A 116261-nucleotide genomic window follows, 5' to 3' on the forward strand; every position below is an offset into this window, starting at 1 on the left:
GTTAATAATGATAACAACTTCCTTAAACTATGAAATCTTTTTTTTTCTTCGGTTTGATTATTCACGTGCTTTGACCAGAGTTGTCTCCCACCGGTCTGCGTTGGAGTGTCAGCTTTTCCCGGCGTTTGTCCAGGGTTAGCTAAAGGGATAGGGAGCCATATATACAAGTTTTCTGACTACGGTAAGTTACGGGCGCAACGAGCAACGTGGACGAGAGCTGAATGTTTCAAACTGCAAGAAGCAACTTGAGCTGATATCGCGCCCTTAACACAGCAACACGTTCGACCGCCGCATGAACGTCTGGGTGAGACTGTGACAGGTGGAATTCACAGTTCGCCATGTGAGGGGACATTAATCCCGGATCTAAAACGATGCAACAGACCATCTTCCAGTCAGTGGGATGCCCGTGACAATGGGGAGGAGAGCGATTTAGGATTCCATGTAAGGAAATCACTGAAATCTATTGGGGAGGTATACGCTTTACTCTGGAAATGATAGAAAGGATTTGGACGTAACCCGTCCGAAGCACCGTTTCAGAGAATGTGGATGAATAAAAATGAGGGTTTATAGTTAACACTGAAGGAGACTGCGGCAGATATACAGCAAGGTAGTGATACATCTGAAAATCCGGTTTGTAAATTAAATTCAGTGCAGATTTGTGGGAGGAGGCACATTCCGGTCTGTGGGATAAGAAGATCGCCATTATCTTTATAGGTTGACCGAGTGGCACAGATTCACATATGCTTCAATTTAACCACTGGAATTAACAAAATCCTAGAAGTGCAAGCGAAAGATTGGCGTTAATTTCCGGAGGGAGGGATTGAAAATCAATCAGTTATGTTGTGTGCATGAAAGCAGGGACACTCGACAACCGTCCAACGTGCTCAATTCGAAACCCCCCATTCCTTCTCACATTGACTGCTCCACACATTGACCTGAAACTTACCGAAATGCCGCTCGACCAGTGTGTTCTGTATATTTTTGAGAAGGGCACTGGGCTCGGAGCTATTGTTGTCCAATAGAGAACAATCCGATAGAGAATAGACAGCACTCCCAAGGCAATCTGAGTGACCTAAAAGATGGAAAATACCACAGTGTGCGCACAGGTAAAACATGTCAAATCAAAGAAAACATAACTGCGTGAGAGAGAGAGGGAGAGGGAGAGAGGGGGAGAGGGAGAGAGAGAGAAAGAGGCAAGCAGAGAGCGAGAGAGGGAAAGAGAGCGAGCAGGAGATGACGGAGGTGGGAGAGATAGAGATGGAGAGAGAGAGGCAGAGGGGGAGATAGCAGGGGGTAGAGTGGGTAGGCGAGAGAGAGAGAGAGCGGGAGGTGGTGGTGGGCGGGAGAGATAGAGATGGAGAGGGAGAGGCACACAGAGAGAGGCAAACGGAAAGTGAGAGACAGAAAGAGAGAGAGAGAGAATTCGAGACAGCAGGGGTTGGGGGTGGGTGGGAGAGAAATAGAGAAAGAGCGGGAGGTGGCGGTGGGAGGGGGATATAGAGATGGGGAGGGGGAGAGAGAGAGGGAGAGAGTGTGGGTGGGGGGGAAAGTTGGAGAGAAGGGTAGAGAGAGGAGATAGATGGGGAGAGGGGGAGGAAAAGATAAGAAGAAGTGGAGGAAGAGGGAAATGGATAAGATGATTGATTAGGGAACAACTCGCATAAAACATCCTGAATTAATTCATTAAAGCACAGATAGAGAGAGGGGGGGGAGGGGAGAGAAAGAGAGAGTGGGGAGGGGTATCGGAGAGAAATATTGAGAGAGAGAGTGTCGGAGAGAGGGGGAGGGGGTGGGGAGAGGAGAGAGAGAGAGATAAAAAGTGGAAGGGGAGGAAGAAGAGGGGCGATCAGGGGACAAATCTCATAAAACATCCTGAGTTAGGGCATTAACACATAGAGTCGGGATCAGTTCAAACAATCCCTCCTCCACCATTGGTGGACTGTAGAACGCAGTGGGCTCCGCCTGCAGGATTCACTCTGGGAAGCACCTACCAAACCCGCAACTTCTACCGCCGAGAAGGACAAGGGCAGCCTGTCGGTGGGAGTGTGACCATCTCCAAGAGCCCATCTAAATCACACAACATCCTCACTTGTAAATAAATCATCCTTCCTTCAGCTTCGCTGGCTCGAAATTCCTCCACTCCATCCACACTAACATTCTGGGAGCATCATCGCCACAGAACCTGTGACGGTTCGAGACGGAAATCCCAACTAGTGTTGTCAAGGGGGCAACTTTAAGTGAACATTAAGTACAGAGCTTGTCAGGGACGCCCACGTCCGGAGGCTCACTTAAAGAAGCAAAATTTCGAAATATAATCATATATTTGTTGAATTGTATTCCCATTGAAATTATACACGTGATATTACTGTGGATAACGAAGCGAACTAATGTTAACATCTATTTCATGATGTTCTTCAGATAACCGCAAGCACCATTTTGTTCATTGTATATTGACTGGGTAACATCACCTGTTAAAATTTTAATCCATCTGAATAGGCTTAAATTCAGAATTTTTAAAAATGATGTAACCTTACACCCAGAGCTTTCGTTTGTTCCGGCTTAATCCCGCGGCTGGTTACTTCTCTGGCTGCTGAGTGAACCTGGGAGCCTCGGTAACTCATCGGGTCTTCCGCTGTAGCGGATTGGGTGTGTACATGGTGACTGGCGGGTCCGGTTTCAGTGCTCAGTAATTCAGCCATGTTTTATTTCATGGATCAACAATATACCCTAAGTGAAAAAATGAGAGTTCCACAGAGTTTAGCTTACGAATATTTCGCTTAATAACGACTGAGCAATATTCCTTATGATATCATTGGCAACTAACCGAATTTTGTGAGGCTATAAACGAAATGGTACCGAAAGCATAAATATAATGTTTACCAGTTAACCAAGTTCGAGTGTTGAGAATCCGACATTAATGTCATGTGCGTAATGTTTCTGTTTCTTTCAATCACTTTTTCACGAATCAAGTGTTGCAGGTTTTGATAGTTCAGTTCAATGGAACCCAAGACACTACACCTCCAAAGGAAACTGCCTTTCCCAGTCGGAGGAATCGATTTGGTGTCAATCGATAGCTTTTTTTTGATTCATTCATTTCCGAAGTGCTTTTCTTTCACTTGTTTGACATGCGTCCTGAAATTGCCGGGATCTACTATCTCCAATTAGAATTTTTGCCGCAATTGTCAACAGGACTAAAGTTTCCAGGACAGTCCAATTTATTCTACCAATGCAGACCCGTGTAAAAATTCCACCGGAAGTTGCATCCTTTGTTTAATAATGATGATGGCAATAGTAATCATAATAATACAATCTTAAGGAGTATTGCTATTCAATTTGACATTGCACTGTCCATTGTAGAAAATACGCAAATAATTGGGCTGATGGACTCTTGACGTCTAATTCCGTTTGAAAAAATACAGGATAAGATATTTTCCTAAATCTGTATTCTGTTCACTGCATTTATAATAATCAGTTGATAATGGCAATAGTAATCATAATAATACAATCTTAAGGAGTATGGTTATTCAATTTGACGTTGTACTGTCCATTGTAGGGGGAAAAAAAGCAAATAATCGCACTGATGGAACCTTGACGTCTAATTTCGTTTGAAAATCCATTGGATAAGATATTGTCCTCAATCTGTATCCTGTTAAATGCTATTATAATAATCAGTTGCTGGAAATAATCTGTCCAGGCAAGTTCCTACAGTTCGTCGAGCACATGCGGATTTCCCTGCAGGTGACTTTCCTCCCTTAATTTATTTCATTAATGCTTTCCTCACATCGCTCTCCTTAATGTAAGAAATCGAGTGATAAACTGCAGGATTTCCTTTTGCAACTGATGCAACAATCTTTAACGGAATAAATTCTGACATGTTGTACAACGATCATCTAACAACGAGAAACTGAAATATAAACGCGTAGAATATCTGCCGTGTACCAATAAGGGTTCCCTGTTCCAAAATGTAGGCACAAAAATTCCAAACCGTGGTTAACTGCTCTAAAGCGGCCTGGATACTGAATACAGGTAAGAGCGTTTCTAAAGGAGTGCGCTCTCCCGAAACATGCTTTCTGTCCTGATTGCTTAGACCTTTTAAACCTCTGATAAAGTCATCATCGTTTCAATATCATAAGGACACATGAAATCTCTATCGTCTTATGCCACCTATTGTCTAATCAAACTCGCATTACAGGCGCCCCTATTAGCGCATCTATTCTCTCAGGTATTACTCGTTCTCCCATGAGATAAACTGAGATGGACACATCTCCTGCAGAAAAGATAAAGTTCTGGCACCCACACTCTGAGTAGCCGGCGAGAGAATTGAGACAAGACCCACCAGGCCGTGAGGAGGAGTTTTACATTTCCTACAGTGTGTCGACGGTATTAGAATTGTGCATGTGATTTGTCTCGGAATGGAGAGGGGACGTCAATTTAAGAGGGTAATTGTTGATGTCCCTACACACATCGGCCAGGAGAATTTTCCTGGAGTAGCCTGAAAATAAAGTATTGCCTGTTGAAATTGTGACCGAAGGAACAATAAAGCAATAAGACACGTGTCCGTAACATACCTGTACCCGAATTTTCACCCGAATCTGAGTCCTTGACTTGGTTTCTCTTCTTGCTGATGATGGGTATTGCCCTCCCTCTCACTGGACCTTCGCTTCGACTGCGTTGTGGGCTAATATGGGGGTTGGTGACGCACCTCTGCTGTGACCAGTGCAGTGCCGAACATCCACATGAAGACGGGCCACGTCCCCATCGCGAATCACAAGGCCCTTTCACAGATGTCAACATGCCAACTTTTCGCTTAAATGTAAATGAGTCACGCTCTACCTGATAAAATGGCTCAGGATTGCAACTTGTGACGCTCTCAGCGAGTTACCGCCAAATCCACAATGGGTTTTTTATTGGCCTGATTTATTTTTTTTGCAAATTTCATTCAAAATTTGAATGTGATGATTACCTGCCACTGAAACAACCACCCTTCCCCAATCTTGGTGTCATGATAGAAACAGGGGAGGTGGTGGAGGCATAATGGTGTTGCCACTGGGTTGTTCGAATAGAGCCCCAGAATTAATGCTCCCGGGACGTGGGATCGAATCCTGCAGCTTCGAATTTTAAAGAATAAAAAATGTAACCCAAAGGGTGCCGATGACCACGAAACCGTCAGTGAAGCCATCCCTTGACCTCTCCTGGCCGACATGTAGCTCCAGGTCCGCAGCAATGGCTGATTCTTAAATGCCCTCTGAACAAGGGCAATTAGGGATGGGCAATAAATGATGGTCGAGCCCACATTCCATGAACGACTTTTTTTTTAAATGCCCTCCAATCGATCAGTACCTTACTTCCTTTGTGACCTTCTGCTTTCAGTTTGACATTCGTCCGATAATCTCAAGCCCCTTTGTTGTTAAGGTATCTGTCAGTCCAACTATCAGCAAAGTTAATGTGCCCCGCGGTGTATTTAACTTTACCTTCCATCAAATCTTGAAGAAAACCTCTCTCCTTAAGTTAAATTCCATTTGCTGGAATAAGAATGACGACTGAACGTTATGCATGGATGATGTTACACAGCGCAGAGAATTAAATGAAATCGTTTCACTGTGAAAATTTTGGATTATTTCGTTCGAACACATCGAAGGGATGATATTGTTCTCATTTTCCATTGCGTTACACGCAAGTTGACTGATCAGTGTTTTAAGAAAAAAGACTGGATTTGTTCCCTTCTCTTTCCGAAATAGACACAGGTGACACTGCAAACACATCAGAATTACAAAACAAGAGATCAGCAACAAACATGCGGATCAATTCACTTCGGACGTGAAGCACATCAATTATCCAACAACCAGGGATAGAAATACAAACTGATATTTTTAGTTAATTCATTCACAGGATGTGGGCTGTCGCTGGCTGGGCCCAGCATTTATTGCCCATCCCTCATTGCCCCTTGAGAAGGTGGTGGGTGAGCTGCCTTCTTGAGCCGCTGCAGTCTCTGTGGTGTGGGTACACCCACAGTGCTGTTAGGGAGGGAGTTCCAGGATTTTGACCCAGCGACAGTGAAGGAACGGCCGATCTATTTCCAAGTCAGGATGGTGAGTGGCTTGGAGGGGAAATTCCAGGTGGTGGTGTTTCCCATCTATCTGCTGCCCTTGTCCTTCTAGATGATAGTGGTCGTGGGTTTGGAAGGTGCTGTCTAAGGAGCCTGGGTGAATTCCTGCAGTGCATCTTGTAGATGGTACACACACTGCTGCTACTGTGCGTAGGTGGTGGAGGGAGTGAATGTTTGTGGATGTGGTGCCAATTAAGCGGGGCTGCTTTGTACTGGATGGTGTCAAGTTTCCGGAGTATTTCGGGAGCTGCAGCCATCCAAGCAAGTGGAGAGTATTCCATCACACTCCTGATTTGTGACTTGTAGATGGTGGACAGACTTTGGGAAGTCAGGGGCTGGGTTACTCACCACAGGATTCCTATCCTCGGTCCTGCGTTTGTAGCTACAGTATTTATATGGCGAGTGCAGTTCAGTTCCTGGTCCATGGTAACCCCCAGGATGTTGATAGTGGGGGATTCAGTGATGGTAATTCCATTGCACGTCAAGGAGCGATGGTTGGATTCTCTCTTGTTGGAGATGGTCATCGCCTGGCACTTCCGTGGCGCGAATGTTACTTGCCACTTGTCCGCCCAAAGCCCGGATATTGTCCGGGTCTTGCTGCATTTGGACATGGACTGCTTCTCTCACCTGGAGAAAATAAAATGCATCCAGCAGTTCACTGAGCGAACCAGATGTTGCTGGACCCCTTAACCGACCTCCCATTGGGTGACAAAAAACCGATAGTGCATTTTATACGAAAGCAGGATCTGAAACCTTTCCCCGGCATTCAGTCTATGGCCGCTGCTGGAGTATTGAGGCACAGCATGGAGTCTCCGTGTGCAAATTTAGCACAGAAATTACTGAGCAACAAACACACACAGGGGATAGTCAAGTCAGAGTTGGATTACATTTGGGGCATGAACTCTATACTAAATGAACAGCCTTTCGGGCTGAGCGCCTTCAGCAATCAGGGGAGGCGTTGCAATATTTAAGCACTTGTGTTCATCACATTCAGGTAGGCTTTTAACTTTGAAAAACAATATACCTTTCAGCGGGCTGTATTAAAGAGAATCCTGTACGCACACGGCAGGTGTTCGGGTCCCTGGACGGTCAGATAGGGCGGGATGTTAAATGAACAGATCATTCCACAACCAGCAGCTAACACGGATGTCCGGTGTGAAACTTACCCCCTTGGTCCCCCAAACAAAAATCTCTCCACCTCGCTAAAGGAAATTGGCTGTTTAATAGGACGTCCACAAAGTATACCCCGGATTAGAGAGATGACTGATCCGTGCACAGTAGAACCTCGAAGGTGGCTCATACGGACTCGAAAGGCCAACTCTGTTTCTCTCTCCACCTGGATGCTGTTAGACCTGCTGAGCGTTTCCAGCATTTTCGGTGTTTGTTTCAGATTTCCAGCATCCCCAGGGTTTTGCTATTTTTTAATCTAAATGATCCTGGGGTTCACCCCCTATTGTCCGAATAACGGCGCTGCCTGTCCTGCATGCGACTCCAAATTGGCCCCATTATCGGACCATTAACCTCGCTAAACAGCACAAGTTTTTAAAAAATCCGCGAAAAAACCTAAGTAAACATCACTTTAAAAACGTTTAAAAAATTATGAATTCAAGCATTGCACTCCATTACAACATTAAGTTTTAGAGTCATGTTGCTTCGCAAATTTTCTGAATCCCATCGTGGTTAAAATCCGAATTATACTTAATCGGAAAGCTGGTGACTTTTTCAGGTATTTCAAACGGCGATGTTCTTTTTTAATTCGATAATGGGATGTGGGCGTCGTTTGGCCAGGCCAGTATTCAATTCCCGTCCCCAATCACCCTCTGTTCAGAGGACATTTAGGAGTCAACCACGTTGTTGTGGGTCTGGAGTCACATGTAGACCTGCCCAGGTGAGGACGGCAGATTACCTTCCCTCAATGGGGTTCGCAAACCAGATGAGCTTTGAACGAAAATCGGCAATGGTTTCATGGAGATCATTAGGATATTTAGTCAAGATTCGCCATCTGTCTAGATACCCCGGTCCCCAAGGCATTACACTGCAATATTAGTCAGGGGCAATACCACTATGCCACCAGTGATGGGGGAGGGGGCGAAGTGATATTTCCGCTGAATTCATTTGATTGGATGGAGGGGGGGAGAGGGGAGGCGGTGGGAAATTCCCCTGCGCAGCCTCAGTTGGAGCCCTGAACTTTGGGGTTTCCCTGTTCATCTATAGTTTTGCACTTTTCCAAACAAGGGGATGCCTTTTACTTCGTCCCTGGTTTTGTTAACTTAGTTTATTTTCTTGCGATGTGGGATGCAGGGTGATGGGAATACAGAGGGGAGCTGCAGAAGGGGGTCATGCACAGCCAAATATAGAAGAGAAACCAAGTCAGCCTGGAGGGCAGAGCAAATATAGACCCGTTAAGGCACAAGGGAATAATGCAAGGCAGGGTTGCATCTATTTTAACGCCAGGAGTCTTTCAAGCAAAGCAGATGAATTGGGGGCGTTGATTAACATTTGGGAATATGATATTGTTGCTATCACAGAGACGTGGTTGAGGAAAGGGCAGGACTGGCAGCTCAATGTTCCAGGACATAGAATCTTCAGATGTGACGGGGGGGAGGGGTGTGCGGGGTGTAATAGAATAGATGGCATTGTATTTTGATCAAAGAGTCAATTGCTGCAGTAAGGAGGGATGGTATCTTAGAAGGTTCCTCAAATGAGGCCATATGCGTAGAACTTAAAAGCATAAAGGGGGCAAGCATTTTACTGGGAGTGTACGATAGGCCTCCAAACAGTCAGTGGAAGATAGAGGAGAGGGTATATAGGCAAATCTCAGAGAAGTGTAATAATAATTGGGTAATAATAGCAGGGGGTTTCATGATCCCCAATATTAACTGGGATAGTCTTAGTGTGAAAGGCTTAGAGGGGGCAGACTTCTTAAAGTGCATCCAGGAGAGTTTTTTGAGCCAGCGCATAGAAAGTCCAACAAGAGAAGGGGCGGTACTCTACCTAATCATAGGGAATGAAGCCAGAGAATTGGTAGAAGTGAGGGGGGAGTGGGGGGTGGCATTTCGGGGATAGTGACCATAACTCTGTAAGATTCAAAGCATTTGTGGAAAAGGATAAAGAAGGACCAGAAATAAAGGTCCTGAATTGGGGGAAGCCCGATTTCAATATGATAAGATAGGGATCTAGTCAAAGTGGACTGAGAGCAGCTACTTGTAGGAAAGTCTACATCAGACCAATGGGAGAGTCATTCAAAAGTAAATAGTGAGAGTTCAGGGCCAACAAGTTCACGTAAAGGTGAAGAGTAGGACCAACAAGTCCAGGGAACCCTGGACATCAAGGGATATAGAGGATTGGATTAGGAAAGAAAAGGAAGTTATGGTAGGGGCTCTGACACTAATTTTCAAACCCTCTCTGGCCGCAGAAGAGGCGCCACAGGGCTGGAGGACAGCGAATGTGGAACCATTATTCAAGGAGGGTAGAAGGGATGAAGCAGGTAATTACAAGCCGGTGAGTTGAACATCAGTGGTAGGGAAACTACTGGCAAAACTTCTGAGGGACAGGGTTAATCTCCACTTGGAGAGGCAGGGATTAATCAGGAATAGTCAGCATGACTTTGTCAGGGGGAGATCATGTCTATCAAATTTGATTGACTTTTTCAATGAGGTGACTAGTTGTGTCGATGAGGGTAGTGTGGTTGATGTAGTCTATATGGACTTCGGCAAGGGTTTTGACAAGGTCCTGCATGGGAGAATGGTCAAGAAGGTCAGTTCCCATGGGTTCCAGGGCATTTTTTCAAATTGGATCCAAAATTGGCTTCATGGACAGGATGGGCCGAAGGGCCTGTTTCTGTGCTGTATAACTCTGACTCTAGGATTTACGCATCCCGGACTTCCTGAAGCTGCTGGCCTGTTTCAGGAGATTAATGACTGCAAAGCGGACAGTTCGGGCTCCAAACGCCCAATAAATTCTTCATCCTCGTGCATTCATTTCATATTTGTCCTTCCATGGTTGCTTGGGACAAGCACTGGGGCGGGGCATCCTGACAGCTCTAGGACCGGGGCAACCTGACAACCAAATACACTGCGGGTGGGGCATACTGACAGCCCTGTGCACTGGCGGCGGTGCATCCTGACAGCCCTGTGCACTGCGGGCGGGGTATACTGACAGCCCTGTGCACTGGGGGCGGTGCATCCTGACAGCCCTGTGCCCTGGGGGCGGGGTATCCTGACAGCCGTGTGCACTGGGGGCGGGGCATCCTTACAGCACTAGGGGTGGGGCATCGTGACAACTCTGGGGGCGGGGCATCATGACAGCAGTAGGGCCGCGACATCCTGATAGTCCCGTGTACTTGGGGGCGGGGCATCCTGACATCACCGAAGGCGCGGCATGCTGACAACACTGGGGGCGGGGCATACTGACAGCCTGGGGGGCGGGGCATCATAATAGCCCTGGGGCGGGGCGTCCTGTCAACGCTGGGGGCGGGGCATCGTGACAGCACTGGGGGCGGGGCACCCTGACAGAATTGCGGGCGGGGCATCATGACAGCACGGGGGCGGGGCATTCTGACAGCACTCTGGGCGGGGCATCTTTACACAGCTGGGGGCGGGGTATCCGGACAGCACTGGGGGCGGGGCATCCTGACAGCACTGGGGGCGGGGCAAACTGTCACCACAGGTGGCGGGGCAACCTAACAGCCCTCGGGGCGGGGCATCCTGACAGCACTGGGGGTGGGGCATCTTAACAGCACTGAGGGCGGGGCATCCTGACAGCACTGGGGGTGGGGCATCTTAACAGCACTGAGGGCGGGGCATCCTGACAGCATCGGGGGCGGGGCATCCTGACAGCACTGGGGGTGGGGCATCTTAACAGCACTGAGGGCGGGGCATCCTGGCAGCACTGGGGGCGGGGCATCTTGACATCACCGTGGGCAGGGCATCCTGACATCACCGGAAGCGGGACATCCTGACAACACTGGGGGCGGGGCATCCTGACATCACCGGGGACGGGGCATCCTGACATCACCGGGGACGGGGCATCCTGACAGCATTGGGGCCGGGGTATCCTGACAGCACCGGGGGCGGGACATCCTGACAGCACTGGGGGCGGGGCATTCTGACAGCACCGGGGACGGGGGGCGGGGCATCCTGAAAGCACTGGGGGAGGGGCAACCTGACAGCCCTATGCACTGGGGGCAGGGTATCCTGAAAGACCGGAGGCGGGACATCCTGGCAGCACAGGGGACGGGGCATCCTGACAGTCCCGTGCACTGGGGGCGGGGCATCCTGAAAGCACTGGGGGAGGGGCATCCTGACAGCCCCATGCATTGGGGCGGGGCATCCTGAAAGCACTGGGGGCGGGGCATAGTGACAGCACTGGCGACGGGGCATATTGACAGTCCCGTGCATTAGGGCGGGGCATCCTGACAGCTCTAGGGGCGGGGCAACCTGACAACCAAATGCACTGGGGGAGGTGCATCCTTACATCCCTGTGCACTGCAGGTGGGGCATCTTGACAGCCTTGTACACTGGGGGTGGGGCATATTGACATGTACCGTGCACTGGGGCGGGGCATCCTGACAGCTCTGGGGGGTGGGGCACCCAGACAACCAAATGCACTGGGGGCGGGGCATCGTTACAGCCTGGGCACCGTGGGCGGTGCATCCTGACAGCCTTGTGCACTGCCGGCGGGGCATACTGACAGCCGTGTGCACTGGGGGCGGGGTATCCTGGCAGCACTAGGGGCGGGGCATCCTGACAGCCCTGTGCACTGCGGGCGGGGCATCCTGACAGCCCTGTGCACTGGGGGCGGTGCATCCTGACAGCGCTGGGGGCGGGGTATCCTGACTGCCGTGTGCACTGCGGGAGGGGCATCCTGACAGCCCTGTGCACTTGGGGCGGGGCATCCTGACAGTCCTGTGCACTGCGGGCGGGGCATCCTGACAGCCCTGTGCACTTGTGGCGGGGCATCCTGACAGTCCTGTGCACTGCGGGCGGGGCATCCTGACAGCCCTGTGCATTGGGGGCGGGGCATCCTGACAGCCCTGGGTCTGGGTATCCTGCCAGCCCTGTGCACTGGTGGCGGGGCACCCTGATAGCCCTGGGGGCGGGGCATCCTGACAGTCCTGTGCACTGAGGACGTAAAGTCCTGACATCCCTGGGGGCGGAGCACCCTGACAGCACTAGGGGCGTGGCATCCTGACAGCCTTGTGCACTGGGGGCGGGGCATCCTGACAGCATTGAGCACTGGGGGGCGGGGCATCCTGACAGGTCTGTGCACTGAGGGCGGGGCACCCTGAAAGCACTGGGGGCGGGGTATCCTGACAGCCCTGTGAATGCGGGCGGGGCATCCTGACAGCACTGGTGGCGGGGCATCCTGACAGCACTGGGGGCTGGGCATCCTGACAGCCCTGAGCACTGGGGGCGGGGCATCCCTCAGGCCTGTGCACTGGGGGTGGGGCATCCCGACAGCCCTGTGCACTGGGGACTGGGCATCCTGACAGCCCTGTGCACTGGGAGCGGGGCGTGGAGGCTGTTCATTGGGCGGGGCGGGGTGGGGTATTTGTCAACTAGGGCGGAGCCTGTTGACGAGTTGCTCCCTGGGCGCGGATCCTGTTTGATGAACCTGTTGACTGGGGGCGGGGCCTGTTGACGAATCTGTTGTCTGGGGGCGGGGCCTGTTGACGAGTCTGCTAACTGGGGGCGGGGCCTGTTTGACGAGCCTGTAATCTGAAGGCGGGGCCTGATGACGTACATCTTAGGGGCGGGGTTCTGTTGACGAGTCTGCTCCCTGGGGCGGGGCTTGTTTGACGAGCCAGTTAACTGGGGCGGGGTCTGATGACGTACTGCTTAGGGGCGTGGCCTGTTGGCGAGGCTGTCAACTGGGGGCGGGGCCTGATGGCGTACAGCTTAGGGGCGGGGCCTATTGATGAATGGTCTAGGGGCGGGGCCTGGTGGCGAGTCGGTTTAGGGGCGGGGCCTCCTGACTGTCCAGCGCAGGTAAGCGGTTGGTGGTCACCATCCGGCGGATGTATTTCGGATATTTGAAGAGTTTGTATTGATTTGAGTGAAGCGCTTGGGGCCGGCCTGAGATGGGAATTCTCTGCTTCAGACATGGCACAGGGAGATCCCCGGGTCAGCAGGAGAATTCTCCTGCTGTCCGGCCGAATGAGAGGCTCAAGCGACATTTCACCATCAGTCAGAGGCCTGAAGGCGGGATGGGAATTTCCCTGTGACCCCACTGGACAAGACAGGTCACCCGGCAGCGGGAATTGGCAGTAGTAAGTGTGTGAGGGGAGAGGGGGAGAGAGGGGGGGAGAATGGGGAGGGGAGAGGGGGAGGGAGAGAGAATGGGGGGGAGGGAGGGGAGAATGGGGGGAGGGGAGAGAATGGGGGTGGAGAGAATTGGGCGAGAGGGAAAGAATGGGGGGAGGGAGAGAGAATGGGGGAGGGGGAGAATGGGGAGAGGGGGGAGAGAATGGGGGAGGGGGCAGAATGGGGGGGAGGGAATGCAGGGAGAGGGAGAGAATGGTGGGAGCGAGAGAGAATGGGGAAGGGGGAGAGAATGGGGGGGAGGGGGGAGACTGGGGGGAGGGAATGCTGTCAGCGCCCCGACTCTTTGCACTATTCACTGCCTTCAACCGTTTCAAGGTATCACATGGAGTAAATCGAATTGGGTGAAGACTGGCCTCTGTGATGCTGGAGACCTCTGGAGGAGGCCGACATCGATCATCCACTCTTCACCTCTGGCTCAGGGTTGTTGCAAATGTTGCAGCCTTATGCCTTGGATATGCTGGGCTCCTCGATCATTGAGCATGGGGTATTTGTGCAGCCTCTTCCTCCGGTGTGTTATTTAATTGTCCACCGTAATTCACGACTGGATGTGACAGAACTGCAGTGCTTAGTCATGTTCCGTTGGTTGTGGAATCACTGAGCTCTGCCTATCGCTCACTTCTTATGCTGATTTATACGTAAGTAGTCATGAGTTCCAGCTTTACAAGGTTGACACCTCATTTTTAGGTATGCCTGCTACTGCCTTTGGCATTCCCTCATGCACTCTTCATTGAACGAGGGTTGATCCCTTGGCTTGGTGGTATTGTTCGAATGGGGAACATGCGGGCCATGAGATCGTGGGTTCAGTATACGTCTGCTCCTACCCATCGCCCACAGTGCCTCGTGTTTCACAATCTTTGAGTTCCTCGATCTGGGAGTTTTCTTTCACTTATTTAAAAATAATCTGGGCATGTTACAGAGCAGGGATTGCTATTCATGTTTAATAATTCGTTAGAAAAAAATATGTTGTGAAAGAGGACATAGCGGATCAGTAATGTAATTCCCACAGTTGAGATGGTGGACAGAATTAGCTCAGAGAATTAGAGATCAGTCAGGTTAACAGCAGCGATGCGCGAAATAATGGAATACTTACTAAAGAAGAAGATAGAAAACCATCTAAATATGAGGAATGAAATATTGAGTAGTCAGCATGGTTCCATACTTACCAATCTAAACAGATCCAGGGTAATACAAGCAATGATTTCTTATCCCATTTCCCCACTAGCACCTCTGGATTCCCTCGGGGTCCCCTCCCTGACCCATTCCTATTTCTCGTTGAGATGCTGACCCACAGTGACGTCATATTTTTTTCACAAGTACATTGTTGATACACTGCTCCCCCTCAGCACCTCTCTCCCCCCCACAACTATTGCCACTTCTTCAAACTGCTATCCAATATCCAGCGCTGAATGAGAAGAAATTTCCTCTTTATCTTTGGACTCTGCCGCAAGTTCCCCTATCCCAGCTTCTGACTCCATCCTACTCGCTGTGAAAACTGTGTGACCTTGAACCAGACTGTTCACATATTGATTTCATATTTGACACAAAGATTAGCTTCTGACTATGTATCTGTGTCACCAGTGAAATCGCCAATTTCCACCTCAACCAATTTCCATTGCCCAATACCACACCAGCTGCAACTCATCTGCTCCTGGAGCCCTGAGCAATAATATTATTGCCTCTAGACTTGGCTATCCCAATGCACTCTTCGCAGGCTGTCCATATTCTCGACTCCATAATTTTGAAATGGTCAAAGCTCTATTGCCCGTGCTCCACAAAAACACTGCCCGTGACATCTATAACATATGTCAGCTCCCCTTGGACAAATGTCTGTATTTAAAATGTTTTTATTTTCAAAGAAAAAAGGAAACTTTGAATCCATCATACCTCGCCAACTCAGTAATTTCCAAACATGCCACCAATATCCCCAACTCTCATTAGCACTGACCTCTTGAGCTTCCCTGATTGTAATCTTTCCAACATCCGCCTAGGACCAAAGCTCTGGAATTCGCTCCCAGAAATCCTTCCCATCTTGTCGCTTATTCTGAACGTTCAGTAAACCCGTCTTTTGGCTTTAGCCAAGCTTTTCACCAGCCTCCCTAATGCTGTGTGAAATAAGGACAATTTTGAATGTTTATCGCACCTTTCACGACATTAGGATATCCCAAAGCTCTATGCAGGTAATTAAGTTATTTTGAAGTCTTCTTACTGTCATAATGTGGGAATCACAGCAGCCAATTTACAAACCGCAAGCTCACACAAACAGCAATGTGATTGTTGTGGTCACTCTGACAAACGGACCTGAGGAGTCTCAGGTACAGGTCACGATCGTTTATTCGAGCAATTACGAGGGGAGAACCTTCTCAATGCAGCTTGAGATCGCACTCTGCTAAATTACAAGTTTTCAACATATTTATACATTATTGGTCACGTACAAGAACAGTTTCCAGATTCCGATCTCGTCAACATATAGCTCTACAGTAAACAGACATCTCTGATAACAAGTACATGCATCGTATGTCCATGTTTTTCAACCAGGCAGAAACCTTACCTCCTACCTAACCTGGGACCATCTGTCCTACCCCTATCTGTTAGTCTTCGCTGTTTTCCAACATAAGTCTCCAGTCTAACTCCCAGAAACTTGCTCGAGATTGCAAGCCCTGAGGATGTACAAAGTTTGAGAATGTATAAGGTTCATCTGGTTTCATTGTTTAATTGTTGAGATACTGGTTTGCGCTGGTCAGCCTATAGATTCTAATTTAAGTGATTCATCCCCTTATAATGAATCCTCTCTTACCATAAATTCTCATTTACTTTCTTCCCGCTAACAGTGATCAAGATCTGGTAACCTACCGTTGTTTTGTTGATTAATCGATACACCCAGGGTGCCAGCTATTCCTCCCCTTCTCCTCTTTGACATGGTGCCTTGGGATCTTTTGCAGGATTTTCATCAAACAAGGCAACACCCAGTAAATGTCTATAAGTGGAGCCATTGGGTGGAAAATCAGCTTGTCGATGAAAATTTTTTAAAGAAAATGTTTTCACATGATGTTGGCATCACCTAGCTGGCCCTGCATTTATTGCCCATCCCTCATGGCCCTTGCGAAGATGATGGTGAGTCTTCTTGAACCGCTGCAGCATCTGTGGTATTGGTGCAACCACAGTGCTGTTAGGAAGGAGGTCCCAGGATTTTGACTCAACACCATGGAAGGAAGTGTGATATATGAGCAAGTTGGTGTGTGTGGTTCGGAGAGGAAATTGTAGGTTTTGGTGGAGTTATCTCTTGCCTCTGACAGTGCAAAATTTGTCAATAAAAATAACAATCTATTTACACTTCAAAGCAAAGCCATTAGCTACCGTTTCACAACATCAGGTTGCCTGCAAATTCTCAAATGACATTTAGAAAATATCATAAAATAAATTATATTGGAAATCTAACCGTCATGGAATAAATTGGAACCGGTTAATGAATTTTATTTGGTAGGCAGGGACGATCGCTTGAATGCGTCTTGTCAATTGGGGCTGGGTGGTAAGGAAAATTGATAATTTCGAAAATACAATTTGATATAACTGAAAACACCGACATCAAAAAACGCCTTCAACTTCAAACAGAATTGGCATATCACAAATCTTTGAAATATCTTGGGAGTGCGCATGAAATGGTCATGATTTCTGAATTTAGATGAGAATCGATAATTCGAAGTTAAAGCCAGCGCCCGAACAGGTACGTGAATCCTGGATTCTCACATGAAAAGTCTGACGCTTTACCGACTGAGCTATCCGGGGTTCGAGGGCCACTTCGGCACAGCGACCTCTGCTGGCTGACAGCGAACATTGCATCCTTCAGATTCTGTACTTTTTCTGCAGTCATCCGGTCTGTTCAGTGGATTCCTCTCACACAGACATTCCCAATACATTTGCTAAATTCAATCAAAATTGCACTTCACAACTTGTACAAACCTCTTCACAAACCCGTCCACTTCACGCCAAAATTCGGCCCGCCCACAAAACGCTCTTCAACTATTTTTTTTGTAAATTTGGGGGTGCTGCCTGATTGAAAGAAAAAATTGATAATATTCATCTAACAGCTGCATTTAGGTTAATGCAAACATGTGGACAGTATGCACGGAACCGGTCGGATAGATGCTCTTAAATGCGAATAATCGATTCTCATGCCAATCATTCCATCCCCCCGAATTCACGCTCATCTCTTCAAGATATTTTAAAGATTTGCGACATGCTGGCTCGATGTGAAAGGGAGACTATTATCTGATGCGATATTTTAATGTATTTTGACCTCCGTTTTTTTCTAATTTGTCAGTCATTAGTACCCTCCAGCCCCAAGTGACACGGCTATGCGAAGCTGTCCTTCCCTGCTCTCCAAATAAAACTCATTAATAGGTCTTTTAATTCCATCCATGACACTTAATTTTCAAATATGATTTGTTTTATAATATTTTCTGAATTTATTTTGGAACTTCGCAGGTTACTTGATGTTTTGAAGCGGTTGTGCATTCCTAATTGCCCTTCGGAAGGTGGTGGTGAGCTGTCATCTTGTAACACTGCAGACCATGTGGTGAAGGTACGCGAGAGAAGACTGATGGGGCATTCATTGGCTGGGCTGGATTTCTCCTGCTTTTTTGTGGACGGGACGCACTTCGTCCAATAGCAACATTTTCGGGTGGATGCCAGTATTTTAGCTACACTGGAGCAGCGTGGCGATGGGCGCTGCAAGTTCTGGAGCCGAAGTCTCTTGCCGGAATGCTGTCAGCGCCCCCAGACTTTGCACTATCCAGCGACTTCAGCCGTTTCAATGTATCACGTGGAATAAATCGAATTGGGAGAAGACTGGCCTCTGCGGCGCTGGGGACCTCTGGAGGAGGCCGAGATGGATCAGACACTCGGCACTTTTGGCACGAGGTTGTTGCGGATGGGGTAGTTTTGGAGCCTATCCCTCCGGTATGTCCATTAATTGTCCACCACAATTCACGACTGGATGTGACAGAACTGCAGTGCTTAGATCTGTTCCGCTGCTTATGCTGATTGACACGCAAGTAGTCCTGAGTTTCGAGTCAATGGTAAATACCACGATGTTGATACCGGGATATTCAGAATTGCTAATGCCACTGAATCTCAAGTAAAGTTTCTTATATTCTCTCCTGTTGAGGTTGGCCATTGCCTGGCACTTGTGAGGCGTGAATGTTACTTGCCACTTCTCAGCCCAACCCTGGATATTGCCCAGGTCTGGATACATTTGTGCACGGACTGCTTCAGTATCTGTGGAATCGGGGATAGTGTGAACATGGTGCAATTGTCAGTGAACATCCTCACTTCTGACCCTATGATGGAAGGAAGGTAACTGATGTAGCAGCTGAAGATTGTTGGTCCTGGATACAAACCTGAATAAGACCTGCAGTGATGCCCTGGAAATGAGGACATTTCCTGCCAACTACCACAACCATTTTCCTTTTTGCTGGGTATGGCTCCAACCGGTGCAGAGTTTCCCCCTGATTCCCATTGACTCGAGTTTTTCTAGGGCTCCTTGTTGCCACACTCTGTCAAAATGATGCCTTGATGTCAAGGGCAGTTATTCTCACCTCACATGTGGAGTTTAGCTCTTTGTCCATGTTTGAATTAACGCTGTAATGCGGCCTGTAAAGAGCTGAGTGATCCTGGGGGAACTCATACAGGGCGTCAGTGAGCAGGTTTTTGCGAAGCATGTGTCACTTGATAGCACTTTTGATGACCCCTTGCATCATTCGCCAGCAACACCCCTAACACTCATTTAACTCTGACCTCTTGAGCACTCCTGATTTTAATCTTCCCAACACTGATGGTATTGGTATCACCCGCCTAGGCCCAAAGCTCTGGAATTCCCGCCCACAAACCACCCACATCCCTTCACTTATCCTGAACGTTCATTAAATCTCTCATTTTGTGCAAGATTTTCACCATCCTCCCTAATGCTGTGTGAAAGAAGCAGGAAAGTGTTGAATCTTTATAGTGCCTTTAAGCACATTGGGATGTTGCAAAGCTCTCTGCAGGTAATTAAATTATTTTGACGTGTTCTTACCATATTAATATAGGAATCAGTACAGCCAATCTCCAAACCGCAAGCTCACACAAGCAGAAATGTGATCATGATCTGGTTATCCACCTTTGTTATATTGATTAATCGATAAACACAGGAAACCAGGCATTCCTCCCCTGCTCCTCTTCAACATGGTGCCTTGGGATCTTATGCAGAATTTTCATCCAAAAAGGCAACACCCAGTTGTATAACATTTAAGTGCTGTCATTGGGTGGAAAATCAGCTTGTTGATGAAAATACGCCTTTTTTGAAAAAAAGATGGTTTTGCAGGATGTTGGCATCAGCTACTTGGCCCTGCATTCATTGCCCATCACTAATCCCCCTTGAGAAGATGGAGGTGAGTTGTCTTCCTGAGCCCCTGCAGCACCTGTAGTGTTGGTGCAGCCACAGTGCTATTAGGGAGGAGCTTCCAGGATGTTGACTCAACACCTTGGCAGGAAGTGCGATATATCAGCAAATTAGTGGGTGTGGCTTTGGGTGGGTGTAGGGGGGGAATTGCAGGTGTTGGTGGAGTTATCTCTTGTCACTGACAATGCAAAAGTTGTCAATAAAAATTAACACTCTATTTACATTTCAAAGCATAATCATTACCCGCCGTTTCACAACATCAGATTGCCTGCATAGCCTCAAAAGAATTTCAGAAAATGTCATAAAGTAAATTAAATTTGAAATCTGACGGTCATGGAATAAATTGGAATTGGTTATGAGGTTTATTTGGAAGAGCAGGAAGAACACCTTCAACACGTCGTGTCGGTTGGGGCTGGGTGAAAATGGAAATTGATAATTTCGAAAAAACCATTCAATACAAATGAAAACACCAACATCAGAAAATACCTTGCTGTCCAAATAGAATGAACACATCGCCAATCCTTGAACTATCTTAAAGAGATGGACAACAATTGCTCATAAATTCTCGGATTCATATAAGAACCAATAATTCACAGTTAAAACCAGCGCCCGAACAGTGATTTGAACCTTGGGAACCTCAGATTAAAAGTCTACCGACTGAACTATCCGGGTTCTGCCAGCTCTGCCACACAGCGACCTACACAGGCTGAGAGCGAATATTGCATCCTTCAGATTCTGTACTTTTTCTACAGTCATCCGCTGTGTTCAGCGGATGCCTCTCACACACCCATTCCCAATACTTTTGCTAAATTCAATCAAAATTGCTCTTCACAAATTGTACAAACCTCTTCACAAACCCGTCCACTTCACCCCAAAGTCCGGCCCGCACCAACCAAACGCTCTTCCATTGTATTTTTTTGGTAAATTTTGGGGGGCTGCCTGATTGAAAGAAATAAAATGATAATATTCATCTAACAGCCACATTTTGGTTAATGTAAACATGTGCACAATATGCACGGAGCCGGCCGGATAGAAAACCCTCCTAAACGCATGTACAGGAAAATGACTGTACCGGACGAAACACAATAAAAAAGTCCATTCAGCGTGGATTGTTGATGTGTCACTGAATTGGATGATTCACATGAGAACTGAGAATTTAACCAAAAAAAAAGGGGCGGAAAAGGGAATTAGACACTGGACCCTCAGCTTAAACGGTTGATGCTCTGCCCAGTGCGCTCTCCGGGGCAGCAACCGGAATCTTATATATCCATGTTCGCTGGTTGCCATCCAACCAGAACTCCGGAGGAACTGCAATCACATTCAGATTGCACATTTCTCACCCAATCTTCCGACGGGGGCAGGTTGGGAAATCCGCACCGCAGCGGGTACCCCGGGCCTTCAGCAGCGGGAGACTGAAGCCACGCCCCCGCCGCTGGAAACCCCGCCCCCACCTATTTCTTCCGGCACGAACTGCCCTAAACCCGGAAAGCAAAGGGGAGTTTGAGATTAAGTAACACTGAAACTCTGAAGAAGGGATATACACACTCGAAACGTTAACACTGTTTCTCTCTCCGCAGATGCCGTTAGACCTGCTGAGTTTTTCCAGAATTTCCTCTTTTTGTTTCAGGTTTCCAGCATCAGCAGTATTTTGCTTTTACCTAGAGTTTAAATAATCTAGGAACACAAAAGACTAGGTTAAATATTTTACAGGCGAGCACTTACAATGGAGGCAGCATTGGGAAAGGAGCGTGATAGGGTAGAAAGGATGATACCCACAAATAACGAGAGACAGACGGCAGGGATATTAAGTAAATAGTTTTCTCTGGCATTTACCAGCGACATAAAGCAGGATTATGATCCGAGGGAATGAGCGGAGTGGGTCAGACCGAGCCAGAAGAGAGAACAGATTAATTTATGGGTTATCTAGACAAGCACACGAAGCAGAGAGGGTCTGGGTTCGGGTGAGTGTACTGCGCCCTTATTAAATGTAGTATTTTGGGAAAGAGATTTACATTTAGCACGTTGGCTGTGAGGAACATGTCAAGAGGATTTAGCGAGGGCCAGCTGCTTTTCACAATCATCCTTGTTTCATGTCACTTGCTATTTATTTGGCCCAAAGGGAGTATTGGTTCCACTGGAGATGGACCCCAGGACCTTCTGCGCGTAAAACAGACGCGATAACCACTATGCTATAAAACCCTGGCCAATCGCGGACTTGGCTCTGGGAATGGAGTTTATTCTTGCATTCATTCTGCGAAATTCTGTTTTCAGTGTTTGCATTTGGAAGGAATTCCTAAGACTCCATCTCCTTGCTGGTTGCACAGGTGCTTGCATTTGCCTTCAAGTGGTGGTTCCCTCAATATTAATTATCGCTTTCAACCAGGGAGCCACCAACTCCCTCAAAAATAACAGTAAAAATGAGGCAGCGTTTAATGAGTGCGGGCCGGAGACTGGCGGCAAGTGCAAAGGTGAGGGCGTCTGGAAAGTAATTGTGAAGCAAGCCTGTGGGGTTGAACGAGGGGGTGGGCGGAGGGTAGTGAGATAGGATGTGAGGCAAAAATCCGCTGAACAGACTTGGGAAGGAAATGCACAATTTGGGCGATGCAATGTTCACTGTCAGCCACCAGAGGTCGCCGTGACAAAGCGCATTGGGGTCCTGGGTAGCTCAGTCGGTCGAGCATTAGATTCTTAATATGAGAAACAAAAACAAAAATAGCTGGAAAACCTCAGCAGGTCTGACAGCATCTGGGAAAGAGATACAGTTAACGTTTCGAGTCCGTATGACTATTCGTCAGAACTGAGCATAGTTTTCAAGCCCTTGCTCCTGTGATGTTTTTAAACGTGAATTATCGATTCTCTTGCAAACCATTCTATCGCCGCGAATTCGCTCTCATCTCTTTAAGTTATTTTAAAGATGTGCGACATGCTGGTTATCTGATGCAATATTTTAACTTATTATGAATTATGTTTCTTTCGAAATTATCAATTATTATTTTCATCCAGCCCCAAGTAACACGGCGATGCGAAGCTGATCTTCGCTGCTCTCCAAATAAAACTCATTAATCTCTTTGAATTCCATCCATGACACTTAATTTTGGAATATAATTTACATTATAACATTTTCTGAATTTATTTTGAAACTTTGCAGGCAACTTAATGTTTCGAAGCGGTCGTTCATAATGACTTTGCTTTAAAGTCTAAATTAAGGTGTTATTTTCGGTAGCAATTTTTTCATTCATTCGCCAGTTGTGGTGTCCCATCTACAAGATGAACTGCAGCAACTCTGCAAAGCTTCATGGCACCATCCAAACTCGCAGACTCCACCAAAGACAAGGGCAGGTAGAGGCATGGGAACATTAACACCTGCAATTTCCCCTCCAACCCACTGACCGTCCTAGTTTGGAACTGTATCGCAGTTTCTTCACTGTTGTTGGATTCAAGTCCCTGTTCTGACTAAATCCCTGGAACTCCCTTCCTAATAGAACTGTGGATGTACCTAAACCATTTGGCCAGCGCGGGTTCAAGGACGTGGCTCAGCACCGCCTTCTCAAGGGTATTGGGGATGAGCTACAGATGCTGGCCTAGTCAGCAATGCCCGCGTCATTATTTTGATTGACAAGCTTATTTCCACCCACTGACACTGCTTAAAGATGTAAACTGGGCATTACCTTCTTTTGGTGAAAGATGTGCAAAAGATCCCACAGCCCCATTGTGAGAGGAGCAGGGGAGTAACCCCTGAGGGCTTTTGTATATCATTTGATTAACACAGCAAAAACAGACGATCAGGGCTGGATCACATAGTTATTTTTTGGGAGCTTACCCACGGCAAATCAGTTCAATGTTGAACCAACGAAGTGATATAGAATCAAACTTTTAACCTGAGGCCCGGGGATCGCTCGTTGATTTGGCTTTGTCAATGAATGAACACTCTGTAAAATACACACTTTACAACAGTACCGGTGGGTAGAAAACAAATTTATTGACGAAAACATAAGACTTGTCCCAATAATCGCTTCAATAAACCAATGCAATTTTTTTTACCTAAAATGTTTCGAAACATCACGCCTCCGAGCAAAATTTTAAACTGCATTCAGAAAATGTACGAACATGAATCATATTTGAAGGTTTGGTGCCCGGGATGGAATTGAAACATGTTTGTTTTATTCAGGCATCAGAAAAATCAGATTGAAATTCCCGTGAAGCAGCGGACTGAATGAAAATAGGAATTGAGGATCCCGGAACCTCTGCTCAATATATTTCAAAGCACCGACTTCAGAAAAAAAATACCACTTACGAAAAACAGGGATGGTGACAACACTTTTGGTTACTTACAAGAACAGCACGGGCCATGTGATATCCAAATTTGAAGCGGTGTCCGAGCAGGGCTTTGAACCCTGCGCCCTCTCATATTAAAATTCTGATGTTTTACCGACTCAGATGACTGGACGAGAGGTGAGTGCGCAGCGACCTCCGCCGGCTAAGATGGGACATTACAGCGCCCACATTCTCTGCTTTGGAATCATCCAGTCTCTTGAGTTTATATCTCTCACGCATCCATTCTCAGTGCCCCTGCAGGTTCGGTGCACAAATCCTCTCTGAAAACACGACCAGGTACATCCTCTTTCCCTGCTTCTGTCTTATTGGGGCTCCGTGAGTGGAGCTAAAAGAAGAAATGTTAATTATGAGCTCACCGCCGCTTAAAGGGCAATGCGCACAAGGCAGGTCGAGCAGAAGGAGCGCAGTTTCGTTTAATGTAGCAGATTGACATTAAAAGAGATGGCAGGAGGCTCGAGCGAAGCAACAAAAGAAAGATGGCTCGGACTGGCTGTACCGTATGGCCTCTTCCTCTGCCATATAGCCCATGTAATTATTTCTGTTCTGGAGAATTAAAATTCTGTGATTCTGGACAACTGTATGAAAATGCGAGTGAGAATTAAAAGCAATTCGGAAGCAAGGACTTTAACTTTGAACGCTCAGATTTTTAAAAATCTGATGCATTCCCCGCTCAATTATCCATATTCTCAATTCTGTTTTACACCGGCACATTCACTGCCTGATATCCTGCACCTCATTTCCCAAAAGTGCAGCCTGCACAGTGTATTCCTCTCACACAGCCACAAGTGCTACCTCTCCGAGGCTTTACTTCCGAGAAGGTCACCGTAAACTATTCCGCGACCCCCCCGACACGCCCCCACATCAACCCAATCCCACCCCCGCCACTCACCAACACCGGCCACAGCCGACCGCCCCCATCCTGCCACTTACAAGCTCTTTGATAATTTCTGTTACACTGGGTACCGCTGAAAGGAAGTTAAAAAAAATGTCACTTCGTCCTAATTGCCAATTTCAGGTAACATATAAATATACATACTAACCAGGAGCAGGAGTAGGCGACTCGGCCCTTCAGTACTGCTCTGCCATTCAATAAAGTGATGGCCTATCTGATTGCAACCACCCGTCTATCCCGATACAATTTCACCCACCCCTTGTTATTCAAGAATCTATCAGCATTAAAAACGTTTAAAGCCTCTGCTTCCATTAACCTTCTGAGGAAGAGGGCTCCAAATATAATTTAGAAAATACCATTCAATGCAAGTGAAAACACCGCCATCAGAAAGCACTTTACAATTCAAATACAATCAGCAGATGGCAAACCTTGGTAATATCTTAAAGGCATTTGAAAGAATTGCTCATGATTTCTGCGATCTACATCAGAATCGATAAGTGGCAGTTAAAATTCATCGCCCGAACAGTGACTTGAACCCTGGACCCTCAGATTAAAAGTCTGATGCTCTACCGACTGAGCTATCCGGGCTCTGACAGCGGTGCCGCACAGCGACCTTTACTGGCTGACAGCGAACATTGCATCCATCAGATTCTGTACTTTTCCTGCGGTCATCCACTGTGTTCAGCGGATTCCTCTCACGCACCCATTCTCAATACCATCGCTAAATTCAATCACAATTGCTCTTCACAAATCCTAACCCGTCCACTTCACCCCAGTGTCCGGCCCGTGCCCATAAAACGTCTCCCACTTTTCTTGGTAAATTTGGGGTGCTGCCCGATTGAAAGAAAAAAATATATAATATTCATCCAACAGCTGCATTTAGGTTAATTCAAATACGTGCACAATATGCAAGCAGCCGGCCGGATAAAAAACCCTCCTGAATGAATGTACAATAAAATGACTGTACCGGACGAGACACAATCATAAAGTCCATTCTTCGTGGGTTGTTGATGTGTCACTGAAGTGGATGATTCACATGAGAATCGAGAATCTTTTTTAAAAAAGGAGGGCGAACAGGGTATTAGACCCTGGGCCCTCAATTTAAACGGCTGATGCTCTGCCGAGTGCGGTGCAAGCGGAATTTTACATAACGCATGTTCGCTGGTTGCCATCGAACCAACACTTCCGAGGAACTGCAATCACAGTCGGATTGCAACACTTCCTGCTCGACCTTACGACGGGGGGAGGGTGAGAAATCTGCAGTGCAGCGGGATCCTCGGGCCTTAAGCGGCAGGCAAGTGAAGGGACGCCCGCTTCTTTGCGGCACGAGCTGCAGTAAAGCGGCAAAGCAAAGAGGAATTTGAGATTAGATAACACTGAAGCTCTGAAAAAGCGTCATAAGGACTCGAAACGTTAACTCTGTTTCTCTCTCCACGGATACTGTGAGACCTGCTGAGTTTTTCCAGCATTTTCTGTTTTTGTTTCAGATTTCCAGCATCAGCAGTATTTTATTTTTATCTTCAGATTAAATAACCTAGGAACAGAAAAGAATACATTAAAATATTTTACAGGCAAGTATTTTAAATAGAGGGAAGCATTGGGAACGGGAGCACGATGGGATAGAAAGGATAATAACCAAAGTAACCATAGACCGGTAGCAGGGGTATTAAATAAATGGATTATTTATTCATTCACAGGATGTGGGATTCGCTGGCTGGGCCAGCATTTATTGCCCATTCCTAATTGCCCTTGGGAAGGTGGTGGTGAGCTGCCTTCTTGAACCGCTCCAGCCCATGTGGCGTAGGTACACCCACACTGCTGTTAGGAAGGGATTTCAAGGATTTTAACCCAGTGACATGAGGGAACGACCTATATATTTGCAAGTCAGGATGCTGAGAGACTTGGAGGGGAACTTCCCACGTGGTGGTGTTCCCATCTATCTTCTACCCTTGTCCTTCTAGATGGTATTGGTCGTGGGTTTGGAAGGTGCTCTAAAAGGAGCCTTGGTGAATTCCTGCAGTGCATCTTGTTGATGGGATGCAATGCTACCACTGTGCGTCTGTGGTGGGGGAGTGAATGTTTGTGGATCTGGTGCCGATCAAGCGGGCTGTTTCAAACTGGACAGCATCAAGTTTCTTGAGTGCTGTCGGAGCTTCACTCATCCACGCAAGTGGAGACCATTCCATCGCACTCATGACTTGGATCTTGTAGATGGTGGACAGGTTGTCGGGAGTCAGGAGGTGATTTGCTCGCCGCAGGGTTCCGATCCTTGTCATCACAATGTTTATGTGTCTCAACCAGTTCAGTATCAGGTCAATGGTAACCCCCAGGATGTTGATAGTGGGGGGTTTCAGCGATGGTAATGCCATTGAATGTCAAGTAAAGTTGCTTAGGTTCTCTCCTGTTGGAGATGGTCATTGCCTGGCACTTATGGGGTGCACATGTTACTTGCCACTTGTCAGCCCAAGTCTGGATATTGCCCAGGTCTTGCTGCATTTTACAATGGACTGCTTCAGTATCTGAGGATGCGCGAAAGGTGCTGCAAATTGTGCAATAATCAGTGAACATCCCCACTTCTGACCCGATGATGGAAGGAAGGTAACTGATTGTTGGGCCTAGGATACTGCCCTGAGGAAGTCCTGCAGTGATGTCCTGGAACTGAGATGATTTCCCGCCAACTACCACAACCATCTTCCTTTCTGCTGGGTATGGCTCCAACTGATGGATAGTTCCCCCTGATTCCCATTGACTCCAGTTTTGCTAGGACTCCATGATGCCACAATCAGCCAAAAGCTGCCTTGATGTCAACGGCAGTCACTCACTCTCACCTCACATTTGGAGTTCCGCATTTTTTCCATATTTGAATTAAGGCTGCAATGAGGTCAGAACCTGAGTCACCTTGGCGGAACCCAAACTGGGCGTCAGTGAGCAGGGTATTGCTAAGCAAGTGTCGCTTGATACTACGGTTGATAACCCCTTCCATCTCTTTACACATGATCGAGAGAAGGCTGATGGGGCTGTCATTGCTTGGGTTGGACTTGTCCTGAGTTTTGTCGAATGGACACACTTCTGCCAATATCCGTATTTCGGACAGATGCCTGAATTGTAGCTGCACTGGAACGGCGTGGCCAGGGGCGTTGCAAGTTCAAGAGCCGAAGTCAGTTGCCGGAATTCTGTCAGTGACCCCAGTCTTTGCGCTATCCAGTGCCTTCAGCCGTTTCAATGTATCACGTGGAATATATCGAATTGCTGTAAGACTGGCCTCTGTGTTTCGGGGGCCTCTGGAGGAGGCCGAGATGGATCATCCACTCTCCACTTCTGGCTGATGATTGTTGCGAATTCTGCAGCCTTATCATTGGGTTTACGAGGCTCTTCCATCATTCAGGATGGGGTATTTGTGAAGCTACGTCCTCCGGGGAGTTGTGTTATTGTCCACCACAATTCACGACTGGATGTGACATGGCTGCAGTGCTTAGATCTGTTCCGTTGGTTGTGGAATCACTGAGCTCTGCCTATCGCTCGCTGCTAATGCTGATTGGCACGCAAGTAGTCCTGGGTTCCAGCTTTACAAGGTTGACACCTCCTTTTTAGGTATGCCTGCTACTGCTCCTGGAATTCCCTCGTGCACTCTTATTGAACAAGGGTTGTTCCCTTGGCTTGGTGAGATTGGTAGAATGGGGAATATGCCGGGCCATGAGGGTACAGATAATGGTTCAACACAAGTCTGCTCTTGCTAATGGCAAACAGCGCCTGATGTTTGAGCTGCTAGATCAGGATGTATTCATCCAGCTATTTAAAAATAATCTGGACATGTTACAGCGTAGGGATTGCTATTCATATTTAATAATCCATTAGAAAAAATATGTTGTGAAAGAGGATTGGCGAATAAATAATACAATTCCTACAGTTATGAAGGTGGACAGAATATGCCCAGAGAATTATAGACCAGTCAGGTTAACATCAGCGCTGCGAGAAATCATGGAATGTTTTCTAAGGAAGAAGATAGAAAACTATCGAAATATGAGGAACGGAATATTGAGTAGTCAGTATGGTTCCATACTTACCAATCTAAACAGATCCAGGGTATCACAAGCAATGATTTCTCATCCCATTTCCGCACTAGCACTTCTGGATTCCCTCGGCGTCCCCTCCCTGACTCATTCGTATTTCTCATTGAGATGCTGACCCACAGTGACATCATATTTTTTTCACATGTACATTGATGATACACTGCTCCCGCTCAGACCCCTTTCCGCCCCACAACCATTGCCACTTTATCAAACTGCTTATCATATTTTCCAGCGCTGAATGAAAGGATATTTCCTTCCTTTCTTTGGTCTCTGCTACAAGCTCCCCTATCCCAGCATCTGACTCCATCCGGCTCAGTGTGAAAACTGTGCGACCTTGAACCAGACTGTTCACATACTTCATTTCTTACTTGACCCAAAGATAAGCTTCTGACTGTGTATCACCACTAAAATCGCCTATTTCCACCTCCAGCAATTTCCATTGCCCAACACCACATCGGCTTCAACTCATCTGCTCCTAGAGCCCTGAGCAATAATCTTGTTCCCTCTAGACTTGACAATCCCAATGTACTCCTCACTATCTCTCCATATTGTCGCCTCCATAACTTTGAAATGGTCAAAGCTGTATGTCCCATGCTCCACAAAATCACCGCCAGTGAATATATAACATATGTTGGCTCCCCTTGGAGAAATGCCTGCATTTTAAATGTTTTTATTTTCAAAGAAAAAAAGGACCTTTAAATCCATTGTACCTCGCTAAATCAGTAGTTTCCAAAAACGCCACCAATATCAACTGCGGTCTGAGGGAGCGAGCTCCAAAGATAATTTCGAAAGTACCATTCAATACAAGTGAAAACACAGCCATCAGAAAATACTTTGCACCTCAAATAGAATCAGCATATCACAAATCTTGGAAATATCGTAAAACCATGTATAGGAATTGCTCCTGAGTTCTAGAATTTTTGCGAGAATCGATAATTCGCAGTTAAAATGCTACACCCGAGCAGGTACATGAACCCTGGAGCCTCAGATTAAAAGTCTGATGCTCTACCAACTTAAACTATGCGGGCTCTCGCAAATTTGCTGCACAGCGACTTTTACTGGCTAAAAGCAAAAAACTGCAGATGCTGGAAATCCAAAACAAATATAAAAATAAAAATACCTGGAAAAACTCAACAGGTCTGGCAGCATCTGCGGAGAGGAACACAGTTGTCGTTTCGAGTCCGTATAACTCTTCAACAGAACTAAGTAAAAATAGAAGAGAGGTGAAATATAAGCTGGTTTAAGGGGGGGTGGGACAAGTACAGCTGGATAGAGGGCCAGTGATAGGTGGAGATAACCAAAAGATGTCATAGATAAAAGGACAAAGAGGTGTTGAAGGTGGTGATATTATATAAGCAATGTGCTAATTAAGGGTAGAAAGCAGGACGAGCAAGGTACAGATAGCCCTAGTGGGGGTGGGGTGAAGGAATTGAAAAAGGCTAAAAGGTAGAGATAAACCAATGGATGGAAATACATTTAAAAATAATGGAAATAGGTGAGAAAAGAAAAATCTATATAAATTATTGGAAAAAAGGGGGGGGAATCGGAAAGGGGGTGGGGATGGAACACAGAGTTCATGATCTAAAATTGTTGAACTCAATATTCAGTCCGGAAGGCTGTAAAGTGCCTAGTCGGAAGATGAGGTGCTGTTCCTCCAGTTTGCGTTGAGCTTCACTGGAACAATGGGACATTACAGCGCCCACATACTCTTTGCTTTGGAATCATCCAGTCTCTTGAGCTTCTGTCTCTCACGCACCCTTTCCCAGTGACCCTACGGGTTTGGTGCACAAATCCTCTCTGAAAACACGACCAGCTACATCCTCTTTCCTTGCTCCTGTCTTATTGGGGCTCCGTGAGTGGAGCTAAAAGGAGAAATGTTAATTAAGAGCTCACCGCCGCTTAAACGGCAATGCGCATAAGGCAGGTCGAGCAGAAGGAGCACAGTTTCGTTTAATATAGCAGATTGAGATTAGAAGAGATGGATGGAAGCTCGAGCGAAGCAACAAAAAAAAAGATGGCTCGGACTGACTGTACCGTATGGACTCTTCCTGTGCCATATAGCCCATGTAATTATTTCTGTTCTGGAAAATTCTAATTCTGTGATTCTGAACAACTGTATGAAAATGCGAGTGAGAATTAAAAGCAATTCCGAAGTGAGGACTTTAACTTTGAACACTCAGATTTTTAAAAATCTGATGCATTCCCCGCTCAACTATCCATGTTCTCAATTCTGTTTTACACCGGCACATTCACTGACTGACATCCTGCACCTCATTTCCCAATAGTGCAGCCTGCACAGTGTATTCCTCTCACACAGACACAAGTGCTGCCTCTCCGAAGCTTTACTTCCGAGAAGGTCACCGTAAAATATTCCGTGACACCCCCGACACGCTCCCGCACCAACCCAATCCCACCCTCACCCCTCACCACCACCGGCCACAGCCGACCGCCCCCACCCTGCCACTTGCAAGCTCTTTGATCATTTCTGTTACACTGAGTTCCGCTGAAAGGAAGATTTAAAAAAATGTCACTTCGTCCTAATTGCCAATTTCAGGTACCAGACGAACATACAAACGAACCAGGAGCAGGAGTAGGCCACTCGGCCCTTCAATACTGCTCTGCCATTCAATAAGGTGATGGCCTATCTGACTGCAACCTCCCGTCTACCCCGATACACTTTCACCCACCCCTTGTTAATCAAGAATCTATCAGCATTAAAAATATTCAAAGTCTCTACTTCCACTACCTTCTGAGGAAGAGGGCTCCAAAGATAATTTCGAAAATACCGTTCAATGCAAGTGAAAACACTACCATCAAAAAACACATTTCAATTCAAATTGAATCAGTAGATGGCAAATCTTGGAAATATCTTAAAGGGATTTGCAGGAATTGCTCATGATTTCTGTGATTTGCATCAGAATCGCTAAGTAGCAGTTAAAATTCTTCGCCCGAACAGGGACTTGAACCCTGGACCCTCAGATTAAAAGTCTGATGCTCTACCGACTGAGCTATCCGGGCTCTAACCGCGGGCCCGCACAGCGACCTTTACTGGCTGACAGTGAACATTGCATCCTTCAGATTCTGTACTTTTCCTGTGGTCATCCACTGTGTTCAGCGGATTCCTCTCACACATCCATTCTCAATACCATCGCTAAATTCAATCACAATTGCTCTTCACAAATCCTAACCCGTCCACTTCACCCCAAAGTCCGGCCCGCGCCCATCAAACGTCTCCCACTTTTCTTTGTAAATTTGGGGTGCTGCATGATTGAAAGAAAAAAATATATAATATTCATCCCACAGCTGCATTTAGGTTAATTCAAATACGTGCACAATATGCAAGGAGCCGTCCGGATAAAAAACCCTCCTGAACGAATGTACAATAAAATTACTGTACCGGACGAAACACAATCACGACGTCCATTCATCGTGGGTTGTTGATGTGTCACTGAAGTGGATGATTCACATGAGAATCGAGAATTTTAAAAAAACAGGCGGGCGAACAGGGATTTAGACCCTGTACCCTCAGCTTAAACGGCTGATGCTCTGCCGAGTGCGCTCTCCGTGGTAGCAACAGGAATTTTACATAACGCATGTTCGCTTGTTGCCATCTAACCAACACTTCCGAGGAACAGCAATCACAGTCGGATTGCAACACTCCTTGCTCGACCTTCCGACGTTGGCAGGGTGAGAAATCTGCAGTGCAGCGGGATCCTCGGGCCTTAAGTAGCGGGCAAATGAAGGGACGCCCCATTCTTTACGGCATGAGCTGCAGTAAAGCGGCAAAGCAAAGAGGAATTTGAGATTAGATAACACTGAAGCTCTGAAGAAGCGTCATAAGGACACGAAACGTTCACTCTGTTTCTCTCTCCACAGATACTGTGAGACCTGCTGAGTTTTTCCAGCATTTTCTGTTTTTGTTTCCGATTTCCAGCATCAGCAGTATTTTGCTTTTATCTTCAGATGAAATAACCTAAGAACGGAAAAGAATACATTAAAATATTTTACAGGCAAGTATTTTAAATAGAGGAAGCATTGAGAATGGGAGCACAATGAGATAGAAAGGATAATAGCCAAAGTAACCGTAGACCGGTGGCAGGGTTATTAAATAAATGGATTATTTATTCATTCACAGCATGTGGGTTTCGCTGGCTGAGCCAGCATTTATTGCCCATTCCTAATTGCCCTTGGGAAGGTGGTGGTGAGCTGCCTTCTTGAACCGGTGCAGCCCATGTCATGTAAGTACGCCCACACTGCTGCTAGGAAGGGATTTCCAGGATTTTGACCCAGTAACATAAGGGAAGGGCCGATATATTTCCAAATCAGGTTGCTGAGAACTTGGAGGGGAACCTCCACGTGGTGGTGTTCCCATCTATCTTCTACCCTTGTCCTTCTAGATGATATTGGTCGTGGGTTTGGAAGGTGCTCTAAAAGGAGCCTTGGTGAATTCCTGCAGTGCATCTTGTTGATGGGATGCAGTGCTACTACTGGGCATCTGTGGTGGGGGAGTGAATGTTTGTGTATCTGGTGCCGATCAAGCGGGCTATTTCAAACTGGACAGCATCAAGTTTCTTGAGTGCTGTCGGAGCTTCACTCATCCACGCAAGTGGAGACCATTCCATCACACTCATGACTTGGATCATGTAGATGGTGGACAGGTTGTCGGGAGTCAGGAGGTGATTTGCTCGCCGCAGGGTTCCGAGCCTTGTAATCACAATGTTTATGTGGCTCGACCAGTTCAGTATCAGGTCAATGGTAACCCCCAGGATGTTGATAGTGTGGGGGTTTCAGCAATGGTAATGCCATTGAATGTCAGGTAAAGTTGCTTAGATTCTCTCCTGTTGGAGATGGTCATTACCTGGCACTTGTGTGGTGCACATGTTACTTGCCACTTGTAAGCCCGAGTCTGGATATTGCCCAGGTCTTGCTGCATTTGGACATGGGCCGCTTCAGTATCTGAGGATGCGCCAAAGGTGCTGCAAATTGTATAATAATAAGCGAACATCCCCACTTCTGACCCTATGATGGAAGGAAGGTAACTGATTGTTGGGCCTAGGATACTGTCCTGAGGAAGTCCTGCAGTGATGTCCTGGAACTGAGATGATTTCCCGCCAACTACCACAACCATCTTCCTTTCTGCTGGGTATGGCTCCAACTGATGGATAGTACTCCCTGATTTCCATTGACTACAGTTTTGCTAGGGCTCCATGATGCCACACTCGGCCAAAAGCTGCCTTGGTGTCAACGGCACTCACTCTCACCTCACATTTGGAGTTCCGCACTTTGTCCATATTTGAATTAAGACTGCAATGAGGTCAGAACCTGAGTCACCTTGGCGGAACCCAAACTGGGCATCAGTGAGCAGGGTATTGCTAAGCAAGTGTCGCTTGATACTACTGTTGATGACCCCTTCCATCTCTTTACACATGATCGAGAGAAGGCTGATGGGGCACTCATTGCTTGGGTTGGACTTGTCCTGATTCGAATGGACACACTTCGGCCAATATCCGTATTTCGGACAGATGCCTGAATTGTAGCTGCACTGGGACGGTGTGGCCAGGGGCGTTGCAAGTTCAAGAACCGAAGTCTGTTGCCGGAATGTTGTCAGTAACCCCAGCCTGTGCACTATCCAGTGCCTTCAGCCATTTCAATGTATCACATGGAATATATCGAATTGCTTTAAGACTGGCTTCTGTGATTCTGGGGGCCTCTGGAGGAGGCCGAGATGGATCATCCACTCTCCACTTCTGGCTGAAGATTGTTGCGAATTCTGCAGCCTTATCATTGGGTTTGCAAGGCTCTTCCATCATTCAGGATGGGGTATTTGTGAAGCTACGTCCTCCGGGGAGTTGTGTAATTGTCCACCACAATTCACGACTGGATGTGACATGGCTGCAGTGCTTAGATCTGTTCCGTTGGTTGTGGAATCATTGAGCTCTGCCTATCGCTCGCTGCTAATGCTGATTGGCACGCAAGTAGTCCTGGGTCCCAGCTTTACAAGGTTGACACCTCCTTTTTAGGTATACCTGCAACTGATCCTGGCATTCCCTCGTGCACTCTTCATTGAACGAGAATTGTTCCCTTGGCTTGGTGAGATTGGTAGAATGGGGAATATGCCAGGCCCTGAGGGTACAGATAATGGTTCAGCACAAGTCTGCTCTTGCTAATGGCAAACAGCACATGATGTTTGCCGAGTCTTTGAGTTGCTAGATCAAGATGTATTCATCCACCTACTTAAAAATACTCTGGACATGTTACAGCATAGGGATTGCTATTCATATTTAATAATTCGTTAGAAAAAATATGTTGTGAAAGGACTGGCGAATAAATAATACAATTCCTACAGTTATGCAGGTGGACAGAATATGCCCAGAGAATTATAGACCAGTCAGGTTAACATCAGCGCTGCGAGAAATAATGGAATGTTTACTAAGGAAGAAGTTAGAAAACCATCGAAATATGAGGAACGAAAAATTGAGTAGTCAGCATGGTTCCCTACGTACCAATCTAAACAGATCCAGGGTATCACAAACAATGATTTCTCATCCCATTTCCGCACTAGCACTTCTGGATTCCCTTGGGGTCCCCTCCCTGACGCATTCCTATTTCTCGTTGAGATGCTGACCCACAGTGACATCATATTTTTTTCACATGTACATTGTTGATACACTGCTCCCCCTCAGATCTCTTTCCGCCCCAAAACCATTGCCACTTTATCAAACTGCTTATCCAATATCCAGCGCTGGATGAAAAGATATTTCCTTCCTTTCTTTGGTCTCTGCTACAAGCTCCCCTCTCCCAGCATCTGACTCCATCCTACTCAGTGTGAAAACTGTGCGACCTTGAACCAGACTGTTCACATACTTGATTTCTTACTTGACCCAAAGATGAGCTTCTGACTATGTATCTGTGTCACCACTAAAATCGCCTATTTCCACCTCCAGCAATTTCCATTGCCCAACACCACATCGGCTTCAACTCATCTGCTCCTGGAACCCTGAGCAATAATCTTGTTCCCTCTAGACTTGACAATCCCAATGCACTCCTCACTATCTCTCCATATTGTCGCCTCCATAACTTTGAAATGGTCAAAGCTGTATGTCCCATGCTCCACAAAATCACTGCCAGTGAATCTATAACATATGTTGGCTCCCCTTGGAGAAATGCCTGCATTTTAAATGTTTTTATTTTCAAAGAAAAAAAGGACCTTTAAATCCATCGGACCTCGCTAAATCAGCAGTTTCCAAAAACGCCACCAATATCCACTGCCTGCTGAGGAAGAGACCTCCAAAGATAATTTCGAAAGTACCATTCAATACAAGTGAAAACACTGCCATCAGAAAATACTTTGCATGTCAAATAGAATCAGCATATCGCAAATCTTGGAAATATCGTAAAGCCATGTGCAGGAATTGCTCATGATTTCTAGAATTTTCGTGAGAATTGATAATTCGCAGATAAAATTCGACGCTCGAGCTGGGACTTGAACCCTGGACCCTCAGGTTAAAAGTTTGACGCTCGCCGACTTAAACTATGCGGGCTCGAGCAAGCTTGCTGCACGTAGGCATTTGCTGGCTAAAAGCAAAAAACTGCGGATGCTGGAAATCCAAAACAAAAATAAAAATAAAAATACCTGGAAAAGCTCAGCAGGTCTGGCAGCATCTGTGGAGAGGAACACAGTTAATGTTTCGAGTCCGTATGAATCTTCAACAGAACTAAGTAAAAACAGAAGAGAAGTGAAATATAAGCTGGTTTAAGGGGTGAGGATGGGACAAGTCGAGCTGGATAGAGGGCCAGTGATAGGTGGAGATAGGCAAAAGATGTCACAGACAAAAGGACAAAGAGGTGTTAAAGGTGGTGATATTATCTAAGCAATGTGCTAATTAAGGGTAGAAAGCAGGACGAGCAAGGTACAGATAGCCCTAGTGGGGGTGGGGTCGGGGGAAGGAATCGAAATAGGCTAAAAGGTAGAGATAAAACAATGGATGGAAATACATTTAAAAATAATGGAAATAGGTGAGAAAAGAAAAATCTATATAAATTATTGGTAAAAGGGTGATCGGAAACGGGGTGGGGAATAGAGGAGAGAGTTCATGATCTAAAGTTGTTGAACTCAATATTCAGTCCGGAAGGCTGTAAAGTGCCTAGCTGGAAGATGAGGTGCTGTTCCTCCAGTTTGCGTTGAGCTTCACTGGAACAATGGACATTACAGCGCCCACATACTCTTTGCTTTGGAATCATCCAGTCTCTTGAGCTTCTGTCTCTCACGCATCCTTTCCCAGTGACCCTACGGGTTGGGTGCACAAATCCTCACTGAAAACACGACCAGCTACATCCTCTTTCCTTGCTTCTGTCTTATTGGGGCTCCGTGAGTGGACCTAAAAGAAGAAATGTTAATTATGAGCTCACCGCCGCTAAAAGATCAATGCGCACAAGGCAGGTCGAGCAGAAGGAGCACAGTTTCGTTTAACATAGCAGATTGAGATTAAAAGAGATGGCAGGGGGCTCGGGCGAAGCAACAAAAAAAAAGATGGCTCGGACTGACTGTACCGTATGGACTCTTCCTGTGCCATATAGCCCATGTAATTATTTATGTTCTGGAGAATTAAAATTCTGTGATTCTGGACAACTGTATGAAAATGCGAGTGAGAATAAAAAGCATTCGGAAGCAAGGACTTTAACTTTGAACGCTCAGATTTTAAAAAAATCTGATGCATTCCCCGCTCAACTATCCATGTTCTCAATTCTGTTTTACACCGGCACATTCACTGCCTGACATACTGCACCTCATTTCCCAATAGCGCAGCCTGCACAGTGTATTCCTCTCACACAGCCACAAGTGCTACCTCTCCGAGGCTTTACTTGTGAAAAGGTCACCGAAACCTATTCCGCGACCCCCCGACACGCCCCCACACCAACCCAATCCCACCCCCGCCCCTCACCAACACCGGCCACAGCCGACCGCCCCCACCCTGCCACTTGCAAGCTCTTTGATCATTTCTGTTGCACTGGGTTCCGCTGAAAGGAAGATTTAAAAAAAAAGTCACTTCTTCCTAATTGCCAATTTCAGGTAACAGACGAACATACAAACGAACCAGGAGCAGGAGTAGGCCACTCGGCCCTTCAATACTGCTCTGCCATTCAATAAGGTGATGGGCTATTTGATTGCAACCTCCCGTCTACCCTGATACACGTTCACCCACCCCTTGTTAATCAAGAATCTATCATCATTAAAAACATTCAAAGTCTCTTCTTCCACTGCCTTCCGAGGAAGAGGGCTCCAAAGATAATTTCCAAAATACCAATCAGTGCAAGTGAAAACACTACCATCAGAAAACACATTTCAATTCAAATAGAATCAGCAGATGGTAAATCTTGGAAATATCTTAAACGCATTTGCAGGAATTGCTTATGATTTCTGGGATTTACATGAGAATCGATAAGTAGCAATTAAAATTCTTCGCCCGAACAGGGACTTGAACCCTGGACCCTCAGATTAAAAGTCTGATGCTCTACCGACTGAGCTATCCGGGCTCTGACAGCGGTGCCGCACAGCGACCTTTACTGGCTGACAGTGAACATTGCATCCTTTAGATTCTGTACTTTTCCTGTGGTCATCCACTGTGTTCAGCGGATTTCCCTCACGCATCCATTCTCAATACCATCGCTAAATTCAAACACAATTGCTCTTCACAAATCCTAACCCGTCCACTTCACCCCAAAGTCCGGCCCGTGCCCATTAAACGTCTCCCACTTTTCATTGTAAGTTTGGGGTGCTGCCCGATTGAAAGAAAAAAATATATAATATTCATCCAACAGCTACATTTAGGTTAATTCAAACACGTGCACAATATGCAAGGAGCCGTCCGGATAAAAATCCCTCCTGAACGAATGTACAATAAAATGACTGTACCGGACGAAACACAATCACAAAGTCCATTCATCGTGGGTTTTTGATGTGTCATTGAAGTGGATGATTCACATGAGAATCGGGAATTTAAAAAAAAAGGCGGGCGAACATGGAATTAGACCCTGGGCCCTCAGCTTAAACGGCTGATGCTCTGCCGAGTGCGCTCCCCGGGGTAGCAACAGGAATTTTACATAACGCATGTTCGCTTGTTGCCATCGAACCAACACTTCCGAGGAACTGCAATCACAGTCGGATTGCAACACTTCTCGCTCGACCTTCCGACGGGGGGAGGGTGAGAAATCTGCAGTGCAGCGGGATCCTCGAGCCTTAAGCAGCGGACAAGTGAAGGGACGCCCCATTCTTTACAGCATGAGCTGCAGTAAAGCGGCAAAGCAAAGAGGAATTTGAGATTAAATAACACTGAAGCTCTGAAGAAGCGTCATAAGGACTCGAAACGTTAACTCTGTTTCTCTCTCCACGGATACTGTGAGACCCGCTGAGTTTTTCCAGCATTTTCTGTTTTTGTTTCAGATTTCCAGCATCAGCAGTATTTTGCTTTTATCTTCAGATGAAATAACCTAGGAACAGGAAAGAATACATTAAAATATTTTACAGGCGAGTATTTAAAATAGAGGGAAGCATTAGGAACGGGAGCACGATGGGGTGGAAAGGATAATAGCCAAAGTAACCATAGACCGGTGGCAGGGGTATTAAATAAATGGATTATTTATTCATTCACAGGATGTGGGATTCGCTGGCTGGGCCAGCATTTATTGCCCATTCCTAATTGCCCTTGGGAAGGTGGTGGTGAGCTGCCTTCTTGAACCGCTGCAGCCCATGTAGTGTAGGTACGCCCACACTGCTGTTAGGAAGGGATTTCAAGGATTTTGACCCAGTGACATGAGGGAAGGGCCGATATATTTCCAAGTCAGGATGCTGAGATACTTGGAGGGGAACTTTCAGGTGCTGGTGTTCCCATCTATCTTCTACCCTTGTCCTTCTAGATGGTATTGGTCGTGGGTTTGGAAGGTGCTCTAAAAGGAGCCTTGGTGAATTCCTGCAGTGCATCTTGTTGATGGGTTGCCATGCTACTACTAGGCATCTGTGGTGGGGGAGTGATTGTTTGTGGATCTGGTGCCGATCAAGCGGGCTGTTTCAAACTGGACAGCATCAAGTTTCTTGAGTGCTGTCGGAGCTTCACTCATCCACGCAAGTGGAGACCATTCCATCACACTCATGACTTGGATCTTGTAGATGGTGGACAGGTTGTCGGGAGTCAGAAAGTGATTTGCTCGCAGCAGGGTTCCAAGCCTTGTCATCACAATGTTTATGTGGCTCGACCAGTTCAGTATCAGGTCAATGGTAACCCCCAGGATGTTGATAGTGGGGGGTTTCAGCGATGGTAATGCCATTGAATGTCAAGCAAAGTTGCTTAGATTCTCTCCTGTTGGAGATAGTCATTGCCTGGCACTTGTGTGGTGCACATGTTACTTGCCACTTGTCAGCCCGAGTCTGGATATTACTCAGGTCTTGCTGCATTTTACAATGGACTGCTTCAGTATCTCAGGATGCACGAAAGGTGCTGCAAATTGTGCAATAATCAGCGAACATCCCCACTTCTGAACATATGATGGAAGGAAGGCAACTGAATGTTGGTCCTAGGATACTGCCCTGAGGAAGTCCTGCAGTGATGTCCTGGAACTGAGATGATTTCCCATCAACTCCCTCAACCATCTTTCTTTGTGCTGGGTATGGCTCCAACTGATGGATAGTATCCCCTGATTCCCATTGACTCCAGTTTTGCTAGGGCTCCATGATGCCACACTCGGCCAAAAGCTGCCTTGATGTCAACGGCAGTCACTCTCACCTCACATTTGGAGTTCCGCCATTTTTCCATATTTGAATTAAGGCTGCAATGAGGTCAGAACCTGAGTCACCTTGGCGGAGCCCAAACTGGGCATAATAAGCAGGGTATTGCTAAGCAAGTGTCGCTTGATACTACTGTTGATGACCAATTCCATCTCTTTACACATGTTCGAGAGAAGGCTGATGGGGCACTCATTGCTTGGGTTGGACTTGTCCTGATTTTCGTCGAATCGACACACTTCGGCCAATATCCGTATTTTGGATAGATGCCAGAATTGTAGCTGCACTGGAACGGCGTGGCCAGGGGCCTTGCAAGTTCAAGAGCCGAAGTCTGTTGCCGGAATTCTGTCAGCGACCCCAGCCTGTGCACTATCCAGTGCCTTCAGCCGTTTCAATGTATCATGTTGAATATATCGAATTGCTTTAAGACTGGCCTCTGTGATTCTGGAGGCCTCTGGATGAGGCCGAGATGGATCATTCACTCCCCACTTCTGGCTGATGATTGTTGCGAATTCTGCAGCCTTATCAATGGATTTTCAAGGCTCTTCCATCATTCAGGATGGGGTATTTGTGAATCTACTTCTCCGGGGAGTTGTGTTATTGTCCATGACAATTCAGGACTGGATGTGACATGGCTGCAGTGCTTAGATATGTTCCGTTGGTTGTGGAATCACTGAGCTCTGCCTATCGCTCGCTGCTAATGCTGATTGGCACGCAAGTAGTCCTGGGTTCCAGCTTTACAAGGTTGACACCTCCTTTTTAGGTATGCCTGCTACTGCTCCTGGCATTCCCTCGTGCACCCTTCGTTGAACGAGGGTTGTTCCCTTGGCTTGGTGAGATTGGTACAATGGGGAATATGCCGGGCCATGAGGTGACAGATAATGGTTCAGCACAAGTCTGCTCTTGCTAATGGCAAACAGCGCCTGATGTTTGCCGAGTCTTTGAGTTGCTAGATCAGGGTGTATTCATCCACCTATTTAAAAATAATCTGGACATGTTACAGCGTAGTGATTGCTATTCATATTTAATAATTCGTTAGAAAAAATATGTTGTGAAAGAGGATTGGCGAATAAATAATACAATTCCTACAGTTATGAAAGTGGACAGAATATGCTCAGAGAATTATAGACCAGTCAGGTTAACATCAGCGCTGCAAGAAATAATGGAATGTTTACTAAGGAAGAAGGTAGAAAACCAACGAAATATGAGGAACGAAATATTGAGTAGTCAGCATGGTTCCCTACGTACCAATCTAAACAGATCCAGGGTATCACAAGCAATGATTTCTCATCCCATTTCTGCACTAGCACCTCTGGATTCCCTCGAGGTCCCCTCCTGGACTCGTTTGTATTTCTCATCGAGATGCCGACCCACAGTGACATCATACTTTTTTCACATGTACATTGATGATACACTGCTCCCCCTCAGGTCTCTTTCCGCCCCACAGCCATTGCCAATTTATCAAACTGCTTATCCAATATCCAGCACTGAATGAAAGGATATATCCTTCCTTTCTTTGGTCTCTGCTACAAGCTCCCCTATCCCAGCATCTAACTCCATCCTACTCAGTGTGAAAACTGTGCGTCCTTGAACCAGACTGTTCACATACTTGATTTCATATTTGACCCAAAGATGAGCTTCTGACTATGTATCTGTGTCACCACTAAAATCGCCTATTTCAACCTCCACTAATTTCCATTGCGCAACACCACATCGGCTTCAACTCATCTGCTCCCGGAGCCCTGAGCAATAATCTTGTTCCCTCTAGACTTGAAAATCCCAATGCACTCCTCACTATCTCTCCATATTGTCGCCTCCATAACTTTGAAATGGTCAAAGCTGTATGTCCCATGCCCCACAAAATCACCGCCAGTGAATATATAACATATGTTGGCTCCCCTTGGAGAAATGCCTGCATTTTAAATGTTTTTATTTTCAAAGAAAAAAGGGACCATTAAATCCATCGTACCTCGCTAAATCAGTAATTTCCAAAAACGCCACCAATATCCACTGGCTTCTGAGGAAGAGGGCTCCAAAGATAATTTCGAAAGTACCATTCAACACAAGTGAAAACACAGCCATCAGAAAATACTTAGCACGTCAAATAGAATCAGCATATCGCAAATCTTGGAAATATCGTGAAGCCATGTGCAGGAATTGCTCCTGATTTCTGGAATTTTCACAAGAATCGATAATTCGCAGTTGAAATGCTACACTCGAGCAGGGACTTGAACGCTGGAGCCTCAGGTTAAAAGTCTGATGCTCTACCAACTTAAACTATGCGTGCTCGAGCAAATTTGTTGCACAGCGACCTTTACTGGCTAAAAGCAAAAAACTGCAGATGCTGGAAATCCAAAACAAAAATAAAAATAAAAATACCTGGAAAAACTCAGCAGGTCCAGTAGCATCTGTGGAGAGGAACACGGTTAACGTTTCGAGTCCGTATGACTCTTCAACAGAACTAAGTAAAAATAGAAGAGAGGTGAAATATAAGCTGGTTTAAGGGGCGGTGGGACAAGTAGAGCTGGATAGAGGGCCAGTGATAGGTGGAGATAGCCAAAAGATGTCACAGACAAAAGGTCAAAGAGGTGTTGAAGGTGGTGATATTATCTAAGGAATGTGCTAATTAAGGGTAGAAAGCAGGACAAGCAAGGTACAGATAGCCCTAGTGGGGGTGGGGTGGGGTGAAGGAATCGAAATAGGCTAAAAGGTAGAGGTAAAACAATGGATGGAAGTACATTTAAAAATAAAGGAAATAGGTGAGAAAAGAAAAATCTATATAAATTATTGGAAGAAAAGGGGGGGATCGGAAAGGGGGTGGGAATGGAGGAGAGAGTTCATGATCTAAAATTGTTGAACTCAATATTCAGTCCGGAAGGCTGTAAAGTGCCTAGTCGGAAGATGAGGTGCTGTTTCCCCAGTTGAGCTGCTCTGGAGCAATGGGACATTACAGCTCCCACGTTCTCTTTGCTTTGGAATTATCCAGTCTCTTGAGCTTCTGTCTCTCACGCATCCTTTCTCAGTGCCCCTACGGGTTTGGTGCACAAATCCTCACTAAAAACACGACCAGCTACATCCTCTTTTCTTGCTTCTGTCTTATTGAGGCTCCGTCAGTGGAGCTAAAAGAAGAAATATTAATTATGAGCTCACCGCCGCTTAAACGGCAATGCGCACAAGGCAGGTCGAGCAGAAGGAGCACAGTTTCGTTTAATATAGCAGATTGAGATTAAAAGAGATGGCAGGAGGCTCGAGCGAAGCAACAAAAAAAAGATGGCTCGGACTGACTGTGCCGTATGGACTCTTCCTGTGCCATATAGCCCATGTAACTATTTCTGTTCTGAAGAATTAAAATTCTGTGATTCTGAACAACTGTATGAAAATGCGAGTGAGAATTAAAAGCAATTCGGAAGCAAGGACTTTAACTTTGAACGCTCAGATTTTAAAAAAATCTGATGCATTCCCCGCTCAACTATCCATGTTTTCAATTCTGTTTTACACCGGCACATTCACTGACTGACATCCTGCACCTCATTTCCCAATAGTGCAGCCTGCACTGTGTATTCCTCTCACACAGCCACAAGTGCTGCCTCTCCGAGGCTTTACTTGTGAAAAGGTCACCGAAACCTATTCCGCGACCCCCCGACACGCCCCCACACCAACCCAATCCCAACCCCGCCCCTCACCAACACCGGCCACAGCCGACCGCCCCCACCCTGCCACTTGCAAGCTCTTTGATCATTTCTGTTGCACTGGGTTCCGCTGAAAGGAAGATTTAAAAAAAAAGTCACTTCTTCCTAATTGCCAATTTCAGGTAACAGACGAACATACAAACGAACCAGGAGCAGGAGTAGGCCACTCGGCCCTTCAATACTGCTCTGCCATTCAATAAGGTGATGGCCTATCTGACTGCAACCTCCCGTCTACCCCGATATACTTTCACCCACCCCTTGTTAATCAAGAATCTATCATCATTAAAAACATTCAAAGTCTCTTCTTCCACTACCTTCCGAGGAAGAGGGCTCCAAAGATAATTTCCAAAATATCATTCAATCCAAGTGAAAACACTGCCATCAGAAAACACATTTCAATTCAAATAGAATCAGCAGATGGTAAATCTTGGAAATATCTTAAACGCATTTGCAGGAATTGCTCATGATTTTTGGGATTTACATGAGAATCGATAAGTAGCAATTAAAATTCATCGCCCGAACAGGGACTTGAACCCTGGACCCTCAGATTAAAAGTCTGATGCTCTACCGACTGAGCTATCCGGGCTCTGACGGCGGTAAAAACAAAAAGCTAAAAGCTACTGCGGATGCTGGAAATCCAAAACAAAATAAAAACAGAATTACCTGGAAAAACTCAGCAAGTCTGGCAGCATCGGCGGAGAAGAAATCAGTCAACGTTTCGAGCCCTCATGGCCCTTCAGCAGAACTGAAGCATAGTTTCAACAAGGGAGAAATATAAATTGGTTTAAGGTGGGTGGGGGGGAAGAGACACATTGAGGGTGTGGTGTGAGCAGATAATCAAAAGATGTCAGAGACAAAAGGGTCAAAGAGGTGTTGAAGGTGGTGGTCTTTGTCTGAGAAAAGTGCTAATTAAGAATGCAAGACAGGATATTCAAAGTACAGCTCTAGTGGGGGTGGGGTGGAAAGACTAAAGGTTTTAGTTTTAGATTTAAAAATAATGGAAATAGGTGGGGAAAGAAGAATCTATATAAATTATTGAAAAAAAAGGCGGGTGGGGGGGGGAAAAGAAACGGGGTGGGGATGGGGGGAGGGGGAGTTTAAGATCTAAAGTTGTTGAATTCAATATTCAGCCCAGAAGGCTGTAAAGTGCCTAGTCGGAAGATGAGGTGCTGTTCCTCCAGTTTGCGTTGGGCTTCACTGGAACAATGCAGCAAGCCAAGGACAGACATGTGGGCAAGAGAACAGGGTGGAGTGTTAAAATGGCAAGCGACAGGGAGGTTTGGGTCTTTCTTGCAGACAGACCGCAGGTGTTCCGCAAAACGGTCGCCCAGTTTGCGTTTGGTCTCTCCAATGTAGAGGAGACCGCATTGGGAGCAACGAATGCAGTAGACTAAGTTAGGGGAAATGCACGTGAAATGCTGCTTCACCTGAAAGGAGTGTTTGGGCCCTTGGACGGTGAGGAGAGAGGAAGTGAAGGGGCAGGTGTTGCATCTTCTGCGTGGGCATGGGGAGGTGCCATAAGTGGGGGCTGAGGAGTAGGGGGTGATGGAGGAGTGGACCAGGGTGTCCCGGAGGGAACGATCCCTACGGAATGCCGTCAAGGGGGGTGAAGGGAAGATGTGTTTGGTGGTGGCATCATGCTGGAGTTGGCGGAAATGGCGGAGGATGATCCTTTGAATGCGGAGGCTGGTGGGGTGATAAGTGAGGACAAGGGGGACCCTATCATGTTTCTGGGAAGGAGGAGAAGGCATGAGGGAGGATGCGCGGGATATGGGCCGGACACGGTTGAGGGCCCTGTCAACGACCGTGGATGGAAAACCTCGGTTAAGGAAGAAGGAGGACATGTCAGAGGAGCTGTTTTTGAAGGTAGCGTCATCAGAACAGGTGCGACGGAGGCGAAGGAACTGAGAGAATGGGATGGAGTCTTTACAGGAAGCGGGGTGTGAGGAGCTGTAGTCGAGGTAGCTGTGGGAGTCGGTAGGCTTGTAATGGATATTGGTGGACAGTCTATCATCAGAAATTGAGACAGAGAGGTCAAGGAAGGGAAGTGTCAGAGATGGACCATGTGAAGATGATGGAGGGGTGGAGATTGGAAGCAAAATTAATATATTTTTCCTGGTCCCGACGAGAGCATGAAGCAGCACCGAAGTAATCATCGATGTACCGGAGAAAGAGTTGTGGGAGGGGGCCGGAGTAGGACTGGAACAAGGAATGTTCCACATACCCCATAAAGAGACAGGCATAGCTGGGGCCCATGCGGGTGCCGCACAGCGACCTTTACTGGCTGACAGCGAACATTGCATCCTTCAGATTCTGTACTTTTCCTGTGGTCATCCCTTGTGTTCAGCGGATTCCTCTCACGCGCCCACTCTCAATACCATCGCTAAATTCAATCACAATTGCTCTTCACAAACCCTAACCCGTCCACTTCACCCCAAAGTCCGGCCCGTGCCCATAAAACGTCTCCCACTTTTCTTTGTAAATTCGGGGTGCTGCCTGATTGAATGAAAAAAATATATAATATTCATCCAACAGCAACATTTAGGTTAATTCAAAGACGTGCACAATATGCAAGGAGCCGGCCGGATAAAAAAACCCTCCTGAACGAATGTACAATAAAATGACTGTACCGGACGAAACACAATCACAAAGTCCATTCATCGTGGGTTGTTGATGTGTCACTGAAGTGGATGATTCACACGAGAATCGAGAATTTTAAAAAAAAGGCGGGCGAACAGGAAATTAGACCCTGGGCCCTCAGTTTAAACGGCTGATGCTCTGCGAGTGCGCTCCCCGGGGTAGCAACAGGAATTTTACATAACGCATGTTCGCTGGTTGCCATCTAACCATCACTTCCGAGGAACTGCAATCACAGTCGGATTGCAACACTTCCTGCTCGACCTTCCGACGGGGGGAGGGTGAGAAATCTGCAGTACAGCGAGATCCTCGGGCCTTAAGCAGCAGGCAAGTGCCTGCTTCTTTACGGCATGAGCTGCAGTAAAGCGGCAAAGCAAAGAGGAACTTGAGATTAGATAACACTGAAGCTCTGAAGAAGCGTCATAAGGACTCGAAACGTTAACTCTGTTTCTCTCTCCACAGATACTGTGAGACCTGCTGAGTTTTTCCAGCATGTTCTGTTTTTGTTTCAGATTTCCAGCATCAGCGGTATTTTGCTTTTATCTTCAGATGAAATAACCTAGGAACAGAAAAGAATACATTAAATTTTTTTACAGGCAAGTATTTTAAATAGAGGGAAGCATTGGGAACGGGAGCACAATGAGATAGAAAGGATAATAGCCAAAGTAACCATAGACCGGTGGCAGGGGTATTAAATAAATGGATTATTAATTCATTCACAGGATGTGGGATTCGCTGGCAGGGCCAGCATTTATTGCCCGTTCCTAATTGCCCTTGGGAAGGTGGTGGTGAGCTGCCTTCTTGAACCGCTCCAGCCCATGTAGTGTAGGTACGCCCACACTGCTGTTAGGAAGGGATTTCAAGGATTTTGACCCAGTGACATGAGGGAAGGGCCGATATATTTCTAAGTCAGGATGCTGAGATACTTGGAGGGGAACTTTCAGGTGCTGGTGTTCCCATCTATCTTCTACCCTTGTCCTTCTAGATGGTATTGGTCGTGGGTTTGGAAGGTGCTCTAAAGGGAGCCTTGGTGAATTCCTGCAGTGCATCTTGTTGATGGGTTGCCATGCTACTACTAGGCATCTGTGGTGGGGGAGTGATTGTTTGTGGATCTGGTGCCGATCAAGCGGGCTGTTTCAAACTGGACAGCATCAAGTTTCTTGAGTGCTGTCGGAGCTTCACTCATCCACGCAAGTGGAGACCATTCCATCGCACTCATGACTTGGATCATGTAGATGGTGGAAGGGTTGTCGGGAGTCAGAAGGTGATTTGCTCGCCGCAGGGTTCCGAGCCTTGTAATCACAATGTTTATGTGGCTCAACCAGTTCAGTATCAGGTCAATGGTAACCCCCAGGATGTTGATAGTGGGGGGATTCAGAGATGGTAATGCCATTGAATGTCAAGTAAAGTTGCTTAGATTCTCTCCTGTTGGAGATCGTCATTGCCTGGCACTTGTGTGGTGCACATGTTACTTGCCACTTGTCAGCCCAAGTCTGGATATTGCCCATGTCTTGCTGCATTTTACAATGGACTGCTTCAGTATCTGAGGATGCGCCAAAGGTGCTGCAAATTGTGCAATAATCAGTGAACATCCCCACTTCTGACCCTATGATGGAAGGAAGGTAACTGATTGTTGGGCCTAGGATACTGCCCTGAGGAAGTCCTGCAGTGATGTCCTGGAACTGAGATGATTTCCCGCCAACTACCACAACCATCTTCCTTTCTGCTGGGTATGGCTCCAACTGATGGATAGTTCCCCCTGATTCCCATTGACTCCAGTTTTGCTAGGACTCCATGATGCCACACTCGGCCAAAAGCTGCCTTGATGTCAACGGCAGTCACTCACTCTCACCTCACATTTGGAGTTCCGCATTTTTTCCATATTTGAATTAAGGCTGCAATAAGGTCAGAACCTGAGTCACCTTGGCGGAACCCAAACTGGGCATCAGTGAGCAGGGTATTGCTAAGCAAGTGTCGCTTGATACTACTGTTGATGAGCCCTTCCATCTCTTTACACATGATCGAGAGAAGGCTGATGGGGCAGTCATTGCTTGGGTTGGCCTTGTCCTGATTTTCGTCGAATGGACACACTTCGGCCAATATCCGGATTTTGGATAGATGCCAGAATTGTAGCTGCACTGGAACGGCGTGGCCAGGGGCCTTGCAAGTTCAAGAGCTGAAGTCTGTTGCCGGAATGCTGTCAGTAACCCAGGCCTGTGCACTATCCAGTGCCTTCAGCCGTTTCAATGTATCCTGTGGAATATATCGAATTGCTTTAAGACTGGCCTCTGTGATTCTGGGGGCCTCTGGAGGAGGCCGAGATGGATCATCCACTCTCCACTTCTGGCTGATGATTGTTGCGAATTCTGTAGCCTTATCATGGGGTTTGCAAGGCTCTTCCATCATTCAGGATGGGGTATTTGTGAATCTACTTCCTCCGGGGAGTTGTGTAATTGTCCACCACAATTCACGACTGGATGTGACATGGCTGCAGTGCTTAGATCTGTTCCGTTGGTTGTGGAATCACTGAGCTCTGCCTATCGCTCGCTGCTAATGCTGATTGGCACGCAAGTAGTCCTGGGTTCCAGCTTTACAAGGTTGACACCTCCTTTTTAGGTATGCGTGCTACTGCTCCTGACATTCCCTCGTGCACTCTTCATTGAACGAGGGTTGTTCCCTTGGCTTGGTGAGATTGGTAGAATGGGGAATATGCCGGGCCATGAGGGTACAGATAATGGTTCAGCACAAGTCTGCTCTTGCTAATGGCAAACAGCGCCTGATGTTTGCTGAGTCTTTGAGTTGCTAGATCAGGATGTATTCATCCAGCTATTTAAAAATAATCTGGACATGTTACAGCATAGGGATTGCTATTCATATTTAATAATTCGTTAGAAAAAATATCTTGTGAAAGAGGATTCGCGAATAAATAATACAATTCCTACAGTTATGAAGGTGGACAGAATATGCCCAGAGAATTATAGACCAGTCAGGTTAACATCAGCGCTGCGAGAAATAATGGAATGTTTACTAAGGATGAAGATAGAAAACCATCGAAATATGAGGAACGGAATATTGAGTAGTCAGCATGGTTCCCTACTTACCAATCTAAACAGATCCAGGGTATCACAAGCAATGATTTCTCATCCCATTTCCGCACTAGCACCTCTGGATTCCCTCGGGGTCCCCTCCCTGAATCATTCGTATTTCTCATTGAGATGCTGACCCACAGTGACATCATATTTTTTTCACATGTACATTGTTGATACACTGCTCCCCCTCAGATCTCTTTCCGCCCCAAAACCATTGCCACTTTATCAAACTGCTTATCCAATATCCAGCGCTGAATGAAAAGATATTTCCTACCTTTCTTTGGTCTCTGCTACAAGCTCCCCTCTCCCAGCATCTGACTCCATCCTACTCAGTGTGAAAACTGTGCGACCTTGAACCAGACTGTTCACATACTTGATTTCATATTTGACCCAAAGATGAGCTTCTGACTATGTATCTGTGTCACCACTAAAATCGCCTATTTCCACCTCCACCAATTTCCATTGCCCAACACCACATCGGCTTCAACTCATCTGCTCCTGGAGGCCTGAGCAATAATCTTGTTCCCTCTAGACTTAACAATCCCAATGCACTCCTCACTATCTCTCCATATTGTCGCCTCCATATCTTTAAATAATCCTCAATGTGCTAAGAATTACGCTGACAACCAATTTAAGATTGTCAGTTGGGCTCGCAGTGTGAAGTATGTGTGTACTGGAAGCTACAAATATTAATACACAGGGCCCCATTCTTTGCAGACAGAAAGAACATATACCCACATATACCTCAGATTAAAGGTCTGATGGTCTTCCGACTTAAACTATGCGGGCTCTCGCAAATTCGCTGCACAGCGACTTTACTGGCTGAGGGCGAACATCTGCATCCTGCAGATCCTGCACTTTTTCTTCAGTCACCCACTGTGTTCAGCGCATTTTTCTCACACACCCATTTCTCAATACCATCGCTAAATCCAATCACAATTGATCTTCACAAATACTAACCCGTCCACATCACCGCAAAGTCCGGCCCGTGCGCGTTAAACGCTCTTCCAATTTTTTTTTTGTAAATTTGGGGTGAAGTTAACTCTTGCCAGTGACAATGCAAACTTCGTCAATGAAAATAACAATCTATTTACACTTCAAAGCAAAGCCATTAGCTCCCGTTTCACAACCTTAGATTGCATGCAAATTCTCAAAAAGAAATTCAGCAATTATCATAAAGTGAATTTTAATTGAAATCTAACTGTCATGGAATAAGCTGGAACAGATGAATGAGCTTTATCTGGACGGAAAGGAAGATCAGCTTTGGATCTTACGCGGTTGGAGCTGGGTGAAAATAAAAATTGATAATTTCGAAAATACCATTCAATGCAACTGAAAACACCGATATCAGAAAATACCTTGCACGTCAGATAGAATCAGCACATCGCAAATCTTTCAAATGTCTTCAAGGGATGCGCAGGGATGGCTCGTGATTCCTGGATTTAAATAAGAATCGATAGTTAGGAGTTTAAACCAGCGCCCCAACAGGAACTTGAACCCTAGACTCCGAAGTTAAAAGTCTCAGGCTCCACCGACTGAGCTACCCCGGTACAGGCAATGTGGCCGCGCAGCCACCTTTACTGGCTGACAGCGAACATCGCATCCTTCAGATTCTGTACTTTTTCTGAAGACACCCAGTGTGTTCAGCGCATTCCCCTCACACCCCTTCTCAATACCATCGCTAAATTCAATCACAATTGCTCTTCACAAATCAAAACCTGTCCACTTCACCAAAAGGTCCGCACCCACTAAACGCACTTCCACTATCCTTTGTAAATTTGGGGGGGCTGCCTGGTTGAAAGAAATAAATGATAATCTTCATCTAACAGCTAAATTTAGGTTGTTACGAACATGTGCACAATATGCAAGGAGCCGGGCAGATAGAAAAACCCTCCTGAACGGATGTACAGGAAAATGACTCTGCCGGACGAAACACAATCACAAAGTCCATTCAGCGTGGGTTGTTGATGTGTCACTGAATTGGATGATTCACATGAGAATTGAGAATTTAACAGAAAAAGCGTCCGTGAAGGGATTTAAACACTGGGCCCTCGGCTTAAACGGTTGATGCTCTGCCGAGTGCGCTCACTGGGGTAGCAACTGGAATTTTATATATCCATAACAAAAACAAAAAAAGCGGTTTCCTCTACATTGGAGATACCAAACGCAGACTGGGTGATCGCTTTGCGAAACACCTTCGGTCTGTCCGCAAGCATGACCCAGACCTCTCTGTCGCTTGCCATTACAACACTCCACCCTGTTCTCTTGCCCACATGTCCGTCCTTGGCCTGCTGCAATGTTCCAGTGAAGCTCAACGCAAACTGGAGGAACAGCACCTCATCTTCCGACTAGGCACTTTACAGCCTTCCGGACTGAATATTGAGTTCAACAACTTTATTTCATGAACTCTCTCCTCCATCCGCACCCCCTTTCCGATCCCCCTTTTTCCAATAATTTATTTACATTTTTCTTTTCCCACCTATTTAAATTATTTTTAAATGTATTATTTTTAAATTATTTTTAAATCCATTGTTTTATCTGTACCTTCTAGCCTATTTCGCTCCCTTCACTCCATCCCACCCCCACTAGGGCTATCTGTACCTTGCTCGTCCTGCTTTCTACCCTTAATGTCACCATTAGCACATTCCTTAGATAATATCACCACCGTCAACACCTCTTTGTTCTTTTGTCTGTGACATCATTTGACAATCTCCACCTATCACTGGCCCTCTATCCAGCTCTACCTGTCCCCCCCCCCCCCCCCTTAAACCAGTTTATATGTCACCTCTTTCCTAATTTTCCTTAGTTCTGATGAAGAGTCATTCGGACTCGAAACGGTAACTGTGTTCCTCTCCGCAGATGCTGTCAGACCTGCTGAGTTTTTCCAGCTATTTTTGTTTTTGTTTTGGATTTCCAGCATCCGCAGTTTTTTGCTTTTATTTTATATATCCATGTTCGCTGTTTGCCATCCAACCAGAACTTCCGACGAACTGCAATCACAGTCGGATTGCGCATTTCTCGGCCGACTTCCGACTGGGGCGGGGTGAGAAATCCGCTCCGCAGCGCCTTCCGCGGGCCTTCAGCAGCGGGCAACTGAAGCCACGCCTCCAACCTCGCCCCCTCCCTTTTTTTACGGCACCAGCTGCCGTAAAGCTGTAAAGCAAAGAGGAATTGGAGATTAAATAACAATAAAAGTCTGAGCAATGGTCACAGGGACTCGAAACGTTAACTCTGTTTCTCTCTCCACGGATGCTGTTAGACCCTGCTGAGTTTTTCCAGAATTTGTTTCAGATTTCCAACATCAGCAGTATTTTGCTTTTATTTTGAGATTAAATAATCTTGGAACACAAAAGAATACATTAAAATATTTTACAGGCGGGGACTTAAAATGGAGGCAGCATTGGGAAAGGAGCACGATGGGATAGAAAGGATAAGACCCAAAATTAGGATAGACAGGTGACAGGGGTGTTAAATAAATGGATTTTTTTATTCATCTACCATATGTGGGCTTCGCTGGCTGGGCCAGCATTTATTGCCCATTCCTAATTGCCCTTGAGAAGGTGGTGGTGAGCTGCCTTCTTGACCCACTGCAGTCCATGTGGTGTAGGTACACCCACACTGCTGTTAGGAAGGCAGTTCCAGGGTTTTGACCCATTGACATGAAGGAACAGCAATATATTTCTTAGTCAGAATGCTACGTGACTTGGAGGGGAATTTCCAGGTGGTGGTGTTCCCATCTATCTGCTACCCTTGTCCTTCTAAATGGTATTTATCATGTGTTTGGAAGGTGCTGTCTAAGGAGCCTTGGTGAATTCCCGCACTCCATCTTATAGATGGTACACATTGTTGCTACTGGGCGCCTGTGGTGGAGTTAGTGAATATTTGTAATTCTGGTGCCAATCAAGCAGGCTGTTTTGAACTGGATGGTATCAAGCTTCTTGAGCGTTGTGGGAGCTGAATTCATCCAGGCAAGTGGAAAGTATTTGTTTGCACTCATGACTTGGGCCCTGTAGATGGTGGACAGGCGGTGGCGAGTCAGGAGGTGATTTGCTTGCCGCAGGATTCCTAGCTTTGTAGTCACAGTATTTATGTGCCCGACCAGTTCAGTATCAGATCAATGGTAAGCCCCAGGATGGTGTGGGATTCAGTGATTGTAATCCCACTGAATATCAAGTAAGGCTGCTTTGATTCCCTTCTGTTGGAGATGGTCATTGCCTGGCACTTGAGTGGTGCACATGTTACTTACCACTTGTCAGCCCAAGTCTGGGTATTGCCCAGGTCTTGCTGCATTTGTACATGGACTGCTTCAGTATCTGAGGATGCGTGAAAGGTGCTGAACATTGTGGAATCATCAGCGAACATCCACACTTCTGCCCCTATGATGGAAGGAAGGTCGTTGATGAAGCAGCTGAAGATTGTTCGGCCTAGGATACTGCCCTGAGGAAGTCCTGCAGTGATGTCCTGGAACTGAGATGATTTCCCGCCAACCACCACAAGCATCTTCCTTTTTGCTGGGTATGACTCCAATTGATGGATAGTTCCCCCTGATTCCCATTGACTCCAGTTTTGCTAGGACTCCTTGATGCTATGCTCGGCCAAATGCTCCCTTGATGTCAACAGCAGTCACCCTCACGTCATATTTGTAGTTCCGGTCTTTCTCCATGTTTGAATTAAGTCTGTAATGAGGTCAGAACATGAGTCACCTGGGCAGAACACAAACTGGGCATCAGTGAGCAGGTTATTGCAAAGCAAGTGTCGCTTGATAGTCCTATTGATGACCCTTTCTATCTCTTTACCAATGATCGAGAGAAGACTGATGGGGCGGGCATTGGCTGGGTTGGATTTATCCTGCTTTTTGTGGATGGGACACACTTCGGCCAATATCCACATTTTCGGGTGGCTGCCAGAATTGTAGCTGCACTAGAGCAGCGTGGCTAGGGGCACTGTAAGTTCTGGAGCCGAAGTCTGTTGCCGGAATGCTGTCAGCGCCCCCTGCCGTTACACTTTCCATTGCGATTGGCCGCTTCATGATATCACGTGGAGTAAATCGAATTGGGTGAAGACTGGCTCCTGCGACGCTGGGGACCTCCGGAGGAGGCCGAGATGGATCATCCACCCTTCACTCCTAGCTCATGATTGTTGCGAATTCTGCAGCCTCATCTTTTGCACTGATGTGCTGGGCTCCTCCACCATTGATGATGGGGTATTTGTGGAGTCTCTTCCTCCGGTGTGTTGCTTAATTGTATACCAAAATTCACGACTGGATGTGACAGAACTGAAACGCTCAGATCTGTTCCGTTGGCTGTCGAATCACTTAGCTCTGTCTATCGCTCGCTGCTTATGCTGATTGACACGCAAGTAGTCCTGAGTTGCATCTTTACAAAGTTGACACCTCGTTTTTAGGTATTCCTGCTACTGCTCCTGGCCTTCCCTCGTGCACTCTTCACTGAATGAGGGCTGATTCCCTGGCTTGGTGGTATTGGAAGAATCTGGAACATGCCAGGCCATGAGGTTACAGATAGTGGTTGAGTAAAATTCTGCTCCTGTTGATGGCCCACAGCGGCTCATGCTTGTTCAGCTTTGAGTCGCTAGATCAGGATATATTCCTCCACGTATTTGAAAATAATTTGGACATGTTACAGCACAGGGATTGCTATTCATATTTAATAATTCGTTTGAAAATATTATGTTGTGAAAGAGGAGTAACAGATAAAGAAATGTAATTCCCACAGTTAAGAAGGTGGACAGAATTAGCCCAGAGAATTAGAGATCAGTCAGGTAAACAGCAGTGGTGCGAGAAACAATGGAATACTTAGTAAAGAAGAAGATAGAAAACCATCTCAATATGAGGAATGAAATATTGAGTAGTCAGTATGGTTCCATACTTACCAATCTAAACAGATCCAGAGTATCACAAGCAATGATTTCTCTTCCCGTTCCCGCACCGTTACCTCTGGATTCCCTCGGGGACCTCTCCCTGGCCCGTTCCTATTTCTCATTGAGATGCTGGCCATCAGCACCCTATCTACTTAGGAGTCACCCTTGACAGATGCCTCGCCTTCAAGAACCACATCGAAAAGACAAAGGCAAAAGTGAGAGAACGAAACAACATCCTGAATAAGCTCACTAACACAAAATGGGGAGCAAGCTCGAAAACATTGCGAACCAGTGCACTTGCTCTTTGCTATTCCACTGCCGAATACGCCTGCCCTGCATGGGAAAGATCTACTCATGCTAAGAAGATGGATGCCGGTCTGAATGCAAGCTGCCGACTTATCACAGGTTGTTTAAAACCAACAAACACCAGCAGCCTATATATCCTGGCAGGTATCGCTCCCCCTGATATAAGAATAATGGTAGCCAGCAAGAAAGAGCAGCTCCGTCAGACATCAGATGAGTGGTACCCTCTACATGGTCGTACAACTACACCCAGCCGCCTAAAGTCAAGGAAGAGCTTCATGGACAGTGTTGTTCCATTACAATCAACCCCATCTGAAGCCCGCATCGCCTTGTGGAAAGACCGGCTCGCCAATCTCGAACAACCCCCAGCGACGGAAATTCTACCGGATGAAAGCCTTCCCCCAGGAGCTAATTGCAACTGGGCAACCTGGAAGTGCCTTAACAGACTTAGGACTGGTGTAGGTCGTTCAAAGGTGTCACTAAGCAAATGGGGATATACAACCTGCCCGACAACTTGTGAATGTGGAACTGAGCCACAGACTATGCAACATCTTCTGCAAAGTCTATCGCTGGAGGAACCCTGCACTGTTGCAGATCTTGCTGAATTCAACAACAAGGCGCAAAAATGTGTCCAGTTCTGGCTGGGCCATGTATGGACTGTCCGTGGACATGATAAGAAGAAGCGACATTATAATTTTTTCACATGTACGGTAATGACACTCAACTTACCCTCAACACCTCTCTCCACCCTACAACTATTACCACTTTATCAAACTGCTTATCCAGTATCCAGCACTGAATGAGAAGACATTTCCTCTTTGTCTTTGGCCTCTGCTTCAAGCTCCCATATCCCAGTTTGTGACACAATCCTACTCGCTGTGAAAACTGTGTGAGCTTGAACCAGGCTCTTTGCATACTTCATTTTGTATTTGACCCCAAGATCACCATCTGACTATGCCCCGGGATCACCAATAAAATCGCCCATTTCCACCTCTACCGCATTCCCCAGCACCCCACCTGCTGCAACCCATCTGCTCTGATTTTGTTACCTCTAGACTTGACTATCCCAATGCACTTCTCGCCGACCATTCCTATTCTCCCCTCCAGAAATTTAAAATGGTCCAAAACTCTATTGCCCCTGTACTAAAAAAATCACCCGCCCGTGACATCTATAACCTGCATTGGCTCCCTTTGGAGAAATGCCTGGATTTAAACTGTTCCTAATTTTAAAATAAGAAAAGGATTTTTAACTCAACCATTCCTCCCTCAGTCAATAATTTCCCAAAACGCCACCAACACCCCCAACACTCATTTCACTCGAGCATCCCTGATTTTAATCTTTCCAACACCCGCCTAGGACCAAAGCTCTGGAATTCCTTCCCAGAAACCCTCCCCATCTCATGGCGTATTCTGAACGCTCAGTAAACCTGTCCTTTTGTTCAAGCTTTTCACCATCCTCCCTAACGCTGTGTGAAAGAAGGACAGTTTTGAATGTTTATCGCACCTTTCACGACATTAGAATATCCCAAAGCTCGATGAAGGTAATTAAATTATGTTGAAGTCTTCTTACTGTAGTAATGTAGGAATCACAGCAGCCAATTTACAAACCACGAGCAATGTGATCTTGATCTGGTAACCTACCGTTGTTTTGTTGATTAATCGATAAAACCAGGGCGCCAGGCATTCCTCCCCTTCTCCTCTTTGACATGGAGTCTTGGGATCCTTTGCAGACTGTTCATCAAAAAAGGCAACACCCAATTTATGTCTGTAAGTGGTGTGGTTGGGTGGAAAATCAGCTTGTCGATGAAAATAAGCATTTTTTTTTAATAATGCTTTCAAAGGATGTTGGCATCAGCGACCCGGCCCTGCATTTATTGCCCATCCTTAATTGCCCTTGAGGAGGTGGTGGTGAGTTGTCTTCCTGAGCCGCTGCGGCACGTGTGGTGTTGGTGCACCCACAGTGCTGTTCGTGAGGAGGTTCCAGAATGTGGACTCAACACCATGGAAGGAAGGGTGATGTATTAGCAAATTATTGTGTGTGGTTTGGAGGGGAAATTGCAGGTGTTGGTGCAGTTATCTCTTGCCACTGACAGTGCAAAAATTGTCAATAAACATAACACTCTATTTACAATTCAAAGCTAAAGATGCCTTCAACTTGAAAGGTGCGCATGAATTGGCCATAATTTCCGGATGTATATAAGAATCAATAATTCAGAGTTAAAACCAGCGGCCAAACAGGGGGTTGAACCCTGGGCCCTCAGATTAAAAGTCTGATGCTCTACCGACTGAACTATCCGGGATCTGACAGCTGTGCTGCACAGCGACCTATAGTGGCTGATGGTGAACATTGCATCCTTCAGATTCTGTACTTTTTCTGCAGTCATCCAGTGTGTTCAGCGGATTTTTCCTCACACACCCATTTATCAATACCATCGCTAAATTCAATCACAATTGCTCTTCACAAATGCTAACCCGTCCACTTCACCCCCAAAGACGGCCCGAATCCATTAATTCCATTCCATTTTTATTTCGTAAATTTGGGGTCTCCCCGATTGAAAGAAAAAAAAAAGATAATATTAATCTAACAGCTATATTTAGGTTAATGCAAACATGTGCACAATATGCACGGAGCCGGCCGGATAGAAAGCCCCCCCCCTAAACGGATGTGGAAGCCTCTGCCGCCTCCCACCTTTTTTCACGGTACGAGCTGCCGTAAACCTGTAAAGCAAAATGGAATTTGAGGTTAAATAACACTGAAATTCTGAAGTAGGCTCATACGGACTCTGTTTCTCTCTCCCTAGATGCTGTTAGGCCTGCTGGGTTTTTCCAGAATGTACTGTTATTGTTTCAGATTTCCAGCATCAGCAGTATTTTGCTTTTATCTTGAGATTAAATAATCTGGGAACACAAAAGATTACAATGAAATATTTTACAGGCGGGGACATAAAATGATGGCACCATATGGGAAAGGGAGCACGATGGGATAGAAAGGATAATACTCCCAAATAACCAGAGACAGAAGGCGGGGATATTGAATAAATAGCTTACTCTGGTATTTACAAGCGAGATAAAGCAGGGCTTTGATCCGAGGGAATCTAGCGGGAGGTGAGGTGGGTTTGGGGTCAGAACGAGCATCAGAGAGACAGAGCGGATGAATTTAAGGGTCATGTGGACAAGAACCCGAAGCAGAATGGGGCAGCGTTAGGGTGAGCCGACTGAGATATTTTCATTTAGCATGTTGGCTGTGAGGATCACATGAAGAGGGCTCAATGAGGACCAGCTGCTCTTCACAATCATCCTGGTTGAATTTCAGTTGTCATTTATGTGGCCAAAAAGCAGCATTGGTTCCACTGGGGACCGAACCCAGGACCTTCTGCGTGTAAAGCAGACGTGATAACCACTACACTATGGAACCCGGCACTGCGCAAACGTTGGCCCTGAGAATGGAGTTTTTCAATGTGTTCCGTCTGCTGCAACCTTTCTTCAGTGTTACTATTTGGAAGGATTTCCTAAGCGACCACCTCCATGCTTGTTTGCGGAAGTGTTTGAATTCACCTTCAGCTGGCGGTTCGCTCAATATTAACAATTTTTGCTTTCAATCACGGAGCCCCCAAAACCCTACCAAAAAAACAGGCAAAATGAGACAGTGCGGGTCGAGGGATGGCGGGAAGTGCAAAGGTGAGGATGTGTGGAGAGTAATTATGACGCAATCCTGTGTCGGGGGAGAGAGGGTGGGTGGAGAGTAGCGACAAAGGATGTGTGGCACAAATCCAATGAACAGATTTGGGACACTTCAGAAGGAAATGCACAATTTGGACGATGCAATGTTCACTGTCAGCCAGTAAAGGGCGTTGTGCTGTGGGTTGGCATGAGCCCAGATAGCTCAGTCGGTAGAGCATCAGACTTTTAATCTGAGGGTCCAGGTTTCAAGTCCCTGTTCAGACGATGCTTTTAAATCTGAATTATCTATTCTCATGCTAAACATTCTGTCCCGGCTAATTCACTTTCATCTCTTTAACATATTTTAAAGATTTGCTGCTGCTTCTATGTGAAAGGGAAAGTGTATCCTGCTGCGATATTTTAAGGTATTTTTAATTTCGTTTTTTTCGAAATTATCTGTCCTTATCTTCATCCAGCCGCAACTGATACGACTATGCGAAGCTCAACATCCCTGCTCCCCAAATAAAGCTCATTAAACTCTTTTAATTCCATCCATGAAACTTAATATTCAAATATGATATGTTTAATAACATTTTCTGAATTTATTTTGAAGCTTTGCAGCCAGCTTGATGTTTTGAAGCGGTTGTTCATCATGGCTTTGCTTTGAAGTGTCAATTAAGTGTAGTTTTCGTTGACAAATTTTTCATTCAGTGGCACTTGTGGTGCACCATCTACAAGATGCATTGCAGCAGCTCCGAAGTTCCGTGGCAACCTCCAAACTCGCAAACTCCACCAAAGACAAGGACAGTGGGTGCATTGGAGCATCAGCACCTGCAATTTCTCCTCCAAACCACAGACCGCCCTGGTTTGGAACTCGATCGGCGTTTCTTCACTGTTATTGGATTCAAGTCCCTGTTCAGTGTAAATCCTTGGAACTCCCTTCCGAATAGCCCTGTGGATGTAACTAAACCACGTGGGCTGCAGCGGTTCAAGGAGGTGGCTCAGCACCACCTTCTCAAGGGTACTGGGGATGAGCAACAGATGCTGGCCCAGCCAGTGATCCCCGCGTCACTATTTTGAATGACAACATTACTTTCCACCCACTGACACTGCTTAAAGATGTGGACTTGTTTTTTTTTGTGAAAAATGTGCAAAGGTTCCCACAGCGCCATTGTGAGGAGGAGTAGGGGAGTAATACCTGGGGTTCTATGTACACCCTTTGAGTAACACAGCAAAAACAGACGACCAGGCCATGATCACATGGTTGTTTTTTGGGAGCTTGCTATGCACAAATTGGTTGCAGAGAGTCCTATATTACCACAATAAGCACTCTGTGCACTTCAAATTAATTTAATTGACTGCAAAGAGCTTAAGGATGCCCTAATGTTGTGAAAGGTGCTATACAAATGCAAGTCTTTCCTTCATATTTAACACAGCATTGGTGAAAAGCTTGCCCAAAGACATAGGTTGAAATGAACATTTGAAAAACCGGAAGAGATGTGGAGAAGTTTTGGGAGGTCATTCCGGGGTTTTGGTCCCAGGCCAGTGATTGCCATCAGTGTTGGATAGATTAAAATCTGGGCTGCTCAAGCGTTCAGAATTCGATGAGTGCGGATCTCTTGGAGAATTAGGGTGTTGGTGACATTGTGGGAAATTATTGCATTCGGGAGGTGTGATTTACTTAAATAATTGGTTTCTTAAAGGAATTGTAAAATCTGTGCATTGCTTTAAGGGGGAATCAACATAGGTCATCGAGTGCATGGGACAAGATTTTATGGGACATGGGCAGCGGAGGTTTGGGTGACCTCAAATTTATGGAGGGCAGAATATGGACGGTCGGGGAGCTGTGCATTGGGATAGTCTAGTCTAGAGGTAACAAAATCATTGCTGAGGCTTCCAGCAGCAGATCAGTTGAAGCAGGTGGGGTGTCGGGCCACTGGTAAATACCAAAGGACAATAAACATTTAAAATTCCTGTCATATCACTGTCCTTACTTGGGCTATTATCCTTTCTGATCTTTCATGGTCTTATTCCAATCAGCGCTCTCCATTTTATGTCTGCGCTTCTGAAACATTTTAATATTTCCTTTTGTGTTCCTAGATAATGTGAATGACTTTGTTCTCGTGGGTTTGGAAGGTGCTGTCTAAGGAGGTTTGGTGAGTTTCTGCAGTGTGTTTTGTAGATGGTACACACTGTGCGCTCGTGGTGGAGGGAATTAATGTTTGTGACTGGGATGCCAATCAAGCGGGCTGCTTTGGCCTGGATGGTGTACCATTCTATCCAACCAGCCTTTGCCAGCGTTTATGCTTCACTCGAGTCTCCTCCCATCTTTTCTCACCTGAAACTACTACCCTAACCCTCTCCCTTTCTGCTTCATATACTTGTCTAGATCTCCTTTAAATTGATCTATTCTCTCTCAGCCCCGCTAGAAAGACATGGGCAGCAGACAAGGAATTTTACCTTGCAGCCCAGGTTAAAAAGCTGATATTCACCCGGCTCAGGTGCCTTTGCACAAACAAATTGTCATTATCTAGGAACATAATAGGAAATATTAAAAGGTTTTAGATGCGCAGTCATAAAATGGAGGGTGGTGATTGGAATAAGACCACTTCAGAATGGGAATGATAATACCAGAAGTAGCCAGAGCGACATGGCAGGAATTTTAAATAATTATTTTTGATTTATATTTATCAGTGAGGTAAAACAAGCCGACATGATATTGAATGTTGAGACAAGCAATGAGATCAGCGATTAAAAATGAAAAGGACAGGTATTGACTAGTTTAAACAAACTCAAAGAGGATTAAGCCCCCGACCCATTCAGACGTTTTAAAATAAACTCGGGAAGAGATAGCACAAGCCTCCCACTCATATTTAACAATTCATTAGACAAAGACATCATTAGACATCAGGCAACTGGCGGATGCAAGTGTAATTCCTATATTTAAGAAGCTTGATAGAACATGTCCAGAGAATTCTAGAACAGCCAGTTGAACATCAGTGTTACGTGAAATAGTGGAAGGCTTACTAAAGAAGAAGGTGGAAGAATATCAAATATATTCGGCGCCCGAAGCAGAATGGGACAGCATTAGGGTGAATATACTGCACCCTTATTAAATGTTGTATTTTGGGAAAGAGATTTTCATTTAGCTTGCTGGCTGTGAGGAACACATGAAGAGGGCTGAGTGAGGGCCAACTGTTCTTCACAATAAATCTTGTTGAATTTCAGTTGCCATTTATGTGGCCAAAATGGAGCATTGGTTCCACTGGGGCTCGAACCCAGGACCTTCTGCGTATAAAGCAGACGTGATAACCACTACACTATGGAACCCGGCGCAGGGTTAACAGCTGGCCCTGAGAATGGAGTTTATTAATGTGTTCCGTCTGCTGCACCCTCTCTTCAGTCTTACTATTTGGAAGGATTTCCTAAGCGGCCACCTCCTTGCTTCTTTGCGGAAGTTTTTGCATTCACCTTCAGCTGGCGCTTCGCTCAATATTATCAATTTTTGCTTTCAATCACGGAGCCCCCAACACCTTCCAAAAAAACAGGCAAAATGAGACAGTGCGGCTCGGGGGCTGTCGGGAAGTTCAAAGGTGAGGATGTGTGGAGAGTAATTATGAATCAAGTCTGTGTGGGGGGAGAGGGGGTGGTTGGCGGAGGGTAGCGACAAAGGATGTGTGGCACAAATCCGATGAACAGATTTGGGACACTTCAGAAGGAAATGCACAATTTGGACGATGCAATGTTCACTGTCAGCCAGTAAAGGGCGCTGTACTCAATTCGGACATGAGCCCGGATAGCTCAGTCGGTAGAGCATCAGACTTTTAATCTGAGGGTCCAGGGTTCAAGTCCCTGTTCGGGCGATGCTTTTATATCTAAATTATCTATTCTCATCCTAAACATTCCGTCCCGGCTGATTCACTTTCATCTCTTTAAGATATTTTAAAGAATTGCGATATGCTGCCCTCTATGTGAAAGGGAAAGGATTTTCTGCTGCGATATTTTAAGCTATTTTTAATTGCGTTTTTTTTCGAAATTATCTCGCCTTATCTTCATCCAACCGCAGGTGACACGGCTCTGCGAAGCTCACATCCCTGCTCCCCAAATAAAGCTCATTAACTTCGTTTAATTCCATCCATGAAACTTAATTTTCAAATATGATTTCTTTTATAACATTTTCTGAATTTGTTTTGAAGCTTTGCAGGCAGCTTGATGTTTTGAAGCGGTTGTTCATCATGGCTTTGCTTTAAAGTGTCAATTAAGTGTAGTTTTCGTTGACAAATTTTACATTCAGTGGCACTTGTGGTGCACCATCTACAAGATGCATTGCAGCAACTCCGAAGTTCCGCGGCAACTTCCAAACTCGCAAAACTCCACCAAAGACAAGGACAGTGGATGCATTGGAACATCAGCACCTGCAATTACTCCTCCAAACCACAGGCCGCCCTGGTTTGGAACTCGATCGCCGTTTCTTAACTATTATTGGATTCAAGTCCCTGTTCAGTGTAAATCCTTGGAACGCCCTTCCGAATAGCCCTGTGCATGTAACTAAACCACGTGGGCTGCAGCGGTTCAAGGGGCTGGCTCAGCACCACCTTCCCAAGGGTATTGGGGATGATCAACAGATGCTGGCCCAGCCAGTGATCCCAGCGTCACTATTTTGAATGACAACTTTACTTTCCATCCACTGACACTGCTTAAAGATGTGGACTTGTTTTTATTGGGGGAAAGATGTGCAGATGTTCCCACAGCGCCATTGTGAGGAGGAGCAGGGGAGTAATATCTGGGGTTCTATGTACACCCTTTGAGTAACACAGCAAAAACAGACGACCAGGCCATGATCACATGGTTGTTTTTTGGGAGCTTGCCGTGTACAAATTGGTTGCAGAGAGTCCTTTATTACCACAGTAAGCACTCTGTGCACTTCAAATTAATTTAATTGACTGCAAAGAGCTTAAGGATGCCCTAATGTTGTGAACGGTGCTATACAAATGCAAGTCTTGCCTTCGTCTTTAACACAGAATTGCTGAAAAGCTTGCCCAAAGAGATAGGTTGAAATGAACATTTGAAAAACCGGAAGAGATGTGTAGAGGTTTTGGGAGGTCATTCCGGGGTTTTGGTCCCAGGCCAGTGATGGCCATCAGTGTTGGAGAGATTAAAATCTGGGCTGCTCAAGCGTTCAGAATTCGATGAATGCAGATCTCTTGGAGTATTCAGGTGTTGGTGACATTGTGGGAAATTACTGCCTTTGGGAGGTGTGATTTATTGAAATAACTGGTTCTTAAAAGGAATTTTAAAATCTGTGCATTGCTTTAAAGGGGACCAACATAGGTCATTGAGTACATGGGAGAAGATTTTATGGGACACAGGCAGCGGAGTTTTGAGTGACCTCAAATTTATGGAGGGCAGAATATGGACAGTCGGCGAGCAGTGCATTGGGATAGTCTAGTCTAGAGGTAGCAAAATCATTGCTGAGGCTTCCAGCAGCAGGTCAGTTGAAGCAGGTGGGGTGTCGGGCCACTGGTAAATAACAACGGACAATAAACATTTAATATTCCAGTCATATCACTGTCCTTACTTGGGCTATTATCCTTTGTATCCTTTCATGGTCTTATTCCAATCACCCCTCTCCATTTTATTTCCTTTTGTGTTCCTCGATAATGTTAATGGGTTTGTTCTCGTGGGTTTGGAAGGTGCTGTCTAAGGAGGCTTGGTGAGTCTCTGCAGTGCGTTTTGTAGATGATACACACTGTGCGCCCGTGGTGCAGGGAGTGAATGTTTGAGCCTGAGATGCCAATCAAGCGGGCTGCTTTGGCCTGGATGGTGTACCATTCTGTCCAACCAGCCTTTGCCAGCGTTTATGCTTCACTCGAGTCTCCTCCCATCTTTTCTCACCTGAAACTACTACCCTAACCCTCTCCCTTTCTGCTTCATATGCTTGTCCCCTTAAATTAATGCATTTTCTCTCAGCCCCGCCAGAAAGACATGGGCAGCAGACAAGGAATTTTACCTTGCAGCGCCAGGTTAAAAAGCTGATATTCGCACGGCTCAGGTGCATTTACACAAACATAATCTCATTATCTAGGAACACAAAAGGAAATATTAAAAGGTTTTAGATGCGCAGTCATAAAATGGAGGGCGGTGATTGGAATAAGACCACTTCAGAATGGGAATGATAATATCCAGAGTAACCAGAGCAACATGGCAGGAATGTTAAATAATTATTTTTGATTTGCATTTATCAGTGAGGTAAAAAAGGCCGACATGATATTGAATGTTGGGACAAGCAATGAGATTAGCAGTTAAAAATGGAAAGGACAGGTATTGACTAGTTTAAACAAACTCAAAGAGGATTAAGCCCCCGACCCAGATGTATTCCATTCAGACGTTTTAAAATAATCTCGGGAAGAGATAGCACAAGCCTCCCACTCATATTTAACAATTCATTAGACAAAGGTGTAGTGCCAGACAACTGGCGGATGCAAGTGTAATTCCTATATTTAAGTAGCTTGATAGAACATGTGCAGAGAATTATAGACCAGGCAGTTAAACATCAGTGGTACGAGAAATGATGGAATGCTTACTAAAGAAGAAGATGGAAGAATATCAAATATATTCGGCGCCCGAAGCAGAATGGGACAGCATTTGGGTGAATACACTGCACCCTTATTAAATGTTGTATTTTGGGAAAGAGATTTTCATTTAGCTTGCTGGCTGTGAGGTACACACGAAGAGGGCTGAGTGAGGGCCAACTGTTCTTCACAATCATCCTTGTTGAATTTCAGTTGCCATTTACGTGGCCAAAACGCGGCATTGGTTCCACTTAATCTCGAACGCAGGACCTTCTGCGTGTAAAGCAGACGTAATAACCACTACACTATGGAACACGGCGCTGCATTGGCAGCTGGCCCTGAGAATGGAGTTTATCAATGTATTCCGTCTGCTGCACCCTTTCTTCAGTGTTACTATTTGGAAGGATTTCCTAAGCGACCACCTCCTTGCTTCTTTGCGGAAGTGTTTGCATTTACCTTCAGCTGGCGGTTCGCTCAATATTATCAATTTTTGCTTTCAATCACGGAGCCCCCAACACCCTCCATAAAAACAGGCAAAATGTGACAGTGCGGCTCGGGGTCTGGTGGGAAGGTGTGGATGTGTGGAGAGTAGTTATGAAGCAATCCTGTGTCGGGGGTGAGGGGGTGGGCAGAGGGTAGCGACAAAGGATGTGTGGCACAAATCCGATGAACAGATTTGGGACACTTCAGAAGGAAATGCACAATTTGGACGATGCAATGTTCACTGTCAGCCAGTAAAGGGCGCTGTGCTCACTTTGGGTATGAGCCCGGATAGCTCAGTCGGTAGAGCATCAGCTTTTAATCTGAAGGTCCAGGGTTCAAGTCCCTGTTCGGGCGGTGCTTTCATACTTAAATTATCTATTCTCATGCTAAACATTCTATCCCGGCTAATTCACTTTCATCCCTTTAACGTATTTTAAAGATTTGCGATATGCTGCTTCTATGTGAAAACGAAAGCGTTTCCTGCTGCGATATTTTAAGCTATTTTTAATTGCGTTTTTTTCGAAATTTCTCTGATCTTCATCCAGCCGCAGGTGACACGGCTCTGCGAAGCTCATCATCCCTGCTCCCAAATAAAGCTCATTAAACTCTTTTAATTCCATCCATGAAACTTAATATTCAAATATGATTTGTTTAATAACATTTCTGAATTTATTTTGAAGCTTTGCAGGCAGCTTGATGTTTTGAAGCGGTTGTTCATAATGGCTTTGCTTTAAAGTGTAAACAAAATGTAGTTTTCGTTGACAAATTTTTCATTCAGTGGCAGTTGTGGTGCACCATCTACAAGCTGCATTGCAGCAACTCCGAAGTTCCGTGGCAACTTCCAAACTCGCAAACTCCAGCAAATACAAGGACAGTGGATGCATTGGAGCGTCAGCACCTGCAATTTCTCCTCCAAACCACAGACCGCCCTGGTTTGGAACTCGATCGGCGTTTCTTCACTGTTATTGGATTCAAGCCCCTGTTCAGTGTAAATCCTTGGAACGCCCTTCCGAACAGCCCTGTGGATGTAACTAAACCACGTGGGCTGCAGCGGTTCAAGGGGCTGGCTCAGCACCACCTTCCCAAGGGTATCGGGGATGAGCAACAGATGCTGGCTCAGCCAGTGATCCCCGCTCACTATTTTGAATGACAACTTTACTTTCCACCCACTGACACTGCTTAAAGATGTGGACTTGTTTTTTTTTCTGAAAAATGTGCAAAAGTTCCCACAGCGCCATTGTGAGGAGGAGCAGGGGAGGAATACCTGGGGTTCTATGTACACCCTTTGAGTAACACAGCAAAAACAGACGACCAGGCCAGGATCACATGGTTGTTTTTTGGGAGCTTTTGGGTTGCAGAGAGTCCTATATTACCACAATAAGCACGCTGTGCACTTCAAATTAATTTAATTGACTGCAAAGAGCTTTGGGATGCCCTACTGTTGTGAAAGGTGCTATACAAATGCAAGTCTTGCCTTCGTCTTTAACACAGCCCAAAGACATAGGTTGAAATTAACATTTGAAAAACCGGAAGAGATGTGGAGAGGTTTTGGGAGGTCATTCCGGGGTTTTGGTCCCAGGCCAGTGATTGCCATCAGTGTTGGAGAGATTAAAATCTGGGCTGCTCAAGCGTTCAGAATTCGATGAGTGCAGATCTCTTGAAGTATTCGGGTTTTGGTGACATTGTGGGAAATTACTGCCTTCGGGAGGTGTGATTTATTTAAATAACTGGTTTCTAAAAGGAATTTTAAAATATGTGCATTGATTTAAAGGGGACCAACATAGGTCATCGAGTACATGGGACAAGATTTTATGGGACACGGGCAGTGGAGTTTTGGGTGACCTCAAATTTATGGAGGGCAGAATATGGACAGTCGACGAGCAGTGCATTGGGATAGTCTAGTCTAGAGGTAGCTAAATAATTCCTGAGGCTTCCAGCAGCAAATCAGTTGAAGCAGGTGGGGTGTCGGGCCACTGGTAAATACCAAAGGACAATAAACATTTAATATTCCTGTCATATCACTGTCCTTACTTAGGCTATTATCCTTTCTATCCTTTCATGGTCTTATTCCAATCACCCCTCTCCATTTTATTTCCTTTTGTGTTCCTCAATAATGCGAATGGGTTTGTTCTCGTGGGTTTGGAAGGTGCTGTCTCAGGAGGTTTGGTGAGTTTCTGCAGTGCGTTTTGTAGATGGTACACACTGTGCGCCCGTGGTGCAGGGAGTGAATGTTTGTGACTGGGATCAGATCAAGCGGGCTGCTTTGGCCTGGATGGTGTACCATTCTGTCCAACCAGCCTTTGCCAACGTTTATGCTTCACTCGAGTCTCCTCCCATATTTCCTCACCTGAAATTACTAACCTAACCCTCTCCCTTTCTGCTTCATGTGATTGTCCCCTTAAATTAATCTATTCTCTCTCTGCCCCGCTAGAAAGACATGGGCAGCAGACAAGGAATTTTACCTTGCAGCGCCAGGTTAAAAAGCTGATATTCGCACGGCTCAGGTGCATTTACACAAACACATTCTCATTATCTAGGAACACAAAATGAAATATTAAAAGGTTTTAGATGCGCAGCCATAAAATGGAGGGCGGTGATTGGAATAAGACCACTTCAGAATGGGAATGATTATACCCGGAGTAGCCAGAGCGACATGGCAGGTTAAATAATTATTTTTGATTTGTACTTATCAGTGAGGTAAAACAGGCCGATGTGATATTGAATGTTGAGACAAGCAATGAGATCAGCGATTAATAATGAAAAGGACAGATATTGACTAGTTGAAACAAACTCAAAGAGGATTAAGCCCCGGACCCAGATGTATTCCATTCAGACGTTTTAAAATAATCTCGGGAAGAGATAGCACAAGCCTCCCACTCATATTTAACAATTCATTAGACAAAGGTGTAGTGCCAGACAACTGGCGGATGCAAGTGTAATTCCTATATTTAAGAAGCTTGATAGAACATGTCCAGAGAATTCTAGACCAGCCAGTTGAACGAGGTGAACGAGGAATAATGGAATGCTTACTAAAGAAGAAGATGGAAGAATATCAAATATATTCGGCGCCCGAAGCAGAATGGGACAGCGTGAGGGTGAGTATACTGCACCCTTATTAAATGCTGTATTTTGAGAAAGAGATTTTCATTTAGCTTGCGGGCTGTGAGGAGCACACGAAGAGGGCTGAGTGAGGACCAGCTGCTCTTCACAATCATCCTTGTGGAATTTCAGTTGCCATTTACGTGGCCAAAGTACAGCATTGGCTCCACTGGGGCTCGAACGCAGGACCTTCTGCCTGTAAAGCAGACGTGATAACCACTACACTATGGAACCCGGCGCTGCCTTAGCAGCTGACCCTGAGAATGGAGTTTATCAATGTGTTCCGTCTGCTGCACCCTTTCTTCAATGTTACTATTTGGAAGGATTTCCTAAGCGACCACCTCCTTGCTTCTTTGCGGAAGTGTTTGCATTCACCTTCAGCTGGCGCTTCGTTCAATATTAACGATTTTTGCTTTCAATCACGGAGCCCCCAGAACCCTCCAAAAAAAACAGGCAAAATGAGACACAGCGGGTCGAGAGCTGGCGGGAAGTGCAAAGGTGAGGATGTGTGGAGAGTAATTATGAAGCAATCCTGTGTGGGGGGAGAGGGGGTGGGCGGAGGGTAGCGACAAAGGATGTGTGGCACAAATCCGATGAACAGATTTGGGACACTTCAGAAGGAAATGCACAATTTGGACGATGCAATGTTCACTGTCAGCCAGTAAAGGGCGCTGTACTCAATTGGGGCATGAGCCCGGATAGCTCAGTCGGTAGAGCATCAGACTTTTAATCTGAGGGTCCAGGGTTCAAGTCCCTGTTCGGGCGATGCTTTTAAATCTGAATTATCTATTCTCATGCTCAACATTCTGTCCCGGCTAATTCACTTTCATCTCTTTAAAATATTTTAAAGATTTGCTATATGCTGCTTCTGTGTCAAAGGGAAAGCGTTTCCTGCTGCGATATTTGAAGCCATTTTTAATTGCGTTTTTTTCGAAATTATCTCTCCTTATCTTTATCCAGCCGCAACTGATACGACTATGCAAAGCTCAACATCCCTGCTCCCCAAATAAAGCTCATTAAACTCTTTTAATTCCATCCATGAAACTTAATATTCAAATATGATTTGTTTAATAACATTTTCTGAATTTATTTTGAAGCTTTGCAGGCAGCTTGATGTTTTGAAGCGGTTGTTCATCATGGCTTTGCTTTAAAGTGTCAATTAAGTGTAGTTTTCGTTGACAAATTTTTCATTCAGTGGCACTTGTGGTGCACCATCTACAAGATGCATTGCAGCAATTCTGAAGTTCCGTGGCAACTTCCAAACTCGCAAAACTCCACCAAAGACAAGGACAGTGGATGCATTGGAGCATCAACACTTGCAATTTCTCCTCCAAACCACAGACCGCCCTGGTTTGGAACTCGATCACCGTTTCTTCACTGTGATTGGATTCAAGTCCCTGTTCAATGTAAATCCTTGGAACTCCCTTCCGAACAGCCCTGTGGATGTAACTAAACCACGTGGGCTGCAGCAGTTCAAGGGGCTGGCTTAGCACCACATTCTCAAGGGTATTGGGGATGAGCAACAGATGCTGGCCCAGCAAGTGATCCCCGCGTCACTATTTTTAATGACAACTTTACTTTCCACCCACTGACACTGCTTAAAGATATGGACTTGTTTTTACTGGGGGAAAGATGTGCAGATGTTCCCACAGCGCCATTGTGAGGAGGAGCAGGGGAGTAATATCTGGGGTTCTATGTACACCTTTTCAGTAACACAGAAAAAACAGACGACCAGGCCATGATCACATGGTTGTTTTTTGGGAGCTTTCTGTGTACAAATTGGTTGCAGAGAGTCCTATATTACCACATTAAGCACTCTGTGCACTTCAAATTAATTTAATTGATTGCAAAGAGCTTTGGGATGCCCTAATGTTGTGAAAGGTGCTATACAAATGCAAGTCTTTCCTTCGTCTTTAACACAGCATTGCTGAAAAGCTTGCCCAAAGACATAGGTTGAAATGAACATTTGAAAAACCGGAAGAGATGTGTAGAGGTTTTGGGAGGTCATTCCGAGGTTTTGGTCCCGGGCCTGTAATGGCCATCAGTGTTGGAGCGATTGAAATCTGGGCTGCTCATGCATTCAGAATTCGATGAGTGCAGATCTCTTGGAGTATTCGGGTGTTGGTGCCATTGTGGAAAATTACTGCATTCGGGAGGTGTGATTTATTTAAATAACTGGTTTCTTAAAGGAATTTTAAAATCTGTGCATTGCTTTAAGGTGGAAACAACATAGGTCATCGAGTACATGGGACAAGATTTTATGGGACATGGGCAGCGGAGGTTTGGGTGACCTCAAATTTATGGACGGCAGAATATGGATGGTCGGCGAGCAGTGCATTTGGATAGTCGAGTCTAGAGGTAGCAAAATCATTGCTGAGGCTTCCAGCAGCAAATCAGTTGAAGCAGGTGGTTGTGTCGGGCCATTGGTAAATACCAAAGGACAACAAAGATTTAATATTCCAGTCATATCACTGTCCTTACTTGGGCTATTATCCTTTCTGATCTTTCATGGTCTTATTCCAATCAGCGCTCTCCATTTTATGTCTGAGCTTCTGAAACATTTTAATATTTCCTTTTGTGTTCCTGGATAATGTGAATGGGTTTGTTCTCGTGGGTTTGGAAGGTGCTGTCTAAGGAAGCTTGGTGAGTTTCTGCTGTGCATTTTGTAGATGGTACACACTGTGCGCCCGTGGTGCAGGGAGTGAATGTTTGAGCCTGAGATGCCAATCAAGCGGGCTGCTTTGGCCTGGATGGTGTACCATTCTGGCCAACCAGCCTTTGCCAGTGTTTATGCTTCATTCGTGTCTCCGCCCATCTTTTCTCACCTGAAACTACGAACCTAACCCTCTCCCTTTTTGCTTCTTATTCTTGTCTAGATCCCCCTTAAATTGATCTATTCTCTCGCATCCTCGCTCTGACCCCCCGCTAGAAAGACATGGGCAGCAGACAAGGAATTTTACCTTGCAGCCCCAGGTTAAAAAGCTGATATTCGCACTGCTCAGGTCCATTTACACAAACATATTCTCATTATCTAGTAACAGAAAAGGAAAAATTAAAAGGTTTTAGATGTGCAGCCACAAAATGGAGGGCGGTGATTGGAATAAGACCACTTCAGAATGGGAATGATAATATCCGGAGTAGCCAGAGAGACATGGCAGGAATGTTAAATAATTATTTTTGATTTGTATTTATCAGTGAGGTAAAACAGGCCGATGTGATATTGAATGTTGAGACAAGCAATGAGATCAGCGATTAAAAATGAAAAGGACAGGTTTTGACTAGTTTAAACAAACTCAAAGAGGAGTAATCCCCCGACCCAGATGTATTCCATTCAGACGTTTTAAAATAATCTCGGGAAGAGATAGCACAAGCCTCCCACTCATATTTAACAATTCATTAGACAAAGGTGTAGTGCCAGACAACTGGCGGATGCAAGTGTAATTCCGATATTTAAGAAGCTTGATAGAACATGTCCAGAGAATTCTAGACCAGGCAGTTGAACATCAGTGGTACGAGAAATAATGGAATGCTTACTAAAGAAGAAGATGGAAGAATATCAAATATATTCGGCGCCCGAAGCAGAATGGGACAGCATTAGGGTGAATATATTTACTAAATGTTGTATTTTTGGAAAGAGATTTTCATTTAGCTTGCTGGCTGTGAGGAACACATTAAGGGGGCTCAGTGAGGGCCAACAGTTCTTCACAATCATCCTTGTTGAATTTCAGTTGCCATTTATGTGGCCAAAATGCAGCCTTGGTTCCACTGGGGCTTGAACCCAGGACCTTCTGCGTGTAAAGCAGACGTGATAACCACTACACTATGGAACCCGTCGCTCCGTCGCTCCATTTACGTTGGCCCTGAGAATGGAGTTTATCAATGTATTCCGTCTGCTGCAACCTTTCTTCAGTGTTACTATTTGGAAGGATTTCCTAAGCGACCACCTCCTTGCTTCTTTGCGGAAGTGTTTGCATTCACCTTCAGCTGGCGCTTCGCTCAATATTATCAATTTTTGCTTTCAATCAGGGAGCCCCCAACACCCTCCAAAAAAACAGGCAAAATGAGACAGTGATGCTCGGGGGTTGGCGGGAAGTGCAAAGGTGAGGATGTGTGGAGAGTAATTCTGAAGCAATCCTGTGTCGGTGGAGAGGGGGTGGGCGGAGGGTAGCGACAAATGATGTGTGGCACAAATCCGATGAACAGATTTGGGACACTTCAGAAGGAAATGCACTATTTGGACGGTGCAATGTTCACTGTCAGCCAGTAAAGGGCGCTGTACTCAATTGGGGCATGAGCCCGGATAGCTCAGTCGGTAGAGCATCAGACTTTTAATCTGAGGGTCCAGGGTTCAAGTCCCTGTTCGGGCGATGCTTTTAAATCTGAATTTTCTATTCTCATGCTTACCATTCTGTCCCGGCTAATTCACTTTCATCTCTTTAAGATATTTTAAAGATTTGCGATATGCTGCTTCTATGTGAAAGGGAAAGGGTTGTCTGCTGCGATATTTTAAGCTATTTTTAATTGCGTTTTTTTTCGAAATTATCTCGCCTTATCTTCATCCAGCCGCAGGTGACCCGGCTCTGCGAAGCTCAGCATCCCTGCTCCCCAAATAAAGCTCATTAACTTCGTTTAATTCCATCCATGAAACTTAATTTTCAAATATGATTTCTTTTATAACATTTTCTGAATTTGTTTTGAAGCTTTGCAGGCAGCTTGATGTTTTGAAGCGGTTGTTCATAATGGCTTTGCTTTAAAGTGTCAATTAAGTGTAGTTTTCGTTGACAAATTTTTCATTCAGTGGCAGTTGTTGTGCACCATCTACAAGATGCATTGCAGCAACTCCGAAGTTCCGTGGCAACTTCCAAACTCGCAAAACTCCACCAAAGACAAGGACAGTGGATGCATTGGAGCATCAGCACCTGCAATTACTCCTCCAAACCACATGCCGCCCTGGTTTGGAACTCGATCGCCGTTTCTTCACTGTTATTGGATTCAAGTCCCTGTTCAGTGTAAATCCTTGGAGCTCCCTTCCGAACAGCCCTGTGCATGTAACTAAACCACGTGGGCTGCAGCAGTTCAAGGGGCTGGCTCAGCACCACCTTCTCAAGGGTATTGGGGATGATCAACAGATGCTGGCTCAGCCAGTAATCCCCGCGTCACTATTTTGAATGACAACTTTACTTTCCACCCACTGACACTGCTTAAAGATGTGGACTTGTTTTTTTTTCTGAAAAATGTGCACAAGTTCCCACAGCGCCATTGTGAGGAGGAGCAGGGGAGTAATATCTGGGGTTCTATGTACACCCTTTGAGTAAGTAACACAGCAAAAACAGACGACCAGGCCATGATCACATGGTTGTTTTTTGGGAGCTTGCTATGCACAAATTGGATGCAGAGAGTCCTATATTACCACAATAAGCACGCTGTGCACTTCAAATTAATTTAATTGACTGCAAAGAGCTTTGAGATGCCCTACTGTTGTGAAAGGTGCTATACAAATGCAAGTCTTGCCTTCGTCTTTAACACAGCATCGGTGAAAAGCTTGCCCAAAGACATAGGTTGAAATTAACATTTGAAAAACCGGAAGAGATGTGTAGAGGTTTTGGGAGGTCATTCCGGGGTTTTGGTCCCAGGCCAGTGATGGCCATCAGTGTTGGAGAGATTAAAATCTGGGCTGCTCAAGCATTCAGAATTCGATGAGTGCAGATCTCTTGGAGTATTCGGGTGTTGGTGACATTGTGGGAAATTGCTGCCTTCGGGAGGTGTGATTTATTTAAATAACTGGTTTTTAAAAGGAATTTTAAAATCTGTGCATTGCTTTAAAGGGGACCAACATAGGTCATCGAGTACATGGGACAAGATTTTATGGGACACGGGCAGCGGAGTTTTGGGTGACCTCAAATTTATGGAGGGCAGAATATGGACAGTCGGGGAGCAGTGCATTGGGATAGTCTAGTCTAGAGGTAGCGAAATAATTCCTGAGGCTTCCAGCAGCAAATCAGTTGAAGCAGATGGGGTGTCGGGCCACTGGTAAATACCAATTGACAACAAACATTTAATATTCCTGTCATATCACTGTCCTTTTACCTGGGCTATTATCCTTTCTGTTTTTTCATGGTCTTATTCCAATCACCGCTCTCCATTTTATTTCCTTTTGTGTTCCTCGACAATGTGAATGGCTTTGTTCTCGTGGGTTTGGAAGTTGCTGTCTAAGGAGGCTTGGTGAGTCTCTGCAGTGCGTTTTGTAGATGGTACACACTGTGCGCTCGTGGTGCAGGGAGTGAATGTTTGTGACTGGGATCAGATCAAGCGGGCTGCTTTGGCCTGGATGGTGTACCATTCTGTCCAACCAGCCTTTGCCAGCGTTTATGCTTCACTCGAGTCTCCTCCCATATTTCCTCACCTGAAATTACTAACCTAACCCTCTCCCTTTCTGCTTCATATTCTTGTCCCCTTAAATTAATCTATTCTCTCTCAGCCCCGCTAGAAAGACATGGGCAGCAGACAAGGAATTTTACCTTACAGCCCCAGGTTAAAAAGCTGATATTCACACGGCTCAGGTGCATTTACACAAACACATTCTCATTATCTAGTAACATAAAAGGAAATATTAAAAGGTTTTAGATGCGTAGTAATAAAATGGAGGGCGGTGATTGGAATAAGACCACTTCAGAATGGGAATGAAAATACCCGAAGTAGCCAGAGAGACATGGCAGGAATGTTAATTAATTATTTTTGATTTGTATTTATCAGTGAGGTAAAACAGGCCGACATGATATTGAATGTTGGGACAAGCAATGAGATCAGCGATTAAAAACGGAAAGGGCAGGTACTGACTAGTTTAAACAAACTCAAAGAGGATTTAGCCCCCGACCCAGATGTATTCCATTCAGACGTTTTAAAATAATCTCGGGAAGAGATAGCACAAGCCTCCCACTCATATTTAACAATTCATTAGACAAAGGTGTAGTGCCAGACAACTGGCGGATGCAAGTGTAATTCCGATATTTAAGAAGCTTGATCGAACATGTCCAGAGAATTATAGACCAGGCAGTTGAACATCAGTGGTACGAGAAATAATGGAATGCTTACTAAAGAAGAAGATGGAAGAGTATCAAATATATTCGGCGCCCGAAGCAGAATGGGACAGCATTTGAGTGAATATACTGCACCCTTATTAAATGTTGTATTTTGGGAAAGAGATTTTCATTTAGCTTGCTGGCTGTGAGGAACACATTAAGGGGGCCGAGTGAGGACCAGCTGCTTTTCACAATCATCCTTGTGGAATTTCAGTTGCCATTTACGTGGCCAAAATGCAACATTGGTTCCACTGGGGCTCGAACCCAGGACCTTCTGCGTGTAAAGCAGACGTGATAACCACTACACTATGGAACCCGGCGGTTGTGTCAACGTTGGCCCTGAGAATGGAGTTTATCAATGTGTTCCGTCTGATGCACCTTTTCTTCAGTGTTGCGATTTGGAAGGATTTCCTAATCGGCCACCTCCTTGCTTCTTTGCGGAAGTGTTTTCATTCACCTTCAGCTGGCGGTTCACTCAATATTATCAATTTTTTGCTTTCAATCAGGGAGCCCCCAACACCCTCCAAAAAAACAGGCAAAATGAGACAGTGCGGCTCGGGGACTGGCGGGAAGTGCAAAGGTGAGGAAATGTGGAGAGTAATTATGAAGCAAGTCTGTGTGGGGGGAGAGGGGGTGGGTGGAGGGTAGCGACAAAGGATGTGTGGCAGAAATCCGATGAACAGATTTGGGACACTTCAGAAGGAAATGCACTATTTGGACGATGCAATGTTCACTGTCAGCCAGTAAAGGGCGCTGTGCGAAACAGCGCTCAGGGCCCGGATAGCTCAGTCGGTAGAGCATCAGACTTTTAATCTGAGGGTCCAGGGTTCAAGTCCCTGTTCGGGCGATGCTTTTAAATCTGAATTTTCTATTCTCATGCTTACCATTCTGTCCCGGCTAATTCACTTTCATCTCTTTAAGATATTTTAATGATTTGCGATATGCTGCTTCTATGTGAACGTGAAAGGGAAAGCGTTTTCTGCTGCGATATTTTAAGCTATTTTTAATTGCGTTTTTCGCGAAATTATTTCTCCTTCTCTTCATCCAGCCGCAGGTGACACGGCTCTGCGAAGCTCATCATCCCTGCTCCCAAATAAAGCTCATTAACCTCTTTTAATTCCATCCATGAAATTTAATTTTCAAATATGATTTGTTTAATAACATTTTCTGAATTTATTTTGAAGCTTTGCAGGCAGCTTGATGTTTTGAAGCGGTTGTTCATCATGGCTTTGCTTTAAAGTGTCAATTAAGTGTAGTTTTCGTTGACAAATTTTTCATTCAGTGGCAGTTGTGCTGCACCATCTACAAGATGCATTGCAGCAACTCCGAAGTTCCGTGGCAACCTCCAAACTCGCAAACTCCACCAAAGACAAGAACTGTGGATGCATTGGAGCATCAGCACCTGCAATTCTCCTCCAAACCACAGACCGCCCTGGTTTGGAACTCGATCGGCGTTTCTTCACAGTTGTTGGATTCAATTCCCTGTTTCGTGTAAATCCTTGGAACTCCCTTCCGAACAGCCCTGTGGATGTAACTAAACCACGTGGGCTGCAGCAGTCCAAGGGGCTGGCTTAGCACCACATTCTCAAGGGTATTGGGGATGAGCAACAGATGCTGGCCCAGCCAGTGATTCCCGCGTCACCATTTTGAATGACAACATTACTTTCCACCCACTGACACTGCTTAAAGATGTGGACTTGTGTTTTTTTTGTGAAAAATGTGCAAAAGTTCCCACAGCGCCATTGTGAGGAGGAGCAGGGGAGTAATACCTGGGGTTCTATGTACACCCTTTGAGTAAGTAACACAGCAAAAACAGACGACCAGGCCATGATCACATGGTTGTTTTTTGGGAGCTTGCTGTGTACAAATTGGTTGCAGAGAGTCCTATATTACCACATTAAGCACGCTGTGCACTTCAAATTATTTTAATTGACTGCAAAGAGCTTTGGGATGCCCTACTGTTGTGAAAGGTGCTATACAAATGCATGTCTTTAACACAGCATTGCTGAAAAGCTTGCCCAAAGACATAGGTTGAAATTAACATTTGAACAACCGGAAGAGATGTGGAGAGGTTTTGGGAGGTCATTCCGGGGTTTTGGTTCAGGGCCAGTGATGGCTATCGGTGTTGGAGCGATTAAAATCTGGGCTGTTCAAGCGTTCAGAATTCGATGAGTGCAGATCTCTTGGAGTATTCGGGTGTTGGTGACATTGTGGGAAATTACTGCCTTCGGGAGGTGTGATTTATTTAAATAACTGGTTTCTAAAAGGAATTTTAAAATCTGTGCATTGCTTTAAGGGGGAACCAACATAGGTCATCGAGTACATGGGACAAGATTTTATGGGACACGGGCAGCGGAGTTTTGAGTGACCTCAAATTTATGGAGGGCAGAATATGGATGGTTGGCGAGCAGTGCATTGGGATAGTCTAGTCTAGAGGTAGCAAAATCATTGCTGAGGCTTCCAGCAGCAAATCAGTTGAAGCAGGTGGGGTGTCGAGCCACTGGTAAATACCAATGGACAATAAACATTTAATATTCCTGTCGCATCACTGTCCTTACTTGGGCTATTATCCTTTTTGACCTTTCATGCCCTTATTCCAATCAGCGCTCTCTATTTTATGTCGGCACTTCTGAAACATTTTAATATTTCCTTTTGTGTTCCTAGATAATGCGAATGGGTTTGTTCTCGTGGGTTTGGAAGGTGCTGTCTAAGGAGGCTTGGTGAGTTCCTGCAGTGCGTTTTGTAGATGGTACACACTATGCGCCCGTGGTGCAGGGAGTGAATGTTTGTGACAGAGATGCCAATCAAGCGGGCTGCTTTGGCCTGGATGGTGTACCATTCTGTCCAACCAGCCTTTGCCAACGTTTATGCTTCACTCGAGTCTCCTCCCATCTTTTCTCACCTGAAACTATTACCCTAACCCTCTCCCTTTCTGCTTCATATACTTGTCTAGATCCCCCTTAAATTAATCTATTCTCTCTCAGCCCCACTAGAAAGACATGGGCAGCAGACAAGGAATTTTACCTTGCAGCCCCAGGTTAAAAAGCTGATATTCGCACGGCTCAGGTGCATTTACACAAACATATTCTCATTATCTAGGAACACAAAAAGAAACATTAAAAGGTTTTAGATGTGCAGATGATGAATAAAATATTGAGTAGCCAGCATGGCTCCGTACTTACCAATCTAAGCATATCCAGAGTATCATAATCGATGGTTTCTCTTCCAATTCCCGCACCATTGCCTCTGGATTCACTCAGGGACCTGTCCCTGACCCATTCCTATTTGTCATTGAGATGCTGGCCCTCAACAACATTATAATTTTTTCACATGTACGGCGATGACGCTCAACTCCTCCTCGCTAACTCTCCCGGCCCCACAACTATTGTCACTTTATCAAACTGCTTATCCAATATCCAGTACTGAATGAGAGGAAATTCCCTCCTTGTCTTTGGTCTCTGTTACAAGCTCCCCTATCCCAGCTTCTGACACCACCCTTCTCGCTGTGAAAGCTGTGTGAGCTTGAACCAGGCTGTTCACATACTTGATTTCGCACTTCATCCCAAGATGAGCTTCTCACCATGAATCTGCGCCACCACAAAAACCTCCTATTTCCACCTCCACCGCAATGCCCAACACCCCATCTGCTACAACTCATCTGATCCTGCGGCCTTGAGCAATGATTTTACTACCTCTAGACCTGACTATCCCAGTGCACTCCACGCCGACCGTCCATACTCTACCCTCCAAAATTAGAGATCATCCAAATCTCTGCCGACCCTGTCCCATAAAATCACCGCCTGTGTTGCCTATAACCTACATTGGCTCTCCTTGGAGAAATTCCTGGGTTTTGCAATGATTTATTTTTAAACAAGGTCCTTATATCCATCATAACTCCCTAAGTCAGTCATTTCAAACATGAATAAAAGAGCTGAACTCCAGTGGTGAGGTGAGAGTGACTAACCTTGATATCAAGGCCGCATTTGACAGAGTGTGGCATCAAGGAACTCTATCAAAACTGTAGTTAATAGGAATCAGAGGGAAAACTCCCTACTGGTTGGAGTCATACCTAGCACGAAAGAACATGGTTGTGATTGTTGGAAGTCAATCATCTCAGTTCCAGGACATCACTGCAGGAGTTCCTCAGGGTAGTGTCCTAGGCCCAGCCATCTTCAGCTTCTTCATCAATGATCTTCCTTCCATCATAAGGTCAGAAGTGAAGATGTTTGCTGATGATTATTCCGCACCATTTGTGACTCCTCAGATATTGAAGCAGTCCTTGTCCAAATATCCTGGACAGTCTGGGCTTCGGCTCACTAGTGGCAAGCAACATTCACGCCACACAAGTGCCTCGCAATGATGATCTCCAACAAGAGAAAATATAACTATTGCCTCTTGAACTTCAATGGCATTACCATCGCTAAAACCCCTACTATCAACATCCTCGGAGTTACCATTGACCAGAAACTGAACTGGACTAGCCATATAAATGCTGTGGCTACAAGAGCAGGTCAGAGGCTACCAATCCTGCAGCGAGGAACTCACCTCCTGAATCCCCAAAGCCTGCCCACCATCTACAAGGCACAAGCCAGGAGTATGATGGAGTACTCCCCACTTGCCTGGATGAGTACAGCTCCCACAACACTGAAGAAGGTGGACACCATCCAGGACAAAGCAGCCCACTTGATTGGCACCACATGCACAAACATTCATTCCCCCCAACACCGATGCACAGTAGCAGCAGTATGTATCATCTACAAGATGCACTTCAGAAACTCAGAGGCTCCTTACGCAGCACATTCCAAACACACGACCGCAACCATCTAGAGGGACAAGGGCAGCAGACACATGGGAACACCACCACCTGGAAGTTCCCCTCTATGCCCCTCACCATCCACACTTGGAAATGTATCCTTCACTGTCGCCTGGTCAATATCCTGGAACTCCCTCCCTAACAGCACTACATGGACTGCAGTGGTTCAAGAAGGCAGCTCACCACCACCTGCTCAAGGGCAATTAGGGTTGGGCAATAAATGCTAGCCTAGCCAGTGATGCCCATGTCCCGTGAATAAGAAAACAATTCCCATCTTGTTCTGGGGTCTTGGGTATCCTTGATGTTAATCACTCTAACTCTGATGGCCGTGTCATCGCCTGCCTGGGATCAAAGCTCTGGAAAACCCTCCCACAACATCTCCACATCTCGTCCGTTCTTTGAAATGCTCACCAACTCCTACCTCCTTTTACAAGCTTTTCACCATCTGCGGTGAAGAAGAAGTAAAGGTTTGAATTGGTTTAGCACCTTTCACGACACGAGCATATCCCAAATCACAGGTGATTAAATGATTTTGAAGTGTGCCTACTGTAGTAACGCTGGAGGCACAGCGGCCGATTTGTACACAGCAAGATCCCACAAGGAGCAATGTGATCCTGGCTTGACAATGCGCTTTTGTTATCTTAATTGAGGAACAAACCCAGGACATCAGATATTACTCCCCTGCTCCTCGACAGGATGGCTGCTGCTGCCCATCCCTAAATACCCTTGAGAAGGTGCTGGTGAACCGTCTTCTTGAACCGCTGCAGTCCTTGCGGCGTAGGTGCGCCTATTGTGCTGCTCGGAAGTGAGCTCTGGGCTGTTGACCCAACAACTGTGCAGGAATAGCGACGCACTTCCAAGTGAAGATGGTGTGTGTGGCTTGGCCGGGTAATTGCAGGTAATGGTGGAGTTACCTGTTGCCACTGGCAATGCAAAATTTGTCAGTAAAAAAAACCGCAACTTACGCTTCAAAGCAGTTATTAAAAGCTCAGATAAAAGCAAAGTACTGCGGGTGCCGGAAATCTGAAATAAAAAACAGAAAATGCTGGAAGAACTCAGGATTCATACGGACTCGAAACGTTAACTGTATTCCTCTCCGCAGATGCTGTCAGGCCTGCTGAGTTTTTCCAGCATTTTCTGTTTTTAATTTCATTAAAAGCTACCGTTTCAAAACATCAAAGTTTCAAAACGAATTCAGAAAGGATCATAAAATGTATTACACTTGACATTTGAGCGTCATGGAATAAAATGGAACATGTTAATGAGTTTTATTTGGACAGCAGGAAAGATCAGCTTGAAATAGCCGTGTTTGTTGGGCTGGATAAAAATAAAAATTGATCATTTCAAAAATACCATTCAACGTACCTTAAAACATCAAAAAAAAAACACCTTCCACTTAAAATAGAATCGGCATACCGCAAATTTTTAAATTATATCAAAGACGAAATGTTTCCGAGATACCATGATTTCCATGAGAATCGATAACCCGGGTTTAAAAGCAACGCCCGAACAGGGACTTGAACCCTGGACCCTCAGATTAAAAGTCTGATGCTCTACCGACTGAGCTATCCGGGCTCTGAGCGATGCTTCGCACAGCGACCTTTACTGGCTGACAGCGAACATTGCATCGCTCAAATTCTGCATTTCTTTCTGCAGTGATACATCCGTTCAGCGGGTTCCTCTCACGCACCCATTCCCAATACCATCGCTAAATCCAATCACAATTGCTCTTCACAAATCCTAACCCGTCCATTTCCCGCCCAAAGCCCGCTTCCCATCCATTAAATTCTCTTTCATTTTTATTTCTATTTTTTGGTTGGGGGAGTGCTGACTGATTGAATGAAAAAAAATGATCATGGTGAGCTAACTTTTCGGTAAGTGCAAATATGTGCCCAATGAAAGTCCGGATAGGTTAGGGTTGTTTTCCTTAGAGCAGAGAAGGTTGAGAGGGGAGCCTGATAGAGATACGCAAAATTATGAGGGGCATAGATAGGGAAGATAAGAAGAAACTTTTCCCCTTGTCAGAAGTGTCAATAACCAGAGGGCATAGATTTAAGACAAAAACAGAAAATGCTGGAAAAGCTCAGCAGGTCTGGCAGCATCTGTGGAGAGAGAAACAGAGTTAACCTTTCGAGTCCGCATGACCCTTCTTCAGAGCTGAAGAGAAGTAAAAATGTGATGAAATTTATACTGTTTAAGGTGGGGTGGGGCAGGTGGAGCTGGATAGAAGGCCAAAGGAGAGATTGACGAAGATGTCAAGGGGGCAAAGGAGAGATTGACGAAGATGTCATGAACTAAAGGACAAAGGGAGTGTTAATGGTAGTGGTTAGTGCTGAAATAAAAAGGGTCAGAAAGCAGAATGTGATAATAGCAGAACAAGGGTGGCATTGTGTGAAAGGACAACATGGAACAAATAACAGGTGGGCCTGTAGGGGATGGGGTGAGGGGAGGCGGTAGTGGTGGGGGGAAAAGGATAGAAAATGGGTTAGAAGTGGGGATAAAAAGGGATAAAACCACACATACACGAATAAAAATGAAAATAAGTGGATAAAAAGTAAAAATGAATGCAGATAAAGAGGGGATTAGAAAAAGGGGGTGAGGATAGAGGAGAGAGTTCATGATCTGAAGCTGTTGAACTCAATGTTAAGTCCGGAAGGCTGTACAGTGCCTCATCGGAAGATGAGGTGCTGTTCCTCCAGTTTGCATTGGACTTCACTGGAACAATGCAGCAGGCCAAGGACGAGCGTGTGGGCATGTGAGCTCTTATATTGGCATCGATTTAAGGTAAGGGGCAGATGGGCTTTGAGGATCATTTTCTCACCCAGAGGGAGGTTGGAATCTGGAACACACTGCTGGAGGGCGTGGTAGAGGCAGGAACCCTCACAACGTTTAAGAAGTATTTAGATGAGCACTTGAAATGCCATAGCACACAGGGCTATGGGCCAAGTGCTGGGAAATGTGATTAAAATAGATAGGTTCTTGATGGCAGGCATGGGCACGATGGGCCAAAGGGCCAGATTTTTCCTCAAATCCCCTCTAAACCTCTTGCCCGCCCCGGTTATTAACACTTCCGCAAAGGGGAAAGGTTTCTTCCTACCTACCTTATATATGCCCTCATAATTTTGTATACCTCTATCAGGTCCCCCCTCAGCCTTCCCTGCTCTAAGGAAAACAACCCTCGCCTCTCCAGTCTCTCTTGACAGCTGAAAAGCTCTAGCCCGGGCAACATCCTGGTGGATCTCCTCGACACCCCCTCCAGTGCAATCACATCCTTCTGCATCTCATATTCTCATAACTCATTCGGCAGGCGAATGTGATTCCAAGCGCATGAATAGTCCATTTCAAGCTCAGAGAGCCAGGGAGAAGGAGGGAGTCAGCCGGAGGTCAGTTTGTAGCAGGGACCAAAGGCAAGGTGGAAATTTTGTTTCATTCAGCGCCAGATGCTGGAAAAGCCGTTTGATAGTTTGGCAATAGCGGAAAATACGAGAGAAGTTGTGAATCAGAGTAATTTTCATTGAATGCGTTGTTCTTTAGGAGGATATTAAGATCGCTGAATGTGGCACATGAGAGCCTCACATTGATCTATGCTGTCAGTTTTACCCGCGGGATTCACAATGGTTCCCTGGGGCTTGATTACAGGACTAAAACCAAAAAACTACTGCGGATGCTGGAAATCCAAAACAAAAACAGAATTACCTGGAAAAACTCAGCAGGTCTGGCAGCATCGGAGGAGAAGAAAAGAGTTGACGTTTCGAGTCCTCATGACCCTTCAACAGAACTCAGTAATATTAGGAGAGGGGTGAAATATAAGCTTGTTTAAGGTGGGGGGTGGGGGGTGTTGGGGGGAGAGAAGTGGGAGGGGGAGTGGTTGTAGGAACAAGCAAGTAGTGATAGGAGCAGATAATCAAAAGATGTCACAGAAAAAGGAACAAAGAGGTGTTGAAGATGGTAATATTATCTAAGAGAATGTGCCAATTAAGAATGGATGGCAGGACACTCAAGGTACAGCTCTAGTGGGGGTGGGGTGGAAAGACTGACAGGGCATTACAGGTATAGATTTAAAAATAATGGAAATAGGTGGGAAAAGAAAAATCTATATAAATTATTGGAAAAAACAAAAGTGAGGGGGAAGAAACGGAAAAGGGGTGGGGATGGGGGAGGGAGTTCAAGATCTAAAGTTGTTGAATTCAATATTCAGTCCGAAAGTACCTAGTCGGAAGATGAGGTGCTGTTCCTCCAGTTTGCGTTGGGCTTCACTGGAACAATGCAGCAAGCCAAGGACAGACATGTGGGCAAGAGAGCAGGGTGGAGTGTTAAAATGGCAAGTGACAGGGAGGTTTGGGTCTTTCTTGTGGACAGACCGCAGGTGTTCTGCAAAGCGGTCGCCCAGTTTACGTTTGGTCTCTCCAATGTAGAGGAGACCGCATTGGGAGCAACGAATGCAGTAGACTAAGTTAGGGGAAATGCAAGTGAAATGCTGCTTCACTTGAAAGGAGTGTTTGGGCCCTTGGACGGTGAGGAGAGAGGAAGTGAAGGGGCAGTTGTTGCATCTTCTGTGTGGGCATGGGGAGGTGCCATAGGTGGGGGTTGAGGAGTAGGGGGTGATGGAGGAGTGGACCAGGGTGTCCCAGAGGGAACGATCCCTACAGAATGCCACCAGGGGGGGTGAAGGGAAGATGTGTTTGGTGGTGGCATCATGCTGGAGTTGGTGGAAATGGCGGAGGATGATCCTTTGAATGCAGAGGCTGGTGGGGTGATAAGTGAGGACAAGGGGGACCCTATCATGTTTCTGGGAGGGAGAGGAAGGTGTGAGAACAGATGCGCGGGAGATGGGCCGGATATGGTTGAGGGCCCTGTCAACGACCGTGGGTGGAAAACCTCGGTTAAAGAAGAAGGAGGACATGTCAGAGGAACTGTTTTTGAAGGTACCATCATCAGAACAGATGCGACGGAGGCAAAGGAACTGAGAGAACGGGATGGAGAATGGGATGGAGATTGGATTACAGGACTCTCTGCTTTCAAAGCTGAAGTGATAACCACTACAGTATGCGTTCTGATGAAGAGTCATACGGACTCAAAACGTTAACTGTATTCCTCTCCACAGATGCTGTCAGACCTGCTGAGTTTTTCCAGCTTTTTTGTTTTTTTTGCAGCATGGGACAAGTTGCTTGCAGCTCTGGTGGCTACATGAATGGAGTTTATGGCTGAGTATCATTTGGTGCATCCAATTCCCGGTGCATGCGTTTGGAATGATTCTCAGTATTCGTTTGTGCACACGTTTGTATTTAGCCTAAAGTGGCGTTTAGCTCAGAATCCAAGAGAAGGAGTTGCTCAGTTAGAAGCAGTGAGATGAGTGAGTTACATTTCCTCCACTAGAAAGAGGATTTTTTTTTTTGGGCCAGCTGGGTGCAAAGCAGCCAATTGGCTTTTCATTTAAAAATTGCATCTCATGAACATAACCTACTCACGTTCAATGTTTCCTTTTGGGCAAGATATTTCAACCTAGAACGTCGTTTTTCAGAACACGTTAAGAGCTCTAAGCATCCGTGCTGAATTTCACTTGTCAATTATTTGACCAGTGACAACATTGTCTATCAGTGGGGCCCAAACCCAGGATATTATATGTGCAAGACGAAGGTATTGAGCACTACGCATTGGAAGCAGCTTCCCTCGGGCAGCAAGGATTGCCTCAACTGCAAGCTTCTTGTGCATCTGTTTGCATTTACCTGAAAGTAGCCGTTCGATCAATTTTATCAAATCAGGATCCCCTGCCCCTCCGACCCATTCCCCACCCATCGCCCCCGAAGCAAAACAGAAAAGAAGAAAGGGCGTTTAATTGGTTCAAGCCGAGATCTGGTCGGAAGTGGAATGGTTCAGGTTCATGAAGAGTAATTGTGAATGAAACCTATGCGGGTATTAAGAGTGGATTGTCATGATCGCAGCTGAGGTTATCCCTGGACAAGCCTGGTCCCAGACAGGAACCCAGCTTGATAGATCCTAACTTTTATTTTTTTGTTTAGATACGTGGAGAGTAGTTACTGAAGAGTCACAGCTGATGAACTTTTAACAAAAGAATAAAACATTTATTTGACAAGAAAAGAAGCACAATACTCTTTCACCTACAACTATACCTTTACAGATATATGCAGGTTTGTAAGGATAACGTAAGTTACAAAAGCTATCTCATAGCCTAATGTTCACAGTAAGTACCCAGTCCATGTGCACACTGTGGTCAGACACACCACACTCTGAAACCAAGTGACTGATGCCACCTCAACCAGATTCTATGGATGTCCCATCACCTCCCCCCAGGTTCTTGCCACACCATGAGCCAACTAGTCTCACTGAACTCTGTCCTTTCACTTGAGGGTTTCCAATCTCCACTCTCCAAGGCCTCACATTAGAATGTTCTCCCAAACTGACACTTTCTCTCAGATGCCTTGCGCAAGGGTTTACATCCAGGGTTTCAAACTCTCCTTCTGATGTTCCGCTTCCCTGGCTCACCACATGCATTCAAGCCACCTTCCACGCACTGTCTCTCACTGATTCAGCTGCCAACATTGCCACTACTTCACATGCCCATAGCAAAGAGTTACAGACCTTCAGTTGTCTCTTTGGGCCTTCTTGCCTCTTGCCAGCTGCTATCGCTTTAAATCTGCTTCCTGCAGCTTTTGTCTCTTTAAATCTGAAGCTTGGGGCCTTTCTCTCTGCCTATCACTCTTAACTTCACTTAACAGGGCCTTTTCCACGTTCCTGTCCTTCCTTTGACTAGAAGGTCATCTTGGGACTTTGCCTTCTTCCACTGTCCTGGATATTGGGGTTTTCCTTAGCTTAGAACTGGCTATCTGTCCCCTTCTAGGCTCCAGTCTCTCTCTAGAAGCTACTTTCAACCAATTTTAGCTTGGGGCTGGCTATCTGCCCCTTCTATGTTGCTTCTGCTTCACAGTTGTTTCCAAACCAACTGAATTCCAACAGTTCACAAAACAAACTGCTGCTTCTCTTCTTCTATGTGTGTCTGTGGAAGGGACCTTCCTCTCGGGCTCCCTGTTGCTAGGCAACAACCGAATTCTTCCACCCTTGTTTGTTTACCTTTTCTTTGGGAGTCGTAAACCTCATTAGAAATGCAGGCACCTTTTTAAAGTGAAACTAAAACTCAATTTGACTTTCTTAACACAGAGATACAGATATACAGGTCAAGCCCAAACACCAAAGCTAATACTCATTCCCCAACACCTACAAATACCAATATGACTTATTAAACTGCCTCCATTTCCCAACAGGATGTGTGAGAGAAATATGCTGAGCAGACTAAATTACTGCAGAAAGAAATGCAGAATTTGAATGATGCAATGATCACATCATACTACAAAGGTGTTATGTGTTATGTGCAGCTGTGATGCTGGGTAAGTCAGTCAGTAAAGCATTCTACATTTAATTTGCGGGTCTAGGGTTCAGTTCCTGATTAGCCGATGCTTTTAAGTTGTAATTACAGTTGCTTATGAAAATCATAGTATCCCAGGGATCACGAGCAATTCATGCTGACCTCTTTAAGATATTTTGAACATTTGTGATAGGCTAATTCTATCTGAAGGGGAAGGCATTTTCTGATTTCCATGTTTCCAGGTATCTTTAATTGTATTTTCGAAATGATCAATTCTGATTTTCGTACAGCCCCAAGCATCAAGGCTATTTCAAACTGATCTTTCCTGCTGTTCAAACAAATCTTATCCAATGTAGTATTAATTCCATCAATGGCACTTATATTGCAATCAATTTTCAGGATTGATTTTGAAAGTTTGCAGGAACCTGATGTTTTGAAACGGCAGCTTTTAAAGAGTTTGCTTTAAAGAATAAACTGAATGTTATTTCCATTGACAAATTTGGCAGTGTCAGGCACGGGGCAGATCTCATGTCCTCTATGAACTACATTGACTCCCCTGGAAGCCATGCCTGGATTTTACCTTTAAAAAAAAACTGTTTTTTAAAAAATCCACGACACTTCCTAAAACCAGTAATTTCCCGCAACACCACCAAACTCCAATACTCCAAGATATCTGCACTCATTGAATTCTGACTTCTTGAGCATCACTGGTTTTAACCGCTCAAGCACTGATGACGGTGCCATCTCTGGCCTGGGACCAAAACTCTGGAATTCCCTCTTCACATCTCTTCCGTCCTTTCAAACGCTCATTAAATGCCATCTCCTTGGACAAGCTTTCACCACCTGCACTCATCCGACGTTGGCGAAGAAGTAAAGGCTTGAATTGCTGTAGAAACTTTCACGGCATTAGGATATCCCAAAAACCTTTTCAGGCAATTCAATTATTTTGGAGTGTACTTACCATACCAATGTCAGAATCGCAACAGTCAGGTTGCACATAGCAAGCTCACACAAAGGGCAAGGTGATCATGGCCTGATAATCTGCTTTTGTTGTGTTAATTGAAGGATAAACCCAGGCATTACTCACCTGTTCCTCTTCAAAATGGTGCTATGGGATCTTTTACCGATATTTCATCGAAAAAGGCCACACCCACTTTACATCCATACGCACTGTCGTTGGATGGAAAATAAGCTTGTAAACGAAAATGAACTTTCTAAGTTGTATCACCCAAGATGTGGGCCTCACTGGCTGGGCCAGCATTTGTTGTCCATCCCTAATTGCCCTTGAGAAGATGATGGTGAGCTGCCTCCTTGAACTGCTGCAGTCCATGTGGTGTAGGTACACCCACAGCGCTGTTAGGAAGGGAGTTCCAGGATTTTGACCCAGCGACAGTGAAGGAGCGCGATATATTTCCAAGTCAAGATGGTGAGTGGCTTGGAAGGGAGCTTCCAGGTGGTGGTGTTTCCCATGCGTCTGCGGCGTTTGCCCTCCTAGATGGTAGTGGTTGTGAGTTTGGAAGGTGCTGTCTAAGAAGCCTTGGTGAGTTCCTGCAGTGCATCTTGTAGATGTAGTGCTGCTACTGTGTGTTGGTGGTGGTGGAGGGAGTGACTGTTTGTGGAAGGGGTGCCAATTAAGAGGGCTGCTTTGTCCTGGATGGTGTCGAGCTTCTTGAGTGTTATTGGAGCTGAACTCATCCAGGCAAGTGAAGGGCATTCCATCACACTCCTGACTTGTGCCTAGTAGATGGTGGGAAGGCTTTGGGAAGTCAGGAGAAGAACTTTCAGGAGGTGGTGTTCCTATGGATGAAGCCCATCAGGACCAGGGGCTTTGTCAGCCCGCATCCTCAACAATTTTTTTCACCCAGTGGGTGGTGGGAGCCTGGAACCCATTGCCTGAAAGGGTGGTTGAGTCAGAAACTCACGTAATATTTAAGCAGTATTTAGATATTCACTTGTGTTGCCATAGCCTCCAGGGCTATGGTCCAAGCGCTGGAAAATGGGATTAGTGTAGCCTGATCTCCATTGACCAGTGCAGAGATAATGGGCCAAATGGCCTCCCTCTGTGCTGTAAACGTCTAAGAGTCTATGAATCACTTCACCAGAGAAGTGGCATTGAGCAAATTGTTGGATCTGCGGGCTGACAAATCCCTGGGTTCTGATGGACATCATCCTAGGGACTTGAAAGGAGTAGCTAGTTAAATAGTTGATGCGTTGGTTTTAATTTTTCAAAATTCCCTAGATTCCAGGAATGTTCCATTAGATTGGAAAATAGCAAGTGTAACTCTTTTATTCAAAGAAGGGCAGACAGAAATAAGGGAACTACAGGCCAGTTAGCCTAACATCGGTAATAGGGGAAATGTTAGACGCTATTATTAAAGATGTTATAGCAGGGCACTTAGAAAAGTTCAAGGCAATCAGGCAGAGTCAAAATGGTTATGTGAAGGTGAATTCAAGTTATCCGCATTCTTTGAAGGTATCGCATGTGGTGTGAATAAATGGGAACCTGATGGATGTACTGTACTTAGATTTCCAGAAGGTATTTGATAAGGTGCCACATCAAAGGTTATTGCAGAAAATTAAAGTTCATGGTGTAGGGGGTAACATTGGCATGGATAGAAGATTGGCTCGCTAACAGGAAGCAGAGAGTAGGCATAAATGGGTCTTTTTTCTGGTTGGCAGGATGTAACAAGTGGTGTGCCACAGGGTTCAGTACTGGGGCCTCAACTTTTTACAATTTATATAAATGACATGGATGAAGGGACAGAAGGCATGGTTGCTAAGTTTGCTGATCACACAAAGATAAGTAGGAAAGTAAGTTGTAAGGAGGGAGCAAAGAGGTCACAAAGGTTAAGTGAGTGGGCAAAGATCTGACAAATGGAGTAAAATGTGAGCAAATGTGAAATGGTCCATTTTGGCAGGAAGAATAAAAAAGAAGCATATTATCTAAATGGTGAGAGATTGCAGAGCCCTGAGATTCAGAGGGATCTGAGTGTCCTAGTGCATGAATCACAAAAGGTTAGTATGCAGTCACAGCAAGTAATTAGGAAAGCTGATAGAATGTTAACATTTACTGAGGGGTGAATTGAATGTAAAAGTAGGGAGGCTATGCTTCAGTTGTACAGGGCACTGGTGAGGGCACATATGGAGTAATGTGTGTAATTTTGGTCACCTTATTTGAGGAAGGATGTAAATGTATTAGAAGCAGTACAGAGAAGGTTAACTAGTCTAATATCAGGGATGGGCCGGTTGTCTTATGAGGGAAGGGTGGACAGGTTGGGCTTGTATCCACTGGAGTTTAGAAGAGTAAGCGATGGCTTTATTGAAACCTTTAAGATCCTGAGGGGTCTTGACAGGGTGGATGTGGAGAGGTTGTTTCCTCTTGCGAGAGAATCTCGAACCAGTTGTCATGGTTTAAAAATAAGGGGTTGCTAATTTAAGAGGGGCGAGGGGAATATCTTTCTCTCAGAAGGTCGTGTGTCTTTGGAACTCTCTTCCTCAATTGTGTTGCCATAGCCTCCAGGGCTATGGTCCAAACGCTGGAAAATGGGATTAGTGTAGCCTGATGTCCATTGGCCGGTGCAGATTCTTGATTAACAGGGGGGGGTGAAAGGTTATCAGCGGTGGGGGTGGTGGGGAGGGCTAGGTGGGAGCTTACAATCTGAACAACCATGAGTTTATTGAATGGCGGTGCAAGCTTGAAGGGCCGAGTGGCCCACTCCTGTTCCTGGTCCGTATGTTCTTATGTATCTGCTGCCAATGTCCTTCTAGGTGGTGGAGCTTGTAAGTTTGGAATGTGCCAAGAAGCCTTGGTGAGTTGCTTGAAGTGCATCTTGTCGATGGTACGCACTGCTGCAACTAGCAATAAAAAATTGTCAATGAAAATAACACTCATTTTACACTTTAAAACAAAGTCAATACAAACCCCCGTTTCAAAACATCAGGTTGCCTGCAAATTTTCAAAATAATTTCAGAAAATATTATAAAATAAATTATATTTGAAAACTAGGGGTCACGGAAGGATGTAGAATTTAATCAGTTTTATTTGTGCAGCGGTGAAATAGTCGTGGTTCTTGGGGACGGGACGAAAATAATAATTGATGATTTGGAAAAGATCGTTCAAAGTCCCTTAAACCACCGACGTCAGAACTTTAAAAAGAAAAGCATTAACGCCTCTTTGAAATAGTTTCACGATGGTGAAGCGATCGTAATTCCTGCGATTGCATGATTGAGATGAGAATCGATCATTCGGAACTAAAAGCAGCGCCCGAACAGGGACTTGAACCCTGGACCCTCAGATTAAAAGTCTGATGCTCTACCGACTGAGCTATCCGGGCTTCAAAGGAAGAGGTGGCACAGCGACCTTTACTGGCTGACAACGAACATGACAGCGCGTTTCTCTGATATGTGTATTATCACTGCCTCTACACGCCAACTCTCCAACACACACACTACAAATCTTAATCCTTACTCTTTCCGCCAGCTCCCAGCCTGCACCAAGTAAACGCTCTTTCGTATTTTCTTTTTTTATTATTGGTAGTGGTTATGTGGCGGGGGAGGTGGGGTGGTAGTGGTGAGATGGGGGAATGGGGGCTGTTCATTGAAAGCCAAAATTGATTATATTCAGCTAACTGTTCATTGAAGGTAAATGCAAACATGTGCACAAGAACCAAGGGGGTGTCCCTTCCAAATGCATGTGATGGGGATTGGGTGTGCCAGACGAAGCACTAACACAGAGGTCCATTCACGCAGCCCGGGTTCCATTCTGCGTTGGTTATCACCGAAGAAAGGTGATGTCACCTCGGCCTAGCAGCTAATTTAACACGCTTGCAAGGTTTTGCGAGACATGTAAAGAGTTGAGCCTCTCGGGAGACCCTTCCAACTGTCAGCGCTGGGAAGCAGACGAGGAAAACCAAACAAGGACACGGGGTGAGGCACCCCCTTCACCAAAATGAATGACGGGCATCCGGCATCCATGGCTCGCTGGGCCTGGTGGAGTGGTGGATATAAGCAAAACCGGTCCCCGGTGTTGTGAAGGATGGGGTCTGGCCACGCTGCCGCGGAACACTCCAAGTATTTGGACTTGGTGCGCGCCACCTGTCCCTCATGGAACAATTTATGCAGAGAAACACCTTTGGCCACAAGTCCATCAGGCAGTGCTCGGCACGTAACGTCTTAGAAGCCCTGCGGGGAAAAGGAGAGGGTGGATCCTGTGGGATGGTTCCCCGAGCAGACTGTCAAAGCCATTTGGCAAAATGCCTCATCGCCAGGACTTTCCAACCAGCACTAAGATGTAGCTTGGCTGGTGGTGAGAAAGGCCCTACCGGTCAGATCCTTCCAACACGTCAGGAGTCTCACCCCCTCTGCACCTTGCCCTCAAGGTGACTGTAGTGGGGAAGAGACTGTTGTTCACCTGCTGGTGGATTGTGCCTTTGCAAAGAAGGTCTGGATAGAGATGCAGTGGTTTTGGTCAGGATTCATCCCGAGCAGTTCCGTGACACAGGACTCTGTGCTCCACAGACTGTACCCAGGGACACCGTACCGAGACAAACATCAACTGAAGCTGGAGGATCATCAACTCGGTGAAAGCCGCTCTTTGGTCTGCCCGGAACTTGTTGGTCTTCCAGTCCAAAGAGTTGTCCCCGACTGAGTGTTGCAGACTGGCACATTCCAACGCCCAGGACTACATACTGAAGGATGCACTAAAGCTTGGGGCAGCCGCTGCAAAGGCGCAATGGGGAAAGGTTGCTGTCTAAGACCTTTCTGCCATAGTGCACCGAGAAGATGGGAATTGTATAGACCCCTCAGACTGTATGACTCCAAAGGAATGTATGCAGTGAATACTAAGTGTATCATAATTGCATTGAAGCACCTGAGAGTGCAACATGATCTATGTAGTTAATTTGAATACCATTGCTCTGTCTGACTGTCTGTAATGGCCATGCTGAGTTGCCTGTAATATTCATCAATTGTATTGAAGTGCCTCATGGTCTATGTGGAAAAGTTGGATATGATTGCACGTTTTGTGATGGCGATTTTGAAATGGTTTGTATGTTCTTTCAGATATTTTACAAATAAAGTATATTTTCCCCAAAAAAAATGGATGTAAGCAAAATATACAGATGCTGGAAATCTCAAGGTAGATATTCCTGGAAGAGAAATGGCAGCGAATTCAACACTAAGGTAAAAGCAAAATACTGCGGATGATGGAAATCTGAAACAAAAACAGAAAATGTTGGAAAAACTCAGCAGGTCTGGAGCAGCATCTGTGGAGAGAGAAACAGAGTTAACGTTTCGAGTCCGTATGACCCGACTTCGGGGCTGAAGAGCAGTGGAAATGTGATGAAATGTTGACAGCCGCCGAGGGAGGGGATATGGCCGTGAAGGCAAGTTATGGTGAGTGGTGGATATATTGGTTTGTGCGGCTGCTGATGGATCTCAGCGCCACATGGGTGCCCAGATTTGAACGGCTAATCTGACCAATTTAGCACAGCGGCTGGGCCACGCACTATGAAGTCCGGAGGTGTCAGCTGTGGCTCAGTTCATAGCACCCTCACCTTTGAGTCAGAAGGTTGTAGGTTCATGTCCCACTCCCGGATAAAAAAAAGTCAAGAACTGTGAATGTACTCAGAGTTACATAGTTGTTGGGAAAGATTTATTCCAGACCACACAGCTCAATACTCCATGAAAGGAGTCCTCAGTGTGAAGGTGGGAGGCCGCCTGCCCCTGGCACTATTTGGTCGTCACTCTGACCAACCCTGTCATGAACATGTCCACCTCCAGGCTTGTATCGTGTCCTTCGGGACTCGGGGCAGCTTTGGACGAACAAGTCACTCTCGGGACAGACATTGAACTTCACCACTTGCTGCCCCTCAGAGTATATTCTGTGCTCTTATTGCCCTTTTGTGCCACTTGCAAACTCTCTTTATTAGCGGATGTAATGATTCATCAGCTGAGGGGTGGTTATAGGTAGCAGTGCTCCCAACCGAGTCACGTTTTGCACTTGTGGGAGTCAGTGTCCGGTGCTGATTCATATCACTCCTCACGGTTTGGGATGCTCTTATCTTCAGGCGCCACATGAATGCAGATTGTTGCTGCTGTTGTTTGCTTTCAGAATTTCCCTTTCACTATCAACGCTCCACTTCCTACCCTCACCTGGTCCTTGAGGGGTTTGGAGTTCTCTATATCTAACTCAACATTCGCCGTATTGCCTTATCCTCTCTGCACGTTGTATCCTCTATCAACGTTGACTTGGGACGGAGTTGGTGCGGAGTATTACATGAAATGTGTTTTTTTTTGCGGCAACTTCTTTGATTTGCCTGCTGTCTATCTCCCCCTTGAGTGACAGCAACCCCCCCGCCACCCTGACCCGCCCCCACCACCTCAAAAAACTGTTTACTGTTGAATATGTCCAATAATGTCGCCTGAGACTTTGAATCTGCGTGACTGGGGTTCAGATTCTTGCTTTGCTTTCAAAGAAATCTCCGAAAAACACAATTAGGAAAAACATTTATTGAGGCAAAGAGGAACTTGAAGTTAAATCATCTAGGAACACGATAGAAAATCTTAAAATATTTCTTAGGTGCTTCCATTACACAGTTATAATGGCGTAGGTTCGCTTTTACAGATAGGCTGAGTGAACTTAATTAACACTAAGATAAAAACAAAAAGCTACTGCGGATGCTGGAAATCCAAAACAAAAACAGAATTACCTGGAAAAACTCAGCAGGTCTGGCAGCATCGGTGGAGAAGAAAAGAGTTGACGTTTCGAGTCCACATGACCCTTCAACAGAACTGAGTATAGTTAGGAGAGGGGTGAAATATAAGCTGGTTTAAGGTGGGGGGCGGGGGATCCTTTTGTCTGTGACATCTTTTGATTATCTGCTCCTATCACTGCTTGCTTGTCCCTACAACCACCCCACCCTCAACTTCTCTCCCCCCCACCCCCCACCTTAAACCAGCTTATATTTCACCCCTCTCCTAACTATACTCCAGTTCTGTTGAAGGGTCATGTGGACTCGAAACGTCAACTCTTTTCTTCTCCACCGATGCTGCCAGACCTGCTGAGTTTTTCCAGGTAATTCTGTTTCTGTTTTTAATTAACACTAATGCTGCCGAGGACGAATTCCTGGAGTGTGTAGGAGATGGGCTTCTGGAGCAGTATGTTGAGGAACCAACTCTGGATCGGGCTATTTTATATTTCGTATTACCTAACGAGAAATGGCTAATTAATAATCTTGCTTTAAAGCAGCCATTAGGAAATAGTGATCTTAATCTGATGGAATTTTACATTAAGGTTGGAAGTGACAGCGTTCAGTCTGAAACTAGGGTCCTAAATCTGAACAAAGGAAATTATGAAAGTACGAGGGGCAAGTTGGCTATTGTGTATTGCGAAAATACTTGAAAAGATTTGATGGTATACAGGCAATGGCTAGTATTCAAAAATGTATTACGTGGTCTACAACAAATGTACATTCTTCTAGGCACAAAAAGCCAACAGGAAAGGTGAATCAACCGTGGCATCAGATTGCATCAGATCAAAGGAAGTGGCTCATAATGTAGTCAGAAATCTGATTACTGGGAGCAATTTAGAATCCAGCAAAAGATGACGAAGAAACTGATAAAGAAAGGGAAAAAGGAATATGAACACAAGCTAGTGAGGAACATAAAGGCGGACTGTAAAAGCATCTTTAGGTTTTTTTAGAAAGGAAAAGAACAGCTTCGACAAATCTGTGTCCATTACAGGCGGAGGCAGGAGAATTTATAATGGAGAATAGGGAAATGGCGAAGAAACTAATGCCTATCTTCACGGAGGAAGAAATAGGAAATCTTCCCGAAATACTAAGGAACCTAGGCTTGTGAGAATGAGGAACTGAAAGAAATAATTTTAACAAAGAAGTAGTACTCGAAAAATTAATTGGATTGAAAGTTGATAAATCCCCAGGGCCAGAGGAGCTTCATCCCAGGTTATTGAAGGAGGTGGCTTGAGAAATACTGGATGCATTGGTGATTATCTTTCAAAATTCTACAGATTCTGGAAAGGTTCCAGCAGAGTGGAAAGTAGCAAATTGTAACCCCACTGTTTAAGGAGGGAGGAGAGAGAGAAAGCAGGAAATGACAGGCCAGTTAGTTTCGCATCAGTAGCAGGGAAAATGTTGGAATCTCTTATAAAGAATGTGATAGCTAGATATTTGGAAAATAATGATATGATTAAGAAGAATCAACACGGATATATGAAAGTGAAATAATATTTGACAAACCTGTTGGAGGTTTCTGAAGATGTTACCTGTAGCACAGAGAAAGGAGAACAGTGGATGTGGTGTATTTGGATTTTTGGAAGGATTTTTGATAAGGCCGCACGGGACATTAGTAAACAAGATAATTAGTGCAAGGCAGTAGGACACGTCACTCACAGCATGGTTGTCCAATGGATGCTGCACTGCTGGATCTTCATTTCATAGAGCAATGCCGACCTCACCATTAGCGCAGGAATGGTCCAGATCCTCGCTGGACAGCTGGGTAGCTCTATTTTCAAGTCCACGAGGACTGAGATTTCAGGCATTTCTCCACCAGTCCGCAACCTCTCCCTCTTGTTGTGTGCCAGCTTGCCCTGCATGAATAGAGGTAGAGAGATTATAAGCAGGATGCCTGCCATGCCAGATGATAAGTATTCCTGGCATGTGTAGGTGGTGAATGCTATCATGGACAGGATGAGGACAATGTGGCAATGGTTAGTGGTAACCCAGAGGATTGGGAAAGTTTTAAAAACCAACAAAAGATGACCAAAAAAATAATAGAGGGAGAAAATAAACTTTGAGGGTAAACTAACAAGTAGTATAAAAACGGTCCGTAAGAGCTTTTTTAAATATGTAAAAAGAAAGGGAGAGGCAAAAGTGAACATAGGACTCTTACAGAATTAGGCTGGGGAAATAATATTGGGGAACCAGGAAATGGCAGAGGAGTTGAATAAATAATTTGCATCAGTCTTCACAGTAGAAGACACTAATAGCATACCAAAAATACAAAATAATCAAAGGGCAAAACGAGGGGAGGAAATAAATATAACAATGATCACTAGAAAAAATGTACTCAGGAAACTAATGGGGCTAAAGTCTGATAAGTCCTTGGACCTGATGGGTTGCATCCTAGGATATTAAATGAAGTAGCTACACAAATAGTGCATACACTGGTAGCAATCTTCCAAGAATCCCTAGATTCTGGAAAAGTCCCAGAGGATTGGAAAACTGCCAATGTAACGCCCTTATTCAAAAAGGGAGGGAGACAAAAACAAGTCAATATAGGCCAGTTAGCTTAACATCTGTCATTGGGAAAATGTTAGACTATTATAAAGCATGTAATAGCAGAGCATTTAGAAATGCATAATATAATCAAGCAGAGTTAGCATGGCTTCATGAAGGGGAAATCATGCCGGACGAATTTATTAGAATTCTTTGAGGAGGTAACAAGCCTGATAGATAACGTGGAACCAGTCGATGTAATATATTTGAATTTCCAAAAGGCGTTCAATTTGGTACCACACATGAGGCTTCTTAATAAGATAAGATCCCATGGTAAACAAAAACAAAAATACCTGGAAAAATTCAGCAGGTCTGGCAGCATCTGTGGAGAGGAACAGAGTTAATGTTTCGAGTCCGAATGACCCTTCAACAGAACTAAGTAAAAATAGAAGAGATGTGATATATAAGCTGGTTTAATGGGGGGGTAGGGGGGCGGACAAGTAGAGCTGGATAGAGGGTCAGTAATAGGTGGAGATAAACAAAAGATGTCACAGACAAAAGGACAAAGAGGTGTTGAAGGTGGTGATATTATTTAAGGAATGTGCTAATTAAGGGTAGAAAGAAGGACAAGCAAGGTACAGATAGCCCTAGTGGGGGTGGGGTGGGGTGAAGGAATCAAAAAAGGCTAAAAGGTAGAGATAAAACAATGGATGGAAATACATTTAAAAAATAATGGAAATAGGTGGGAAAAGAAAAATCTATATAAATTGTTGGAAAAAAGTAGGGGGGGATCAGAAAGGGGGTGGGGATGGAGGAGAGAGTTCATGATCTAAAATTGTTGAACTCAATATTCAGTCCGGAAGGCTGTAAAGTGCCAAGTCAGAAGATGAGGTGCTGTTCCTCCAGTTTGCATTGAGCTTCACTGGAACAATGCAGCAAGCCAAGGACGGACATGTGGGCATGAGAGCAGGATGGAGTGTTGAAATGGCAAGCGACAGGGAGGTCTGGGTAATGCTTGCGGACAGACCGAAGGTGTTCTACAAAGCGGTCACGCAGTCTGCGTTTGAACACCTTCGGTCTGTCCGCAAGCATTACCCAGACCTCCCTGTCGCTTGCCATTTCAACACTCCACCCTGCTCTCATGCCCACGTTTTAGATCATGAACTCTCTCCTCCATCCCCACCCCCTTTCCGCTTCCCACCACCCCCCCCCCCACCCTTTTTTCCAACAATTTATATAGATTTTTCTTTTCCCACCTATCTACATTATTTTTAAATGTATTTCCATCCATTGTTTTATCTCTACCTTTTAACCCTTTTTGATTCCTTCACCCCACCCCACCCCCACTAGGGCTATCTGTACCTTGCTTGTCCTGCTTTCTACTCTTAATTAGCACATTCCTTAGATAATATCACCACCTTCAACACCTTTTTGTTCTTTTGTCTATGACATCTTTTGGTTATCTCCACCTATCACTGGCCCTCTATCCAGCTCTACTTGTCCCACCTCCCCCACCCCCACCCCTTAAAGCAGCTTATATTTCATCTCTCTTCTATTGTTACTTAGTTCTGTTGAAGGGTCATTCGGACTCGAAACATTAACTGTGTTCCTCTCCGCAGATGCTGCCAGACCTGCTGAATTTTTCCAGGTATTTTTGTTTTTGTTTTGGATTTCCAGAATCTACAGTGTTTTGCTTTTAGCTAACATCCCATGGTGTTGGGTGTAGTATATTAGCATGGATAGAGGATTGGCTAACTAATAGAAGACAGGGAGTTGAGTTAAGGGTTGGGGGGTGGGGTGGGGCGGGGGGCATTTTCAGTATTGTAATCTGTAGCTAGTGGAGTGCCTCAAGGGTCAATACTAGGGTCTCAATTATTTACAATATATATAAATGACTTAGATGAGGGAAGTGAATGTACTATTGCCAAGTTTGTGGATGACACAAAAATAGTTGAGATAGTAAGTGGTGAGGAGTACACAGAGTCTGTAAAGGGATATAGACAGGTTAAGTAAGTGGGCAAAAACTTGGCAGATGGATTATAATGTGGAAAAATGTGAGCTTATGCATTTTGGCAGGAAGAATAGAGGAACTGAATGTTATTTACATGGAGAAAGACTGCAGAAAGCTACAACCAGAGGGATTTGGGGATCACCATGCATGAATTCCAAAAAGCTAACATACAAGTTCAGCAGGTAATAGGGAAGGCGAATTGGCATTGGCCTTTATTTCAAAGGAAATGGAGTATAAAAATGGGGAAGGCTTGTTAAAACTATACAAGGCACTAGTTAGGATACACCTAGAATACTGAGAGCAGTTTTGGTCCCGTTATCGAAGGAAAGATATACGACCATTGGAGGGAGTCCAGAGAAGGTTCACGAGGTTGGTCCCGGGCATGGAAGGATTTTCTTATGAGGAGAGGTTGAGTAGTTTGGGCCTGTGTTGATTGGAGTTTAAAAGAACGAGACATGACCTTATTGAAACATATAAGATTCTCAGGGAGCTTAACAGGGTAGATGCTGAGAGGTTGTTTCCCCTTGTGGGAGAGTCTATGACCAGAGGGCATTATCTCAGAGTAAGGGGTCGCTCATTTTAGACATAGATGAGGAGGAATTTATTCTCTCAGAGGGTAGTGAATCTGTGGAATTCTTTACCGCAGAGGGCTGTAGAGGCTGGGTTGTACAGTATATTCAAGGCTGAGATGGACAGATTTTTAATCAGTAAGGGAATTAGGGGTTGTGGGGAAAAGGCAGGAAAGTGGAGCTGAGGGTTATCAGATCAGCCATGATCTCATTCAATGGCAGAGCAGACTCAATGGGCCAAATGGTCTACTTCTGCTCCTCCGTCTTATGGCCTTGTGGCCTTGTAAAATGCGATTGGGGTGGTGCATTGGTATAGATTAAGGATTGGCTAACAGGCAGAAATCAGAGAGTAGGAATAAACTGGCCATTCTCAGGGTGGCAGGGTGTTACTAGTGGGGTACCATAAGGATCTGAGCAGGGGCCACAGCTCTTATTGATCTATATAAATCATTTTTATGTGGGGACCAAATGTAATATTTCCAAGTTTGCTAATGACACAAAACTAGGTGAGAATGTGAGTTGTGAGGAAGATGCAATGAGGCATCACGGGGATTTGGACAGGTTAAGTGAATGAGCAAGACGATGGCAGACATAATATAATATGAATAAGTGTTCAGTTATCCACTTTGGTAGAAAAAAATAGAAATGCAGGGTAACCTTTAAATGGTGAGAGCTTGGCAAATGTTGATGTCCAAAGGGACCTGGGTGTCCTTGCTCATGAGGCACCAAAAGCTAGCATACAGGTGCAGCAAGCAATTAGGAATGCAAGTGGTATGCTGGCCTTCATTGCAAGGGGATTTGAGTACAGGAGTAAAGATGTCTTGCTGCAGTTGTGTAGATCCTTGGTGAGACTGCACCTGGAGTACTGTGCACAATTTTCTTCTCCTTATCTAAGGAAGAATGTATTTGCTTTAGAGGGATTGCAGTGGATGCTCATCAGACTAATCTCTGGGATGACGGGATTGCCCTGTGAGGAGTGATTGAGGAAACTAGGTTTCTATACCCCAGAATTTCGAAGAATGAGAAGTGATGTCATTGAAACTTACAAAATTCTTCCACGGCGTGACAAGGTAGATGTGGATAGAATGTTTCCCCTGGCTGGTGACTCCAGGACCAGGGGACGCAATCTCACAATGAGGGGCAGGCCATTTAGCACTGAGGTGAGGAGGAATTTATTCATTCCGAAGTTGGTGAATCTTTGGAATTCTCTATTCCAGAGAGGTGTGGAAGCTCAATCATTGAGTATCTTCAAGACAAAAATTGGTAGGTTTCTGGATACTAATGACATCAAGGATATGAGGGTAGTGGGGGGAAATGACGTTGAGAAAGATGATCGGCCATGGTCTGTTTGAATTCTGGAGAAGGCTCAATGAGTTGGATGGCCTACTTGCGCCCCTATTTCCTATGTCCCTATAATATGGAGGGCAGTGATGAGAATAAGACCATAAAGGGATAGAAAGGATATTAGCCCAGGAAACGATGGAGAGATGACAGGAATATTAAATATTATTTTTCTTTGGTATTTAGCAGTGACCCGACACCCCATCTGCTTCGACTGATCTGCTGCTGGAAGCCTCAGCAATGACTTTGCTACCTCTGGACTTGACTATCCCAATGCACTGCTCACCAACCGTCCATATTCTGCCCTCCATAAATTTGAGGTCATCCAAAACTCCGCTGCCCATGTCCCATAAAATCTTGTCCCATGCACTCGATGACCTATGTTGGTTCCCCTTAAAGCAGATTTTTAAATTCCTTTTAAAAAAAAACAGTTATTTAAATAAATCACACTTCCCTAAGGCAGTAATTTTCCACAATGCCAGCAAAACCTCAATACTCCAAGACATCTGCACTCGTCTAATTCTGAATGCTTGAGCAGCCCAGATTTTAATCGCTCCAACGCTGATGGGCATACCATCATCGGCCCAGGACCAAACTCTGAAATGACCTCCCAAAGCCTCTCCACATCTCTTCTTTCATTTCAAATTCCCATTTCACCCTATCTCTTTGCACAAGTTTTCACCATCTGCCCTCATGCTCTGTTAAAGGTGAAGGAAAGGCTGGCCTTTGTGTAGCACCTTTCACAGCATTAAGGTATCCCAAAACTCTTTGCAGGCAATTAAGCTATTTTGAAGTGTACAGTGTAGATATACATAGAACCCCAGGCATTAATCCCCTGCCCCTCTTCACAATGGTGCTGTGGGAACTTTCACACATCTTTCACCAAAAAAAAGGCAGTACCAAGTTTACAACTTTAAGCAATGTCAGTGGGTGGAGAGTAAGCTTGTCAATCAAAATAAAGAGGTGGGCATCACTGGCTGGGCCAGCATCTGTTGCTCATCCCCAGTACCCTTGAGAAGGTGGTACTAAGCCACCCCCTTGAACCGCTGCAGCCCATGTGGGTTTAGGTACATCCATAGTGCTGTTCGGAAGGGAGTTCCAGGATTTAGACTGAACAGAGGCTTGGATCCAACAACGGTGATGAAACGGTGATATAGTTCCAAGTTAGGATGGTCATACAGTTATACATCACCGAAACAGGCCCTTCGGCCCATCATGTCCATGCCAGCCATCAAGCACCTATCTATTCTAATCCAATTTCCCAGCACTTGGCCAGTAGCCCTGTGTGCTATGGCGTTTCAAATGCTCACCTAAATACTTCTGAAATGTTGTGAGGGTTCCTGCCTCTGCCACCCCCTCAGGCAGTGAATTCCAGATACCCTCCACACTCTGGGTGAAAAACGTTTTCCTCAGATCCCCTCTAAACCTCCTGCCCCTTACCTTAAATCTATACTCCCTGGTTATTGACACCCCCGCTAAGGGGAAACGTTTCTTCCTATCTACCCTATCTATGCCCCTCATAATTTTGTACACCTCCATCAGGCCCCCTCCCTCAGCCATCTCTGCTCTAAGGAAGACAACCCAGGTCTATCCAGTCTCTCTTCATAGCTGAAATGCTCCAGCCCAGGCAACATCCTGGTGAGTCTCCTCTGCTCCCTCTCCAGTGCAATCACATCCTTCCTATAGTGTGGCAACCAGAACTGCACACAGTACCCTAGCTGTGGCCAAACTAGCATTTTATACAGCTCCAACATAACCTCCCTGCTCTTATATTCTATGCCTCATCCAATAAAGGCAAGTATCCCATATGCCTTCTTAACCACCTTATCTACCTGTGCTGCTGTCTTCAGGGGTATATGGACATGTACACCAAAGTCCCTCTGATCCTCTGTACTTCGTATGGTCCTACCATTCATTGTGTATTCCCTTGCTGTGTTAGTCCTCCCAAAATGCATCTTCTCGGGATTAAAGTCAATTTGCCACAGCTCTGCCCCTCTTGCCAGCCCATCTATATCATCCTATAATCTAAGGTTTTCCTCCTCACTGTTTACAACACCACCAATTTTCGAGTTTTCTGTAAACTTACTGATCATACCTCCTATATTCACGTTGAAATCATTAATGTACCCTACAAACTGCAAAGATCCCACCGATCCCTGTGGTACACCACTCATCACAGGCTTCCATTCACAAAAACAACCTTCAACCATCACCCTCTGCCTCCTGCCACTAAGCCAATTTTGTATCCAATTTGCCAAATTGCCCTGGGACCCATGGTCTCTTACCTTCTTGACCATTCTCCCATGCGGGGCCTTGTCAAAAGCCTTATTGAAGTCCATGTGGACTACATCAACAGCACTACCCTCATCGACACATATAGTCACCGCCTGGAAACATTCAATCAAATTTGTTGGGCATGATCTCCCCCTGATAAAGTCATGCTGACTATCCCTGATTGATCACTGCCTCTCCAAGTGGAGATTAATCCTGTCCCTCAGAATTTTTTCCAATAGTTTCCCTACCACTGATGTTCAACTCACTGGCCAGTAATTACCTGGTTTATCCCTACTACCCTTGTATAATGGTTCCACATTCACTGTCCTCCAGTCCTCTTGCACCTCTACTGTGGCCAGAGAAGATTTGAAAATTAGCGTCAGAGCCCCTGCAATCTCCTCCCTTGCCTGGGATACATCTCATCTGGGCCTGGGGATTGTCCACCTTTAAGCTAATCTGTTCAAACCCACGGTCTGTGGGTTGGAGGGGAAATTACAGGTGCTGACATCCCATGCATCTACCGCCCTTGTCTTTGGTGGAGTTTGCGAGTTTGGAAAGTGCCAAGAAGTTTTGGAGAGTTTTTTTTTGTAAAAATATACTTTATTCATAAAATATCTTCAATCACATTCCAAACCATTTCAAAAACAACATTACAAGGGTACAATCCAGGTTAAACTTTTACAAAATGTATCACCAAGTGCATCAGTACAAACAATATTACAATCATTTACAGCCTTTCATTTTGATCTGTACAGCCCGAGGGGCTCTAAACAGTTCCCAGTCTCTCGGTGCGCTGTGGTAGAAAGGTCTTAGACAGCGACCCTTCCCCATTGCGCCTTTGCGGCAGCTGCCCCAAGCTTTAGTGCGTCCCTCAGCACATAGTCCTGGACTTTGGATTGTGCCAGTCCGCAACAATCGGTCGGGGACAACTCTTTGTGCTGGAAGACCAACAAGTTTCGGGCAGACCAAAGCGCGTCTTTCACCGAGTTGATGATCCTCCAGCTGCAGTTGATGTTTGTCTCGGTGTGTGTCCCTGGGAACAGCCCGTAGAGCACAGAGTCCTGTGTCACAGAACTGCTCGGGATGAACCTCGACAGCAACCACTGCATCTCTCTCCAGACTTTCTTTGCAAAGGCACAATCCACAAGGAGGTGAACAACGGTCTCTTCCCCACCACAGCCACCTCGAGGGCAACGTGCAGAGGGGGTGAGCCTCCTGGCGTGTAGGAAGGATCTGACGGGGAGGGCCTTTCTCACCACCAGCCAAGCTACGTCTTGGTGCTTGTTGGAAAGTTCTGGCGATGAGGCATTCTGCCAAATGACTTTGACAGTCTGCTCGGGGAACCATCCCACAGGGTCCACCCTCTCCTTTTCCCTCAGGGCCTCTAAGACGTTACGTGCTGACCACTGCCTGATGGACTTGTGGTCAAAGGTGTTTTTCTGCATAAATTTTTCCACCAGGGACAGGTGGTACGGCACGGTCCAACTACTTGGAGCGTTCCGCGGCAGCGTGGCCAGACCCATCCTTCGCAACACCGGGGACAGGTAGAACCTCAGCACGTAGTGACACTTGGTGTTTGCGTACTGAGGGTCTACGCACCGCTTGATGCAGCCACACACAAAGGTGGCCATCAGTATGAGGGCGATGTTGGGCACGTTTTTTCCCCCTTTATCTAGAGGCTTGTACATCGCGTCCCTGCGGACATGATCCATTTTCGACCTCCAGATAAAGCGGAAGATGGCTCGAGTGATCGCCATCACGCAGGAGTCTGGAATGGGCCAGACCTGCGCCACGTACAGCAACAGCGAGAGTACCTCACACCTGATGACCAGGTTCTTACCCGCAATGGAGAGGGAGCGTCGCTCCCACATGCCCAGTTTCCTTTTCACCATAGCCACTCGCTCCTTCCAGTTTCTAACGCATGCCCCGGTCCCTCCGAACCATATCCCCAGCACCTTCAGGCCGTCAGCCCTGACAGTGAAGGGGACAAAGGATCGGTCAGCCCAGTTCCCAAAGAACATGGCCTCGCTCTTCCCACGATTTACCTTGGCTCCCGAGGCCAGTTCGAACTGGTCGCAGATGTGCATCAGTCTGCGCACCGACAGCGGATCCGAGCAGAAGACGGCGACGTCGTCCATGTACAGGGAGGCTTTTACCTGAGTGCCTCCACTGCCTGGGATCGTCACTCCTCTTATGCCCGGATCCTTCCTGATGGACTCGGCAAAGGGTTCTATGCAACACACGAAAAGGACAGGCGAGAGAGGACAGCCCTGCCTGACTCCAGATTTAATCGGAAAGCTATCTGTTTCCCACCCATTGATTGAGACTGCGCTACTGATGTTAGTGTAGAGCAGTTGGATCCAATTTCGAATTCCCTCCCCAAAGCCCATTTTGGAGAGCACATCCCCCATGTAGGTGTGCGATATTCTGTCAAAGGCCTTCTCCTGATCCAAGCTGATGAGGCAGGTATCCACACCCCTGTCCTGTACATAGGCAATCGTATCCCTGAGCAGTGCCAGGCTGTCAGAGATCTTCCTGCCTGGCACAGAGCAGGTCTGGTCAGGGTGAATCACCAATTCCAGAGCGGATTTGACCCGATTGGCGATGACCTTGGACAGAATCTTATAGTCCACATTCAACAGTGAAATGGGTCGCCAATTTCTAATTTCCTCCCTTTCCCCCTTGTGCTTGTAGGTGAGGGTGATGATGCCTTTCCTCATGGATTCTGACATACTACCGGCCAGGAGCATACTCTCGTACACTCCTAGCAGGTCTGGGCCGATCAAGTCCCACAGAGCCCAATACAACTCCGCCGGCAAGCCGTCGCTTCCGGGAGTTTTACTCTTCTTGAAGGACTCAAGGGCCTTAGTCAGTTCATCAGGAGTTAGCGGTTTGTCCAGGCTCTCCCGCGTACTGTGGTCTAAGACCTCCGTGATAGAGGACAGGAAGGACTGGGAGGCCGTGCTGTCCGTGGGCTTCACGTCATACAATCCGGCATAAAAGGATTTGCTGATCCTCAGAATGTCGGACCGTGATGACTTTACTGAGCCGTCTTCTTCCTTCAGGCTGCTGATCACAGAGCGCTCTCTGTGTACCTTTTGGAAGAAGAAACGTGAGCACGTCTCATCCTGCTCCACGGAGCGGACTCTGGAACGGAAGATGATCTTGGAGGCCTCCGAGGCAAAGTGCGAGGCTTGCTGGCCCTTCACCTCTTGGAGCTCCTCCTTGACATCGACCCCCATCGACTGCAGCCGGAGCAGATTCTGCATCTTTTTCTGGAGTCGGGACATTTCCCTCTGTTCCTTTCTAGCTTTCTGGGTGCCTTTGAGGATGAAAAACCTCTTGATGCTTCCCTTGATCGCTTCCCACCAGTGTGTCAGGGACTCAAAGAGGGGTTTCACGGTTCTCCAACCTTTGTAATCCCTCTTGAGCTCCTCAATGTTCTCTGGGGTCAGCCGTTGCACATTTAGCTTCCATGCCCCCCTGCCCACCCTCAGGTCCTTCTCCAAGTGGCAGTCCGCCAGTAGGAGGCAGTGGTCAGAGAAGAACACCGGCTTGACCTCGGTGGATCTGACTGTGAATGCACGGGACACAAACAGGAAGTCTATCCTGGAACGAATGGACCCGTCTGGCCGCGACCAGGTGTATCTACGCTGCGCTCCGTCTGCAGGGTTGCTGAAGACGTCGTGCAGCTTGGCATCCTTAACTGTTTCCATCAGGGATCTGGACGTAGCGTCCAATCTGCTGCCGGCCCTGCCGGATCGTCCAGCCGCATCGATGATGCAGCTGAAGTCACCGCCCAGAATGACCGGCCTGGAGGTCGCCAGCAGCAGTGGGAGCTGCTGAAAAACCTCCAGCCGCTCAGCCCCTTGTGCTGGGCCATACACGTTAATTAACCGGAGTGGAGCGTTCTTGTACATTACGTCTGCTACGAGGAGTCGCCCGCCCACCACCTCCTTAACCTCGGAGACGGTGAAGTTGCCTCCCCGCAGCAGAATACCCAGGCCGGAGGAACGAGAGTCGTTTCCGCCCGACCAGATCGATGGCCCATGGGACCACCATCGTGACCATTGCCTGTAGGAGCTGAGGTGCGGTATCGCACACTCCTGCAGAAACAACAGGTCAGCTTTGACCTTGGCTAGGTAGTCCAAGGTCGCAACACATCGCGTAGTAGATTTAATGCTACGCACATTTATGGATACAATCTTTAAACCCATTTTAAAGCATTTATTCTCCTACCAAACCCACTGTCTCTGAGAGTCCCAGACCTTTAGTCTGCTCCTTCATACCCGTAGTGAGCTCAAATTCCTTCACTTTGGATGGGCTGAGGTAGATCTCCTTGGCCGTGTTCTGCTCCAGTGGCATCTGGAGGTTCACGTAGAGAGCGGGTTTTGAGATGACCTTTGCTGGAGAAGCTTCTCCAAAACTCACCCCCTCTGGGGTGTTGCTGTTCCCGGCTTCCTGGAGCTGGGGTGCGATGATTGCCTCACTGCTCCCAGATTCCAGGGGCTGTGGTGCACTGGCCTCCTCAGGTTGCAGGCAAAGTTGGGGTGCACTGGTCTCCTTGTTGTCTCCAATTTTCTGGAGCTCGGGTGTCTCGTCCTCCAACGCCCTGGAGCTTTTCCGCCTCTTCTGTCGGTGCCGCCCTGGCACTTCATCATCCGAAGAGCTGCTGCCCTTGTCATCCGTGTCGAATGGGAGACGCCTCTTGCCGCTTCTCTGGGAAATGCCTTTGCTTCTTCTTCGCTCCTTCTTACTTTTCTTGTTCTTCACCGTCCGCCACTCCCCCTGCTGCTTTTCCACTGCTGCCTCCTCCTCCATTGATTCGCTGTCCTGAGGACTGGGAGGTTCAGGGGGTAGTGCTGTTGATTGGCTCTCTGTTGCCTCAATCTCTTTCTCCACCTTGTCTCTCTCTGTGTCCTCCTTTGTCCCGTTGAGCTCCCTGGGGGCCTTGGTGGTTGGAGTGACACGAAACATTTCTTCTGCTTCCCCCTGGTCGGCTTTGGCTGCCTGTGCGTAAGTACGGCAGCGTTTGGGGCAGGTCCTGTAGAGGTGACCTGCCTCGCCACACAGGTTGCAGCACTTGGCCTGTTTGCAGTCTTTTGTCTGGTGCCCTTCCTGTTTGCAGATCTTGCAGAGGGAGGCGCTGCAGTTGGCCGCCACATGACCAGCCTTGCCGCATGAGCGACAATGCTTGGGTTGCCCAGCGTAGACCAGGTAGCCACGGTTTCCCCCGATAGCGAAACTGGAAGGAGGGTGGAAAATGGCTCCCTTACCATCGGTCTTTAGCGTGACCTTAAACAGGCGTTTGCCTGTCCAGATCCCCAAGTCGTCTCGAATCTCGGTGCCGCTCCCCACCTTATCGAAGTACCTGGTGAGGAAGGTGACCACCTCGGCGACAGGGACGAAGGGGTTGTACACATGCACCATCACCACACGTTCCCGTTGCAACGGCAGAGAAAAGTGCAGCTCCGCCGTCAGGATCTTCATCTCCGGCAGGTCTCTCTTCTCCTCGAACACCCTCAGGAGCCGGACGCAGTCTGCCACCCACTTGAACGTCACGTCAAAATAACCACCTTTGCGGGAGTCATGCAGGGTGAAGATCTCCGGAGCTTGGAAGCCGCACGCCTTCAACAGGATCCTCCTGGTGAAGAAGCCCCGATCCATAGGTGATCCTCCTTCGCTGTGGTTCACCGTGACTCGGACGGTGATAGGTAACCCACGGTATGGATTTCGATTGCGATTGGTTATAGCCCTTCCATCCCGACCTTGCCTTGGCAGGACCATGGTGTCGCCCCTGCAACACTTGATCTTAGCCAAAAGGCCGAGAGAGTTGCTGCATTGCATCTTGTAGATAGTACACCACAACGGCCGGTGAATGAAAAATTTGTCACTGAAAATAACACCTTAATTTACACTTTAAAGCAAAGTCATTATAAACGGCCGCTTCAAAACATCAAGTTGCCTGCAAAGTTCCAAAATAAATTTAGAAAATGTTATAAAGTAAATCATAATTGAAAATTAAGTGTCATGGATGGAATTAAAAGAGTTTTATTTGGAGAGCAGGGAAGATCAGCTTCGCATAACCGTGTCACTTGGGGCTGGATGAAAATAGTGATTGATAATTTCGAAAAAAAAAACGCAATTCAAAGTGCCTTAAAAGATCGCATCAGAAAATCCCTTTCACCTAGCACCAGCAAATCTTTGAAATATCATAAAGAGATGATCGTGAGCGAACGGAGACAGAATAATTTGCATGAGAAACGATAATTCAGAATTAAAAGCATCGCCCGAACAGGGACTTGAACCCTGGACCCTCAGATTAAAAGTCTGATGCTCTACCGACTGAGCTATCCGGGCTTCGAGGAAATTCCGGGTATAGCGACCTTTACTGGCTGACAGTGAAAATTGCATCGTCCAAATTGTGCATTTCCTTCTGCAATTTCCCAAGTCTGTTCAGCGGATTTCTGCCACACGTCCTTTCTCACTATTCCCCACCCCACCACCCCCAAAGGCTTGCTTCACAATTACTCTCCACACATCCTCACTTATCCACTTCCCGCCAGCTCCTGGCCCGCACTCATTTTTCCTGTTTTTTGTTTGAGTGCTGGGGGCTCCATGATTGAAGACAAAAAATGATACTATTGAGCTAACCCCTCCTCCCAACTTTAAGGTAAATGCAAACATTTGTGGAAAAAGCAAAGAGCTGGCCACTTAGGAAACACTTCCAAATGCAAAATACAACCATAAACTCCACTGACATAGCCAGTATGGCAATAAGGGCAAGGTTCCATAGTGTAGTGGTTATCACGTCTGCTTTACACGCAGAAGGTCCTGGGTTCGAGCCCCAGTGGAACCAATATCAAATCTTTTGGCCAAATAAATGGCAGCTGAAATTTTCAAATGAAGAATTGAAATTCAATAAGAATTATTGTGAAGAACAGCTGGTTCTCACTGAGCCCTCTTTATGTGTTCCTCACAGAACAACATGCTGAATGAAAATCTCTTTCCCAAAATACAACATTTAATAAGGGTGCATTATGCTTATGACCAGTGAACTTAAAGAAATACCTATCTGCTGCCTCGATCTTAACTGGGCCAAAAATCCTCTTACTACCTCTTAATAACAAACTAACTCTGAATAACTTACCAACTCTTTCTACTAGCTTCCTGTTCACAGTTTCCCAACTCCCTCTCACTGCTTCCCTTCCCCCATTGTCCCAATCACTGCTTCCTACTGGCCACTTCAACCAACCCTCCGGCTCACCTACTTCCCAACACCTGCCCCTCTCCCACTTACTCTCTTCCCTCTCGCCACCTCTCTCCCGAGATCTGAGGAGAGTAGCAATGAGCATTCGGGAAAGGGAAGCAAGCGAGGCGGAGGGTCAAGAGAGGCGATGACGAGCAGTAAATTTGTGGGTTGGGGGAGGTGATGAGGTCAACCATCTCAGGTCCATGACAGTACTGAAGGGGTTCCTCAGGGTAGCGTCCTCAGGCCCAACCATCTTTAACTGCTTCAAAAACAAAATTACCTGGAAAAACTCAGCAGGTCTGGCAGCATCGGCGGAGAAGAAAAGAGTTGACGTTTCGAGGCCTCATGACCCTTCAGCAGAACAGTTCTGGGTCATGAGGACTCGAAACGTCAACTCTTTTCTTCTCCGTCGATGCTGCCAGACCTGCTGAGTTTTTCCAGGTAATTTTGTTTTTGTTTTGGATTTCCAGCATCCACAGTAGTTTTTTTGTTTTTACATATTTAACTGCTTCATCAATAACCTTCCTTCCATCATAAGGTCAGGAATGGGGATGTTTGCTGATGATTGCACAATGTCCAGCACCATTCGCAACCCCTCGGATACTGAAGCAGTCCATGTCCATATGCAGCAAGACCAGGACAACATTCAGGCTTGGGCTGACAACTGGCAAGTAACATTCAGGCCAGGTAATGATCATCTCCAATGAGGGAAAATCCAACCACCTGCCCTTGTCATTCAATGACTTAACCATCTCTGAATCTCCCATAATCAACAACCTGGGGGTTACCATTGATCAGGAACTGAACTGGACCAGCCATATAAATATTGTAGCTACAAGATCATGTAAGAGGCTGGGAATTCTGCACCTCCTGACTCCCCAAAGCCTGTTCACCATCTACAAGGCACAAGTCAGGGGTGTGATGGAACATTCTCCACTTGCCTGGAGTGCATCTCCAACAACCCAACAACATTCAAGAAGCTTGACACTGAGCAGGACAAAGCAGCCCTCTTGATTAGCGCCCCATCCACCACCTTCAACATCCAATCCCTCTACCACCGACGCACATTGGCAGCTGTGTGTACCATCTACGAGATGCACTGCAGCAACTCACCAAGTTTCCTTTGCCAGCACCTTCCAAACCCATGACCTCGAACACCTAGAAGGACAAGGGCAGCAAATGCATGGGAACACCACCACATGCAAGTTTCCCTCCAAGCCTCACAGTTTCCTGACTTGGAACTGTTCCTTTGCTGTCGCTGGATCAAAATCCTGGAACTCCCTCCCTAACAGCACTGTGGGCGTTCCTATACCACATGGGCTGCAGTGGTTCAAGAAGGTTGCTCACCACCACCTTTTCAAGGACAATTATGGATAGGCAATAAAAATGGTGGCCTAGCCAATGACATCCATGTCCATTGAAAGAATATTAAAAAGAACTTAAAAATTGTGCTAAACTGAAAACGCTATCATAACTTGCTTTAAATGGGGCTCCTGTAATATATTCTGTTTGGAAGATTAGGGACGTTCACTTATTTCTTGGAAGTTGCAAGTCTAGGTAGCTACAAAAACAAAGTGATCTCAAGGTACATGTACATCAATCACTAAAAGTTGTACTACAGGTCAACAAGGCCACAAAGAAAAATGTGGACTTTTCTCTCAGGGATAGAAAAGTATGCAAATTATGTTGAAGCTATATTTAACTGTGCACTGCACATCGTTCTGGTCACCATATCGTCAAGGCAATGTGGAGGCACTTGCAGGGGGTGCAGAGAAGATTTACAATGGTGAAGCCAGAAGTGTGTGGGTATGCACATCAGGAAAGTGTTGACTGTCTGGGTCTCTTTCTTGACAAATGAAGGGTAACATGCAACTTAATAGAGATTGACAAAATTCTGAAAGTTTTGATAGAGTGAGTGAAGGGGGAGTTTCCTCTTATCTCAGGAATTTTGTTGGTATAGTGTAAATGTATGTCTGAGACCAATGTCAACACGGAGAGGACATAATGTCTCATATTTGAACAGTAAGAAAAATTGATGTTCAGGGATTAAAGGGGCAGTGGCAAGATAACTTGAATACTGTGATACATGAAGTGATACATTTTGGATGTTAGACTGAGGAAAGGCAACATAAACTAAATGGTGAAACGTTAAAGCAGCTGCAGGAACAGAGAAACCTACAGTTTCATTTCTGTTACTTTCTACATCTTCAAGCTTCAATTTGGGGCTGAAGTTCTGTCAGTTGAATGTAGTCCTGAAAATTTCATTCTGAAAAGTGTTAGCAATTGTATTGGAGAAATGGGTCAAAAGCTTTGACCCTTAATGCATTGTGGAAATGTGAGTTATCTTTACGGAAACAGGATATACAGTGGGTGTGTGAATGGACATGCAGGTTTTGGTTGATTATGGTTTGAATTTGATTGTGACCCTTGCAGAAGCTCTTTAGAGTAAATGCTGCAAGACAATGAATTGCTTCAGTAATGTCTGACACTTCATAAATTTCAGGCACATGAAGGAAGCAGAAAGACTGTAATATACAAAAGGAGGGATAGCAGGTATTCACTAAATTGTGAGGCTTTACTCTGGTTTGGAATGTGTCAAATTTGTTTTAGGAAATAAATGTCACAGTAAATGCCATACTGGGCTGTTGTGAATTAAAGTTCTGTTTTCTCTCAGAATAAAAATAAATGAGTCTGCAATTAAAAAACCCTCCAATATTGAATGATTCACTCCTGTCTGCTACTGCAAAGCCCACGTGTATTTGTGTTTGTGTGTGTGAGAGGGATTCACTGTGTTTATTAATGATTTAAGGTGGTATGATAGAATTGCCTTCACCGATGACACAAAGATAAGCAACACTGTAAGCAGTGTTCTGATGAAGAGTCACACGGACTTGAAACGTTAACTGTATTTCTCTCCGCAGATGCTGTCAGACCTGCTGAGTTTTTCCAGCTATTTC

General features: G+C 45.8%; 19 non-coding genes across 19 annotated transcripts; 6 read left to right on the forward strand and 13 right to left on the reverse strand.

Moving 5' to 3' along the window:
* Positions 1 to 25609: 25609 nt before the first annotated feature.
* On the reverse strand, positions 25610 to 25682 carry trnak-uuu (transfer RNA lysine (anticodon UUU)). Its single transcript has one exon. It is a non-coding gene; the product is annotated as a tRNA-Lys (tRNA).
* Positions 25683 to 32109: 6427 nt separating this feature from the next.
* Positions 32110 to 32182, reverse strand: trnak-uuu (transfer RNA lysine (anticodon UUU)). Its single transcript has one exon. It is a non-coding gene; the product is annotated as a tRNA-Lys (tRNA).
* Positions 32183 to 38625: 6443 nt separating this feature from the next.
* trnak-uuu (transfer RNA lysine (anticodon UUU)) lies at positions 38626 to 38698 on the reverse strand. Its single transcript has one exon. It is a non-coding gene; the product is annotated as a tRNA-Lys (tRNA).
* A 6444-nt stretch (positions 38699 to 45142) lies between these two features.
* On the reverse strand, positions 45143 to 45215 carry trnak-uuu (transfer RNA lysine (anticodon UUU)). The gene has a single exon. It is a non-coding gene; the product is annotated as a tRNA-Lys (tRNA).
* Positions 45216 to 58762: 13547 nt separating this feature from the next.
* Positions 58763 to 58835, reverse strand: trnak-uuu (transfer RNA lysine (anticodon UUU)). The gene has a single exon. It is a non-coding gene; the product is annotated as a tRNA-Lys (tRNA).
* A 1042-nt stretch (positions 58836 to 59877) lies between these two features.
* Positions 59878 to 59950, reverse strand: trnav-uac (transfer RNA valine (anticodon UAC)). Its single transcript has one exon. It is a non-coding gene; the product is annotated as a tRNA-Val (tRNA).
* Positions 59951 to 60407: 457 nt separating this feature from the next.
* trnak-uuu (transfer RNA lysine (anticodon UUU)) lies at positions 60408 to 60480 on the forward strand. The gene has a single exon. It is a non-coding gene; the product is annotated as a tRNA-Lys (tRNA).
* A 2972-nt stretch (positions 60481 to 63452) lies between these two features.
* trnai-uau (transfer RNA isoleucine (anticodon UAU)) lies at positions 63453 to 63525 on the reverse strand. Its single transcript has one exon. It is a non-coding gene; the product is annotated as a tRNA-Ile (tRNA).
* Positions 63526 to 63985: 460 nt separating this feature from the next.
* trnak-uuu (transfer RNA lysine (anticodon UUU)) lies at positions 63986 to 64058 on the forward strand. The gene has a single exon. It is a non-coding gene; the product is annotated as a tRNA-Lys (tRNA).
* A 6452-nt stretch (positions 64059 to 70510) lies between these two features.
* Positions 70511 to 70583, reverse strand: trnav-uac (transfer RNA valine (anticodon UAC)). The gene has a single exon. It is a non-coding gene; the product is annotated as a tRNA-Val (tRNA).
* A 458-nt stretch (positions 70584 to 71041) lies between these two features.
* On the forward strand, positions 71042 to 71114 carry trnak-uuu (transfer RNA lysine (anticodon UUU)). The gene has a single exon. It is a non-coding gene; the product is annotated as a tRNA-Lys (tRNA).
* A 2992-nt stretch (positions 71115 to 74106) lies between these two features.
* On the reverse strand, positions 74107 to 74179 carry trnav-uac (transfer RNA valine (anticodon UAC)). Its single transcript has one exon. It is a non-coding gene; the product is annotated as a tRNA-Val (tRNA).
* A 464-nt stretch (positions 74180 to 74643) lies between these two features.
* trnak-uuu (transfer RNA lysine (anticodon UUU)) lies at positions 74644 to 74716 on the forward strand. Its single transcript has one exon. It is a non-coding gene; the product is annotated as a tRNA-Lys (tRNA).
* Positions 74717 to 77671: 2955 nt separating this feature from the next.
* trnav-uac (transfer RNA valine (anticodon UAC)) lies at positions 77672 to 77744 on the reverse strand. The gene has a single exon. It is a non-coding gene; the product is annotated as a tRNA-Val (tRNA).
* A 458-nt stretch (positions 77745 to 78202) lies between these two features.
* trnak-uuu (transfer RNA lysine (anticodon UUU)) lies at positions 78203 to 78275 on the forward strand. Its single transcript has one exon. It is a non-coding gene; the product is annotated as a tRNA-Lys (tRNA).
* Positions 78276 to 83743: 5468 nt separating this feature from the next.
* On the reverse strand, positions 83744 to 83816 carry trnak-uuu (transfer RNA lysine (anticodon UUU)). The gene has a single exon. It is a non-coding gene; the product is annotated as a tRNA-Lys (tRNA).
* Positions 83817 to 93883: 10067 nt separating this feature from the next.
* On the reverse strand, positions 93884 to 93956 carry trnak-uuu (transfer RNA lysine (anticodon UUU)). Its single transcript has one exon. It is a non-coding gene; the product is annotated as a tRNA-Lys (tRNA).
* An 18383-nt stretch (positions 93957 to 112339) lies between these two features.
* Positions 112340 to 112412, reverse strand: trnak-uuu (transfer RNA lysine (anticodon UUU)). Its single transcript has one exon. It is a non-coding gene; the product is annotated as a tRNA-Lys (tRNA).
* Positions 112413 to 112838: 426 nt separating this feature from the next.
* trnav-uac (transfer RNA valine (anticodon UAC)) lies at positions 112839 to 112911 on the forward strand. Its single transcript has one exon. It is a non-coding gene; the product is annotated as a tRNA-Val (tRNA).
* Positions 112912 to 116261: the final 3350 nt, after the last annotated feature.

This window comes from Cetorhinus maximus, chromosome 35, assembly GCF_964194155.1.
Source record: "Cetorhinus maximus chromosome 35, sCetMax3.hap1.1, whole genome shotgun sequence".
Classification (NCBI taxonomy): Eukaryota; Metazoa; Chordata; class Chondrichthyes; order Lamniformes; family Cetorhinidae; genus Cetorhinus; species Cetorhinus maximus.